Source organism: Mytilus edulis, chromosome 1 (assembly GCF_963676685.1).
Source record: "Mytilus edulis chromosome 1, xbMytEdul2.2, whole genome shotgun sequence".
Taxonomy (NCBI): domain Eukaryota; kingdom Metazoa; phylum Mollusca; class Bivalvia; order Mytilida; family Mytilidae; genus Mytilus; species Mytilus edulis.
Window position 1 is genome coordinate 28,908,307 of NC_092344.1, and position 144,179 is coordinate 29,052,485.

General features: G+C 33.0%; 2 long non-coding RNA genes and 1 pseudogene across 2 annotated transcripts; 1 reads left to right on the forward strand and 2 right to left on the reverse strand.

Annotated features, from left to right (window-relative positions):
• Nucleotides 1–14,761: 14,761 nt before the first annotated feature.
• Nucleotides 14,762–38,977, reverse strand: LOC139528982 (uncharacterized). The gene is made up of 4 exons (XR_011665732.1): nt 38,619–38,977; nt 36,772–36,840; nt 17,609–17,797; nt 14,762–17,161 (listed from the first exon to the last, which is right to left on the reverse strand). It is a non-coding gene; the product is annotated as an uncharacterized lncRNA (long non-coding RNA).
• Nucleotides 28,045–31,394, reverse strand: LOC139528973 (putative nuclease HARBI1; annotated as a pseudogene).
• A 9-nt stretch (nt 38,978–38,986) lies between the features above and the next one.
• Nucleotides 38,987–105,586, forward strand: LOC139528989 (uncharacterized). Its single transcript, XR_011665733.1, has 3 exons — nt 38,987–39,104; nt 98,404–98,459; nt 102,759–105,586. It is a non-coding gene; the product is annotated as an uncharacterized lncRNA (long non-coding RNA).
• The last annotated feature ends 38,593 nt before the right edge of the window (nt 105,587–144,179 follow it).

Below are 144,179 nucleotides of genomic sequence, written 5' to 3' on the forward strand. Positions count from 1 at the left end.
TAATCATAAAAATACGAATTGTTTAGTCTCTAGAAAATCTTGTAAGATTTCCGCTGCAATTTTTGCTAAATTGGTGCAATTTGGGTATTCGGTGCAATTTGGGTACCGTGACGTTATGTAATTTTCGCTAGGTAAACTCAATCAAAATGTAAATTTTATTAGATACCAATAGATCACTCGAAAATGTCCAGAAACAACAAGGGCAATCGCATAAACAACTTGAAAATTCCGGTAAAATAATCGAACTGTGTTTGACTAAACGAATGTAGACAGAATACCCCTTGTCCTTGATAACAATATACTGAAAATATGGAACATATCTAAAAGTTCATCTATTGATATCATGATTGTTGTTGATAAAAAAAACAATGCAATATTATAGGTCTCAAGGGAAAAGTAACAATCGAAATAATCGAATTAAAACGTATATATTATATCCTGGTCAATCTCGTATCCCTATTTGAAATCAATTGTATCCGTGTATCATTATGCAAACTGGCTATTACACTTTGTCGTTCTTCCGTCAACTCTTTGAATATTCGCGTATAATAATAGTCGTTTGCCATCATTGGCATTTTATGCGTATCGTTAAACATGAAGAGTATAAACGGCACTTTCTGAAAAAAAATATTTATCATCAGTGGTATATATGTCGTGTACAAGTTGCGTTTTTGTACAGGTTATAACATGTACAAAAATATTGTACATGTTATAACTTGTATAATGCAAAAAAACAAGTTATAACATGTACAAAAGTACCTCATACATGTTATAACCTGTACAAAATATTGCTTAAAAATTGTTCTAACTTGTACAAAATTTAAGATAAATCTTAATGAAGTAAAATACACATTTAAATTCACCAATGCATAAAGAACAACAATAAATATGCCATAACGTGTCTCTTTCTGTAGAGGACAATGATCACAAAGTTACAGAAATATATATTTCATGACTTATGTTGGCACAATGTTTTTTCATGTGATTGAATGTTTTATGAAGTCCATCATGGCTTAGTAAAGTGTGGCACTATATACTAAAATCTTGCATTTCCTCAATGACAATTACATTAGATACTAGTACATGTAACTAAATTCTTCCCAAAATTTTAAGAACGATGCCTAATAATTTTGGGTAATACTCCTCCCTCTCGTTTTATAGCATGCAAAGACTAAAACAATGTCTTATATGCTTACTCTGTAAATTCAAGAGAGAGCTGAACTAGTTTTCATTTGACAACGTTTCATTATGAATATCTTTGGATCTACTCTTCAACATTTTTGGCCTTCAGCATGACTTATGTAAATTTATAACTCAATTATTTTTTTTTATAAACTATAAGATTATTTTATTAGGCGAATGTCATTTTTATGTTTTAAATATATATCCTCTACTTTGAAAGCATGTATTTGTGTCCTTTGGATGTTGTCTTCTGCATGGGCGGGTTGTTATCTTTTAGACACATACCCCATTTCCATTCCCAATTTGATTTGTAGACACATCTGTCCCGGCTATCCTCTTATGTCTTTTAGTGTCAACTAGAATGGAAGTATTTTACTATTGCCTTCAAAGTGAACACCGTCACATTTATAATTCATCAAATAAAGATATGTCCATAGATAGTCATAAGAGAATCATAAGACACGTCCTAAGATATACATGTATCTTATGACAAGTCTTAGGAATGCTTAATTCATAATACCGACCCCTGGACATTAACTGTATCAAAAAAGAACAAAACACACTAACATGAAGGAATAATAAAAAAGTTATGAAAATATTATTGATGTCAATAACATCTGCTGTGATAATAGAAACATATCCTTATTTTTCGATTTTGTACAAGTTAAACCCATTTTTAAGCAATTTTTGTACAGGTATATAACTTGTAGTTTTGCATTATACAAGTTATAACATGTACAATATTTTTGTACATGTTATAACCTGTACAAAATCGCAACTTGTACACAACATATATATTGAGAACATAAAATTATCGCGCATAATTGATAAATCCGCGCATTCAAAACTATATTCCGTATTAATTCGATAACACAATATCATCAATAAGTTAATAGACATTAAAAGTAAACAATAGTTTTCAAATTTTAAACTATACATCAATAAAAATTGATACTTCTTATAGGTGAAACTGAATAGTCTATAATCTCTATTGCCATGTTGTTACGTGGAACCTCAATATCGTTCAAAACGGAGAGGTTAAAACAAATGAAAAAAATTACCAATATATCAATATATCGTCTTACATGTAAATAGACGTATTGTAAAAAACGACGTAAGCGTTAAAAGTCTAATAAGCAAAATTAGGAATAAGCAATTTCTAGAATAAGAATCATACTTCACGTACGTTTAAAGCGGTCTGTGTTTGTACCGGTTAACAAAATATCGGACATTGTAGTGATGGTATGTGGATAATACGACACTGACGTTCTCAAGAACGAACTTTTAAAATCTTCTACATCAAGTATTATTGCTTCACATAAAGTCATATACTAATCAAACATATCATAACCACATCACAGCATAATGCCTTTTCTTATGGCATGGAATTGGTTGCAAAAATTTGATAGTTTTCATTTAAATGCAATATTTCTTATTTAATTGGTATATTTCTTCATGTAAATGCAATATTATTTTATTTGAATGGTATTTTTTTTCATTTAAATGCAATATTTTTTATTCAAATGGTATAATTTTTCATTCGAATGGTATAATTTTTCATTCAAATGGTATAGTTTTTCATTCAAATAGTATAATTTTCATTCAAATGCATTTTTTTTTTATTCAATTGGTATAAAAAATCTTTTTAATGCATTTTTATTCAGTTAGTATAATAGTTTTTTTTTAGTTATATGCAATAATTGCATTTTGGGAAATTCGTTGACGTCTTAAGTCAAATTTGCAACAAAGTTTGTGGTTGGTCGATAATTGTTTGGATTTCTCCCCTTTCTTTCTAAACATGGGTGAATAATAATTAAAACATCGTGTCAGAATATTGCGCCTCTAACTAAATCTGGCGTTTGTGCGAGTCTTGCACTGCCTGTTTTATTAAAATCTTGTGGTTCTAACTAGTATTTCTATTGCAAAATTTCGATGGTCAAAACGTTCGGTCCACTTTTCAAAAACTTCCATTGTTTATGGATTTATAAGCAAGTATATCGTTCGTTAGTTTTATCGATTGAATTGTTTTACATTTGTGATTTCGGGGCCCTTAATAGCTGACTATGTGATGTAGGCTTATCTTATATTCGAAGGCCGTACGGTGCCTTATAACTGCTGATTTCTGTGTCATTTGGTCTCTTATGGAGACTTGTCTCATTTGCAATTATACCACATCTTCGTTTCTATATCAACCCTGCCACATTTCTTTTAATTATTTTAATATGTAGACTGTTGGGGAGTTTCTGTTTCTTCAGAAAGTGTTTTTATTGGATGTATTTTTGCAATTCACGCAGGCATCTGTTTCAATCAATTTACAAGTTGTGTGTCAAATTAATTATAATTACTTGTCCCTTGCATTTTTTGCTCGACCTGGCCATTATTGGCATTAATGGCCAGTGCACGAACTCGCACGAACGCCAAATTTAGTTAGATGGGCTATATTTTGATGTGTTTTTTTAATTCTGGGTCAATCAAGTTTAAAAAGAAAGGGGAGACATCCAAACAAATACCGACCAATCACAAACGTTGTTGCACATTTGACCTTAAGACATCAAAGTATTTCCCATGATGCAATTATTGCATAAAAATTAAAAACAATTATACCAATTGAATAAAACATATTGCATTCAAATGATTTTGTTATACCAATTGAATAAAAAATATTGCATTTGAATGAAAACTATATCATATGAATGAAAAATTATACCATTTGAATGAAAATTTATACCATTTGAATAAAAAATATTGCATTTGAATGCAAAAATATACCATTTAAATGAAAAAATATACGATTTAAATTAAAAAAAAATATACCATTTAAGTAAAACATAATTGTGTTTAAATGATGAAATATACCAATTAAATATGAAATATTGCGTTTAAATGATGAAATATACCAATTAAATAAGAAATATTGCATTTAAATGAAAAATATACCAATTAATTAAGAAATATTGCATTAAAAAGAAAAATATCAAATATTTGCAACCAATACCATGCCAATTTTTCTGAACTTGTGAAGATCACAACTATGTATTGGTTATATAAATTACACTAAAAATAGCAAAATTATCGTTTCAATTCATCATTTAGTGTATGTTCAACACCTATATGTGTTTGCAGTGCTTTACACTAATTAATTAATTACTATAAAAGAACTAATCATTAACTTTTGTAGCAACATGGAAGGTACACACTGACTAGGATCATTGTTTTTCGAGTCAATTAATCGTTTGTTATTTTTTTCTCTGCGGTTACATTGCTCGTTGACGAAAACAACCCTATTTTGAGTCAGTAATCCACGACTCCGACTCCAAAGACCAAAACCCTTTATTATTTGATGACAAAACATTGAATACGGTACAGTATTTAAGTGATCAACAGGGAATAACATTACTTAAATTCATAAATGAAGCCCATATTATATCATGAAACTATAAACATGAATGTATAGATAATGAATATTCATTTCTATCTTTTATTAGAAAGAAAAGAGACGTACATTCACGTTCTGTGTAAAGCGGGTGAATGTGTCTGGTAATTTTTAAAGAAAAAATATCCTTAATTTATCATTCACTATGTGTCTTCATTGTAATATAAATCATTAAAGAACAGACCATAATGTATTCGTGTCAGCAGTGGGTTCTTGTGAACATTTCACACATAACTTCAGTTTTAATTTAGTTTGAAACATTAATGGCGGGTTGTACAATGTGACGTGTTTTCTACCATTTGATCAATTAAAATACAATGTACTATTGCCAATCGTGACAGGAAAAAGTGACAGAGTTAGCCTGGTATTTCTTATGTTATTCTGTGGATCATTTCAAACTTTTCAAACTACATCCAATCAAGCATTTGGAGAAATTTGCATGTCAGTATATAGTCCCTTGCAAGTGAAACGTTCGTAGTGCTGGATCAAAATGCTAAATTAATCTATAACTAGTCATTGTTTGTTGTATTCAAGAAATATCAAATCACTATTTTCAAGTGAGAGTTTGACAACAAAAAGTATGGCAACTGATTATTTCATATTTGTATGAGTTTCTTTTAGCTACGAGGACTGCTATACTACACATACTTATATGACGCAGACAACAAAATTATAACTTCATCTGTAACTTATCAAGATGAAAGTGTATACTAAATTTCAAATCATTATCTTCAAGCATAACAAACTATCATAGGAACACTAATTGCATTAATTTTTAAAGTCCAAAGACCATAACTTTGTAAAAAAAATCATCATACTTGTGATGGAACAATATTCAAACTTGGTATGTCACTGGTCATGATAAAACTATATACCACATCAATTCAATATCTTCAAACACAAAAACTCAAGCTGTGGACAACTGATTTTCCAGACTGAAGGATGAACAGACAGACTGAATCCACACATATAACCCCTTTCAACTTTATCAGTAGGGGACAAATGATAATATTAAGTCAACAGTAATTAATACCAGATATATATAACATTCCAAACACAAAGTCTAATTGACACTCTTTTATAGTTCGTTTCTGTGTGTGTTGCATTGACTATGAGGGTTGGTTAAAAACTAAATTTACGACGAAAGAGATTATTTCAGCATCCCAATTGTGACCTTTTTATATTTAAACCAAGAGTTCCAAATGGTAAAGTTGAAATCATCACTTCGTTAATTTTACGAACATCATCTTGAGTTGGTTAATCGTTATGGAATATTCGTTATACATACGAAATCAGATATGCTCTTTATGTCGTAACTACTACAATCCCGTTCTTTTTGCAGTGTTAAATAACGAATTAGACTATTAACCGGCGTTGTAATAATATGACCAATACGACAGGTGCTAAATGTGGAGTAGGATCTGCTCACCCGTCCGAAGCACCTAAAATCCCCCCCAGTTTATGATGGGGTTCGTGTTGTTTTTTAACTCTATTTGCGAACTTTTTTTCACGCATCATTGTCAATATAATGGCATTTGATGCGAGTGTCGAACAAGTGAGAGGTTAAGCTTAAAAACCAGGTTCAATTAACCATTTTCTACATTTGAAAATGAAATATGACAGTGGTTGTCCATTCGTTTGATGTGTTTTGTTATTTTATTTTGCTATTTGATAAGGGACTTACCGATTGAATTTTCCTCGAAGTTCAGTTTTTTTGTGATTTTACTTTTTAGTTTTGTTTCTGTTGTGTCGTTGTTCTCCTCTTATATTTGATGTGTTTTCGTCATTTTTAGTATGTAACCCGGATTTGTTTTTTCTCAATCGATTAATGAGTTTCGAACAACGGTATACTACTGTTGCCTTAATTTTTGGCTCTTTTATGTTTCATGTAAATAAACTCATCATAGATACCAAGAATAAAATCTAACATTTATGCCAGACGCGTAATGCATAGAAACAAAGGATACATCTTATAGCGTCGTTCTACAGTACATGATATATCAGGCATGAAGATGTTATTTTTACAGATCAGCTAAATTATTTTCAGTAAATGATCCTACAGATTAATGTAAGATACAGTTACAGAAAATTATAAGTACGTCTGAGTCAGTGACAACTTTACAACAGATTTATCCATCCGATCACCAGCAGTGATGGTGATACATGGCTGGGTACATTCTGTATATACAACTCGTCTAAACATCAACCCAACAATGTTATACACCGAATCGCCTGCACTGTAGCCGTCCCCCTAGACCACACGACCACCTGGGCTTTATATTAAAATGAAGCTTTCGGTGGCCGGGTGTTACCTTTCCACGTCAGTTTTAATCTACGTTCAAACCTATGATTGCGTTGGATAAACACCGCAATGTTTATACGTGTGCATGTAAAACAAATTTCGTTGTAGAAGGGTCTAAATACAGCACAAACAACATTTTTCAAAAGACCAAAAAAAGTGTAAAAGAATATTTTAACAAAAAGCATTGGACTAACAGGTCGAACAACTGATGTTCTTACAGTCACAAAAATAATCATATATATATGTACGTCTGAACCAGTGACAACTCTACAACAGATCAATCCATCGGATCACCAGCATTGATGGTGATACATGGCTGGGTACATTCTGTATATACAACTCGTCTAAACATCAACCCAACAATATCGCACAGGTGCAACATGTAAACTAAGCTGGCATCATAATGTTTTGCTAATTTTGGTTTGCACTACGCTGAACTATTGTTGTTTATTTATCGTGTTATTTTATTTCTTGTGGGGAGTTGTCTCATATGGCAGGTCTTTTTTTTCATTGTTAAGGAATTTAAACATTTTCAATAAGAACAACATTGAACTTTTCATGCACTCTGCCTTATAACTTTGCTAGAGTTGACGATGTTACTTTCAGGAAAGAAAAAAAGCACAACAAAATCTATTTACCTTTTTTTTCTAAATATGATTCTAGAAAAACAAACATGTGTAATGTTGCAAACATAAACATGCCTTATTTTAAGTAATCAGATAATGGAAGGCAAATATTGGTAGGAAAAATAAATGACTCATTCTATGGTTTTTTTTTTATTTAAACTGTCCCTAGCTTTCTTATCCTAAATCTTTCCCGAGCAAGTCTTTCAGCCCTTGACTAAACCTCGTTGTGGTCTATGATTGTGATGGTGAGGTTTTTGAGATCATCTGTTGAATGGGTATTCTGTCTCGCCAAAATAATGCATGCCACATCGACACTGAAGAATAAATACAACATTCTGGGTTTTGCAAGATACACTATATATATATGAACGCCTTAAAAAGTGTACAAAACAACACCAATAACAAAAAAGGAAACTATCAATGTAATTATTTATAAACATATCGGATAACAGATATCCTCCAACAGTGTTAAAATTAGATTATCTGCTGACAAACTTTTGTTCGTCCCTAGGAAGGATTCGACCTCACACCTTTGGTTCACTACAGCACCAATCGCTTATTCTTATGTCCATCGCTCTATACCACTCGACCACATCCGCTAGATAGAAAAATATAACTGCAATAGTCGTAGTGTTACCTTGTCATGGGAGGCGATTCTAGAGATAGACATAAGACATGTGTTTTCAGCGTGTGAAGATGTTATATGATTATTTTATACACAATTATTTTTTTTTTTGTCAGCAATCTAACTCAAATATTGTATATATATATATATATACAACTCGTCTAAACATCAACCCAACAATGTTAGAAATGTAAATTTGCTTTCGCAATTTTTTTTGTTTTTTCCTCGCCGGGATTCGAACACTTGCTACTGATATATCGTGACACCAAATCGCCTGCATTGTAACCGGCGCGCTAGACCACTCAACCACCTGGGCTTCATAAAAAGCTTTCGGTTGATTGATGTTACCTTTCCACGTCAGTTTTAATCTAGCGTCGTACTACAGTACATGATATATAAGGCATGAAGTCATTTTTGCAGATCAGCTAAATTATCTATAGTAAAGGATCTTAGAAATTAATGAAAGATACAGTCACAGAAATAATTATATTTATAAGTACGTCTGAACCAGTGACATCTCTACAACAGATTAAGCCATCGGATCATCAGCAGTGATGGTGATACATGGCTGTGTACATTCTGTATATATAATTTGTCTAAACATCAACCCAACAATGTAAGATCTGTAAATTTTCTTTTTTGTTCTTCCCTCGCCGGGATTCGAACCCAATATATATAATAATTTTGTTTGTGCTGTATTGATACTCTTCTACAACGAAATTTGTTTTGCATGCACACGTATAACAATTGCGGTTTTTATTCAACGCAATCGTAGGTTTGAACGTAGTTTTCAATTTAGACTTGTTTATATATTTTTTTTGTTTTTGGGCTTGTTTCATATTTTCCCTCCGGTATATATGATCCGTTCATCCTATTTTGACTCGTTAAATTCAAGAGTCTATCTTAAATTGAGGTAAATTATATGGTCTTCCAATGGTCTTTCAATGAATTTGACTAATTCTTATTTCCCCCCCTTACTCAAATTATCTCGATAACTTTTTTCTTTTCCTTTTCACCTTTAAAATGTCGAGTTAAAGCACAAATTTGTAAACTTCAAAAGATCAAAATGTTTGAGTTTAAATCTAAAATTTAAGGTTAATTAATCTCTAAATTGGACTTTCAGGAAAAATTCAGTTTTAATAATATTTGCATTGATATCGATCAAAACATGTCTGTCCTTGTCGGATGCATTTCCGCAAGAAGGTGCATGAACATACATTTGCAAAAGAAGCAATTTATTACACACTAGGCTTATTATGAACATCTTTACTAATTTCAAAGTATCTTAGTTTCATCCTGCTGATTCACTTCTTGCATGTGACGTTTTTGTTAAATAACAGCATTTTAATTTTAATTCATCAGAAGTGGCAATTATTAGTTAATCTGATTAATTGTTATATATTTAATTTTTTCATGAATTTATCAAACTTAAAAGTGATGATTTTGTTTTTTATAATTTATGTTAAAAACTGAAATTTGGAATTTCACATTTTTTATCGCAAACAACCTAATAACAAACAGCGCTTGGGGGTTACATTGGTAGCGAATGTATATTTTAGACGACCTTTGTATTCGTACTAAGATCGTAAAATAACATTCAATACAAAATGTTCTGACAGTCGATAAATTCAGTCATCAATGATTGAAATATCTGCCATTTGACATAGTTTTATTGTCTATATGTTATTCTGAATTTCATTTTCGGTAAAAAAGAGTTTGCAGCTCCTACTCAGACTTCGTAAAACGTCAACAGTGTCTGAGCATAAAGTTGATGAACCAGCGATACGTCAACGAACGTCTCGTAATTTTCTGATAAGAGGTTCATCGAAAAGTACCAATATATTGTTGATAAATATTCCGTATTAACTTCACAAATAATACATTATGGTCTTAAAATAAAGATGATGGTTACTGACATTGTGTATCATCTTAATAACTTGTTATACTATTCTTTTATTTGTCTTTATGAATATTACTTTAACTCTTTAGTCTGGTTTTGGTGATATCCATTTGACGTGGCTCAGTACTTTACATCCCTTCACTGTGTTATTGTTCTATGATAATTCTTGTCTTTAATTTTTGTTTATGTGCTTTGTCTATATGCATTCTGTTTTATTTGATACATGCATATATGATGTGGCTCTGTACTTATACATACCGTTATTGTGCTATTGTAAAACATTTTTGTATGCTTATCAGTTATTTTTGTTAATGTGGTTTGTCTATACGTCTTTTTATATTTCTTTGATATATATAGACGTCATTGTGTTATTGTACTATGGTAAATTGGTGTATTCTTGTCTTGAATTTTTGCCTTTATGATTTTTCTATATGCCATTTTGTACATATTCTTTTGTTTTCATAGTGAGTAAGTTTATGGTACATTTTTGACTTCTGCACCATTTTTTTTACATTTTTGCCTATTATGTCTGTTTGTTGTGTTCACACATCGTTTTCAATATAATGGAATTTGATGCAACTGTCATACAAGTGAGGGATTTTGCTGGCTTTAAAACCAGGTTAAATCCACTATTTTCTGCATAAGACTTGAAGGAAGAGGACTCCTATGCTAGATATATATATTTGCTGGATTTTAGTTTCAGACCATTTTATTATGTTTATCAACAGTGTATTAAGTCGTAGGATAAAGTTGAAGTTGAATGCTTTCTGAGTTTCTTGTGTGCTAACAGTTTGTTTTTGAAATTTATTATTGATTACTCAGAATTATGTGCTCTTCCTGTATTGATTTTTAATAATTAATGTCCTTGTAAAAATCTTCTGTAAGTTTAAAATGGAAACGATTGAGATTAAAAAAAAATATATAATCCTGTGACATTCTCATATGCCTTTCCAAAGCAAAAAACATCTTCTCAACAAACTATAGTTGTCTAAATAAGAATCTACATCTTATTCTACATAGTCACGTACACATCTTAATGCAAGGAGCTAACGTGGCCACAATTTTAAGTCCTTTAGGCGCAAATTATGAAAGGGAAATCAGGACATCTATGAAATTTAAAAAAAAACATGTTGCATTGTCCTTTATGTAAAAGAAAAGGCATGTTGATAGAAGTAGTAGCCGTTATTTGACTAAAAAAATCAAGGCTTAACGGGTAGACTCAATTTAAGCTGCATGGTGGTAGCAAGGGACTGCAGATAATAATGCATAACCGTGCTTTTATCGTAATTATATAAAAGAGACTAGCAATTTTAACATTTCAAAAAGACAACAACCCGACCAAAGAGCACGTAACAGCCGAAGACCACCAATTGTTCTTCAACGCAGAGATACAATACCGCAGCTGGGATTGGGCTCTTCATAAAATTGTGTACTAGTTCAGTGACAATTGATGTCATACTTTGCTGCAAAACATATATATGAACTAGAATAAAAAAAAACATACAAGAATAGCAAAGGCTAGAACATCCTGCCTAGGTAGAGGCACAGAAATGCGGCGGGGTCACATGTTTTGTGAGGTCTCAATCCTCACATTTACCTCTTGCCAATGTAGGACAAAGAAACACACAGCAATATTGTACTTTTTTGGCATATGTTTTGATATCTGTTATTAGTTTTGTAATGGAAGTATAAAGAATTATGATTAAAGTTATTTTGTTAAGTATCAAGATAGCATGATTTTGAGAAAACAAAACAATTTATTATTTCTCCATTCGTATCCAACCAAAATGTTGTAGCTTCCATTTCTAGGTGATATGGGACAAACTGTTATGTCAAAGTTAACTGAATATTTGGTTACGTAATTCGTAATCGTCTCGATGATAGCTAGGTTTTCAATAAAATTTTCTCGGACAGATTTAGCCAAGTAGTATGGAAATATAAATTTAACTTTTTTCAAAAGATTTAAGCATATGAATACAATGAGATGTTGGGTATAAGTCCAATGGACAGCATTCCAAAACACAAAACAGAAAATAAAAGACTCAAGTTACAAGATCTGCTATCAACAAATAGAAAACAGTAATAACAATTGTCTTGCAAAAGATTTATAATGGCTTAATTGCATCTTAAAACTGAATACATCATGTCCGTGTTTGATTAAATGGTTGTATTTATGCATAACAAAGTTCAGTATTATTACCTCTAACAATGACAAATATTTTATTTTCTCACGCAACTAAGTTGCGGAGGGGATAATGTTTTTGATTCGTCCATTGGTCTCTCTGTCTGTCCGTCCGTCAGTTCTGGTCTTCAACCACTTGTCATCGCAACTCCTCTGTAAACACACAACAAAACTTTATGAAACTTTGTTCATAATGTAGATGTGTATATAGACAGGAAATTGTGATTCAATTCTTTTTCTATTAGTTATTCCCCTTTGAACTTATTGGCCTCGATATACTACTGCAGCAGTTTGTTATTGCAACTCCTCTGAAACGACACAACAGAATTTCAGGAGATTTTGTAGTTAAAAAGGAACATTTGTATTAGTTGACTTTTGTAGAGTTATAAGTGAACTTAGGAATGTGGTGAGATTTTGTGTGTTCAATGACAATGTGGGGACGTGGGGTGTGTGATTGTGCTCACAAGGGATCTTAATTTCTTTCTGAATTTAATATGGCATATATTACCAGATGAGGGATGCAAGCTCCGAGTACCATCCACTTTTTGTTTGCGTACTGAATAAAAATTATGAGATGTTTTAGTTGCCAGTGAGACAATAATTTAGCAGTGACAAATGGGTCATTGGACCAGAATGTTTGTCAACTCGAAATAATAGAAATGGATAAACAGTACATGTATACATTCTTCAGAGGTTTAATGCACACAACTCCAATAACAATTACTGTTAATGCCAAGAGTATCAGGACATAATTTAGGTGTCACAGCAACCAAGGTATTTGTTAGCTTAAAACCTAGTCCCCAATCATGTATATTGAATAATAGATATTGGTAAATGTGCAGTAAAAGTGAAAATTATATGATAGAGAGAAGGGTCAAGTAAATGATTTTGATATGCAAGAATAAAAGTAGAAAAATAACAACATTGTCATGTTTAACGCTGCAAGGTTCACAATTTGAAAAAATTATGTCATATACTATTAGGTGTCTACGTAGAATGCTTGAACAAGAATAGGCTTCATAATTTTTTTTAACTATGACACCTACCATACCAGGACAGGAAATGATCAATGACATCCTGTTCAAACTTCTAATGATCTGTGAAATAGAATATCAAAAGAAACAGGTATGAAAAGGTGGTATGATAATAAGCACAATATAAGTAGAATTATAGTCCAAATAATTATGAAGGTTATTTTTAATTTTGGTTTGACGCGTCGATGTGAGGCGTCAAAGACAAAAATTATAGTAGCCTTTCAAGATGTCATAATTATTTAGACTAGTAGAAATAGTAAAAAAAGCAAAGCAATATATTTTTCTCGTTTAGTATGAGGAACTTTTATCAGGTAAGGAACAACCCCACCGAGCAGGGGATAGAAAAAGGTTTATACTGATATACATGTATCACAGGGGTTTGTTAATATTTGCCATTTATCTTTTTTGGGGGGAATTTTAAGGGATGCGTAATGGTATGGGTAGTAATATGGAGGGAGTGGTTTGTTATAATTTGCCGGGTTTACTATATATCCATACGAAAAACCGAAAAAATACAAGGGTGGAACCTCATTGGCGGTTTTGCTTAGAATTATTGTTTCAATTTTTTCTCTCTAGGACTTTCTCTTTCTTTGTTCCCACTGCCACTGGATAATTTTCTCTTCTATGACAATCAGGATTCTAATTTAGTACGCCAGACGCGCGTTTCGTCTACATAAGACTCATCAGTGACGCGTAAAATATTTATAAAGCCAAACAAGTAGTATTACAAAGTTGAAGAGCATTTAGGATTAAAAATTCCAAAAAGTTGTGCCAAATACAAAAACATGTAAAACATTGTAAAATGAACTGTGATATTTTTTTCGGAGTTCGTATATATAGATATATAGTAAACCTGGCAAATTGTTACAAACCCCTGTGGATTACACTGAGCTCCTTGTTGGACAACTACCATCCAGGACTAGGATCAACGGTGCAAACTGATAACCAAAGACTCTTGTCGTAGCCTGTCAGCAAAATAGCTAGAATTTCTTGTTTTTTTTCCCTTCAAATAAACTCCTCATTGATACAAGGATTGAAATTTTGTGTTTGCGCCAGACGCACGTTTCGTCTAAGTAATGTTTGAACTTCAATTTGGCGAGAATACTAGTTGAAGGAGATGAGGCGAGGAGATGATTATCGTAATTTCTGCCATCGCCACTTTACCTGATTACTCCAAACCTTCCGCTTAATAAATTTCGATTGTCCTCGGTAGGTGATATATCGGGCAACGGACTTTCCAGAGAATATCGAATGCTTGTCGGCCATGATGATATTTCCTCATGGGGTCGGACAATGTATGGAAACAAAAGATAAATTCCCTTTCCCACTAACAATTACAGCATGTTTGGCAATACTTTAATACCAATCAGCACATATCCAACGGATTTGGTGGTAGTGAAGTCATACATAGCATGACTTTCGATGTGAAAAGTTTGCATATAAGGTTGCAAGACAAGTGATATTTGATTATTTATTTTTTTACACCGAACAGCAATAACATTAATGCTATAATAACCGATAGAAAACACATTCACAAAGATCCAAATACAATTGAGTTATTCGAAGCACAAATAGTTATCGTGTAAAAATTTTATTTTTTTTATTTTCGAGCTCTATAAAGACTGTCACCATTAACATAATAAAACTAAGATATGATATTCCATTGTGGATTTGGAATAATGCCGCAGGAGGGTTACTCACATATGTGAAAATCAAGACGATCTATTAAAGGGGCATTAGCTGTCTAATTCATCTTCACCGATTTTGCTCAAATTCACATATTTGATTTATAACATACTAAAATGTACATATAAATCATAAAAAGTCCAAAATAATCAATCTACAAAGCATATGCTTGATGATATTTATCATCATTTTAAGGTTTTTGTAGTCTTTACCATTGAGGTGACCCCGTAGAATTCCGAAGGTCATATAATCCGATATAATCATATATATAGAAATAATATATAATAATACATTTCTTTATTACGTATACTAGTAACTTATACATTTAAATCTGTTTATGTGCTACTTGTCTGTAAAAGTTTTTGTGTGTATGAAAAAATAAAAGATACCCATATCCATAAAATAGAAAAAAAATTTAGTCATGTTTACAGCAATAACAATGGAAACAATGTACATTTGTAAACAGTGTACAATAGCTGTTACAATTTGAAAGATGAAGACACAATGTTAACATGGTTGATATGCCGATGTAAACGATGTTCACGCGATATCTTTACAACATTTTATACATCCCAATATTAACGATGTCAACGATGTAATCAATATATAATGGTTCAAAATATATAAACGATGTTGACACGTTATCGTGTTAATATTGTAAATATCGAAATGTAAACACGATATCTTTACAACATTGTATACATCGCGATGTTAACGATGGTAACAGAATGTAAGAATTCAGATAATGTAAACGATGTAAAACGATATCATGTTAAAATTGCATACGTCGCAATGTAAATTATTGAAACACGATATCTTTACAACATTGTTAACATGTTAACAATGTCAGCGAATTAAACAATGTGTGATAATTTAGACAATGTAAATCATGTTGGCACGATATCGTGTTAACATACTATACTTCGCGATGTTATCCATTTAAACCCAATATCTTTATAAAATGTCAACGATGTAAACAATATGTAGGAATTTAGACAATGAAAGCGATGTTGAAACGATATTGTGTTAACATTGTTGACATCGCGATGTGAACGATGTCAATGATGTAAACAATGTGTAAGAGTTCAGACAATATCGTGTTTCCATTGTGAATATAGCGATGTAAATGATTTAAACACGATATCTTTACAACATTGTATACGACGCGATGTTAACAATGTCAGCGATTGAAACAGGTCACTCCAAACAGAATTGAATCACATGGACAGATCAAAACTAAGGTTGTCTTCTTCAAATGATTCTTTATCAAGATTCATTACCATTTGAACATGATTTTGACATTTATTTAAACAGAGAAAACAAAGTTTGTATTCTTTTCCTTATATTATGCATTGCACATGGTACAATAAAAATTCGGCAAGCCAAATGTTCTATTGTATTGTAATCGCTGCTTAAGAGAAGGAGTATTAGGAATGTTTAGGTGTTTGTATACTTCTTGACATTCTTGATCAATTGAACTCAATACATTTTTCGGTAATTGAATCATCCATTTCATTGAGACTAACAGAGAATCTGCCACATTCACATTGAATTTCATGTCGAATGACATAGCACTCCCTTTAGTATGAGTTATCAGCCAACTGTGAGTTTCGTTTGTAAATTGAAAGTTTAGGTAAGTATATAATGATTCAGTCACACTTATTGGATGTGCAGCAAGACATTCAAATTTCAAAGAAAATACATTACCTCGCATTTGATGATTGCAATTGTTAATATTTTTGACCATCCTGGTACATAATTGATACGACAAATGTTTTATTTTTCGATAATCAACATATCCCAGCTCTCTACGAGAGTGTAGAATCGCTCTTGGTCCCTTACTAAATGGATAATCTTGATGTCGGGAATTTTTGAAACAACCATAGGAAATATATCAAATGATATTCTGATAGTTTTTATCATAATACTTCTTGAATTTTTACACATTGCTTCCAACTTGTTTACACATCTAGCCCTCGTATCTGACACACTGACTCGGACTTTAGAAGCATTCTAATGGTCGTTCATGTGAAAGTTGTAGCACTTATTAAGAATGGCGTTTCCAGTACCTTGTGGAAAAAACCAAAACGACACTAACACTTCCACTGGAAGATCATTAAAGTTACAACTGAATATGTTTTGAAATACTTCTGATACTTTCTGGATACTTTGGACCTCAGTTTCCTCATCTCTTTAATTAAATAACAAAATAAAGTATTATACATTTATAAGAATATTACAACCAATTAAATTAAAACTATCGACATAATGATAAACACAAAACCTTCTGTAGTTCCATAAAAAAAAATCATGAATAAAAAGTTGAGTAAAGAAAAGCATGTGGAAATATAAGAAGAAGTCAATATCAATTAATTTACTGGAAAATTTGAATAGTAACTTAAATTAGAATTTGTGAGTGGGATTAATAATTGATATCTTTAAACAATGTGTTTCTATCCTATACCATGAACAAATAAAGAAGATATTTCAAGAAGCATATACTTATGATTGAGTAGCTGAATAAATATGTCATAATAAAAGTGGAGAAATTACTTAAATCTATATTCATAGTTCTGTAATTGTAGTAGCATGTGCCTTTATTGAGTTCAATTGTGATATGAAGAATCGGATTGCGTACCTGCAAACAGCTTTCCAAGAAGATCTCCGTTTTACAAATTCTTCCCGACAAATACTATACCCCAGAATGGTTCGAAAACAAGAAAGGAGAGTCCATTTTGTCGAATTATTTCTGACGTAAATGTAGACCCGCTTCGCATGTACGAAACCAACAGTATTTTATTAATCGTTGACTTGGATCTCTGTGCCCCTAAAAAATATGATAATCGACAATGGTGGCAAGTTGAAAACAAACTTCATGACATAAGAGATCTTCTCAGCTTCCCAATTGCAACCTTATCATACATATGTAGCACCATTACAGCATTATAAAAGTATCAAAGTCCCCCACCTTAGTAGCAGTATGTAATGACGTTATTAATCGTCCTAATGTTTTATAGTATTCTTTTATTTGTAAATCAATACTTTATTTTGGTAATATCTAATTGACTAGTCTCGGTAATTATAATGTTCGTTATGTTCTACCTCGCTTTGTTCGTCCGAACATAAATTATTTCTTATTCTATATAAAGAAACAACAAAGACTAATATGGCAGGAGATACACACCGAACAGTTTAATATAACATTTTTTTCGAAATTCATGTATACCGTGCAATTGAATAGTTAAAGTCCATACATCATGCGTCATTATATTATCTATATAATCATCTCAACTGTTCATACTAATATCTACAAATAGAAAATACAAAGAATTCGGATTTATACAAAGCATAATATTACAATCTAAATGTAATAAAGTTGTCGAACAAGTTTTGGTGTGTGAAATCTCGATGAAATGAAAAGGGCGCGTGAAACAGTATATAAAGTCCGAAAACCGAATTACTCAGTATTGCGCAGCAGAAGTAGTAATAAATCTCAAAACGAAAAGAAATACAATTATGTTCTACCTCGCTTTGCTCGTCCGAACATACATTATTTCTTATTCTATATAAAGAAACAACAAAGACTAATGCCTCGTTCACACGGACATTTAATTCGAATTGAATTCGAATCGAATGCGAATCGAATTCGCTTATTGCGTTCACACACTCTTCTTTTTTTAATTCGAATTGATTCGAATTAACTAATTCGAATTAGTCAATTCGCATTAGAAATACGTTTTTTTTTAATACGATTTAAAAAGCTAAGGTCGTTTGGACATTAAAGCGAATTTGACGCGCATTGTAATTCGAATTAGAATTGACGTTAGGACGTAAAACGTTTCGAATGCGAATTAAACTAATTTGAATTAGTTAATGCGAATCGAATTCGAATTACGTGTGAACTCAGCATTATATGGCAGGAGCTACACACCAAACAGTTCAACAAAACAAATGAAATATGTGTAGACTGGTATAAATAAGATGCCGTATGAAAATAGTAATTTACAAATTCGAATTATTGGTAACAGATAACCTGGACCCGGTTGCACGAACGTCAGTTAGTTTAACTAACTGTTAAAACTTTAACTGTTAGTTTAAATTTTAACTGCAAGTTACGTAACTATTGAGTAAAAGTCCGTTGCACAACAGTTAGTTACGTTTGAGTTTACTAATTTACGTTTAACTAGTAGTTTGGTATTTAACAATCAGTTATATTCGACCTCGCGCAATTTCGCGTACTTTTGGCAGACATGGCGTCTAAGAGAGAAAGGCAACCAAACTGGAGCATCTCAGAAATAACTCTATTACAAGAACTTGTAGAAAAGGATGAGTTCGTGATAAAATCAAAGCAAACAAACACCATAACAAATAACAAAAAAAATGAAAAGTGGGCAGAAATATGTTCTAAAATTAACGCAATGGGACTTCAAAAAAGAACGACGGAGCAAGTAAAATATAAATGGGGAAACTTACAACAGAATGCAAAAAAAAATATTTAATGATGTAAAAATACAGAGGAAATTGACTGGAGGAAAGCCGGCACCAAAGCCACCATCAGCCGTGGAAGAAAAAATCATTGACATGATGAAGGACAGGCCAAATTTTAGTGGAATATCTATGGTTTTGAATCCACTATGCCTCCAGTGTTTGAGAGTACGATTATTTTATTATGCATATGCTAACTAACTTTATATGAAATATACAGATACACGTATTAGCTAGCCAATCTTTCTTTATTGTCATGTATCTATTTGTTTTGTTCACAAACGCTGGGGTTACAGTCATTTTAATGATGTCACAAAATGCAAAATAACCACATTTTTTTCGATTTCGAAAAAAATGAACTTACCTTTCAAATACTGGCTATTCCTTCTCTTTATATGTACTAAATATCTAACAGAGCAAGCGATTATTGAACACACTAAATCCTTTTTTTTCCTTTAGATTGCATGATTACAAGTTTGACGTTTTCTAAAATCATACATATGAACATGTTTATAGTCAATCTGACTTTTCACTGAATGTCTTTCGATTAAAAAGTCTGAATTTCCAGTAAAACTCGAGTGTATAATACAACTCCAATGTTGACATTCCAATCATGCACACTTATATCAAGAACATGACATGATGTCATCTTTTAAAACGTGTGTACACAGAAGAGGCCACCCAAATTAATTAAAAGCCGAGTCGAATGTAAAAAAAAAGTTAGCCCTTCATGACTACTTTCTTTTACAAACATAATGTATATATAAATAAGAATACATGTATGTGGTATGAGTGCCAATGAGACAACTCTCCATCCAAGTCACAATGTTTTAAAAAAATAACAATTATAAGTCAAAGTACGGCCTTCAACACGATCATTATAGATGTTTTATGACAATAAAACGGACTGATTGATTGCTTATATAAAAATCTGTTAAGTTTTAAGATCAGATGCATCTTTTTCTTTTTTTTTTTTTTATTGTTTTCAAGTTGTATGAGACAATAAATTAATACAAATAAAGCTTTCGTTACAACACAAATTTCTTTTGCATCGCCTCGGAACAGGGGCAACCGTCAGGGGCGGATCCAGGATTTCAGATTAGGGGGCGCAATGTTTATATTAGCCGAACGGAGCGAGGCGAAATTTTTTTTAGGTTATTTTTTTGAAATATTCTTCTAGAGTGATGCAATGTAGGTATTTCGAATTATTGCGAGGTACAGTCAGCAAGAAATTAAAGTTTCAAGTAGAAACCACCTAAATCCAACCTGACAACAATCTACAATCACTAGTATCATGGACGGACAGATGTAAAACAATATGTTCCTGTTCCACGAAAAAAACTCTCAGTTATGATGGCAAGGTCTCCTACAAACTTGAAAAATCTTCAACAATCTCCTAACACCAATAACTTACGCACTACATGTAAGAGATTGATTCTGCATATATCTATGATTGAGTTAATAAAGCTGCAGCCCAAAACAGAAGCTGAAGAGCATGCGAAAATTTTATTTTGATTCTGTGTTCCTATGCAAACCAATCTACACTCAAGACACCAACACTTCTAAAATAATCTATATATATCAATATCAGGTCATAAATAACTGTCAACTAATCCTTGAAAGACATTGATGCTGGTAGTTGTGATAAACAGAAAAATAGAAGAGACAATATCTGAAAAAGTCTAATTTCCATGTCCCGCACTTTACCAGCAATTATTTTTAATTCAACCATCTTTTTTGAAAATTTTAAGTTTCAGTATAAACTAAATTATATAATGCACCAACTCTTGCCAATTAAACACTCATTTTTATATTTCTTCCAATAAAATATTGTAATTTAAATGTTCAACCCCCCCTAAAATCATGTTGTCCCCTGTGTTTTTTTGAAAACTAAATCATTTAAATAATATTCAAATTAATTAAACAGGCGTCCGATTCTCACATATATAATATATTATATAATAAACTTGCCCCTCGTTTGTCTTTTTATATTATAACTATAGCATGTAATAAAATTTTGCAAATTTTAAGAGAAAAAAAAATTGTCCCCAGGGGTGATTTCCCTCCTGATACCACTGAGGTTTTTTTACCTGTGGACATATTTACAAGACCAAGAGTTATTTTCCCATTATATATTGTGAAGAGCATCATTTCCTGAATGCATTAGTACAAAGCAATAATTGAAAAGGCGGCCAGGTTGAAAATTCAAGCCCATCCAAGGTAAGAATTTATAGGAAAATACTTATTGGTGTTCTATCCTGTTATAGCCTTTTCTTACACTTTCTGAGAATATTTTTAAGTGTGCACCACAACATTAAGTGTGTTTATATACCATCTTTTTAAAAGTTATATGTCACAGGAAATACACTTACATTTAATGTGATAAAAAGGACAAAAAACTATCGCGTAATTCCTTTCTGTTACGTTCTGTCATGTTACCTGATAAAAAGTAACAGCATAACCATCATCAGTAACAGGAAGGATGTTCAAGACATTTTCACTGAAGAATCGAAAAGTTAATCTACTACATGCCAACCATTTCATTTAATATAAGTTATCACCACCATATCAAATAAATTTCATAATAATATACAGTATATTGAATACAAAAATAGGTTTTTGCTTTTGATAACAGCAGAGAACATTTTGCAATTCTAGTATAGTAGATAGTAACAGAAAGGAATTTATTTTAGAATTTTTCATTAACTAGGCAGATTTTTCATCTTGCAAATACAGTTTCAAAGAATAAATGACATTGTTTGCTGTTATCTTCCAATTGTTACCAATCTAAAATGATGTATTTTTCTTAAACTTTAAAATAAAGCAGAAAAATCCTTTCTTTTACCACCTCTGTACTGTTACCGTTGTCCTGTTACTCAAGATTCTTTCATGTTACCGACATATCTGACTATATTTAAGTATATTTCTAAACCTTTTGTATTGCAAATGCTAAAATCAATAATTGGCATTTGATAAACTATTGCAGGATATACTAGTAAACCACACATAGTGTCTTAAACTTATTCCTTATTCCCATTAGAAACTTTTTAAAATTGATCCACTTTGGTAACAGGAAAGAACTGGATTTTTTTTGTAATATTTTTAAAATTGCCATTGTTTCCTTTTTAAACAATTGTTTGAATTACAGGCAACAGTTCCTAGATCCCCAATATGTGTTCTTCGATTTGTGCTATTAAAATACCGGGTCTAAAGATTTTTTTTTGTTTTTTTCTTATTGCCAAAATCTAGACTTTTTCAGATATTGTCTCAGAAACATCACAAAAATAAGAAACCCTTGTTTGCAGATCGTCAATGTGTCTTAGCCAATCAACATGGTTTCAATTATGTGAAATGAAACCGGTTCACTTAAGAATTACTTTAACACTCCATAACACCATCCTCGACAAACTTGGTTAGGACGATGGAAATGTAGAGTTGACAGATAGATGGGCGGATCGACGGAAGCAAAGTGAGACAAGACAGATCACATCAGCTCACATGACCAATACTAGATACTAGAATTAGATTTTGGAAACGAAAATTTACCCTTTTCGCCGTGATTTTCAATTGTCCTTTCATAATATGTTTTTGCTTTTTGGATTTTCGGAGGTCGTGCCAGACTTTATATATAATGTGTTCGCCACAAACCACTAAAATCAGAATAAGATGCATTTACGAAATTATTTTTATTTTGTGGGTATCCCCGTCATGTATGTAATATGGTATACATAATTCGGCACTTCGATTATCAAAGAAAGAAATTATAAAAACGGCAAATACAATGTAACAATTTTTTGTACGTTAACTGCTAAAACATTTTTTTTTTTTTCAGTCAGACACCTTCCTTTGAAGTATATAATATTCATAAAACTTGAATAAATCGTAGGTCAGTTAATTAGTAAATAGTTATCAAAAGTACCAGGATTATAATTTTATAAGCCAGACGCGCGTTTCGTCTACATATGACTCATCAGTGACGCTCAGATCAAAATAGTTAAAAAAGCCAAATAAATACAAAGTTGAAGAGCATTGAGGACCCAAAATTCCAAAAAGTTGTGCCAAATACGGCTAAGGTAATCTACTCCTGGGGTATGAAAATCCTTAGTTTTTCGAAAAAATTCAAAGTTTTGTAAACAGAAAATTTATAAAAATGACCATATAATTGATATTCATGTCAACACCGAAGTGCTGACTACTTGGCTGGTGATACCCTCGGGGACGAAACGTCCACCAGCAGTGGCATCGACCCAGTGGTGTAAATAGTTATCAAAAGTACCAGGATTATAATTTTATACGCCAGACGCGCGTTTCGTCTACATAAGACTCATCAGTGACGCTCAGATCAAAATAGTTAAAAAAGCCAAATAAATACAAAGTTGAAGAGCATTAAGGACCCAAAATTCCAAAAAGTTGTGCCAAATACGGCTAAGGTAATCTACTCCTGGGGAATGAACATCCTTAGTTTTTCGAAAAATTCAAAGTTTTGTAAACCGAAAATTTATAAAAATGACCATATAATTGATATTCATGTCAACACCGAAGTGCTGACTACTTGGCTGGTGATACCCTCGGGGACGAAACGTCCACCAGCAGTGGCATCGACCCAGTGGTGTAAATAGTTATTAAAAGTACCAGGATTATAATTTTATACGCCAGACGCGCGTTTCGTCTACATAAGACTCATCAGTGACGCTCAGATCAAAATAGTTAAAAAAGCCAAATAAATACAAAGTTGAAGAGCATTGAGGACCCAAAATTCCAAAAAGTTGTGCCAAATACGGCTAAGGTAATCTACTCCTGGGGTATGAAAATCCTTAGTTTTTCGAAAAATTCAAAGTTTTGTAAACAGAAAATTTATTAAAATGACCATATAATTGATATTCATGTCAACACCGAAGTGCTGACTACTTGGCTGGTGATACCCTCGGGGACGAAACGTCCACCAGCAGTGGCATCGACCCAGTGGTGTAAATAGTTATCAAAAGTACCAGGATTATAATTTTATACGCCAGACGCGCGTTTCGTCTACATAAGACTTATCAGTGACGCTCAGATCAAAATAGTTAAAAAAGCCAAATAAATACAAAGTTGAAGAGCATTGATGACCCAAAATTCCAAAAAGTTGTGCCAAATACGGCTAAGGTAATCTACTCCTGGGGTAAGAAAATCCTTAGTTTTTCGAAAAATTCAAAGTTTTGTAAACCGAAAATTTATAAAAATGACCATATAATTGATATTCATGTCAACACCGAAGTGCTGACTACTGGGCTGGTGATACCCTCGGGGACGAAACGTCCACCAGCAGTGGCATCGACCCAGTGGTGTAAATAGTTATCAAAAGTACCAGGATTATAATTTTATACGCCAGACGCGCGTTTCGTCTACATAAGACTCATCAGTGACGCTCAGATCAAAATAGTTAAAAAAGCCAAATAAATACAAAGTTGAAGAGCATTGAAGACCCAAAATTCCAAAAGGTTGTGCCAAATACGGCCAAGGTAATCTACTCCTGGGGTAAGAAAATCCTTAGTTTTTTGCGAGTGTTCGAGTTTGGATGGGATGGGAGGGGTATTGTGGGTGGATTTTTTTTTTTTTTAAATAGTTTTCTTCTACAATTTTGGAAAAATTTCCGAAATTTAAAAAAATAGGTTTTTCCATCATAGTTTACTTGCCTCAACGGTATAATTGAAATAAAAAAATTGTTTTTGCCTTGTTGCGACAGAAAATACTTGTTTTTTGCCAAGTGTGACGCGGGGGTAAAATCCATGCCCCCCCTCTAGAAAATCAAATGGTTGCTCCCTAAGGGACCACAACTCAGACATTGTTACTTGTGCTACCTATCTCTTATAATTGTTAAGATAATAGCCAAATAACCTCGGGGGGGGACAAAACGGTGCCTGACTCAATTAATGTATCATATATACAACATATCATATCATCTTTCTTTTAATATACCACTTTTTACATTCGCTTGAATGTTTTTGCAGTTGGTCTGGTAGAGAAAGCTAAAAATATGCATGCAGAGATTCAGAGCTACTTAGAAAATTATACTGAAAGCTACAATTTACCCAGAGCAAATGATGTTCACCTTATACCTTTCTTGGAACCCTCAGTTGAATCTAGTTACTCCGAAAACCAGATAGATGAGCTTGTGAACTTTCTTTGCTCAAAATATCCAAGCCTGCAAGATATTTCGTCACGGGATATTTCATCTCTAATACATAACATTGTACAGTTCATAGTTAATTACAGACAAGGAGGTAATATCCTTGTTAATGCGATCAATATTATAGACTCGTAAAAACCGCGGTTTGCTTGTTGTTGAAATTAAAGCTTTTGGTGTATACAAAGAGGAATAACTCTTGCTGAGGTATACGTAGATTGGGTTAAAGCTTTAACTTTTACTTCATGTCGTTATTTACCGGCTGGTGATGCCTTAAGGCCCACTGCACACACGGGAGAAAAAGGGGGGTACAGGTGAACGCTTAAATTTGAACCCCCCCCCTAATAATATTGCTAGAGACCAAAAATCCGATCCATTCATGTATTTTTGCATATAAATTATGACCCGTTCATATGATTGGGTCTATAATTATGATAAGTTAAAATATTAGAAAGGTTTATTCCAATTATGGTCTCACAAGAAGCAAATTACAATTTTCAATCATAATTTAATATACATTTACAAGTTACACAGAACATTCACTGAATACAACAAACGAACACCAATCACATAAATAGCCCCCCCCCCCCACCCACCCCTACACAGGCATAGTGTCCATTATTCTAACCACGTTTCGGTATTACATTATCTACATTTGTTTCGGCCAAGATTTGTGAACGATTTAATATTCAAAATTCGTTTAATGATAATAAATATATAAATGATGTATTATGATGTGTAAACATGTCCTTTTGATATACAACTCTTGTTTTGTAGGCACTCCAAATGGATCTTTTGTAGAAAGTGAACTAGACAACAGTCAACAGCCGTGTTTTAGCGCACGTGTTGGAGATGGCCAGACAGGCAGTGTTTCATCAATGACACTAGTTATTAAGCACGGTGAAGCAACAATTTGCTAATCGCTTTCAAAAATATAACACGCACAACAATAATACTGTATGTACATTTAGATTTCCAAAGAATGAATGTAAAACACTTCTCGGAATTTGAAATGATTTTTGATAATTTTATAAAAACGTCAAAAAACATTTGTCTCAATATAGAATTATAAAACAGATGAACGCTGAGTGATTTTTTTAGTAGCTTCACATCAATACCAAGTTCCAGCACAGACTCTACGTCCTCCATATCACTTATTACTTTGACAGAAGAATTTGCAGTCGAAGAAGATACCATTTTTGCCAGTATCGCTAAAAAGCCAGACGGGAAAAGGAAAAAGGTTTCTCTTGGTGATTTGCAAAAGATGCAGTATGAGGTAATTTTTTTTAGTAATCTTTTAATCTATAATTCCGATATATTATATATTATTATATTCGAAAAAATATTTTATATATACATATATATACTGTATACTCTATATGAGCCCCGAACAATATATTCAAATATAACAAATAACGCGGAAAGCCTCGGTTGCCGAGGGGTCTATGTCGTTCGTCATGACTATGCATATACGTTCTGTATATAACTAGTACCGTAATATAATTGAGCTGGTTTCAATATTATTATTAACATACAGTGAAACCTGTATTAAGAGACCACCTAAGGGAGAGCAAAAAAGTGGTCTCATAAAACAGGTGGTCTTTAAATACAGGTTCAATTTAAATGAAATGCACTACTTGAGTATCTATAAATAGTGGCCACACAGGTGATTGCTTAATAAAGGTGGTCTCTTGAGCAGGTTTCATTGTGTATACTATATATATATATGTACACATTTGAACGTTGTTTTAAATTCAGACTTGTTTATATATATATATACATTTATATAGAATTCTGTATATACCTATTAACGTTATCTTGTGTAATTTAAAACATTGTATGATACATGTGATAGTAATGCCTTGTTAATTTTACAGGTCCCTGAAAAGCAGAAAAGTCAAGCGGATTTGTTGACCACTAAACTGAAGATGGAGATAAACAGAGAAAAGCTTGAAACAAAAAACTTGAAATTAAGAAACACTAAGCTTCGTTTAGAGATAAGGATGTTAAAACAGTCTGTTCAGAGTGAAGATAATGCAATGTTAGCATTGTCAGCGGTGCAATCAGACAATTATTGTAGTTAGATATTAATTGAACATACAGTATTGATACTTTTAAATTTTATATGTTTTGTATTCTTCACCAATTAACCAAATTAGGATGAAAAGGGAATGAATGTTTTTTTAATGAGAGTGATGTATGGGTTTAAACAGTCATATTGTTTATATACTGTATTGATGTATGCCCTCACGGGCTTATATAGATATAGGAAGATGTGGTGTGAGTGCCAATGAGACAACTCTCCATCCAAATAACAATTTAAAAATTAAACCATTATAGGTTAAAGTACGGCCTTCAACACGGAGCCTTGGCTCACACCGAACAACAAGCTTATGATTGAATGATACAAATTTAATTTACATACTTTAGAAATATGATGTGGTTATAAAGTTTCTTATTGTCCTACCATCCTCTGGACCATTGTAGTTCATCTGACCAACATCTTCCTGATTTTCACCAGATTCAGCATCTTCCATTGGCTCCCGGAGCATGATAGCTATGTTATGTAGGATAGCACAAGCACCAATTATTCTACAAACTTTGGCGGGCTTCATGCGAACTTCTCCATGTAACACATGAAACCTTCGCTTCCACCAACTAAACACCCTTTCTATAGTGCAACGCGTACGGGTATGTGCTCTATTATATGGCTCTTGGGAAGGTGTAGCCGGATGTAGATATGGTGTAAGTAGGAACTTTGAGCATGGGTAGCCACTGTCACCAAGTAAAAAAACCGTCATCTATGGAACGGTGTCTAATTTGTAGGTAGGTACTGACATCAGAGGCTCTGAACATGTGGCTGTCATGGGTACTTCCTTGCCACTGTGCATCAACGTTTATAAATTTTCCTGTTAAGATTAATTCAAAGGCAGATGTTGATTATTTGCAATTCCATGATGGCGCATTACATAAGTTTAAGTTAATCAAACCACTACAATGAAACAGAATAAAAAAAGCGCGACATAGATGTAATGTCACGCCATAGGAATAAATCAATATACAAAACTATTATCAAAAGGAACTACTTTACTGGTCTGACACTTATAAGGCTGACAAGGGATTTGTTTTCACTAAAATGTTTGTCTGCCAGAATAAAAAAGGGGGACATAAGAGGGTCTTTTCATTTTTTGTTATTTGTATATGCTGAGATTAAATCATTAAAGTGTCTGATATATTGTGATAAATTGTTAATCTCCTGTGACGCTGTTTCATCTCATATTGAACGCAAAAGAAAGGCATGATAAAGTTGGCATTTCAATGTTTCTTCACATTCCTATGTTAAGTTAGAATTTGCCTTTAAACATTAGACTTGATACATTTGTGGCTCTTGATAAGCATATATTCAGATATTTGTTTTTTTTACATTTACCTTCATGGTCACATACGCCTTGCACATTGATGGAGTGCCAACCTTTTCTATTAACGTAGGCGGGTTCATCCTCCGACGGGGCTTGTATCTTTACGTGTGTCCCATCGATACACACAATCACTCCTGGAAATAAATCTCCACGGAAGAAACCCTGCTTATTTCGATCCATTTCTTCTTGGCGTGCTGGCCATTTAATAAACTGGTCCTTCTTTGAGGGGAGATCATTTGTTACATCTGTTACATGCTCTACAGGCTGTGGCTTTATCCACACCCATCGTGTCTCCTATCACTTCCAAAAAGCTTCCAGAAGCGTAAAATCGTAGTGCTAGCATTACCTTAATAAAAATAATGAACATTATATTTAAGTACAGTACTCATTTATACGTATACATACAAATGTGGAGTTATGGGACACTATTTCAACATTTACCAAAGATGGCTCTTGTGGTTGCAACTGCTCTAAAGATTTCTTTGATATTTGGTAGGAGTCTGATATGTAGAGGTGCATATCTACAACACTTTCATTCTGATTCAGCGAATTGTGTAGTCCTAAGTAATGGATGGGTTTAGGACCATTTTCATTATTTGTTCAAACTGCTTGGAAATGTAGCAACTGGTATTCTGTATATTGTTCGGCAAGACAATGTACCTCATCAGTACTAGTCATTCAGGAACGAGATACTCCATATATAAGACCAATACCGTGGCGGATCTAGAACATCGATGCAGTGACTGGATGAGGAGGAGGGGGGGCTGACAACCAAAACTTTTCAAGACTTTTTGAAGCATTTTTTTCACATAAGATCTAGACTTATTATAATTAATCTTTCATAAAAGGTTGAGGTTGGTGGTGGTGGTGGTGGTGGGGTGGGGGATTACAGCAGCAATTTCTTATTACACATGTGTATTATACTTAAGCTCTAGGTCATTTTGGAATATATATAACATATTTGCCTTTGGTAAATAAAATTATCAAACTGAGAGACAAGTGATTGTGGGTAGAAATTGAAAGATTAACTGAAAAAAATAAATAATTTGGGCAAACAACTACTGATTACAAAAAAGACAATATGCATAATACCTAAGTAAAAAAGTAGCCATTATGTTAAAAAAAATAATAATGAGCGAAAAAAAAGAACACAGAAATGAGAGACCTATACATGATCATACATCCATACCCTTAAATGTGTCGGATATTACATTTATTACGAAAGGACTTCTTGTCACTGAATCCAAATATTAAAAACAGCCTCCACGTATTTGATCATACAATTAAACCCATTCTTTTATATAATTCGGAAATTTTATGTTTTTTTTAATCCCTTCGAAACAATTAAATTCTCAGACTTCTACAGTTGATTAAGCTCTAGGTCACAGTGACGACAGTATAGTTTTCCGAAGTAGGGGGATGTAATTACATGTCAAAAAAATTTGGGTGCTGAAACTTTATGTTAAGTAGTGATCATGAATTGGTCCAGTTCTAAAAGGTCAAATTTTATCATTGGGATAATAACTAAAATCAGAAGCGAAACCACTTCGTTTCTCCTTTGTTAAGTTTCGTTTTCATATCCTCCAACAAAATCAATTAACGACCTATTAAATGACCCAGCTTGCGGACGGATAGAAAGCACTGTTGTTTTAAAAAAAGGCACACATACATATCTAAACTGCTAGATGGAAATTTCGATAAATATGAAACTGCTACAATATTATGTTTTATAATTACACCGGAGTTGAATTATATATTTATAACTTCCATCGGGGAAAACATAATATCAAACTCGTGTGTCTTGTGTGACAATTAAGCTAGAAAAAGAGGGGATGATACATCAGCATTTTCATTGACGATCGAAGCCCATGAAACAGCTATTGTGATCTATTGTGTGTTGGTGTATGTGGAATTATATACTAGGATAGATTGTGGTGGGAGAGATGATTAAATGTTTGTAGTCATTTTTCAATTTTTTTTTGTAATGTTCACGTTTGAATGGAGACTTTTCTTACCCTCAAACTGAACGGTACACATATAGATTAGATTTTATTAGATTTTATATATATAGAGAGATTTTCTTTGTTACTAAGAAAAATGAATCTTTGTCTAACTCTTACAAAAAGATAATATTCTAAAGAGTATACCTGCATTTTAACTGAAATTGGCTGACTCCTTCTTGTGGTGTGGGACAAATCATTCCGTAGCAAATCTGATATAAATTGGATAGATTCTCTTTTGAATCGAAACCTTGATCGTATCTGTCTATCACTAAGGGTGGCCAGCTCTATCCTATCGCGATATACTCGCTGTTTTCGCAGTGCAAAAAGATTACCAAACCATAACTGGTTTGCCATCTTTGATTTTAACTGACTGTTAAATATGTAATGTTACCCCTTGGGCTTAGTTAAATCTGTAACCTAACTGGGGGAACTAACTGTCAGTTTACTGCTTGTTAACTTTTGTGCAACGCTTTTAATCCCTCGTTAAATTTAACGTCGTGTTAAAGCCAAGATAACGGTTAGTTAAATTTAACTAATGTTCGTGCAACCGGGTCCTGTTATATAAATTTTCTTTTTTTAAACCGTCTTTTAATAGTTCTGACTTATTTCGACTGTGTGCTTTTACAAATCTTTCTTGTATTCTATAATGAGCTGCCGGAGTCGCGCCTCCGCTTCTCAAATTATGAAGACCAAATTTACTTTTATCAAAACCTGCTTGACACAAAGCATCTAAAAATAGCTCTCTTTTTCTTATATATAATATAGATTTGTAAATTTTGCATAACGTACATGTATAACTATTTCACCTCTTAATTGCTCTAAATACATATTCACTGGAAATCAAAGATATAATAAATATTTTAATAATTTAAAATATTACTCTAACGTTTTCAATGGACACAAGCTCGAGTTAGTTTTAGTAATACAAATAGTGTTTCCCTGTTTATACACATCAGTTTTACTACTTTCTATCATAATATCTAGATGAGATTTGTGAAAAAGATAAATTGGATGCTTTAATATATGCAAGCTCGCTGAAACACATGAAAACCCAACAGCATAAAACAACGTATTCTGAAAATTATTAATGATTTTCAAATCTTCATAATTATCGAAAACTTTTTGTAACATTTCAGACGTAAAAAAAAACTTATATTGGGCCAATTATCAGACTTAAATGCTTGCAAGGATATCCGTCACGTAGTTGAGATCAGTTGACAAATCCTATCACAGGAGATAAATAGAAATCCCGTCACGGGAAAATAAACAAAATCCCATCACGGGAGCTCTACTCCCCAACTACGTCAATGTTTAATATAATTTTTAAGGCCCTGTGAACGGCAATGCTTGACAACATGACGTCAAACTTTTGAAAACACGTGCTGCTGTAGAAAATCCAAATGGGGGAGCTGACATTTTTAAAGTATTTAGTTGTGTTCTGAAATTTCCACAAAAATCCAATATGTCCGATGATCTTTAACAAAAAGGAAAGTGATCATGGCAATCAATAGCTACCCCAGTTTCTAAAAGCTTATTAATAGCACGCTCCACGAGTACTGCATGCCGTAAAGCAGAAATATTGTTCATAAAAAGGTATTACATAACCGCTAGAAATTACATTGAGAACAAAAATGTTTGCTTTTTAAATATCTTTCCAAAATGAAAATTTTTGTAAAGGCTACCAACATAATCATCTATCTTATGAGTGAATTTTCATATTCATAACCTTACTTGTGTAAATTATCAAACTGGTACTTAACTGTTTCACTGCTGCTGCTTCTCTTGGGGATATCTGCCTACTTGCCTGGGACACTGATAGACCCAATAACATTTCTCGATGCAGTAGTAACATAGGGTTGCTCCTTTCTTTCCATCAAAGTACTCGCTTGATATGTGAACGCTTTTTCCACCAGCCGTGTTCCTACTCCTCTAGACGAGTCTTCTTTATATGCTGCGGTAGGGAGAAGAAAAATATCAGAACTAGCCTTTTCTTCAACGGAGTTCCTGTAATAAGGGTTCGGACGGTTGGCAGTATCCAGTTGACGGGAAAACAAAAAAAAGGGCGTCTTCAGGAGAAAATCCTACATGATTACCTGAGTCTGTTTGATTTGGCGGTTCATTATCTCGGTTAGTAAATGTCTCATCGCGTTGGTCCTCCTCGTCACTCATGTTGTACGTAAAGTTGTCGAACAAGTTTTGGTGTGTGAAATCTCGATGAAATGAAAAGGACGCGTAAAACAGTATATAAAGTCCGAAAACCGAAATACTCAGTATTGCGCAGTAGAAATAGTAATAAATCTCAAAACAAAACGAAATACAATCATTGTGTTATTGTGCTATGAAAATTGTTTGTACTTTTGTCTTTTGTTTTTATATGTCTATCAGCCTTTTTGATTTTCTTGGTTGACATATTTGCCTGTTTTTATAGAAATTACGATTATAACACAATGTTCACTGTTGTATTCCTGATTTTGACATTTTTACCTATAATCTCAGTTTGATTTGTTAACTCATTGTTGTCAATATAATGGAATTTTATGAGACTGTCATACAAGGTACAGGTTTTGCTAGCTATAAAAACTAAGTTTAAACCACTATTTTAAATTCCAGTACAATGTCGGAATATTGAAGCTGTTAATAATTCGTTCGATGAGTTTGAGTTTGTGCGCTGTTAGGATTGTCAGACATTGCGCACGATCATCTCTGTTTTTTACATTGCTGTACAACTGACTACACTGTGTAGAACTCGACACAATCTTTGGTGTTTTATTGTGTATGCACATTATGTTATCAAGATTTTGATCATCACTCTAATACACATTTATTTTTTAATTTTGTCGTTCATTCCCATTATCATTTTAATTTTATAGTCCCCAGTGATGCGTTGTCAATTATTGTTTGTATCTTTATATTTATTATGTCTAAAAATAGTAACTATCAACATCCAAACTATTTAGGCGCGGATCCGTTTGTGAAAATAAACTGAAACATTACTGAATTAAAATTATATACATGTCTAAGAATATAACTTTAACACGCTAATTAATTTCTAAAAAGTTATATTAGATTTTTAATAGAAATACGCAATATTTCGCTAAACAAATACGCTTCATGAGGAAACATCCCTTTACAACGGGGATAAGCACGTGCGTCACCAAAAAACACATCATACTATTTACAAACAACATTTTATGATTGTAATAAAAATGGTACAAGATACTTGCAAGTATTTAAAAGTCTAATAAAAGCAACAACGCTAAAATATCATAAAACATTGGTTATCTCGAAAAAGTACATTACAGTAAAAAAAAAATGCATATTTCGGTTAGAGAAAATTTGGCAAATTATTCATTGTTTTACAAATTAAAACGAGTCTTAAGGATATACACCTCTGAGAAGACAAACATTTCTAGAATTAAATTTGTTTTCTTAACCTGATTTTAAGGCTTAGATGACAGTAAAGAAATAATTGGTGAAGAAAAAACTCATATGGTGGTGCACTTGTTTTTTGCTACACCCCTTGACAATATCCAATTTTAATGATTTTTCCCATTTTTCATCAATTTGTTCCTATTTTTGAGCCATTATCGTGAAAAAAATCACAGTCCACAATTAAACTTTAAATACTTTCAATAAAGATGAAGATGAATTTTTTTCCTATTTTGATGCTTGTTTGTGTCAAATTTACCATGCTGTCAATTTTGTAAATTTGTGATTTTTCTCAGTTTTAAGAACAGGATGCCTATGATTTCAACTTTTTTGTTATAAATGATTGCAAAAATACAAATCTAAGAAATTTGCAAAGACAAACATGATATGAGATGTACATGATTCTTGTAAAATCAGTTTTTATACCCATCACCCATTTCTCAAAATTTTGGCTAAAAAGACCGACTTGATTGGTCGTAAAATTTGAAAACTGGATTAGTCAAAAACTATTTCTTGTAAATACACAATTTTTTCACAGAGTTAGGTTTTATTATACTATTTTTAAAATTCATTGATAAAGTATCACTATTGACAAGCAATCTCAAATATTACTTTTATTAAGTATTGAAAACAAAACAAAGAACCCTTAGCCAAAAAAAAAGAATGAAAAATAATTCTTAGGCTAAACAATCCCAACTTTTATAAAATAACATCATTAACTGAAAATTTCAATAGTGTTAATGTACTAGATAGTGTCATTGGTGTTACCAGCATTCACCAGTTTGTGAAACTCTTTATGGTTATACATTGAAATTGTTAAAACATTAGATAATAATTACATACCACAAATGATATGATGTTTCGCTTATTAAACATGTAAGAAAAACTAAAAATGTTGATTGCCATAATATATTCAGTGGTGTTACTATACTGAACAATGATGTTACTTTTTAAAGTGGTCTCATCATCGACAGTAACACCAAAGATTTACAAGTATATTTTTATATTTAGTTGCAAAAAGGTGATCCATTCCCCTATCCCATATGTTGTCCTTGGTGCATGTTTCTACAATCAAGATCTCCTCTTCAATCAAAGTTTTTATAAGAGTACATCATTGACACCATTTCAATTTACGATAAAGCTTTACATTTACCTATTTTTAAGATTCTTTTGATAATTTTCAACACAGATTGTTTGCATAACATGCTAACTGGTAACATTGTTACGGGAGACACTATTGTAAATGCTGAAATCTTGAGAAATATAACTCTTACCCAACCAATATGCCTTTTGGTTACACCAGTGACTTAAACAATGATACTCTTCATTTTGTGGAAAATGTTTATCATAAAAACCAGCATACACCTCCGATATCATTAAAACATATTTGTTTGTATCAAAATGCAATAAATAGTTATAATTATAGATCATCGATGATCATCTCAGCGAGATTGGTTTTCTCGCTTGAGCCAGTATGTCGAAAGCGAGAAAAGCAATCGAGTTGAGATGAACAATAATAATCTGTTTATCGCTATTTTACCTATGACGAAGTTGTCAATTTCATGTCAATTTCATTAGCAACGCCACTTGCCTCCTTAGTTTCTAGCGATTATGTTCCAATAAATCCTATTATAGCTATTTTACAAATTTTACCTTTGATCTTACTGTCTGATAATTTTCCTTCTCAGCTGAGTCGAGTGAGCATGTGGCTTTTTCTAATGAAATTGACATGAAATTGACAACGTCGGCATAGGTAAAATAGCGATAAACAGATTATTATTGGTCATCTCAACTCGATTGCTTTTCTCGCTTTCGCCGTGCCGGCTCAAGCGAGAAAATCAATCTCGTTGAGATGATCAACGACAATCTATAAATGACAAATGATATAAATAATAGTCCAAGTTTAGGTCTGAAAGGTATTATAGAAAAAAAATGACAGTTGATTCTGGCTATATCCAAGGGTTTCAGAAAACATTACGGATGTTTTTATAACATGTCATACTGTAAACTGTATATAGAATATCACAAAAAAATCATATACATGTGTTAATTTTTATATATTTATATGTCTGAGAATTAATAGACCAAATAACATATATTTGCATTTTTTTTTTACAATGACCCATATGCATATAAAATTTTAAATCTTTCGTCCTTAAAGGATTAAAAATGTCAACCTTGAAATTAAAAATGTTCGCCCTCAGTTCAAGATATTATACATTGAAAATTATATCAAGTAGAACGAAACGTTCATTTATAACGTCTGCAAATTATTTTTTCACTATCTTATCTAAACTATTACCTAAGTCTGGAGAATACAAGAAAACTGGATCACCTATCTTGAACTGTATTTGTGCTAAGGGCGGCAACTCTGAAAACAGATATCCATTTTTAAACTATCGAAACATGCTTGTATGTCAGTACTTGGTCTTTTTTTGACAGCCGAGAAAGAAGGACAACCTAATATAAGGTGAAAGATATTTACTATTTCATTTTATCACTATGGTGTAAATCAAAAATTGCAAAATGTAATTTTCTTAATAGTATCATAAGTCCATTATTTTACTAGCCTAGTCGAGACTTCTAGTTATATATAACTTATAAACTTATTTGACACACTCCAATTTTCAATGTTACCTAAATCACTGGTGTTAAACTGATCATCGTAATTGCAGTTATACGACGATCCCATCATGGCGGAGCCAAAAAAAAAAGTAAAATCGTCTTCTTCTAATTTCTCTATGTACAAACCTTGTATTCAAGAATTACTCAGCCGCTAGGTTAATATTCACGGTATTGTTGTGTGTTTGTGTTCTTAGTATTTTATGTGGCCTTGTAACAGAAACTCCCAGATTTTTTTGTATATTATGATCGTAACATGATTATTAGATAGTCGTAACTTGGACATGATAATAGTGCATTGCAGTGATAATCGTAACTTCCTTTATATGATGATGGGGTAGGCGACTTTATATAAAACGTGTTTGATAGTGTGACTAGTATAATAGGTGAATAATTTACTAGTTTACATTTTGCTATGTAGATATATCATTATATTTTACAAGTTATAATTGATTTTAAATGTTCATCATGATGACAAAGAGAGCCAAACATTTTCAGTGTTCACACATTATAAATGGAAATTACGTTCGTTTAACTTTTCAAGTAGAGATATGATGTAGGTCACGGTATCTTATTCTCTTTAGAACTATAATCTTAACTTTAATTACAAGGTTATATATATATATATATATATATATATATATATATTAAAGATGTAATAGGATTGCCAATGAGACAACTCTCCACAAGAGACCAAATGACACAAACATTAACAACTATTTGTCACCGTACGGCCTTCAACAATGAGGAAAGCCCATACCGCATAGTAAGTTGTTACGCGTTTATTATCTTTAAACAATGTTTTTCAATTGTCTGTGAGTACGTCCGTCTGTTAGTACGTCCAAATGTTTGTTTCCGTTCTCTAACTTTAGTTTGCCTCAACCAAATATTATCAGAAATATACAAATTGCTAATAACTACATAATTCAGATAAAGTTCGAAACTTGGTGACATCAATTTCATCGTTCTTCAGTAATGCCCCTTCAGTTACATGAAAATAGCGGCTGAGTAATTCCTAAAGCAAAACGTGTACACAGAGAAATTAGAAGAGGACGATGTTACTTGTTTTTGGATCCGCTATGTTGGGATCATCGTAACTGCAACTACGATGATTAGTTCAACACCAGTGCTTAATGAATTCCTTCAATATTTTGCATCCAAAACTATCCTGATTTGCAACTTGTTATCTATTCATATGTTCTTGTTGCACAAATTCCAAGACGAGGCTGAGCAATAATTTGCTTAATACATCATATCAAATCACATTAAGTCATGAAACTGTGAAAGTTAATTATACCCTAGTCGAAGGTCAAGCATGTACTTTGAGGTTTTTTTTAAACAAATATATTTTTCAACGCTTTAATTTCAAGTTGAAGCTAGCTAGATAAGGGTTCACATTTTTAAACTGCATCATTTTCATTAAAAATTAACAACACGTCAACCTGAACTTTAAATATTTTTTATGTATTTTTAATTGGGCAGTTCTATATATGATTATATGTTGTTTTGATACAAATAGGTAATTACCTTCATAAAGTATATATCCAGCAATTGACAAAACAGTCAGAAAAAAGCCCCCAAACCGACAAAATCGTCTCATCTTCGCTTACGTACTAATCACATGTAATCTTATTTAGGGTTATACACCAACACATGTCATGATTTTCTTAACAATTGTTACATATCAGCGTACTTGATAAATTCCGAAATGAGATTTAACATTTTATGTCTAGAGAGACTTTAAGTTTGATTTGAATAGAAAGAATAAATACTTAGCAGCGTTTTTGACATGAATTTCGATAATAAAGACCAGACATGTCCCGTGAAAGAAAACAATGTCACAAAACTGACTAGTAATGTTTTCAGACGTAAGGTACACGCATCAATAAGTTTTTGTTGTACATAAACTATCTTTGTATATGGTTCAGGTTTTTTAAAAAGATCTCTTTTAATGACGTGTTTTGGTCACAAAATAATCATTTCTTAAAAAAGGAAAAAAAAAGGCTGAGAAAGGTGCGTATTTTTTTTTATTTATTGTTTTCTGTTCAATCGGATTATTACACGATACATATTAGTATGGGGTTTAGAAATCTAAAAATGCAAGGGTTTCACTATTAAAAAAAAATCATTTCTTAACTCAATAGTATCCCAATTATTTTCTGTGCTAAAATTAATACAATGCTTACTGCATGGAATGTTTGTGGCCTGCCTTGCTTCATCACAAAGCTGTTTACTACCAGATATTTAAAATACTCAGCAATATTCCTCAAATTCGTTTATATTCTGCCTTTTTACAAGGGTCAATCAGAGAGCCACTTGTGATGCTTATTAAGATATAAAGCGCGTGTGGCTTACCAATTAAAAACATTGTATCCTTGACAAGTTTTACTCTGAAAAATTGATTTTTAATTCAATATTTTTCATAAAATCAAAATGCTACACAATTGGCATGTTCATGATTTTAAACAAAAGTTACGGTAAAATGTAACCTATTTTGTAACAAAATATTTAAAAAAATGGTATAAGTGAGTTTATTACGTCGAAAAGATTCAAATGATATTCCGAAACGTGTTTGCTTTATGAATAGTTTCACTGTAATCTTAAAGGTATATATACACTGAGATGGATAATTCATGGACAGAAAAAAATTAATTTCATTTCTGACCAATCTAAGATACTTTATTACAATTTCAACAGGTCGGGAACTCTACCCGTCGTCAGAATATATTTGCATGGTAATTTCCTAAAACACAGGACCAATACGGACTTAATGCAAACTGAAATTTAAATTAGTCACTATGACTATTCAGTTTATTAATAGTCAAATATTAGCAGAATATTAGTCAACAGCATATTTGACTACCAATCTAGTCATTGTGACTACCTGTATGGTCAATTGACTATGTTAGTTGTCACAGCACCACTAGGTGTAGAGTATCGGTTTTCACGCGCACTCTTTCGCGTTCCCTTTGTTCCCAAGATCGTGTAATAAATTTACTATTGGCACATGTTGACGTAATAACAAAAAAAGGGGGAGATATCTATACGGCATATCAAATCTGATACACATACATACAACGTATTGTCGATTAAAAATAGTATTTAGCTGACAGAAAACTGTTAAAATAAACATTGCAATCGATCTTTAGCTTTGGGTACAAAGCCAGTTTCTAATTCGAATAGAACATGGGCTGCACGTGATTGACGTCACAATTGAAATTGCAACGTCAAATGATTTTTGAACAACGCCGGAGATCAAAATGGACCTGTTTTGGGTGTTGCTCGTTAGGAAGTTTAAATGTTTCTGGGTTTTTTATTGATGACCTGCTGATTTTCTTAAACCGTTTTTGTTTATCAAATCAAAATGGCGACATTTCGAGCGACTACTATAGGTCCGCTTCGAAGTACAAAAGTTCAAAATATTCCTATTAGAATCGAAGTAATTCTATCATGCCATGCTCTATGCTCATTTTAACATGTGTAGGCATTATATTTGTAAACATTTAATACCTCGCTAACGCTCAGTATTAAGATATTAACAAATATAATGCCTACCCATGTAAAATGAGCATAGAACATGGCATGAAAGAATTATTTCTTAAAGAAAAACAAACAAGGGTGGCTGTCATGATTATGGCGCTTACGTTACAATGATGTGATATAGGATGGGTGGCTGTTAAGATCCTGGTGCCTACATTACAATGGTGTAGTATAAGATAGGTAGCAGTCAAGATTCTGGTGCTTACATTTCAATGTTGTGGCATAATATGGGTGGTTGTCAAGACATATGTGCTTACATTACACTGTTGTGGTATAAGATGGGCCTTGGTCAATACTTCGGTGCTCACATTACAATGGTGTGGTATAAGATGTGTGGTTGTCAAGACCTCTGTGCTTACATTAAAATGCTGTGATATAGGATGTGTGGCTGTCAAGATCCTAGTGCCTACATTACAATGGTGTGGTATAAGATGGGTGGCTGTAAAGATCCGGGTGCTTACATTACAGTATTGTATTATGAGATTAGCGGCTGTCAAGATCCGGGTGCTTACATTACAGTATTGTTTTCTGATATAAGTGGCTGTCAAGATCCTGGTGCTTATATCACAATGTTGTGGTATAAGATAGGTGGTGGTCAAGATTCTGGTGCTTACATTTCAATGGTGTGGTAGAAGATGGGTGGCTGTCAAGATCCCGGTGCTTACACTACAGTATTGTATTATGAGATAAGTGGCTGTCAAGACCTCGGTGCTTACATCACAATGTTGTGGTATAGGAGGGGTGGTTGTCAAGACCTCGGTACTTACATAACAATGTTGTGGTATAAGATGGGCCTTTGTCAATACTTCGGTGCTTACATTACAATATTGGGGTATAAGATTGGTGGTTAACATGATTCATTTTACATTGTGATTAACTGATAAAGGATATCTGTTATCTGAAATATCTAACATATTGTTCGTTTTATTGTTATTTTTGGTGATATGTTGTGCCCTTTTAGACTTGTTATATATTATATTTTGTAGTTTACTGTATCATAATTATATGATCCATCGCCCCGTAAGATTTATCGTTGACTGTTCATTCAGTCATTTTATATATTATATATGCCTTATATATCATGTACTGTATTACGACGCTACGTCTTCATGCCTTATATATTATGTACTCTATTACGACTCTAGATTAAAACTGACGAGGAAAGATATCATACGGCCACCGAAAGCTTCATTTTGAAGCCCAAGTGGTCGTGTGGTATAGCGCGCCGGATACAGTGCAGGCGATTTGGTGTCACGATATCTCAGTAGCATGGGTTCGAATCCCGGCGAAGAAAGAACAAAACATTTGCGAAAGCAAATTTACAGGTCTAACATTGTTGGGTTGATGTTTAGACGAGTAATATATATATATTGGTCTTTGGTCTTTTGGAAAATGTTGTTTGTGCTATATTTAGACCCTTCTACAACGAAATTTGTTTTACATGCACAGTATAAAAATTGCGGTTTTTATCCAACGCAATCATAGGTTTGAACGTAGTTTTCAATTTAGACTTGTTTATATTTTTTCGTTTGGGCTTGTATCATATTTAATTTTCCATCCAGTTTATATGATCCGTTCATCCTACTTTGACTCTTTAAATTCAAGAGTCTATCCCAAATTGAGATGAATTATATGGCCTTCCAAATACCGTTTTGATCCCTAACATCACTGAAGAGACATTTATTGTCGAAATCCGGATCTGGTGTGCAAATTTTTTTTTGCACCTCATGTTTGTGGTATAACATCTTCGCTGCAAGTTTATTGTATTTCTGTTTAGTATAAAAATCATATTAAGATCCATTTTGTTAATCTTGTGATCAATTCATTTGGCAATCGCCAATGGCAGTCAGCAGGGTTTAAGAACATCAGTTGTTCAACCTGTTAGTCAAATGCGTTTTGTTAAAATATACTTTTTCACTTTTTTGGTCTTTTGGAAAATGTTGTTTGTGCTATATTTATACTCTTCTACAACGAAATTTGTTTTAACGCGTATAAAAATTGACGGTTTTTATCCAACACAATCATAGGTTTGAACGTAGTTTTCAAATTAGACTTTTTTAAATTTTTTTGTTTGGGCTTGTATCATATTTTCCATCCAGTTTATATGATCCATTCATCCTACTTTGACTCTTTAAATTCAAGAGTATATCCTAAATTGATATAAATTATGTGGACTTCCATATATCGTGTCGATCCCTAACATCACTAAAGAGACATTTATTGTCGAAATCCGGATCTGGTGTACAATATTTTTTTTGCACCTCATGTTTGTGGTATAACATCTTCGCTGCAAGTTTATTGTTTTTCTGTTTAGTATAAAAATCATATTAAGATCCTTCTTGTTACATCTTGTGATCATTTTATTTGTCAATCGCCAAAGGCAGTCAACAGTGTTTAAGAACATCAGTTGTTCGACCTGTTAGTCAAATGCGTTTTGTTAAAATATACTTTTTCACTTTTTGGGTCTTATGGAAAATGTCTACAACGAAATTTGTTTTACATGCACACGTATAAAAATTACGGTTTTTATCCAACGCAATCATAGGTTTGAACGTAGTTTTCAATTTGGACTTGTATATATATATAGAGAGCCCAGGTGGTCGTGTGGTCTAGCGGGACGGCTGCAGTGCAGGCGATTTGGTGTCACGATATCACAGTAGCATGGGTTCGAATCCGGGCGAGGGAAGAACCAAAAATTTGCGAAAGCAAATTTACAGATCTAACATTGTTGGGTTGATGTTTAGACGAGTTGTATATATATATATATATATATATGTGTGTGTGTGTATATATGATTGCATATTACATTAATTTGTATGATCCTTTACAACAGATACTTCAGCTGATCTGTAACAATTCAATTTTTATGCCGTATATGTCATGTTATGTGTTACGACGCAAGATTTAAAATGACGAGGCCAATGAAAGCCTTTCTATTATAGAGCCTAGGTGGTCGAGTTGTCTGCGTCGCGCATAGTGTAAGGCGATTTAGGGCCACAATATTTCATCAGTATGGGTTCGATTCCTGGCAAGGGAAAAGAAAGAATTTTCTAACATAAATTTACAGATTTTACATTGTTGGGCTGTTATTTAGACGCATTATACAAACAGAAATGTGGTTTAAGCCTTGTGTCACAATCACTGGTGATCCGATGGATAACATTTGCTGTAGAGTCGTCACAGGTTCAGCCGTTTACAAATGATATAATTATTTCTGTGACTGTATCTTACATTAATTTGAAGGATTCTTTACAAGAGATAATTCAGCTGGTCTGTTACAATTACATCTGTATACCTTCTATAGCATGTACTGTGTTGCGACGTTAGAATAAAACTGACGGGAAAAGGTAACATCGGGCACCGAAAGCTTTATAATGGAAGATCCTATGTGGTCGAGTGGTCCAAAACGTCGGACTCAGAGTAAGGCGATTTGGTGCCACGATATCTCATTAGGATGAGTTCGAATCCCGGCAAGGAAAAGAAATTGTACACGCAAAATTACAGATCTAACATTGTTGGGCTGTTATTTAGACGAATATATAAATATACGTTTGAACGTGATTTACAATTCAGACGTCTTAATTATTTAAAAAAACAATGTTCAAACCTCTGATTGCGTTGGATATAAAGCGCAAGTTTTTACGTGTGCATTCAACACAAAATGCTTGGTACAGGGGTCGAAAGACAACAGTTTTCAAAAGAGCAAATAAGAAAAAAAATATATTTTAACAAAACGCATTTGACTAACAGTTCGAACAACTGATATTCTAAAGTCCTGCTGACTGGCATTAACAAATGAACACTACCAGTCATTTTTTCAGTTGAATGGTTCATGTTTCAAATATGTTCTACGGGTTTTGTTTTCAAAACACTTCGTAGCGTGGGTTTGTAAATTTTCATTTATAACAAATAAGTTCATTTTTTTTTTAATTATTTATAGCAATTGTATTTTTCTTTGTAAAACATGCGTAGTTGTTCCCGCACAGCTGTAACAGCATCACACCACACACAATAGCGGTACGTACGATTTATAATATATATTCATATATATATGGCATTCGAAATAAGAGACTCGTATGATTTTCTGATACTATGTAAAAAATGTTCTGATATATCTTTTCAGTATGAAATATTTGTGACCGAGACCATACACCTTAACTAAAAAAATATGCGCATCATCAGGCAATAAATTATCGTCACAATTATTGAATGTTTTGTTGAGGGATTTAGATATTGGTCACAGAATATAATTAGTTACAAAGTGTATTTGTGACCTTAAGGAATTTACTGACCCCGTATTTATCGTATTAGGTCACTAACACACTATGTAACGAATTTATGTTACCGACTATCTTTATTTGTTAAAATTAGACAAGAGTTGTCTCATTTGCAATCATACCATATCTTTTTATTTTTATATTAGAGTGTTCTGGTGTTCAAGTGTTCAATTTTAAGAACCTACTCCCATTGTTTTGCACAAAAAGCTTATTGTCAACAAAAACAATTTAATATCAGCAACCTTGATATTACAATGTTAAACAGAACTTTCAATACATTTAAATGATTAAATAGTGCAAAAGTCGTTACTCCACTACTAAAGGTGTATTGAAATAAGCCCCGCCTCCCTACTTACCTAATATGAAATATACACGGTCTCCATACGGACGCTTTTAACCAATCATATTTCTAGAAATGTATAGAGGGTAAGATAAATTCATTTCACCAGGAAATCAAACTGGTCGAACGGACATTATAATAATATCAAGGCTGAAAAACTACAACAGGTAACCTCCAAGTCTCTAACAAGGAAACCAAGCGGAGTTCTCCGGAAATGTGCTGATCTGGAAATAGTAACGCAAAGAAAGACAACAGAATCACCGGAAGACAATTTGAATTCTAATTTCCACTTTGAGTCAAAATCACGTATAGTCTTTTAGGATTTTTAAAGTAAAGTCCTATTGTATAGTGAATCTTTATGTTTTGTCCTTCATGCTGTCTAACTTCGACATCTATTTGGGCTTTTTTGTTTTACTTGTTTCGAATCAAACAATGCAGTTTTTTGTAGACATAACGCGCGTCTGATGTAAAAATAATAATTATGTTTTGATAATGACTTATTCTAACAGACATGCGAAAAAATGCTATTGCTATATATTTTTGTTTTTTTACTTAAACACTGCCTTGTATTGTTTTTTTATGCCCCACCTTCAATAGTAGAGGGGCATTATGTTTTATGGTAGGTGCGTGTGTTTGTTCGTCCGTGCGTCCGTCTGTTCGTCCGTCTGTCCCGCTTCAGGTTAAAGTTTTTCGTAAAGGTAGTTTTGATGAAGTTGAAGTCCAATCAACTTTGAACTTGGCACACATGTCCCCTATGATATAATATTTCTGATTTGAATGCCAAATTACAGTTTTTACCCCAATATCATGGTCCATCGAACATAGAAAATGATAGTGAGAGTGGGGCATCCGTGTACTGGGAACATATTCTTGTTTTTAAATATTATACGACGTAATATGAAAGTAATAGTAATATACACTAAACGTTATAAATAGAACCCTGTACATATTGTGCTAAGCTAGCCTACATATCTTTATGTAACGACATTTGCTAACAAACAATCAATCTTTTACACAACCTTGAACAAACTCAAACAGAGGATATTTTTATTTCTTTGTGTATAATCTCATGTATTTTCATAGCTCCTATCATATGTATGATGTCGCATGGAGTTAACGTCGACATCGTAAGTAGAGTTGAAGCAGTCGTAGGTTATTGATTCGAACTTATTCTTACTTTTCATAGTTTCGACAGTGTTCATGTCTGACTAATTAATTATAGATACATTTTTGTTTGAAGCTATTTAACATTTCTGTAAAATACATTATGAATTATCATTAATTTGGTCATAATTATAAATTAACTGTTAACAAAACTTTGAATTTTTGAAATACTACAGCTTTTATTCCTCATGAATATTTTCTTAGCCGTATTGGCATAACATTTAAGAATTTTTGGTCCTCAATGCTCGTCAACTCCGAACTTTATTTAGCCTTTTTTATATTTTTTTATTCGAGCGTCACTGGTGAATCTTTTGTAGAGGAAACTCTCGTCCGGTGCAAATATAAAATCTCAAGCCTGGTATCTATGGTGGTTCTTTTTTTGTAGCAAAATATAGTTTCGGTAAAACCGTTAATCGTATTCTGTGGAAACTTATCAAGCTCGTGTTAATGTTTTGTATTGTCTCGTATTTTCTGGCTTATCTATTTCCTTAATAACGTATTATATTGGCTTATTGTTGACATGCTCAAATCTGGCCTACCTTTTATATGTCTTTTGGAATTTTCTTAAAAGCGTAATACTATCTAATTTATGCAATAGAGTAAAACATGTTTTAAAAAAGTTAAAAACACATTATAATAGAAAGTTTGTCTGATAAACATTGAGGAAAGGAACGAAAAGTATAGTGTTATCCTTTAAACATATTGCAAAACCAGTAAGATCGAAGGGTACCGACATATACTGTTTATCGTCTTGTTTAATCTGTAGTTTGTTGAATCCAGCCTACTCATATATAAATGAATCCACTGTAAAAGGATGGCAATAAATAACCCCATATATAACTTAATATACAGATTAACAAGACCTTATCCTATCAATCACACTACTTCAATAATTAGGAAATAAAACATACTTATTCCATTAAATTGCGGAATAATATATAAGGTTGACAACGTGATGGGATATCGTATCTAAACATCTTTAATAATTGTTATTATTTGCCAAAAACTGCTATTAAGATTTGTAAACATTGAACTGGTTCTGCATTTTGTCTAATATGAAACCACGGTACTTGGTTTCTGGAAGTCTTTGAGTAAGATGGTGGTTCAATATTCAGAAAGATGTAATACGATTAATACTAGCTTAATATAGAATTTGAAATGCAATCGCATAGCTTAAGGTAAAATAGCTTGATATCGAAATGCATACTGTACCTAGATAGCTAGTTAATTTGAAGATTTGTTTGGTTATAATGTTCTGCTTAGCCTGACAGACAGAGTGCTAGTTCGACGCTGTATTTACAATTGACGGTGAAATACATATCCGACTAACAAAACTGAAAACAACTAAACTCAAAAAAATAAATTACTTAAAACAAGTATTGTTTTTACTAAAATCAAGTTAAAATTACAAGTAAAAATGTTGGTCAAAAATTGAGTAAGTACTAGTAATTAGCTCGTAATTAAATTCAATTAATTGTTTAATGTATCTTAAGTAATTCTTTGAATAAATAGTAAGTAAAGTTTTGCATATATAATACGTAAATATTTTCATACACATTAAGAATTTCATATTTTTTTTATTATAGTAAGTAATTCTTTTAACACAAATTAAGTATGCCTCTTAATTATAGTAAGTTTTTTATGTTTAAATACATTAAGTATTCTTTTAAATAATAGTAAGTAATACTTTTAAGATTTATTGAGTATTATTTTAATAATTTAAGTAATTATTTTGTCTCTTGTATTCCAACAATACCAGGGTTCATTTCATTTGGTAGGGATGAACAAGTACGCGTTCACATTCAATTATTTAACCGAAGCCAAAATTTACTATTATTTTTTCTTATCATTATCAAACTGCTATTTATTTGGGATTATACTTACCCAGCCTCTGTTTGACAGATTTAACCAGCTTAGATCGATCAGTTCTATGTTGGGAAATGTATTAACACGCAGTTGTTGTAACATCTTAACTGACGTCATTTTGAATTTTTAGAATTGTGCCAGTTCATATCTCTAATACTTTTTTTTATTTAGGCACGTCTTTGAATCGTTTTTTGGAAATTTAAAAATTTACTAGCGTCTCTACATATGATGTTCATATGAAACTGTTTCACATTTTTTATTGTATAGAATTCAAGATTGATATAGTTTAATAATCAGTGTAAAGATTGTTGCATATCTTTAATTTAAAAACAATATCTTTGGTTTCTGGATATTACATAATGACTAAACAGCTATTTTAAAGTATCAGAGATTATTATTATCAATAATAATAAATACAGGTAAATGAAATACAATATGTTAAAACGGTTGAATGTGTTTTCGTGTATGTGCTATTACCTCTTGGATTCTTTCAAGATCAGTTCAAATTCGTTTCGTTATTAGAGAAAAGTCCGGTTTTTATAGTTCTTAGCACGCCTTATCCTTGTAATGGTAAAATTGTACCAACAGCATACAAAACAATATACATATAAATAATGTCAACAAATTTCTGAATTTGTGTCTTTTCAGTATAATAAAATGTTTCAATTTTTCAACGGCTTCTTTTTCCAACAACTTCACTGTATTATTGGTTCGTCTCTTTTGGTCTGTCTGGTATCTTGTGTTCTTTCTCCTTCTATATCCTCTACTGCTCTTTTCTTCCTTTTTCTCCAATCTTTCTGTGTGTCTTGAGTTACCTGTTTTTCATTCTTAAATTCTTTCTTAGTTTGGTCTAAATCTGTTTTATGGAAACTTTGTTTCAGTTGACTTATGTTTTCCTCCTGACAGAACAGGTTTCCATCCTCTTATGTAACTATAACATTTACAATTTCTTTTGTTCCTAGAACATTCACAATTTCATCTGCAACATTTACGGTTTCTTCTGCAACATATACATCTTCTTCTGCAACATTTACGGTTTCTTTTGCAACAATTACGGTTTCTTTTGTAACATTTGCGGTTTCTTCTGTAATATAATGCAGCAGTTCAGGCAACATTTGGACGTCGACCTTGTCCGTCTGTGTACCCTTACAACTTATAACATTTTCTATATATTCGTGCATGTCCTGCGTACTTGCTACCATGGGTTTTCTGTCATCTGCCATTGCCGACTCTCCCATTGAATCTTTGGTTGACAGGAACTCACTTCTTTCCGCTTCTTTGTAAATGACTAGCCCAGAATTGGTGTCCTTTTCTCCGACTCTGACTACTGCCATTTCATCAATTAGGTCACAACCTAATGACATGTTATCTCCAATGGGCACTACATAAACTGGCCATTTGAAGGTTTCACTCCCGAGATAAACTTCTACCTCTGTAATCCCTTCAGTTGTCAAGTTCTCTCCGGCCCCAGCAACTTCCAAATTTCTTGCTGCTCTCCTTAGTTTTTGCCGTTTACTTTCAGGAATCTGATTATACAACTTCTCACTTAGAACCGTCACCTCTGCTCCAGTGTCAATAACTTCGTTCGTCGCAATCTTGTTAATGACCACTGGAACTGCAATGCTAGCTGCTGTCACCCGATCAATGATAATATTCTTTTCTATCCTGCTGATCGTTTCTGCACTACCCATTACCTCCTCTGGTGTGTTCTCTGGTGTGTTCTGTTGTATCTCTTTAGACTCATCAAACAATGTCTCTAAGCTTAAATATAGGTCGTGTATATCTAGGCTATCTTCTTCAGATGATTTCTTTATACAAACTGTACCCACTGATTTTTTGGGTTCAACCAAATGCTCTTCCATTTGGCAAGGTTTCTCTTCATTTTTCAAATTATTCTCTTTAGCTATTTTTTCATCACCATGTTTAGGGGCTGACACTTGGTCGATAGTCTCAACCCTTAGCAGTTTAAAGAGTCTTCAGTTTGGTTTTGACTCCTTTCATCATTCCTTATAAAACCACTTCTTTTTTCTTTATGATAGGGGCTTCTCTTTTCTTTTGGACAATCTCTCATGTAATGGCCATCCTCATTACAGTTAAAACATCTGAGATTCTTCATCTTGTTCGTACGGTCTCCATACACGTGCTTATTTTGCCATGAACTACTGTCATAATCTTGTTGTGTATAATACTTTGCCATTTCTGTTTCAATGACTTTCTCTAGTGACTGGTTGATCCCTCTTTCAAATTGTGTAAGCCTCTCCTCAGTAACATATCTTTTCCCACCAACTTTCCTTATTTCAATATCATCTTCTCTTTCCTCTACATCAACAGTTTCTTGCGTATTAAGTTGACGGATGTTTCTGTCTCTATTCCCTCTTTTATACGTTTCATATAACGTGACCTGGTGAATAGCTTCAGTCATACTGGTAATCTTCGTTGTCAGTAATTATATGGCAATGCTCTGGTCAGGTTATCCTCTTAACATGTACTCTACACTCAATGTACTGTGAGTGGCTGCGTCAATAGTAGGAAATGACCTTCTGACTAGCATTTCTACTCTGGATGCATATTCATGAATGTTTTATTTGCCCTGTTTTCTTAGTGTGTGCAACTCTTGTCTATACATCTCTGGAAATCCATGGTCACCAAATCTATTCGACATAGCTGCACATATCCCAAAGAAAGATCTTTTGGTCTCCGGTGTGAGGTAGGAAGCATAAACCATTGCCTCATCTTTAAGTGCTGTTACTAATTCAATGGCTTTAGTATCAGTATCCCATCTGTTGATCTCTGCAATAAGCTCGAATTGCATAAAATAGGCATTTCAAGGATCTATGCCGTTATAAAATGGCACTCTGTTTCTTCTCCCATTATCTATCTTGGAGTTTTCATAATTGTGATGATGTTGCTGTGGTCTGCCATACTGTTGCCTAGGTAACCAGTTTGGTACTGAGGAATTGTTTGGATACTGCTGGTAGTCTGGACGTTGCTGGATTTCAGGCATTATTGTACTCGTACAAGAATAGTTTCGACGATGCTGGATCTCATGTATTTTCGTATTAGCATAGGCATATGATGATTGTTGCTGGGTCTCGGACAATGTTGTATCCATGTATGTATGTGTAGAACTTTGCTGGGTGTCTGGCAAAATTGTGTTATTATAGGAGTAGGTTGGACGTTGCTGGGTCTCTGGCAATGTTATACTATGGCAGGAGTTTGTGGAACGTTGCTGGGTCTCTGGCAATCTTATATTATAACATGAGTTTGATGAACGTTGCTGGGTTTCTGCATAACTATTTTACTGCTGATAACAGGGTCAGATTTCATCTGAGGGAAATATTGAGCATTGTTCTTCATCTGAAGGTTTTCATTTCTTAATGCCTCTAATTCTTGTCTTCCCTTCTAATATTATTTGCAGTACTACTAAATGGCATGGGGCTTGTATTTATCTCCCCCTGGTTTAAACTAATAGCCTGGTTTGAGATAAATAATTATGAGAAGTGACATCCCCAAATGAGCAGGTATCAATATTTGTAGATGCAACAGACCAAGTGGGAATGATTGGACTAGTTAATGTGGTAATTCCCCTACTACGTGAATTGGACCCCTGTGGTATACGAGATCTGTCTCTTAAATTATACATTTTACTTTTAATTGTTAAATGTAATCAAGAGTTTCAATTTACTAATCAACTTGGATTAAACTTTATCCTTGTTAATCTTGTAGTTTTTCAGAATTATTCAACTTAGAATACTTTTTATCCTTTTTGAAATTAAAAAGCAATTTCCTATGTCTTACTTTAAAAACACCTTTTAAATTATGAATCTATCCATACTTTGTGAAATAGACTATATAAATAACAAATTTGAAATAGACTATAAATTTTTCAACTTTGACCTTATCCAAATATTATTATATCTACAACTTAGATTTATATTTATCCTTGTTTCAAAAAAGAAACTTTTGAAATAGACTTTAATTTACAACTTTGAAACAGACTATAGTTTTTACAACTGGACCCTTTTGAAAAATTATAGTCTTAATACTTAACTTCGATTCAGATTTATCCTTGTTGAAAATAGACTACTACATTTAAACTCAACTTGGATTAAAATTTATCCGGGTTGAATATGGCATTTACTTTTATTAAATTGAAACTTTCAACTTAGATTAAAATTTATCTTTGTTGAATTGTACCCTTAACTATTTTCAACTTGGATTTATATTTATCCTTGTTGATATATATTCTAACTAACTATATTATCACTTTTCAGCTTGATTTAGAATTTATCCTCGTTGAATTTTAAATTATAACCTTTTCAACTTGGATTAGAATTTATCCTTGTTGACATAGATTCTGACTAATATATTTTTCCTTTTCAACTTGGATTAGAATTTATCCTTGTTGATATAGAATTTAACTAACTATATAATTACTTTTCAACTTGGATTAAGATTTATCCTTGTTGATATCTTTTAAACTCAATAACTATTTCATTTCAGCTTGGATTATAATTTATCCTTGTTGAATTTAAAATTACTAAAATATATACTATAATCTAATTTATATTCACCAACTGTACTATCTATTTCTTTCAGCTTTCGTTGAAGTGTCCTTTTTTTATGTTCATTTTTTTATGTGTAACCAAATATCATAAAATATGGACAGAAACAATGTATGTACTTAACAATTGCGTGCCTAATAAAATATTCACGTAAGTTCTTAAAATTTTCTTAAAAAAGAAAACTAAATTCGCTGCCACCAGTGTAAAGATCGTTGCCAATATTTAATTTAAAAACAATATCTTTGGTTTCTGGATATAAAATAATGACTAAAACAACTTTTTTAAAGTATCAGAGATTATTATTATCAATAATAATAAATACAGGTAAATGAAATACAATATGTTAAAACGGTTGAATGTGTTTTCGTGTATGTGCTATTACCTCTTAGATTCTTTCAAGATCAGTTCAAATTCGTTTCTTTATTAGAAAAGTCCGGTTTTTATAGTTCTTATCACGCCTTATGCGTGTACGAATATAGTTCGTTGCCGGTCAAGGTCTATCATGTAAATAACTGTCAGTGTGTAAATAAATATGAATTATAAAGAAAGCAAGCACGATGTCATAAGTCTCGACACCGATTCAACAATATTAAGCATGTAAATACAAGTAACTAAAGAAATGTAGGATTCATAACAAGCTAGAAAACAAAGATGTTATTCGAACGCCACATGTTGGCGGAATTTCGTAACGTTAAATCGGCAACTGTCAAATTTGCCGGGAACGACGTAACGTTTACAAAAAGGTACTGCCGCGATATATAACGTTCACAACACTGCCCTCCGTTAAAATAGAATTTCGTCTCCAAATTTAAATAACTACGAAAGATTAAATCATTATATACAATCAAACAAAATTTAAACAAGCATCTGCTGTCTCAAATAGAATATTCAAATTAAAAAAATTTGTTTTTGCCAGTCAATTTCGACCAGATCACGAATAACCTGACACGTGTAATGGTAAAATTGTACCAACAGCATACAAAACAATATACATATAAATAATGTCAACAAATTTCTGAATTTGTGTCTTTTCAGTATAATAAAATGTTTCAATTTTTCAACGGCTTCTTTTTCCAACAACTTCACTGTATTATTGGTTCGTCTCTTTTGGTCTGTCTGGTATCTTGTGTTCTTTCTCCTTCTATATCCTCTACTGCTCTTTTCTTCCTTTTTCTCCAATCTTTCTGTGTGTCTTGAGTTACCTGTTTTTCATTCTTAAATTCTTTCTTAGTTTGGTCTAAATCTGTTTTATGGAAACTTTGTTTCAGTTGACTTATGTTTTCCTCCTGACAGAACAGGTTTCCATCCTCTTATGTAACTATAACATTTACAATTTCTTTTGTTCCTAGAACATTCACAATTTCATCTGCAACATTTACGGTTCCTTCTGCAACATATACATCTTCTTCTGCAACATTTACGGTTTCTTTTGCAACATTTACGGTTTCTTTTGTAACATTTGCGGTTTCTTCTGTAATATAATGCAACAGTTCAGGCAACATTTGGACGTCGACCTTGTCCGTCTGTGTACCCTTACAACTTATAACATTTTCTATATATTCGTGCATGTCCTGCGTACTTGCTACCATGGGTTTTCTGTCATCTGCCATTACCGACTCTCCCATTGAATCTCTGGTTGACAGGAACTCACTTCTTTCCGCTTCTTTGTAAATGACTAGCCCAGAATTGGTGTCCTTTTCTCCGACTCTGACTACTGCCATTTCATCAATTAGGTCACAACCTAATGACATGTTATCTCCAATGGGCGCTAAATAAACTGGCCATTTGAAGGTTTCACTCCCGAGATAAACTTCTACCTCTGCAATCCCTTCTGTTGTCAAGTTCTCTCCGGCCCCAGCAACTTCCAAATTTCTTGCTGCTCTCCTTAGTTTTTGCCGTTTAGTTTCAGGAATCTGATTATACAACTTCTCACTTAGAACCGTCACCTCTGCTCCAGTGTCAATAACTTCGTTCGTCGCAATCTTGTTAATGACCACTGGAACTGCAATGCTAGCTGCTGTCACCCGATCAATGATAATATTCTTTTCTATCCTGCTGATCGTTTCTGCACTACCCATTACCTCCTCTGGTGTGTTCTCTGGTGTGTTCTGTTGTATCTCTTTAGACTCATCAAACAATGTCTCTAAGCTTAAATATAGGTCCTGTATATCTAGGCTATCTTCTTCAGATGATCTCTTTATACAAACTGTACCCACTGATTTTTTGGGTTCAACCAAATGCTCTTCCATTTGGCAAGGTTTCTCTTCATTTTTCAAATTATTCTCTTTAGCTATTTTTTCATCACCATGTTTAGGGGCTGACACTTGGTCGATAGTCTCAACCCTTAGCAGTTTAAAGAGTCTTCAGTTTGGTTTTGACTCCTTTCATCATTCCTTATAAAACCACTTCTTTTTTTCTTTATGATAGGGGCTTCTCTTTTCTTTTGGACAATCTCTTATGTAATGGCCATCCTCATTACAGTTAAAACATCTGAGATTCTTCATCTTGTTCGTACGGTCTCCATACACGTGCTTATTTTGCCATGAACTACTGTCATAATCTTGTTGTGTATAATACTTTGCCATTTCTGTTTCAATGACTTTCTCTAGTGACTGGTTGATCCCTCTTTCAAATTGTGTAAGCCTCTCCTCAGTAACATATCTTTTCCCACCAACTTTTCTTATTTCAATATCATCTTCTCTTTCCTATACATCAACAGTTTCTTGCGTATTAAGTTGACGGATGTTTCTGTCTCTATTCCCTCTTTTATACGTTTCATATAACGTGACCTGGTGAATAGCTTCTGTCATACTGGTAATCTTCGTTGTCAGTAATTATATGGCAATGCTCTGGTCAGGTTATCCTCTTAACATGTACTCTACACTCAATGTACTGTGAGTGGCTGCGTCAATAGTAGGAAATGACCTTCTGACTAGCATTTCTACTCTGGATGTATATTCATGAATGTTTTCTTTGCCCTGTTTTCTTAATGTGTGCAACTCTTGTCTATACATCTCTGGAAATCCATGGTCACCAAATCTATTCGACATAGCTGCACATATCCCAAAGAAAGATCTTTTGGTCTCCGGTGTGAGGTAGGAAGCATAAACCATTGCCTCATCTTTAAGTGCTGTTACTAATTCAATGGCTGTAGTATCAGTATCCCATTTGTTGATCTCTGCAATAAGCTCGAATTGCATAAAATAGGCATTACAAGGATCTATGCCGTTATAAAATGGCACTCTGTTTCTTCTCCCATTATCTATCTTGGAGTTTTCATAATTGTGATGATGTTGCTGTGGTCTGCCATACTGTTGCCTAGGTAACCAGTTTGGTACTGAGGAATTGTTTGGATACTGCTGGTAGTCTGGACGTTGCTGGATTTCAGGCATTATTGTACTCGTACAAGAATAGTTTCGACGATGCTGGATCTCAGGTATTGTCGTATTAGCATGGGCATATGATGTTTGTTGCTGGGTCTCGGACAATGTTGTATCCATGTATGTATGTGTAGAACTTTGCTGGGTGTCTGGCAATGTTGTGTTATTATAGGAGTAGGTTGGACGTTGCTGGGTCTCTGGCAATGTTATACTATGGCAGGAGTTTGTGGAACGTTGCTGGGTCTCTGGCAATCTTATATTATAACAGGAGTTTGATGAACGTTGCTGGGTTTCTGCATAACTATTTTGACTGCTGATAACAGGGTCAGATTTCATCTGAGGGAAATATTGAGCATTATTCTTCATCTGAAGGTTTTCATTTCTTAATGCCTCTAATTCTTGTCTCATCTTTATCATTTCTTCACTCTCACATGATTTTTCTCTTGTTATAGTCACTATTGCATTATCACTCTTACTTTGAGTTGGGAAAAGAAATGGGTTTGTGCTTACTTCCCTTCTAATATTATTTGCAGTACTACTAAATGGCATGGGGCTTGTATTTATCTCCCCTGGTTTAAACTAATAGCCTGGTTTGAGGATAAATAATTATGAGAAGTGACATCCCCAAATGAGCAGGTATCAATATTTGTAGATGCAACAGACCAAGTGGGAATGATTGGACTAGTTAATGTGGTAATTCCCCTACTACGTGAATTGGACCCCTGTGGTATACGAGATCTGTCTCTTAAATTATACATTATACTTTTAATTGTTAAATGTAATCAAGAGTTTCAATTTACTAATCAACTTGGATTAAACTTTATCCTTGTTAATCTTGTAGTTTTTCAGAATTATTCAACTTAGAATACTTTTTATCCTTGTTGAAATTAAAAAACAATTTCCTATGTCTTACTTTAAAAACACCTTTTAAATTATGAATCTATCCATACTTTGGGAAATAGACTATATAAATAACAAATTTGAAATAGACTATAAATTTTTCAACTTTGACCTTATCCAAATATTATTATATCTACAATTTAGATTTATATTTATCCTTGTTGCAAAAAAGAAACTTTTGAAATAGACTTTAATTTACAACTTTGAAACAGACTATAGTTTTTACAACTGGACCCTTTTGAAAAATTAAAGTCTTAATACTTAACTTCGATTCAGATTTATCCTTGTTAAAAATAGACTCCTACATTTAAACTCAACTTGGATTAAAATTTATCCGGGTTGAATATGGCATTTACTTTTATTAAATTGAAACTTTCAACTTAGATTAAAATTTATCTTTGTTGAATTGTACCCTTAACTATTTTCAACTTGGATTTATATTTATCCTTGTTGATATATATTCTAACTAACTATATTATCACTTTTCAGCTTGATTTAGAATTTATCCTCGTTGAATTTTAAATTATAACCTTTTCAACTTGGATTAGAATTTATCCTTGTTGATATAGATTCTGACAAATATATTTTTCCTTTTCAACTTGGATTAGAATTTATCCCTGTTGATATAGAATTTAACTAACTATATAATTACTTTTCAACTTGGATTAAGATTTATCCTTGTTGATATCTTTTAAACTCAATAACTATTTTATTTCAACTTGGATTATAATTTATCCTTGTTGAATTTAAAATTACTAAAATATATACTATAATCTAATTTATATTCACCAACTGTACTATCTATTTCTTTCAGCTTTCGTTGAAGTGTCCTTTTTTTTATCTTCATTTTTTTTTTTACGTGTAACCAAATATCATAAAATATGGACAGAAACAATGTATGTACTTAACAATTGCGTGCCCAATAAAATATTCACGTAAGTTCTTAAAATTTTCTTAAAAAAGAAAACTAAATTCGCTGCCACCAGTGTAAAGATTGTTGCCAATATTTAATTTAAAAACAATATCTTTGGTTTCTGGATATAAAATAATGACTAAAACAACTTTTTTAAAGTATCAGAGATTATTATTATCAATAATAATAAATACAGGTAAATGAAATACAATATGTTAAAACGGTTGAATGTGTTTTCGTGTATGTGCTATTACCTCTTAGATTCTTTCAAGATCAGTTCAAATTCGTTTCTTTATTAGAAAAGTCCGGTTTTTATAGTTCTTATCACGCCTTATGCGTGTACGAATATAGTTCGTTGCCGGTCAAGGTCTATCATGTAAATAACTGTCAGTGTGTAAATAAATATGAATTATAAAGAAAGCAAGCACGATGTCATAAGTCTCGACACCGATTCAACAATATTAAGCATGTAAATACAAGTAACTAAAGAAATGTAGGATTCATAACAAGCTAGAAAACAAAGATGTTATTCGAACGCCACATGTTGGCGGAATTTCGTAACGTTAAATCGGCAACTGTCAAATTTGCCGGGAACGACGTAACGTTTACAAAAAGGTACTGCCGCGATATATAACGTTCACAACAATCAGAATAGATTTTAACTGCTTCATTGTACATCGTGCTCATACTGATGAAGGATATTTGTTATCCGAAATATTTAACATTTTGTTTATTTTATTGTTATTCTATGGTGATGTAACCTTTTAAACTTGTTATCTTTTTTTTTTGTAGTATACTGTTTCATAATTAAATGATCTATCGCCTGGTAAGATGTATCGTTGGCTATTATTCAGTTATTTTATATATATAATTCGTCTAAGCATCAGTACAACAATCAACAATGTGAGATCTGTAAATATGCCTTGGCAATTTTTTTTTAATTCTTCCATCGCCGGGATTCGAACTCGTGCCACTGAGATATCGTGACACCCTATCGGCTTGCACTGTATCCGACGCAGATACCATGAATACAGTGCAAAGCGATATATTTACAGATTAGAATAATAAACTCTAAACTGCATTGTTTTACACAGGCTTATGAATTTAAAAAGTAACGTACCTTTCAAAGAATGATCATATACTATATAGCATTTGTTTAAATGCTTTTATATTCTTCCATCATGGTTATTGCTGCCAAAGAAGACATGACTTGTGCAATGCCAAAAATTAATGTATCGACAGGGAGTCTCAAAGTTAGGGAGTTATTCTTTATAGATAAAAACGAAAGTGTGTGTGTGTGTGTCTATACATCCCGCTTGAAAAAAATACAAATTTAATTGTGTTTTAATTTGCTGATGACAAATTCGATATTAGTGCCTATGTAAACTATATTTAAAGAGCTAATTCCAACATTGATAAGATAACTCTTACTTATACGTTTGTTTAAAGGTTCAATGACTATTCACGAATCAAATAGTGATTTCCGTGCTTTTAGTACAATATAACTTTAAAAGGAGTAGGTTCGGTAAGGGCCGATTGTGCCCTCAAATTTCAGGTTCATCCTACGGAAGATTTTACACACTATTTAAACACTTACATGTAAGTGTCCATTTCAGTTGATTCAATAAGTTAATGTGAAACATTTTAACTGATTCAGTCATTAAAAACACTCCGATACAAGCTTAAATATGAAAAATATATCAAATATGTCACTTTTCAGATGGTTTTTGTCAAAAATGAAAGTGGCCGCATCCGTGTTCATCCTCAATCTTTATATATGTTATGTATTATTATCAACTACAACTTACATTTCAATATTATGAATGAACACGAATGCGGCCACTTTCATTTAAGACGGAAACCGTCTTAAATTTAACTAAAATGCTAAAATTGTGAAGATTTTAGTAATTAAGCATGACTCAATGATGTTAGTACCCGATATATGTGCATTGTATTGTCAAAAACAGTCCAAATGTATGTAGCAGAAGCATTCTACTTTACCCTTAATAACTAAAAGTTTACATTTTTTTTTAAATCGTAAAACTGTAATATTTTGGGGCCAAACAGGGTTCTTACTGGACCTACTCATTTAGCATTTTTATTACTTTTTTAGCAATAGGAATTTTGTAAAGGTTTTAGTTAATTTGTGGTAATATAAAACCTGACTTAATAATTTACCAGTGATGCATTGATTACGTTCGTTAACATTTATGACAACACTACACACACTGGCATACCGAAAGAGTTGGGATATATAAACACCGTATGATGGAGCCAAAGGAACATCGCCGTCTAAAAAAGGAAAAATAACAATAGGGAATGAAAAATCGTCTCTTTTGTCATAAAATAGTAGGTCCAGTAAGACCCCTTTTTGGACCCAAAATATGGCAGTTTTACTAAATTGTTAAAATGTGAACTTTTAGTTATGTATTGGACAGAAGAATGCTTCGGCTACATACATATGGGCTGTTTTTGACAATACCATGTACATATATGGGGTAGTAGCACCATTAAGTCATGCTAAATTACTGAAATCTTCACAATTCTAGCATTTTAGTTAAATTTAAGACGGTTTCCGCGTAAAACGGAAGTGGCCGCATTCGTGTTCATCCTTAATATTGAAATGTAAGTTGTATTTGATGATAATACATAACATATATAAAGGTTGAGGATGAACACGGATGCGGCCACTTTCGTTTTTGACAAAAACCATCTGAAAAGTGACATTTTTCGGCATATTTGATAGATTTTTTCACATTTGAGCTTGAATCGGATCGTTTTTAATGACTAAATCAGTTAAAATCATTCACGTAAACTAATTGAATCAAATGAAATAGACACTTAAGTGTTTAAAAAGTGGTCAAAATCTTACGTCAGATGAACCTGAAATTTGAGGCCAAAATCGGTCCTTACCGGACCTACTCCTTTTAGTATGGAGTTTCCCTATATTAATTGAAATGTCTAAATCTAGAAAACGCAAACCACAGCTATTTGTGTTAGATTAAGTTGAAGTAAGTTATTTTGGGTAAAGTTCAGTAGTATATTTTGAGAAATCTGGATTATCGTCCAGATAACGGTAGCTATTGTTGAATGTATCAACCAAATGTAACAATGACGTTTCTTACCTGATTTTGATAATGAACTAAGATTCATAGCTATACAGGAATAAATCTGCTATTTAAGAGGCACAGTAAATAACCATAGGAATACCTACTACCTGGTAATACACTTTATCACCGAAACGTACATATATGTTATCTAGGAGAAAATTTAAAGCTTTAATCATATCTTTACATTTCAAGTATGTGTATCTAATACACATTCCGTTTTCATTATAGCAAAGGGGCTTTAAACTATCAATGCCGTTAAACAAATACAAATACTGTAAGATCAGTTGATGTTCTTCTAAGAATATAAATATTTTGCAGGGAAACGTGTTTTCGTATTCTAACTTTTTTCAACTGTCATTCTCGTTTAACAAAACACAGTGCTATCCTAAATCGATCATATCTTCGAAGAACACAATACAAATCACAGACTGATGGATTTTGACATTTCTGAACTTGATAATTAATATTCATTTCGATTAAATATCTTCAGTAAAATTTCTTCCAACTCCAAATTTAGCTTCTAAAGTGGTTGTATAATGGAACATCTACTGGGCTTAATAATCCGAACCGACAAAACAAAACTTGGATTCTTGTCGTATTTTATATCGTTTTGTCTTTGCAAATAATTCCTTGTAATTTTAACATTTTGATTTCAAAGAATAAAGGTGGAATTTGCTTTTAGTGCGTTCTTCCCTCGATATCCTGTAACAATTCATAACACTATATTTCCATATAAAATTGAAATCCCAAAAACACGAATTCCGAGGAAAATTCAAAACGGAAAGTCCTTTATCAAATGGCAAAATCAAAACTTCAAAACACATCAAAGGAATGGATAAAAACTGTCATATTCCTGATTTGGTACAAGCATTTTCCTAAACAGAAAGTGGTGGAATTAAACTAAACCTCACACTTTCATGACTGTCGCATCAAGTTCCATTATATTGACAAAGATGTGTGAACAAAACAGACAGACATAATAGGTAAAAATGTCACAAATAGAGGTACAGCAGTCACTTTAAAACAAACAAATATGCACAGTAACAAAGATGCACAAATAGGCATATAGACAAATAGTGCGGTGACAGAAGTGTAGAAAGTCGTCTAGATCGCGAGTTTAATCTCCCCAAATAACACACGGCTAAAAATGGTCTTTACTTAAAGACAAATATGTCTTCTTTCGTTTTTGCCCTGTCGTCAGAATTTTGTACGGTCACATTTTTTCTAAAAAGTCGTTTTCATGACTAGTAGTATATTGGAGAGTTTTAACCCCCCTTTTTCAAAATGAAAAATTGTGTATGTTTGCCTACATTTAATTGAAATAGTTTTTCCTGAAGCTATTTTTATATGTCAAAATATTCTATTCAGTATTTTATTTTCTTCTAATCTATAAAATTTGCGAAGTTTTGACTGTTTAAAATTGAGGTGATTTTAATTGCAAATTTGGACACAAACTTTAGTTTCTTCTTCATAGTAGTAATAAAGATTATCCCATTATATTTTAAGCATATAGTATTTCATAAAACTAATAAGTGATAAAAATTTCGGAACCAAAATATGAAAAAACCTTAAGAAATCAATGGAAAAAGAATGAGTAAAAAACTTCAATTTCAACACGGAACTCAATCACTTGCCTTCCGTCACATTTTGTGTATTAGTTAATAATTTGCTCTCCACTGATATATGAAATTACTACCTTTTTCGCTATTATATACACATATTTTTATTAAAGTGCACTGGTATATGCCACATACGTTGTTTGTATATGTGTATATCCTATGTTTTTTTGTTATAAAACATCAAATATACTTTGTCAGACAAGTCTTATTGTAAAATCAAAATAATTGACGGATAGTTTCAGTAAATATTCCGTGATATGTCAAGTCCGTTGCAACTTGCTCCATTAAGTCCAAAGAAAAGACAAAAGTTAAATTTTATGCAGTGCTTTAATAATATGCCCCCCAAAAAAATCGACTGAAATTTTTAGTCAATTTACCAGTATAGGGAAGTCGATTTTTGTAACTGCATTGAATAAAAGATTGGATGAGGTGGACATCAAGATGTTTCTTGCGATACCTGATAATTTGAAGAACTCCGTGCAGGCAGTTTATCATCGTTCATGTAACAAAAGTTACACAAGTAAACATATATGTTCCCCCTTTTAGAGCAAGGAAGCTTTTTATCTCTGATATTCAATGACAACATACAATTATCGGACTGATGTCCCTTAGTTTCGGGTATTTGTACGCGTTCTAGAATGCAGTCGTTCAACTCGAGCGCTTGTATTTTGTTGGAAGAAAACATTTTACAAAAGATCAAAAACTACTCAAGTTTGAATCAGATGAGCGTATTAAGAATGTTTTATCCGTGGCAGACAAAGTTAAAGCAGAAATAGTTTCCCGTCCATCTTTTAAACTTCAAGCTCTCTGTCATTTTGTTTGCATTGCAAATAATTTGCTAAAAACGAAAAAAAAAATCCAAACCCGTGGCAGCAGATATCTCAGATCACGATACTACTTTTACTAATTTTATTTTGGCTATTGATAATGATTTAATAGTCATTCCTCATGACACCGTTACTTGATATATATATCTTTCCTTCCGGCTGATTCTAATATAAAATATTCTACTTGTAAAATGCAGTCTAAACTCATTGATTTCTATAGAAATACAGTTGTCAAACAACTTCAACAAGTTCAAGGCAAATATAACATAATATTTAGTAGAAAAATAACTGTTTGAGATGCCATATCAGCTGCTAGTCAATTTAAAACTGACCTTAAAATCGCAATGTCAACTGAAATAGATACAAATAACGGACAGATATTTCATTCCGCTTCGAGTATACCTAGAAAAGACATCGTAACTCTACAGAAGAATACCCAACTTCGGATGAATTGTTTCTTCCTTCTTCAATTCAGTCAATGCCTTCGTATTTATTGCAATTCATTTTATGGTAACTCGATAAAACTGCAAACAGCCAAGACTGTTCTCAGGAAATGGCACCAGAGAAATTGCGTAAATGCTAATCAATTGTTGAGTCAATCGTTTGCGTGGCCATTTTTTTACTCCTTTTCATTTAGAATTGGCTTCACAAATGTACCATGAGTTTGGTTCAAAACACCTTGTTGAAACTTTGAATGCCAATGGATTTTATGCTTCTTAAAGTGAAGTGCGACGTTATTTAATGTGTTGCCAACCATGAAATTGAGCGAATTCAAAATAGTGTGTATGTCTCGTATAATGTTTCCCCAGCATCTTTGTAGACAAGCATATGGATGTCATCACACCTTCCTAAACACCCTTTTATATATCTGTTAAATCTTGAATGAATCGATAGGGATGGTTTGAAGCTGGTGTTTATTAGGAACAAATGTCTTCGGACTTCCTACAATACCTTGTCTGCACTTGTAAAGAAAAACTCTAAATAACGTGTTTGCTTTGAGCAGAACCTTTCAAGTGCAGACCTGTGGCCATGAGTGAAATGTGTAGAAATATTAAAAAATGTCTTGTGACGGTTGATGACAAGGAATAAAATGGATATAACGGTTGATTTGGTAGCTTGTTGCACTGGTACACACGGTCCCAGCCCCCAGGTTAGGGTAGTGTTGGCGCGCCCTTAAAAAAGTTAAACCCCGCCACATTCTGTATGTGTCTGTTTCAAGTCACGAGACGGTAATGCAGTGTTTGTCGTTTGTTTCTATATACTATATTTTTTTCTTTCTTATTTATTTTGTACATTAATCAGGCCGTTAGAATTTTCGTTTGTTTTACATTATTCATTTCGGGAATTGAAGACTATGCGGTATAACTTTTACTCATTTTTGAAGCCCGTACAGGACATATAATTGTTAATTTATGTCTCATTTAGTCTCATTTGGAGAGTTGTCTCATTTGCAATCATATCACATCTTCTTTTTCTCAATTGGAATACTTTTGAAGTTTGTGGTACGTTGCAAGGGCAAAAGGGGGGGATATAGGTACAAAACCTATAATGTAATAGATATTAACCAGGGTAAAATACACAACAACAGATAATACTATGGAAGCAGTAATAATTGTGAAAACAAACCCAAAAGCAATGAGTAGTCTATAAAGAACCTGAAGTATCCACAAATTCAATTTGAGGTCATATTTGACTGTAGTGTTCTATTGCTTTGGTTGGATACCTCACCCAATATGATAGTTTAAAAAATAATTTAAAAGTATTATCCTGCAGGACACTTATTTTTTTACCTGAAATTTAAATTTTTTATAAGAATAAGGTGCTCAAAACATTTTATAGGTTGAAAACTTGATTTTTGCAGTTTTGTTTATAAAACGTCGTTTAAGTATTTTTTTTTGCTAAAAAAATCTTAATAATTTAGGTTTATGTATAATAACAAACATTACTAAAGCCAAAACAGTATCATTTGTATTTAGGTACAGTTGAGAAATAGAAAAAAAATGTCAAAATTGAAACCCTCCTAAATTTTCACAGATGTTTACATATGACCTGTGACCTCAATTTGAAAAATATGTGACCATATCAGGTCCTGACGACAGGCATATTATTATAGATCACAATTTCCTCTTTCCAACGATATAGCATATAGGTGTGTGTTCGGTGGGGAGATTAAATTCGAAAAAAATCTGCCTTCAGTCACCGCACTAAAAGCACATAACAAAAATGAAAGCCAATACAAACGTAAGAATAGAACAATAAAACAATCAAGTGATGTATAAGTGAAGAGCAAAGTCGTGTGTTTAAAAAGAAACACTGCATATAGACAAAACACATAAGCAAAAAATGAAAGACAAGAATACAAACATTAACATAGAATAATAACACAATGACGGGAGGTATAAGTACAGAGCCGCACAAAATGGATATCGGACTAAACAGTTAAAGTAATATTCATAAAGATAAATAAAAGAATAACCCTTTATTAAGATAATAAAAAACGTCAGGACCCGGAATCTATACTTTTCACTTCAAGACCATCGTGTATTTTTTGTGATGTAGTACAGAATATTGATCAACAAGGTCTTGATACCTTCCGGTGATTTTGTTCGGAAAAGAACGATACGTTTTTTGACATACCCCTGGTTCATCAACTTTCTACTCCGACACTTTTGACGTGTTGCAAAGTCTGAGTACGAGCTGCAAGCTCTTGAGTAGCGAATAAATTAATAATACTGTTATTTTTTTGTAAAATTATGAATTAATTTAGAGTTTTTAAAAGTGTTTCTTGAATTTCCTTGAATCGCTTGAGTAGTATGGTACGGAAAATCAAGCGCGAGTATGCAATTATAATGAGAACAAATATTAAACGATTTTTGTTGTGCGGACTTGATGTCTAATGAACTTTTAAAGGATGTTAAATATTCTTAATAAGCTCACCCAGTATTATGCCCAACATTTTTTCTGCTATTTATTAAAGATTTACCAGAACATCTAACTTGCAATGTAAGACTTTTTGCAGATGATTGTAAATAATAACTTCAAAAATATTTATCTAGTTTAAAGTAATTGAAACAGGACTGGTCAATGAATTCTAATCCTGCAAAATGTTATAGAATACATATCTTTAAAAACAAAATAGCCATTCTGCTTTTGATTATACATTGCATAATCACGTTTATAATCGTTTAATGATTAGGTTTAACTATAAGCCATATCATAATCTTGAATGGGGATTACTAATAAATAAACTCATCATAGATACCAGGACTAAATTTTGTATAAACGCCAGACGCGTAAATAATACTACATGTAAGGTAAATAAACACCTAGTAGGTTTTCTTCGTAAAAACTCTCACGTACATATAATTTTTCCGTCCAGTTGTCATATACTCATCCGAACAAACACACCACAACACCCAGGTTGATCAGATTCAGCGAGAGCAGTCACCAACATGGAAAATTCGTTACAACTGGAAAGTTTATATGATTGACGAAACGAGCTAGATTCACAAAGCTTCCATAAATTGATTGAGGGTTAGTGGAAGTTAAAAACGACCCATTAATAAACTTTGATGGACGTACTAAGTAACAACATCAATTTCGGGGGAAAACAACGAATACAGACTTGATAATAAATATTATTTTATCCGAAAACTACTTCTGACTTGAATTCACTACCTGCAGCCATATGTGTGTCGGACATCCTGAAATCCTTCGAAAGTGTTTCCCTAAACCTTTTCAATTAATTATGTCCTTTCTTGCTCGCTGATGAAATCTCCACATTTTTTTTGGCTAAACGGCTTATCTGTCCTTAGCAAGGGATCTTTTCGTGTTGATGATATTTTGTATAGTGAAATGGTTTCTGTATGTCAAAAAAATGTTCCTCAGCTAGTATGTCAGTTTCATTTCTATGCATCAACCTTTTTCATTTGAACTTCGTAGCAAGCAGAGTGTTTAATTTGATTGTTATATTTTTATCCTAGGTAAATTCCTATAAAACAAAAAAAAATCATAAATTCTATATCATATTATGATTTTAATAGCGATAATTATGACATATCACGACACGCATGCAATCCAACAAGAAACTATGTTACATCCTTGCCTGATCATAACTAACATACGGACCCATTCAGAGCCTACAATGTTCAACCGTTTTAAAGGAAAAAAACAGCTTTTGAATAAAACTAACATAGATTGGCACAGATCAGAAAATAACATTTACTCCGCAATATTCTAAAATGTATAATATATAACAAAGATCAGTCGCTGTTGTCGCTGTGGAGGTTCCTGAATAAAGGAAATACAATTGATCTTGTTCATGGATTCGTGACTGTACAAAAAATATAGAATAATAATAAGTCCTCCGATATGACAATGTCAGTACACTATTTTTTTAAGTTTTGTATATACGAATAGGTTGTTGAAACGAAAACATTGTAATTATTGCGAATTCATGTATTACAAGTTCATTGATAATTTTATATAAGCTATTTTATCAGTGTTGTTTACTTTTACAACGTCTGTCTTTAACTGACAAATTGCCTTATAAAAAAACAACTAATGACATGATATTCGATGGTTCAGCATGTGTCATGAGTAAGATGAACAAGTATTCTGAAAGAAAGTTTGGAAACCAACAATATCAACTTTTGGAGAGCATAACAACAACCATGGCCTTAACTTACTATTTGAAACTGACAACGTCAGTTAACGAGGAAAGGTGCAATCTTAAGTTAACAACCAATTACAAACTTGAAATTTCATGCAAACTGTTAGAATATCTTGCGTTACAAAACGAAGCCAAGCCAATTTCTACCAGTCTTTCCGGCCAAGGAAGAAAATATGGTTACCTTGATAACTTAGTTTGTACTTTCAAAATTGAAACATGACACTGCCAACGATTCTTAATTACAAAACTGTTCGAAAGCACCAAACAACAGTCTGATCAGTTAACATGTTTATCATGGAACGATGGTTTAAATCACTGCAATTCTGGCAGGATGGTCCCGACAATAGTTGTCTGATACTCGATTAATACACATAATACACTAATACACAGTGGACGACAAATCTCCTATTACTTTTTTTTCACATAATGATAAAATAAAAATATGTGCCAATAGACAAGGATGTTTCTGTGGATATCGGATGTTAGAGACGCAATGCATGCGATTATGACAGTGCTTTCATTTCTTTCTCTGATTTCGTCTGCATAGAAGATCGAGACCTCGTTTATAAATGCGTTTACTACATAGACTAATTAGTTGAATTGGCAATAATCTAATCAGGTACTTAATGAACATTTATAGAAGCATGAGTACTTAAACAACAGTATATGAAAACCATAAAAAACAGATGTAATGACCAACAAACATTGACAAAAGTGTGATAATTACTGATGCCTTTAATAATTTTATTATGTTCGAAACAGGATTCAATTAAAATGGTCTTATTTGGAGACGAGTCGATAAATCATATATGTCCTGATGTTGTAATATTAGCTCAGACAGCATAGAGGGGGTACAATTACTAAGACACTGTTAGCTTAAACTGTAAAACTTGAAATGGGGATCATAGTCATAGTCCACTTCTGTGCTGAAAAACTACCGCAAGCAGAAGAAACGTATTTCAAGTACAGTGTATACTTAATACTTTATTTTGCGGTAGGTGCTCTTAATAAAAAAAAAAAAAAATTTAAGAAGGCAATTGCATTTTAACAAGGAACAGGTTTGTCAAGTATCCGTTGGTTTTCAATACTCGGTACCACCGATCGATGCTCGAATTCTCGAGTATTCGTTGACACCAATTATAATATCTAACAAACATTAGTGACTAATAATACTGCATCAGAAATCTTGAATGCTGATTGTCATGGAATTGATTGGATCAATCTAACGACTTGAGAAAACAATACTTGCTGCTTCTCTAGAAAGTACGCAGCATTAAAGAGTCAGAATGGTGGGTTCGCTCGGAATCAGAATGACATTTCAAAACAAAAATATGTATCTCTTGCTTTGGTCTTTGTGTAGTAGCACTTTAAAAATTCTGTAGCTTATTTTCGATATAGGTATCATATTTTAACGTTTCTGTATAATGACGTCTTTTTTATTTATTTTTTGGTTTAGTGTATATTTATCTTGCTTTTATTCTAAGACATCTTTGGCGAGTGACAAAAAACACAGGGATACTTGTTAAATGTAAACACATAGTATTCTCCTCAGAAGGAGATTCTAGTTTATATTAACATACGATTTCAGATTTCAGCGTTTTGCAAAGATTAATAACTACCCTTGGGTTCAAAATATACATTTTCTTGTCTGATCTTTCCTTTTAAATGTGTCACGTTTGAAACCGACAGTCAAATAAATGAGAAATTATTCTGATACAGGACATATTTTTTTCTATTTAATAGATTAATATTAAACAATTTTACTATTAAAAAACTAGCACACCAATCCATGTACATCTGTCATTTTCAAAAGTAAACATAAGCATAAAGAACCCTTGGCAATGGAATTTTTCCTCAATCAGTTCTTATCCGATGTGTTCAGTCTAGGTCAAAGTTAGCGTGTGTTTAGGACTTGATTCAAGTTTCAACTTTCTTCTGAGTAAACCTCGAGTGCTTTGTTATCATTCTCGGTACTGATCTCAAAACATAACGATTCCATTACCTAGATTATTAATATTTAAGGTGTTTTTCAAAGCAATAGTATGATATAAATGAAATTAAGAATTCACTATAGTATTCAAAATTGTTGAAATGAATCATGCATCATTTGTCTCAAACAGATATTGTATTGATACATATTAGTATTTATATGTGTTTGGTTTTTTTTGTGTGGTTTTTATTTAACTAGAATGACCACGAATATAATAATATCGACATTAACAAAAGAAAATTATAAAGGCAAACATACATTTTTAAACATTCGACTGTTCTTTTTATTATGTCCCATCTAAGATAGTAGAGAGGCATTATGTTATTTGATCTAAAGGTCCGTTCGTCCGATCGTCCGTCTGTCCAGCTTCAGGTTAAAGGGTTTGGTCAAGGTAGTTTTTGAAGTCCAATCAACTTGAAACTTAGTACACATTTTTCCTATGATATGACTTTTCTAATTGCAATGCCAAATTACACATTAATCCCAATTGCATGGTCCACTGAACATAGAAAATGATAGTGTGAGTTGGGCATTCGTGTACTATGGACACATTCTTGTATTGTATGAATTTATTGTGCTCGATATCAGATACCTTTGCCACTTAATAAAAATCCTACACGATCTGTATTCAGCAGAATTTTAAATAACTCAGTTTGATTATCTATCATGATAATGTTGAATGTTAATGACCACTGAAATTGTTCAAACTTTTAATTTTTAGCGCGCGTACAAAAATATTCCATGGTGATTTGAAATTTGCAATTCGCACGATGTCATTTTTACCTTCGATTTCTCAAAAGTTTAAGCTTATATATTTTCTGACTTAATCCATTAGAGATATTTAACCAAATACTAGATTTGGTTTTTGTTTTACAAATATATATGCGCATTTACAGAAAAGTCAATTATTAAAAAGAATAACATCATGCCATGTCTTGTCAAAGGTATTCGATATCGGTCACGGAATATATTCGTTCCACCACGAAAACAGATTGGTCGAATGAACTCGTGCAATAGAGATAGGGTGGATAACTTTACGACACATACACTCTTCCTAAGCACCAACAAAGCCTATCACATGGGATATTCATTCAATTTGGTTCTACGGAAAAACTATACAAATTATCAATCTGTCAAAATAAAATGACAACAGAACAGAAGCACAAGAAGAGAAGTGAAGTTTTATTGTCCACTCCATGTCAACGACAAGTGAAGTTTTGTTGCACTGATCAATAGAATAATTAAATAGAAAAAAACATTCATAAAATCCAGAAATTATATGCTGTACACACAATTGTGTTAATCGCACCATATGACTTTTCCAACATATTCCATAGATCAGTCATTAACACGGAAAAGGTTTAGGGTGTAAAATGTATCCCTGATTAAATTAATCAGACTTGTAATTACAAACAACGACTTAATTCCTTACTCTATTAAAAAGTCCATGGCGACTATTATGCAAAAATGTAGTTAAATGTGATATTTGTAAATAATGGTCGTATTTCTGTTTAAGAAGGGTAGAAAAAAAATATATCGAACTCTCAAGAACATTCATAACAAAATGTTCTTTATCAGATGACAAACACAAAGTTCAGACACATTAAATTTACGAAAAACAACGGTCATATTTCAACTCCCTCAGGCAAAGTTGGCTTTAGATGAATTTGGCTATTTATTTTAGGTATTTTTGACATACAGCTCTTCAACGGTTTCGGTACTTATACATCTTTGGATTTCAAATGTTTGGCTTTGAGCGTTCCTGATGAAGGTAAATCCAGAAAAGCGCTTCGGACGCAAGAAATTAATAACGTGTTGTTTTCAATATTTTACTAACTTGGTATATGCATTTCCTTATTTAGAAAATGGTGGATAAAACCAGGTTCAGGAGATATGACAATTTGACCATCAAGCAATGCATCAAACTATACCAAGACTTTTCGTGGATTCTAATCAAATCTCCGTCATTAATTTTGTTTCACATGAGAGGAACCTACAAGCACAACATTCATTAATAACCAAATCAAATTCCCTACAGTAGGCATTTCGTTTCCATTTGGTTTTCAATCATTAGAACTATTTTTTTATAGTGTTATCGGATGTAAATCCTAAAATCATCGTTTGTAGAATGTCATTTAATCATATTCAACCAGCCACCGAATAAAATGTGTATCTAAAGATGAAGAAAATAGATTATAACTGCCACGCCTTGATGCTTACGCACTGTTCTTATAGATATTTGTTGCTTCTCTAAGAAACTAATCTGATACTATTCGTTTTTTTTTATTCCACTGGAAAACATATTGCATCGAATATTGTCTTACTCATGTTTTTCGCTAATACTAAATACTACATCTACTTAACCTTAATCATAAAGCAAAGTTAACAAAAACTAAAATCGGAAGATTGTTTGCCTAAAGACCAAAACAATTTAAGAAAAGATAAAGTAAATTAAAAGATGCATTTGGATTTGTGATTTTCAATATTTCTCATAAAATTTATTGACTTAATCATTTTGATAAAGATTTTATTATTCCTTTACTTAAACTGTCAACTTAAGAAACTGATAGTAATTCGAATATGAAAAAAAGCCTTCAGAAAAGGGCAATCAGTTTAATATTCAAAGCAAATCTGATACATTTGTCTCATTTGCCTTCACACAACATCATGTATATACCCGTAGCGCATAATTTTTTTTCAAATAGTTTTTGTTATAATATAAAAAAAAAACATATATGCACTTGTTTTCATTTCAAAGGTACAACATGCCCTTTGATAGTGTAATGTGATAGTTTTCGAAAGTCTTTTTTAAAAGATAAAAATAATGAATTGTATCGCAAGCTTAGACCGTGAAGATGTATGTACTTCGATGATTTCATGATTATCATTTAAGTAACTTTCTTTACAATTATACAAATTTTAATATTTATTTTGCAACATTTAGTCGGACCCAATGTTATCAAACGAAATAAAACCAAATCAGTCAACAGCAGATGGAGAAATATGCGTACCTTCTAAACCACCGGTTATAGTTTAGCTAGCATGTCATGTTGAGTGCACGTACTTGCAAGAATCAAGCCATTCAGAACAATTTCAAAACATGCCAGAAAAAATATATCGATCAACTTATATCAATTTAAAGGGTTTCTTTTGTAATTATTTTATTTTTCAAGATAAACATGTGAAAATACATAATACAGTATTAGACACAAAGTATAAAAAGTGAATAAAAGCATAATGGTATAATAAGATACAAATATTACAGTTGATTTTGTTATTTAAACGCTGCTTCTAACAATTGCCACTTCTGGTCCATAATTATTTTTTGTGAATGGGTTAAGAAACATACACAGTATTTTTCTTATTTAATCCAATACTTTAAATATTCTATCCCACCATATTTTGTGGGCAATATGCTCTTACATCTACATTTGTAAATATAGTATTTAAGTAACAACAAGATATTATTAACTGTTTTACTGTTGACAAAATCCTCAGACACAACTAAAAAGACCTCTTTTGCACTGAAAGGCCAGAAGATGTCATAACTTCTAATCCAATCAATAATAGAAAACCAGAAGTTTTGTGTTTCATTACATTCCCAAAAAATGTGAAAAAAGTTTCCTCTAATTTCTGAACAAAATGTACATAGTTCAGTTTTTTTTTAATTAACATTTAAATAAAAATGAATTACATGGTAGAATCCTATGAACAATCTTAAATTGATTTTTTTGTAAAAACGAATTCTGGTTATAATGAAGGGCATATTTAAGTCTATTTCCCATTTGTTACGGGAAGATAGTGATAATACTTTATTATTCTCCAGAAATAAATTGTAGAAAAATTTACAAGATTTTGGTTCGTTTTTAACTTTATCTACTAATTTATTTTCAATTTTATCAAATTTAGAACTACCTTCTATTATACTTTTCCATCTTTTTGGAATAGCACTTAAATTACCATTAAACTCTACAAAATTAGTATTGATATTATACTTTTTTTCAAATTCTTCATCTGATAATAATGTATTATTATCTGACACCAGATCATTGATAAAAAAATATACAATTTTCAATATTTGTACCCTTCAAAATCATCTTGCCATCCATTTTGATGTTTGAATTTTGCCAATTACCATTTTAAAGTTATTCTCATCCTAAGTAAGACATGTTAAGTTTGTGTTTGTGAAAAATATTACACATTACGGGTTTAACTTTCTAGTGCATTTTAACCAAATTATATCTTGAACAAGCAGAACAGTATAATGAATTGAAGTATGTTATATTCCATATGAGTAGTTTTTTGTTTGTAATGTTTTAAAAAAGGCAGATTGGCAGAAAAGATCTGTATTTGTACAACGAGTTGTAAAAAGTGGTGACAAGAAATGAGGTAATTGAAAAATTGGTAACACTGCTTATATTTACACAAGAGACAAAACATTTTAATAAGTCATGGGAGCCTTGATATCTTATTGAATATAACTCCCCAATCACATCATACTTCAACGAAAGATCATTCTATAAATAAAAATGTACTACGGTTTACCACAACTTTTTGTTTTTATTCATTAAGACATTTGTCATTTCAGAACTAATTAGATGTATGATTAAATATCCAAGAAGAAAGAATAATATCAATCTATGGTCAATAAAACTAATAAAATAGTCTCATACGAACTCTCTGAAAAAGTGTTAATTTACAGTGTTTATTATTTTCCGTTACAATTCCATCAAACATATATATGTTAGCGGCAATAAGTGAAATTAGGCATTAAGCTTAAATCCTAGGCAATAAGCTAACGCCTAGGCAGTAAGTCTATTGCCTAAATGATGTTAGGCATTAGTCTTAAATCCGCGGATTTAAGCTTAAATCCTGAAAAATGTGTGCAGGCATTAAGCTTAATGCCTAAAATGTAAAAAGACATTTATTCATTTAAATCAAAATACATTTGTTACATAATAACATTATGATAACTGTGGCCTGTTTATCCGCACTGTCCTAAGATTAGTCTTATAAGATATTCCTAGGACAGAAAATATGAAAAAGTTAGGATCGACTTATGACATTTCTAAGCATGCTGCACATCGACGCTATCTGAGGATTATGTTAGCTGGGATTTCCTAAGTATTGGCGTAAAAGAAAATAGCAAATAAAAAAAAAACGAAATATTGTATCAAATTCAACCAAATATTTTAATTCATTAACCGATTAATTATTAGAAAATAATTATTAGTTTTAAATGAAAGGTTATAAATAATTTTTATATTATAATTGTAGATCTAAACTCTTTGAAACAAAATATAAGTAAAAAAATATAACTTCGTTTTATATTAAAATTGAACAAAATAATTGTAAATAGATAAAATTAAATATATAATTGGTAAAATCATTTTATGCTTTGAGGGACCTGAAATCGAAGCGGCACTGTTTCATACTTCATAGGAAAATCTCGTGCATCTTTCATACAAATACTGAATACTTCAACTATTTTATTTTATTACTGCAAATAACATACGTTTGAAAATGAGCAGAAGAAAAAAATCCAAGTTCACCGATTTTAACGATGCAAAAGTACAGGGCCCTGTGAGTGTCATCTCAAATATAAAAAAGAAGATGTGGCATGATTGCCAATATGACAAAATCTCCATAAGAGACCAGAAATAAAATCACTAATTTTTATAAAATATGTTATTTATATTAAAATGCATCAAATAATAATTTAGAAATATAAAAACTTGATAGAAGTTTGTGTTAAAAAATCATTTTGTTATCACAAATTGTGTAACCATTTTATTAACAAAGACAATTTACTTAAAAATGGAAAATGGTGTGATAAAAAAAAATCATATCTTAATTTGGTCTACTTTTGACCAGTTCAAACCAGATCGACTAATGTAGTGTACAAATTTTCAAATAAATATAATTATAATTATTCTATAGAATCTCCCCCCTTTTTCAATGGGATACAATTTTTTAAGTCTTTTTGATACTAGTAATACCACACAAACATGAAAACGTATGAGTTAATTCTGTTTTTCAACTGCTAAAATTACTAAATAAACTTACTAAATTTGAAGATCCGTCAAATGAATGTATATTTATAAATGTAAAATTAGAAATATAATTAAAAAACGACTTTATCAAAAATAAATCACCCAATATGCATAAATTTCAGAGTTTACTTATTGCCTAAAATTATGTTCGGCAATAGGATAAATAATCATCATCAGATTTCAGGCAATAAGCTTAATGCCTGAAAATTTCAGGCAATTACTTAATGCCTAGGCGTTAGCTTATTGCCTAGGATTTAAGCTTAATGCCTAATTTTACTTATTGCCGCTAACAATAAGTATATAGAGAATATGCATTTTGGACCGTTCGTAAACTTTGCCCCAAGGTCTGAGTTTTTTTTATATTTTCTTTAAGAAATTGATTATTTAGAACAGCTTACACTTCAGATTTCATTTTCATGTATAACGTAAAGTGTCATTCTCTTACAGTTATTTTTCTTTACATGAATATTCACCAAATATATACATATTAATTTTTGTATTATTCGATTATGTCAAATTTTTTTCAAGTTTATTTGTCCTGCTTCGTTGCTGTTTTATTTTCGACGTCTCATATTTCAAGGTCATTATAATTCCCTTATTGCATAGACAATTACCAGGATTTTCCTCGCCATGCTCAGCTTTTAAAAAAAACCAATATCACTACACAGACATTTGTGTTGCCGCCAAATTTTTGCAATCCTCTTAGACGCTTTAATGATATTGACCCATATAATGCATTTATTGTTCTTATCTACTCTATGGTTTTAATATGGAATCAAAAATGAAATGTTTCTTGTGAAAGCATCGTCAAAACTATTGCCAAACATTGCATGCTTTCAGATTTAATTCACGCTGTACAAACTAGATGCTCTTTTTGTGTGTTTGATTTATTAAGCTGTCTATCGAATTTCCTTACATAATGTTCCTGTATTTGACATTTTCCTGTTCAATATCTTCCTGTTGAGTATCATTTTTGGTTTGCCCAAGTAAAAAAACTCATCCATATGTTTATTGCCACAATAAAGAAAGATCCATATGCATTTCCTACTATTTGCCTCAAAAATAAGAACCAATAGGAGTATACTTTCTTGCCAGTATTTAGTATCGTATGATATTGGTGTTTGTGAACATAAATTTATTTACCAATTTTATATAATGTATCTGAAGACCAGAAACTAATTGTCTGTTGAGTCCAGCAAGCTCAACCACATTGGTTTTCAATAAAACAAAGTCCAGCAAATTGATGATATAATCTTTTTTTTTTTGTTATTGTGGTTCGATTAATAAAGTAAGATTGGTATCAACCGAACAGCATAAACACTGACTGTTAATAATAGATAATTAATTGAACAAATAAATAACAATAGGCACTCTTAGCTGATAAACAAAACGGTTCCAGAGTCTTATCTTTTTAAGTAGTTTATTCACGGTACATTCATTACAAAAAGTGTCAACTATATTAAGCATAATCATATTGTGCAGCGAATAAAACAAGTTTAAGCTTAAGTTTACACCAACTATCTATTCCCAGACGCAGAGGGATACATACAATTATTTACAATTGAAAAGGCTATTTATTTTATAATCATGGAACAATTAACAAGGAACATACATGGACGCTAACTAATCGTCTAATCGAACGCGGGATTAACCAATATCAGTGTGCACTTGCATGATTGCTTAACATTTCAGAAGCAAAGGGAAGTTCAAACGCTGTTTACATGGCTGATTATTTTCCTGATCCGAAAACTGTCAAAAATCTGACAGACGGTGTTGTAAATGAATGGTTGTTTTAAACTGTATATAATTATTTATATTATTGACAAGCAGTCTTTTGAGAAGTAAATGTTTGTACAATCGTACATATTGTGCATGTTTTATCATTGATGTACTTCTAGTTGGTAGCTCTTATCCATTTACATCATAAAACGATGAAATTGAAATTGAAAAATATCATCTGATGGTAATTGTAACAGATTATAAAAGACTTAAAATCTTTTGTTAACCGCAGATATCTAGTTCCTCATGTCAGTTGTCGCAGCCTAAACTGAACCCATTTTTCGACATGTCTCAGAAACCTATTTTCGCATTAAGAAACTGACATGCTGATTCAGAGCTTGTTGTGAAAAAAACATGACTTTGAATAGCCCATTGTGATGCCATCTCTATACATGTTTGGTTGTTATGGTCACCAACTTCAATATTTCGGTGTGACGGGTCAATGAGAAAATCGGTTAAAACTAACAAAATTCACAAGCTTGAAACTGAAATCAATGTTTTTGACAGGTACGACGTATTAGTACATGTATTTGTCAAATAGTGGTAGAGAATGCCGTCCGTCAATAATATGACATTGCACCCTTTTCCAGGTATTTTGAAATCGCCTAAGTTGGTCTTATTTAGAAACGGTTTAATTATGTCTTTAAACAAAGCTAGATATGAGTAACCATTGCAAACGTTTGATACATTGCTTATCGTTTTGCTGATCCAGAGATTGCTCAAAAGCTGACAGACTGTGTTGTTTTCACAAATAAAATTTTGAATAGTATTACTTAGTGAACGTATGGTTTTTTAAACCAGCGTATAACTAACATATAGTCCTGTGAATAGTTTTTATGTACGATCGTGCATAGGTGCTTACTTACTTTTAGTTTGTTATTTCCCATCTCAACCATGAACCACCATGGTTTCCACTAAAACAGATTAAAAAATTGTACTTTAAAAACTTTCTGCAGAATTTATCTTTGTATTAAATAAGACAATAAAGAAATACTTGCAATAAGTAAAGTTTTATTTTGTCCAGTACTACAGAATTTTGTCCCTGCAGTTAAATGAAGGATTAATTTTCTGCAAATTAAGAATTCAAGAACATACTTTTTCGACCATTTTGTTTATGAAACCGGATGTGACGTAATTGGATTTGGTGGTATTACACCTACATATGCCGCAAAACGGATCCCTAAACGTGTAGTGAGTGTGACACTGGCTTTACACGACTAATCGACTCGATCGTAGATATCTACTTGAAGCTAGGTTCACACTGCCGATCAGATCAACTCGATGATCCCGATTGTCCAAATTTCAACGACCAAACTTAACTAAATTCTTGATCGGGCCTGTTAACGACTTCTACCCGACCGCCATCCGATTGTACACGACCTTAACTCGACCATTCACGACTCCTTAATGACTCCATTACGACTCCATCCCGACAACAAAATGAATAATTATTCGATAATTCTGATCAATTCACGATCTTTACAAGATCTTTACTCGACTAGCTAGACCAAATCAACTATTCACGATCTCAGCCTGATCTCGACCTGACCAGATCAACCTGATCGTATATTGTAATGGGAATTGGTCGGGTATGCACATTTTAAGTATAAAAACGTCCACATTTTTTATTCCCCGCCGCTTTGAAGTGGGCATAAAGTGTTACCCTTGTCCGTCTGTACGCACGTCCGTCCCAACATTACCCTTTATAATGTTATATATGCTAGGGCATTATCAGTGTCCCATGGACACATTCTCCTTTATTCGGTTATATTCAGTAGAAGGTCCGAGTAAAATCATACATTTAAAATATCTACATAGAAATAAGGCAATTGGATTTCAACGATGGGCAAGGGTTACGATCCACTTCTGAGAGGACGGAAGTGGATCGTAACCCTTGGCTAGCGAACTTTTTCAATTAATTATATCCTCTCTTGCTCGCTGATAAATTCCTAGAAAACTAAAAAAAAATCATAAATTTTATATCATATTATGATTTTAATAGCGATAATTATGACATATCACGACCCGCATGCAATCCAACAAGAAACTATGTTACATCCTTGCTTGATCATAACTTACATACTGACCCATTCAGAGCCTACACTGTTCAATAATTTCACAGAAAAAAACAGCTTTTGAATAAAATTAACACATAATGACACAGATCAGATAATAACATTCATTCCACAATATTCTAAAAAGTACAACATATTACAAAGGTCAGTCGCTGTGGAGGAAAGGTGCAATCTTAAGTTAACAAACAATTACAAACTTGAAATTTCATGCAAACCGTTAGATTATGTTGCGTTAAAAAGCGAAACCAAGCCAATTTCTACCAGTCTTTGCGGCAAAGGAAGAACGTCTGGTTTCCTTGATAACTTAGTGTGTACTTTCAAAATTGAAACTTGAAACTGCCAACGATTCTTAATTACAAAACTGTTCGAAAGTCCCAAACAACAGTCTGATCAGTCAACATGTTTATCATGGAATGATGGTTTAAATTACTCTAATTCTGGCAGTATGGTCCCGACAAGAGTTGTTTGATACTCAATTAATACACATAATACACTGATACACAGTGGACGACCAATCTCCTCTTACTTATTTTTCATATACTAACCAATAAAAATATGTGACAATAGACAAGGATTTTTAACTTGCCCTGTGTAGATATCGGAGGTGAGAGACGCAATGCATGCGATTATATGTTCTTTCATTTCTTTCTCTGATTTTGTCTGCATATGAGATCGAGACCTCATTTATAAATGCATTTACTACATAGACTAATTAGATAAATTGGCAATAATGTAGTCGGGTACTTATTGAACATCTATAGAAGCATGAGTACTTAAACAACAGTATATGAAAACCATAAAAAACAGATTTAATGACCAACAAACATTGACAAAAGTGTGATAATTACTGATGCCTTCCATAATTTTATTATGTTCGACACAGGATTCAATTAAAATGGTCTTATTTGGAGACGAGTCAATTAATCATATATTTTTGATCTGTCCTGATGTTGTAATGGATCATAGTCATAGTCCACCTCTGTGCTGACAAACTACCGCAAACAGAAGAAACGTATTTCAAGTACAGTGTATAATTAATAATTTATTTCCCGGGAGGTGCTCTTAATAAAATAACTGTTTTTCAAGAAGGCAATTGCGTTTTAACAAGGAACAGGTTTAATAAGTATCCTTTGGTTTTCAATACTCGGTACCACCGATCGATACTCGAAAGTTTTATTTTGTCCAGTACTACAGAATTTTGTCCCTGCGGTAAAATGAAGGATTCATTTTCTGCAAATTAAGAATTCAAGAAGATACTTTTTCGACCATTTTGTGTATGCAACTGGATGTGACGTAATTGGATTTGGTGGTATTACACCTACATATGCCGCAAAAAGGATCCCTAAATGTGTAGTGAGTGTGACACTCGCTTTACACGACTAATCGACTCTATCGTAGATATGTACTTGAACGGAGACTGCGCTTTTGTATAGGTTTTTCAGATCGCTCATCTACAAATACTACCATCGCTAACATGTTTAACAATAAAAATCGTGGTTACCCTTCTATCGATAAGTGTCATGCCAAAAAATGAATTACATGTCCCCGTCTTTCCACCAACAATACGATAAGGTCCATGTTTAATGGTGGCACATTTTCTTTAAATTTTGAAACTGAAATAACTTGAAAAACAAACAGTATTATTTATTTACTCACATGAAACAAACCGGGATGCGGTATTCAGTACGTAGATGAAACTGGACGATATTTATCTAAACGCACGCAAGAACACTTGTATCGTTTTAACAGACCCAATAAATTCAAAAGTATCATTTATCAACATCTTAATAAGCACAATCATCCTATTAAATATTTAACAGTTCAACCTTTAGAAGTAGTAAAGAAGCAGCCTGGTGAATCTTATTCAAAGTTTGTACGATCAGGGAAAATAATTGAATTAAATTGGATTAAAAAATTACAAACAGTCTACCCTCTCCATCTTAATGATAATATCATGGGGATTGGTAATATATCAAGAACCGATTCTGTTAACATTTTGGATATAGTTTCTAAAGCTGTTCGTAAAAATCGTTCTCCTGGACGTAGAAAAAATCGCAATCAAAAAAAAATTCGGACCAAACATACAAATATTTCGGATCTAATTTATATTTCAAAAAACAACGGCAGACATTATCTGTTAACCAATCTCTGTTCTTTACCTATAAATAAATTAAATTAAATTTTAGAGGATTGCAACACAATTTCATATTGCAGTCCTAAGTATGAAATCGTTCAAATTATAATGGCATATTGTTATTCTAAACTGTTTCCCAAAACTGATCGCCCTGAAGATCATAAAAAACATTTTATTAAAATAAAAACTTAGTATGTCAACAAAGGTTTTGAATTTGTAAATATTGCCGGTATTTTTTACGACCATTCTGTTAAAGACCAAATTCCTGGATATTTTGATAATACTGAACTCCCTCTTATTTGTTATATTTACAAGAAATCTACCCGGAAATAAGTGTTTAATTATAGCCAATTGTGTAAAGATGTCATGTAATTGTAGTAATTCCGAATGCACTTATGGCCCCATTTCCCATGTCATAACAGGAGACCTTAACATCGTTCGCGACCCAGAGTTAAAATCATTTCTCAGTAAAGGACCTAAATATCGCCCCGTCAATTATTAATTAGAATGAGTGTCGTAATATCATCCACGACTCGTTCCGTACTTACTGTTGGAAATGGGTAAAACGGGAAAAAGCTGACAAAAAATCTTTGGACTCTTTTTTTAATTCAGTAATGAAGATAGTTGATATTCGTATACAACATTTTAAAGAACATTTTACTCTTAACAACAACTATAAAACCCCAAGTTCGCGTATCAAACATAAACTTAAAGAACTAGCCAAGGAATTTGTGTTTGTCCCGGCTGATAAAGCTGCTAATAATATCATTATTGTTTGACGTAAATTTTATATTGAGGTTCTGCAAAAGGAAATCACGAATTCACCAACATTCCAACTGACTTCATTTTCAGAAAACTTCATCTGTAACAAACACAAACTTTTAGCTACTTCTTTACAGAACCAAATACAGGAAAGTCCCAACTATTTACTGGCTTCCGTAGCTACAAAAAAAACACCTTACAAATATAGATATATTTCATCTTCCAGCCATTGTTCCACTACTAAATTGTCTACTCTACTTACTAGTATACTTGGTACAATAAAAAACCTGATAATAAATTGTTCAAATAAGGCCTTTGAAAATAGTGGAATTAATTACTTTTGGAGTGTTAAAAACTCGGTGGAAGTACTTGATAAATTGCATGCATATATTGGTGATTTTTAATCTGTTCAAAGTTTTGATATTTCTACCCTATATACCACTTTGCCTCATATTCTTATTAAGAAAAAATTCGCATCCCTAATCAAATAGGCATTTAAAAAGTCAGAATGCAAGTACATATGTTCAAACTCTTTTAGGTCATTTTTTAGTAGCAATAAACAAAAGAACTATGTCAATTGGACATTCCTTGATATTATATATGCGCTTGAATTTTTCTTGATAACATTTTTGTTCGCTTTGGAGATACCGTATATAGTCAAGTTATTGGAATTCCAATGGAGACTAACTGTGCACCACTTATTGCGGACCTGTTTTTGTATTGTTATGAGTTACAATGTATGACTAAAATTAGCAAAGACTCATCGAAACAACATTTGATACAAAAATTGAACAGTATTTTTAGATATTTGGATGATACATTGGCTCTCAATAATGACGACTTCAGTATGTAAACTAAAGAAATTTATTCTGTTGAACATAATTTAAATAAAGCTAATACTAACAATGAATACTGCCCTTTTCTTGATCTTGATATATATATCATTAACGGGAAGCTTAATAAACACATTTATGATAAAAGAGATGATTTTTCATTTCCTATCGTTAATTATCCATTTTTAAATGGTGACGTTTCCTTGTCACCATCTTATGGTGTTTATATATCTCAACTTGTACGATTCGCTCGTGTATGTTACAACGTATTATATTTTAGCGAGAGAAATTTATTTATTATTGAAAAATTATCACACCAGGGTTTTCGATATCACAAACTAGTCAAAACATTTACTAAATTTTATAATCGGTATAAGGAAATAATTCGTAAATATAACTCAACATGCAGACATCTTATACGTTCAGGTATTTCACATCCAATCTTTTATGGTAATATTCTTTACAAAGCACAAAAATGTAAGTATTCACCTCAAAAGCTTACAAAACCTTTAAACAGACTTATTAAGAAGGGATATAGTTACGATACTGTTGTCAGGTCATTAAAGATTGCATATTTTGGCTTTAATATTGATTCACTTATAGGGTCTTTGCATCGGAACTTAACACATTTCTTTTGAAAAAAAACAGTTGTTGGTTTGACACGGGTTATGTTCTTCTCGTACATTTTATGATGGTATGATACTAAACCCCTAACGGGAGGGATTGTGCCTGATTTTCATATGATGAAGACATAATCTTTCAATCAGTTAAATTGGGGTCTGGAGCTGGCATGTCAGTTAACTGCTCGTAGTCTGTTGTTATTTATGTATTATTGTCATTTTGTTTATTTTCTTTGGTTACATCTTCTGACATCGGACTCGTTGTTACATCTTCTGACATCGGACTCGGACTTCTCCTGAACTGAATTTTAATGTGCGTATTATTTTGTTATGCGTTTACTTTTCTACATTGGCTAGATTATAGGGGGAGGGTTGAGATCTCATAAACATGTTTAACCCCGCCGCAATTTTGCGCCTGTCCCAAGTCGGGAGCCTCTGGCCTTTGTTAGTCTTGTGAGATTTTTAATTTTAGTTTCTTGTGTATAATTCGGAGTTTAGTATGACGTCCATTATCACTGAACTAGTATACATATTTCTTTGGGGGCCAGCTGAAGGACGACTCCGGGTGCGGGAGTTTCTTGCTACATTGAAGACCCATTGGTTGCCTTCGGCTGTTGTCTGCTCTATGTTCGGGTTGTTGTCGCTTTGACACATTCCCATTTCCTTTCTCAATTTTATTTTCAGACAGTCTGATGAGGACTTCAGCGATATTGGTTTGCTAATCGGGAGTCTTTCTGAGAAAAAAAAGTAACATAAAAAATACCGAACTCTGGAAAAATTCAAAACGGGTAGTGCTTAAATCAGGGGGGGGGGGCAAAATATAAATAGGACACAAATCAAACAAATGGTTAACAATTTTCATCTTCCTGACTTGGTACAGGCATTTTGTTATGTAGAAAATGGTGGATTCTACATAAGAAAATACCATTACCAAATCAGGAATATGACAGTTGTTATCCATTGGTTTGATGTGTTTGAGCTTTTGATTTTGTCATTTGATTAGGGATTTGTCTTTTCGAATTTTCCTCTGTGTTCCGTATTTTTGTGATTTAACATTTTAAAACTGGTTTACTTGCTAGTTAATCTTCTCATTTGTACGACAGTCACTCTAAGTTCATTTATTTTTTCAACAATATTTGAACAAAACGTACAGACATGATAGGTAAACATGTTAAAATAGGGGTACGACAGTCAACATTGTGTTATAATCTGTATCACTATAAAGCAAGCACAAATGTAAAAAAGGCATAAAGACAAAACACATTATCAAAAACAAAAGACGTGAATACAAAAATGACACACAATGACGGGATGTAAAAGTATTGACTCAATACATCAATGTAAATACCAAACATACAGTTCACAGTAAAAGTTAAAAAAAGTAAAGACAAATATATAATTACTACAAGACGTGATTCAGAACTCTTTTTTTAACATTATGTCACTAGTATCTATGTGATAACAACTGCCCTATATAGTACAACTATTATATATAGGTTTATTCCTGTGTGTTTATCGTCAAATGAAGCAGGAAAATGTCATGATGATGTTGTATATTCTTCATTGTTAGTGTAGTTTACATTTGCATATTACATTTACTGTTAGATATCTGTTTTCTCCGTGTACGGTTTGTAATTTATTTAACTACACAACACACGTGATTTTCCGATAGATTTAAAATTGTGTCTATCATATATTAATCAAGATAGGTTTTAAATATAATTAGTGTGCCACTATGATTAAGATCAATTATTATATAATTTTCTTCTGTGTGTGTATGTATCTATTTGATATATCTTCCAACTCTGATGTTATTTTATCACGTTCAAATTTTGAAACAGAATTAGACATTTCAACATGTTTGACTTCTTCCAAATTGAAAACAAAAAGATGTATTGCTAATTAAGAAAAAAAAACTGTTTATGTCCCTTGCTAATTTCAGTTGGATAATAATACAAACTTCGAGCACCATTATCATTATGCATGAAACTTTCACGGATTTGGCTATACTTTTTGAACCTTTTGGATTATAGCTCTTCATCTTTTATATAAGCTTTCGATTTCAAATATTTTGGCCACGAGCATTACTGAAGACACATGTATTGTCGAAATGCGCATCTGGTGCAAGAAAATTGGGACGTTAATTTTATTGATTTAATTGCGTAAAGGGAGAACACTATTTTTATACATTACATGTTACAATATAATTTCTATTTGTTTTGTAACCACACTCCTCCATGCCTATTTATATATATGTACTGTCGTACGACGCTAGATTAAAACTGACGTGGAAAGGTAACACCCGGCCACTGAAAACTTCATTTTGAATCCCAGGTGGTCGTGTGGTCTAGCGGGACGGCTACAGTACACGCGATTTGGTGTCACGATATCTCAGTAGCATGGGTTCGAATCCCGGCGAGGGAAGAACAAAACATTTGCGAAAGCAAATTTATAGATCTTACATTGTTGGGTTGATGTTTAGACGAGTTGTATATATATATATATATGATCCGATGGATAAATCTGTTGTAGAGTTGTCACTGACTCAGACGTACTTATAAATATAATTATTTTCTGTGACTGTATCTTGCATTAATTTGTAGGATCCTTTACTATAGATAATTGAACTGATCTGTAACAATAAAATCTCCATGCCTTATATATCATGTACTGTAGTACGACGCTAGATTAAAACTGACGAGGAAAGGTAACACACGGCCACCGAAGCTTTATTATTTGTGAAGCCCAGGTGGTCGTGTGGTCTATCGGGACGGCTACAGTGCAGGCGATTTGGTGTCACGATATCTCAGTAGCATGTGTTCGAATCCCGGCGAGGGAAGAACAAAAAAATTTGCGAAAGCAAATTTACAGATCTAACATTGTTGGATTGATGTTTAGACGAGTTGCATATACAACTCGTCTAAACATCAACCCAACAATGTTAGATCTGTAAATTTGCGTTCGCCAATTTTTTGTATATATATATAGAAGTCTATAAAAAGGACCAACCAGGCGATACTATGCAGATAAGGAAAAAATTATATCAGTCTAAAACTTTGCACAACGGTACTGATATAAGATGTTAATATACGAAAATGTTGTTATTAAATCGAGTTGACAAATAGTTCGGCTCAACAAATGGCCTTCTTCTGTGTCACAAGTTTTAACAATACTGATACATAATGTATAAGGTGTAAAAATAGATCAGTAATAATATTTAATACAGGTCATTTTGAAATTCAAATTACAGTAACACATTGCTAAGGCTGACAATCATGACACCTTCAAAGCGACAAAGGATTGAGCAAGAACGTATGGACTTCTATTTCACTATTCCACCAAACAGAAAGTAGTACTCTATATACTGTTACACTCTCATGAAAAAAAAGTTCCACAGCAATATTATTTACCTACGAAAACATGTTTTACTCCAAACGCCCCAGCCTATTTTAGAATAACATAGCTGAATAAAGATCACCAGTCAGTAAACGATCTTTATAGATTTAAAGTTTAAAGTAAGAACCATTTGATTTGAGGAGGCAGTCTTAGTTATTTGAGAGAAAAAATTGACTCTGATATTTGCCTTTAACAAAAATTCTAGCCGTATCTGGATTGAAAATAATAATCTTGTCCACTTTTTTGCTATTAGAAACGAAAATTTCCAACATAATTATTTAGCATTAAATGAACATGATGAATAAAAACGGGCGTATTTTTTTGGTGTCCGGGATTTGCATGTCTGACCAAAATGTCTGTTTCGCCGAACTGATATATTAAATACTTTGTTCAAGACCAGACTGCAACCTGACTGCTAGGTGTGGCCTTTATGTCTTCATATGTCGACCGTCATACATAAATTCGTTGTCATTTCAGACTCATTCGCAGCCTTTGGTTGATTTGGAACCCCTCACTTCCCTTAATTTTGTTGGGGGAAACATGTCAACCAAAAATTTGGATACAAACTGCTTGTTTGTCTTTTTTAACTCGTCTCGGTCGTATTGTAAATTTCATCGAATATATAGCCCGGCGTATATCTTGTTTACAATAAGAAATCTGTGAGGTAAGGATAACTTAACTTACAACAAACCGGCGAGAATTTTCCATGTCTATTTTTCAAGTCCCACATCAACTTTATCAGTACATAGCTTCAGATCCATACTATCATTTTATGATAGACAATTAATAGGGAGAATACAACATCGAAAATGTCCAATCCTTACACTTTACAGCAACTACAAAATATAATTGTCCAACGCCAGGAACCGTTTAAAAAGTGCATATTACACTTATTTTATGTTTTTTAGCCAAAAAAAGGTCCCAAAAATCTTTTAAAACTTTGCCCCCCCCTTTTTTCCCAAATCCTGGATCCGCCCCTGAAGAGTTTATCCAAAATAAAGGTAAATTATATGACAACAGGGTTTAATAACATCAGTTATAAGACCTGCTAGTCAAATGCATTTTGTTAAAATATACTTTTTCACTCTTTTGGTCTTTTGGAAAACGTTGTTTGTGCTGTAAAATTTGTTTTATATGCACACGTATAAAAATTTCGTTTTTTATTTAACGCAATCATAGTTTTGAACGTTGTTTTTAATTTAGACTTTTCTATTTATTTAAATATAAAACACAAACTTTAGCTGATAGATATAGATATAGGAAGATGTGGTATGAGTGCCAATGAGACAACTCTCCATCCAAATAACAATTTATAAAAGTGAACCATTATAGGTCAATGTACGGCCTTCATACATGTATATACACATATATCATATAATTATATGGTTCTATTTTATAATTGTCAAAAAAAAATTACATCATTCTAAAACATACATACAACTAGTATATCGATTGTTTGTAAAACAATTGAAAGGTCTTTCCTGTAAAAGTGATGTTTTCGTCATGTACTTTGTACGAGCTTTCGTTTGTTATACGACAAGAATACCTTTTGAAACTTTTCGCTTAATGACCTCATCCACCTACATTTTCGGGATCGGAAGTATGATATATGTAACATCGACTAGGTGAGCTTTCATTTGATATGCGACAACGTCATGGTCTAGAAAGTTTGATTTTTGCACTCAATAACCCCAGCCAACTAATTTTAGGAAGTCGGGAATTTGATATTTCAAATGTACACTTCATGACTTTTCATTTGATATACAACAACCCTATCTTAAAAGAAAAATTATTTTTGCACTCAAAGACCCCATCCAACCAATATTTGGGGGACGTCAATTTGAAATTTGAAATGTACGCTTGATGTTCTTTCATTTGATAAGCGACGACCTTACCATCTGATAAATTTGAATGTTTGCACTAAATGACCCCACCCTTCCCCCTGGGATGAAAAAGGGGTTAAAAATTTTCATTTCTAAGTAGAGTTTATTGAGACCTTCAATTTAGTATATCAAATGACCCCATTTGACAAATGGCCAAAAATGATGCAATATCAGCTATATAAATAGAGGTTATGAAACTTATAGAGCCAATGCAAGACATGAAAATTTCAAATTGATTTTTTGGGTTTTTGTCATGGAAAGTTTTTGGTACTTGGTCAAACATATAACAAAATTAACCTCTTCAATTTCTAAAACATTTTAGGTAATACTCTGTTGTTGATTCAGGAATACATGCCTCCGCTCGCAAAATTTCAAACTGCGTTATCTCTAAAACGACAATAGATATCTCAAATCTGTTAAATGATAAATGATCTGCAGTTGAAGGACAACATTGTAGGAAAAAATTGGACGATTCCAAGGTTCATCAAGGTCACAATGAATCATCAAATATATGATGCAATATCAAACTTGAGAACCGGAAGTCATAGAGACATGGGTTTACCACCATGCACCTCAGGACCATTTGACCTTTCAAATGTCACATGGTCAAGGTCGTAGTATACTTTGAAGGTCAAGGTTAAATTTCATCATGACCTGACTTTGATCTCAAATTGAAGGTCTTGAATTACTTATCATCTTTGCAGTTTGTAGTAGAATTATATCTGTTACATTTTAAAAGATATACATATGTTACTTTAGTTTTAAGAAGTATGTTGATGTAACTTTTGAACAGACGGTCGGACATTTTTGAGCTTAATGTATAAAATGTAGAGCTTGTCGAGAGGAACATTTTATACACAGTATGTATGCAGCAAACTTTTATCGTTTTCTTAATATGCAAGCTTGAAATTGCAGCGTAATTTTTGTTTGCACTTCGTGACTGTTGACCATGTGTGCAAATTGAAGGTCACATGAACTTAAGATTTTTGGTGTAGGTCCCAAATCTCTAGGACTTCCGGTTCTCGAAATACAATTTTTCAAAAATTGCGTATTTTTTTTCAAGGGTTAATAACAAAATAATTGTATATATTCATTAAAATTGACATCTGTTCCTGTACATTTTGCCGTTTTCAATTCGATTCTATCTCTAATACTTTTAAAGTAAAATGCAAATAAAAGAAATTGATTCAAGGGGATATAACTCTTATAGAGGATGATGAAATCCTATGCAGCTTCATATGGTAATACATTATGATGAGATCTACCTTTTGTCTAAATAAAATTATGATTTCTTTAAAAACAACGAGGGGGGCCATGTTGACAATAATCAATAAAAGGGAGATAACTTCTAAAGGGGATGATGATTTATTCCTACAAAAGTTCATCTTGTAAAAGTTCATGATGAGGTCTATCGGTAGTTCAAATGTGGTATTGATAACTCCAATAGAAGCGGTAGGAGGGCGTACCAAAAAAATGCTGGAAGAAAAAAAGAAAAAAAACCTAGTATCTCAATTGTTTGTAAAATACTTGAAAGGTCTTTCCTGTAAAAGTGATGTTTTCGTAATGTTCTTTGTACGACCTTTCGTTTGAAATACGACAAGCATACCTTCTGAAATGTTTCGCTTTTTACACTTAATGACCTCATTCGCCTACATTTTCGGGATCGGAAGTATGATATATGTAACATAGACTAGATGCACTTTCATTTGATATGCGACAAAGTCATGTTCCAGAAAGTTTGATTTTTGCACTTAATAACCCCATCCAACTAAATTTTGGAGGTGGGGAATTTGATATTTCAAATGTACACTTCATGAGCTTTCATTTGATATACAACAACCCTATCTTGAAAGAAAATTTATTTTTTGCACTGAATGACCCTATCCAACCAATTTTTGGAGGACGTCAATTTGAAATTTCAAATGTACGCTTTATGTTCTTTCATTAGATATGCGACAACCTTACCATCTGAGAAATTTGAATGTTTGCACTAATTGACCCCACCCTTCTCCCTGGGATGACAAAGGTGTTTAAAATTTTCATTTTTAAGTAGAGTTTATTAAGACCTTCGATTTGATATATCAGTTGACCCCATTTGACAAAGTGCCAAAAGGATGCAATATCAACTATATAAATAGAATTTATGAAACTTACAGGTCAATCCAAAACATGAAAATTTCAAATTGATTTTATCCCCAAGGGTGACTGGGGAATAGAAATATGGTCACTTGGTCTTCTCCCGACCGGCAGTATAACGCTTGCCGAAGTGGGGCGTCCGTTTGGCTGTGCGGGATGTATCAAGTTCGCAGTCACGTCCGGTCAGAATGGGGACGTTAAATCCGATGCCTCGTGTAAAGAGAATGCCACGTCTTTGCACGTTAAGAACCCTTGCAACAACTCTTTGAGGGGTCCGTAGGTGGCCTGTTGCAAGGCCTAATTTCTGTCCCTATCCAATATACCCTCATTTTCCAGTGGCAGTCCAAATTTCCCCGACCATCATCCCAGATGGCCTCTTTTGTGACAAAACCTACCTATTGTATTTTTTGGGAACTTGTTCTCGTCCTGAATATGCATGAAATATTTGCCACTGGACGTTAAGCAACCAACAATCAATCAATCAATCAAATAGATTTTTTGGTGTTTTTTTCCATGGAATGTTTTTGGTATTTGGTCAAACTTATAACTATGTTAACCTCTTCAATTTCTAAAACATTTTAAGTGGTAATACCATGTTGTTGATTCAGAAATACATGCCTCCGCTTGCAAAATTTCAAACTGCATTATCTCTAAAACGACAGTAGATATCTCAAATCTGTTAAATGATAAATGATCTACAGTTGAAGGAAAACATTATAGAAAAAAAATTGGGATAATTCCAAAGTTTGTCTAGGTCACAATGAATCATAAAATATATGATGCAATACTAAACTTGAGAACCTGAAGTCGTAGAGACATGGGACTACCACCATTCAACTCAGGACCACTTGACCTTTCAAATATCATAAGGTCAAGGTCATAGTATACTGTGAAGGTCAAGGTGAAATTTCATCATGACCTGACATTGACCTCAAATCGAAGGTCTTGAATTAATGATTATCTTTGCAGTTTATAGTAGGTTGATATATGTTACCTTTAAAAAGATATACACACAATACTATTCTTTTAAGAATCATCCCGTTGTAACTTTTGAACAGACGGTCGGATATTTTTGGGCTTATTGTATAAAATGTAGAGCTCGTCAAGATGAACATTTATACGCTGTTTTTATGCAGGAAAGTCTTATCGTTTTCTTAATATGAAAGTTTGAAATTGCAGCGTAATTTATTTTGCACTCGGTGACCTTTGACCTCGAATGCAAATTAAAGGGTACATGAATGAAAGATCATTGGTGAAGGTCCCAAGTCTCTACGACTTCCGGTTCTCAAAATAAAAATTTTCAAAAATTGCGTATAATCTTTCAAGAGAAATAACTCATTATAAGGGTTAATAACAAAATAATTGTTTATGTTCATTAACATTGTTGTCTGTTCTTGTACATGTTGCCGTTTTCAATTCGATTCTATTTCTAATACTTTTTAAGAAAAATGCAAATAAAAGAAATAGCTTCAATGGGATTTAACTCTCAAAGGGGATGATGAAATCCTTAGCAGCCTCATATGGTTATACACCATGCTGAGATGTACCTATTGTCCAAAACAGTTCATAAAATCTTCAAAAACAACGAGGGGGAGGGGCATGTCGAAAAAATCCAATAAAAGGGAGATAACTTCTAAAGCGGATGATAAAAATCCTTAACAGGGTCATCTGGTAATAATTTTTTATTAGGTCTATCGATGGTTCATATTTGGTCTTGATATCTTCAACAATAACGTAGTGAGGCCTTGTCAAAAAAATGTTGGAAGAAAAAAAGAAAAAAAAATAAACATTAGAAAAACAATACGGTCTTTCCTCACGTAGGGGAAAGACCTTAAACAGAATTTAAAAAAAACATTAGAAAAACAATAAGGTCTTTCCTCGCGTAGAGGAAAGACCTTAATTAGAAAAACAATGAAGAAAGACCTTAATAAACATGAATATACTGTACGTAAAATCTTGATACAAATCACTTAAAATTTTGCTACACTGCAAAACAATATTAAGTTTATCCTGCCGTTACTCTCTATTTCAAAAATCTCTAAATTTGATTTGAAAAATGCAAATAGTATTGACAGGTTTTAATCTTTGTTCAGAAATGTAGTATACTAGTAATTTACTTCATAAAATTCTTCCTGTTCAATTCTATATCCCTATGCTAAATTTGATAAGCTAAGGATATGATTTCCTATTTAATTTTTTTCTGAAATATCTTTATTTTTCCTAGAATATTTTTTTATTTTTTTACATCTTAAAAACATACGTCCCTTATCTTCTGTAACATTACACTCATTGCAGTGTGAACTTGTACTTATTTTCCGTTGTTTCAATTATACTTTACAAGGTAAGATATCATGCAAAAGTTTCCATCTAAATATTTTCAGTGTAAATGCTTCTAGAAAAAAATGAGTAAATATTAAAAATTAATGCTTACTGTTTTATAGTTTAACGAGCCAATTTTTAATAGACGATTCCATTTTTAGAATCCTAGTGATGTTTCTTTATCCCGCATTACCCCGCACTGTTATAAATTTATCAATATTTTTAGTTTCCATATTATTTAATAAAAGTTCTAGACAACAATTTATTGTTGTGTTCAGCCTGATTTAAACTTGAGTCTTCAGTGAATTATCATGCTCAACAATATTTTCCATTTTATTGGAAAAACGTTTTTAATTGATAGCATTTCAGCAATCCATTTAGTTTTGTTTTTTTAATTACTCAATTACTACTTTTTCGGATATTTTTTGCCATTGGTACCTGATATGTCATTTATATAAATTATTTTACAATCAATTCAATTTTTAAAAACAAAGTATTTACCCTTACCTTTTATATTGTTATTCCCCAATATGAACTTTTTATCGGATTGATCTAAAGTTTTCTGGTGTTTAAGTTTTTCCCTTGGTATATTTTATCAACGTTTTGATTATTTTTAAGTAAAAGTTTGGTATTTTAAACCTAATTTATGTTAGATTTTGATTTCATATTTTCTATGTTCTTGTTGAATATTAGAAACAAAATAAATCCAAAGTTATCACAGATAAATATTGGTATAACTTTCCAGTTAGAGGGTTTCAGGAGATTTTAATCTGTCGACCAATCCTATTTGAATTGCTTCGATTTGTTTTACAATGTCTGTCAGATTCAAACCACATTTTAACATGGGGGTAAATAATACCGTCCTTTTCACATTTTCAGTACGATTGTTCAAAATAAAATCAAATTTTTTTTTTTTTTAATACTGTTGCTAAATATGTCAAGTTTGGGATGATGAGAGTTTTTTGTAAAGCTGAGTACACAAAACCCCATTCAAGTTTATCGGACGCTTTTGAGAAATCTACAAATAACTAGGCTCCTTCAATTTTGAATGATTCAGCATAATCTACGATATCTTGAATTTGTCTTACATTATGCCCGCGTCACACTGTCCCGATTTTTATATACGATGGACACCCGAATGCGAAAATTGTAAGTTCATACGAAGTTGGTCCCGATCTCGTTAAAATACCCAAAAGTGACCGAAGCAAGTACGATGAATAACGAAGTCTATACGAGGGTGCCGTAAGTATATACGATAACAAAAGATGGACATACGAAGGTTAACCGAAGACGGTATTTAAGCTTCATATCTCAGCCGAAGCCTACAAGATGGATCACGAAGGCTACACGATGGATTACGATGATGGCGCGATGGCCATACGATGTCTAAAAGACGTCCGTGTACAGCTTACGATGCATTTAAATTATATTGAATATATATTATATTGTACATTTAATTTTTTGTTTAATCATAAGACGGAAGATCGTGAGTATTTCCAGTTACTGAATAATTTGGTTGATTTCTAAAAAATAGTTTATGTATCAAATATACGTATTCAATTTACCATTTTCTGCATGTGTCATATACAAATATAGTGTCCATATTTGTCCCCAATATGTTACATAAGAGGGGATGCCACGCTCGGCATTGCCTTGTTTGAACTGTAAAATGTACGCACTAGTCTGAATAATCACCCATAATTATGCCCATGTTTACTGATCTATCTTAAAGGTAAGGTAATGGGTTCGTTGATCCCTTTTATTCAAAAAGAGCTCTTTTCAGGAGAATATCATAATAATATAGACTAAAGGAAGGATGTGGGGAAAGCAACTAATGCGGCAAAATATGACATATAGAAAGAAAACAAAATGTTTATGGAGTTAACAACTCAGACGATACATAAAAAATCAGAATAATGAAGAAAAAGTTGGTTTCCCTATATACGTGTACCTGCAGTGTTGGTATACGAGGCGCATTTATGATTTTTATTATGTTATTTGAAATGAAAAATTGACAAAAAATAATATTTTATTTGTAAAAGTAAATCCTGAGCCTGTAATACCTGCTCTTCTTGTTTCATTTGAATTAATAGAAACAACGCTGTCGCCTTTCTTGTTCTCATAGAATCATATGATATGAGGTCCATGTTTTGTGAACGTCTTTCTTAACTGTCGTATTAGACTGACCAGTGCATATCGCGCATGGCACTTTAAATGTATTTAAGCGCGAAAATTAACTTACATTTAGCTGGATTTATTGCCGTCGTAGTTCCATCTTGTCACCTTCGTACTTTTATTCGATGGCATCACGACGGGATTACGAGGTCTTAACGAAGTCGTGTTGCCATCGTAAGACCTTCGGTTAGCTTCGTGATTCATTCGTGTAGACATCGTAATGTCAAAACTGCCCGATGGAAACGATGGAAACACGAATGCAATACGATGTTCAAAGATGCATTCCCGGTGACATTATACGATGGTGAGGATGGTGATACGAACTCAATACGAACCCTAAACATCGGACGCACCTTCGGGGATTTTTTAACATGTTAAAATATTTAGAACCCTTCCCGAAGTTGTCCCCGAAGGCTAGAAAAAGTGGCCGATGGTTCTACGATGGCACTACGATAACCCAATCTGGATACGATCAGTCCCGAATTTGAAAATTTCCATAATCGTGTTGCCATCGGCGTAAAAATCGGGACAGTGTGACGCGGGCATTAAGGATGTACACCTCTGAGGAGCCAAACATTTCTAGAATTAAACTTTTTTTCTAAACCTGTGTTTTGGGTTTATATGACTGTAAAAAGATAATTGGCGAAGAAAAAATCATATGGCGGTGCACTTCTTTTTTTTCCTACGGCCCTTTGAAAGTACCCTATGTTGATGATTTTCCAATTTTTCATCAATTTTTACCTATTTTGGGGCTATAATCATGAAAAAAATCAAATTTCCACAATTAAACTTTTTGTCATACTTTCAATAAAGATGAAGGGGACCAATCTGAATAAATTTGAATTAAAAAAACTATAGGTAGGTGTTGATATAAGAAAGTTTTATAACATTTTGATGCTTTTTTGTGTCAAATTTACCATGTTGTCAATTTTGTAAATTTGTGATTTTTCACCGTTTTTAGTACAAATTGCATATTTTTTCAACTTCTTTGTTATGAATAATTGAAAAAGTGCATATCTAAGAAATTTGAAAAGACAGTAGGGATGTGGGATGTACATGTTTCTGGTAAAATCATTGTTTGTATCCCTCACCCATTTTCTCAAAATATTCGCTAAAAGGACTGACTTGATTGGTAATAAAATTTGAAAAATTGATTACTCAAAAACTACTCATTGGAAATACCTATTTTTTTTCACAGAGTTATGTTTGATTATAACATTTTTTAAATTCTTTGATATTTTCCACTTGTATCACATATTTAAGAATTATTTTCAGAACGAGATTTGAACGAGACTGAAACGTCAGAAGAATACATCCTTAAACGCAATATACCGATTTGCAATAGAACCATTGTGGCCGGCACTACTGATTTATGGTAGAATATTTTTAATTATTGTGCTAGGGTATATGCAATAAGCTCTGTGTCAACATTTAGCAGCGTTATAGTTTTCTAACGGATTAACTGATAATTTTTTTTTGTGAATATGGGAGATAATCCCACTTTTTGTGTTTCAGTTCCCCTTTTTCATAATTTTTTTTAAATGGACATACCGCAAATTCTTTGAGCTCAACCCAAAATGTTAGATTAAATTCAACACTGAGGCTTTCTCAACCGGGTGAACAGTTTTATTTCATCTTGTATAGGGTTTTTGTGCATTCGATTTTTTAAATTGAATCTGTATCAGGATATATTATGCTGTTTTTATCTTTCATTGGTGAAATAGTCGTTTTTTATTGTCTTGATTTTTCTAAACCTAAGAAGAATTTAGGTTTTTATCTCCCCTTCATCTATCCATTTCATTATTGATCTTACTTCGGCACCTTTCGTTTTATTTATATGAAGTATTTCTTAATTCTTTCTACAATATCAATTTCATTTTTAGTATACTCGTATAGTCTCATTATTAATACGATTATTAATTTTGCTTAATTTTGTTTCTTAATTTATCATATATCTCTATTTTTCTTTGCTTTTCCTTTACAGAAACCTATCGTATTTTCTCGTTTCTCCGCTTTGAATAATTCCCATATGGCTTCATGGTATGTACTTTACTTTTGTATGTATTCATTTATTTGTTTATCATCATTTTATTATTATCAACTTGAAGAATACTATTGTTTAGTTTGAAGAACCCTTTACCTATATTGTGAGCGTTCTCCGATTTTTAGTGATATTACTTGGCGAACAGTGGGTCCGAGAACATAGTTATTGTCCCTTGATTTGTGTTGTCCACGAACAAAATCCTTAGTGTGTTACTTGCCATTTTTTTTTTATACCTCTTCCAAATGTATTTCTTCATCTTTTATGCATCAAAAAGCCAGCGGGGGGCGGGGGGGGGGGGGGGGGGGAGTATGTCATCAATTGTAAAGTAAAGTTGTGATTTGGTCCAGCTGAAAAAGGTTAAAAAATAACCACTTTAGATTCTGTCAAAAGATTTCAAGACCCCTTTAACCTAAAATTGTCCATATTTCGGTGACGTTTTCTATAATTTTGATATAATTTGTCCCAAAATAAGTACAAAACACTGTAAAAATGTTTTTTTTTTATTATTGAGAAAGCGCAGGTGGGACTTTTTATGCCCTACTTTACGATAGTAGAGGGGCATTATGTTTTCTGGTCTGTGGGTCCGTTTGTTCGTCCCGCTTCAGGTTAATGTTTTTGGTCAGAGTAGTTTTTGATGAAGTTGAAGTCCAATCAACTTGAAACTTAGTACACATGTTCCCCATGATATAATCTTCTAATTTTAATGCCAAATTACAGTTTTGACTTACATTTCACAGTCCACTGAACATAGAAAATGATAGTGCGAAGTTCAGATTAACGTTTTTGGTCAAGTTAGTGTATGATGAAGTTGAAGTCACATCAACTTGAAACTTAGTACACATGTTCCCTATGATATGATCTTTCTAATTTAAATTCCAAATTGAAGTTTTTATCCCAAATTCACGGTCCACTGAACATGGAAAATGATAGTGCAAGTGGGGCATCCGTGTACTATGGACACATTCTTCTTTTATTTTCATTTATTGTCTGAATAAAATGCACTACTACATAACTGTGTACTCGGACCAGTATGTGTATCATTGCTGGTCTGATATAAGCTGAGAATACCAGTGTTTTGAGTTATCGACTGATCATAAAGTAGTCTATTGGAGTTCCTTTGTCTCTGTTTTTTTTTTCTTCTTTTCCAAGTACATGTAAATCGTTTATAGTCGCCGTCACGTAAAATTGGCACCATGTTTTTTGTCAAAAAAAAATTAAATATCAGCTGCGTTTACTCAAGATAATGTTTTTCATTCAGCGGAAGTAAAATCCTGTCCAAATATCAACTACTGTCCTTACTTTTATTGTGTTTGCACTGTATAATCCTGACCTTCACATTTTTCAAGATTATTTACATTGTCAAACCGCCATCTTGGTTTCTATGAGGATCCCTTATTCTATAACATACGTTACTCTCCGGTAATATCATTGTCATTTATGATACAATTTCCCGCGCTTTTTACGTAAAGATGACGAAAAGCTCCGAGAGACACAAGAAAATGGAGAGTACGTGGAACTCCACGGCAACACTTCCGGTAATAACAATGTCGGATTCCACCATACACAATAATTTTGGATTATGTGAAGGTACGGATTATTCAGTGCAAACACAATAAAAGGGAGGGCAGTAGTGGATATTTGGACAGGATTTTTCGTCCGCTAATTGAAAAACATGATCTTTTAGTAAACGCGGTCGATATTTTAGAAAATTTTGACAAAAAACATGGTGCCAATTTTAAGTGACGGCGACTTTTTTTTTATAGTTGCAACGTTTATTTCTCTCCATATGTTAATGAGTTTAAGAGTTTTTACCAGGTTTAAAGTTTTTATTGTCTTTATTAGGTAAAATGTCGTTCATATCTCCTCCTATATTTAGCAATCCAAAACTATTATGTTCAACAGTCTCTTTTACTCTTTATAAAAAGGTATTTCTTTCGTGCTGGACATGTGGGGTATAAATATTCATCAGTGTATATATATTTTCATGTATTTCTATACTTAAAAGTATAAGTCTTCCTTCCTCATCTGAATATTACAATTCTTTATAATTCAGGTCTTTTCTTACGAAAAATTGAGGCTCCTTTTACTTTTGATGTACCGAAACTATGATAAGAGATCCATCACAATTAATTCATTACAGTATTTTCTATATTTTTGGTTAAGCGTGTTTCTTGTATGCGGAGATGTTACATTTTTGTTGATTCATCCAGAAAAGTTCTCTTTAGCCCTTAACCCTTGACAATTCAAAGAACATAAGTGTATTTTACTTGTCATACTATATTTCAATTTTTATATTCAATATACAGGTACTCATGATAAACAATTGTATATGTATGACAGCAAATGTTGTACATAAAAGTATATAATGTTCGATAGGGGTGACACACTTTTGAGATGTGGGATATAGGGGGTAAAAAAAGTGGGATCTGGGAAAAAGAAGGAAAAAAATGAAGAAAGTGGTATATGACCATAATGTGGGATGTGGGAAAAATAAAAAAACAAATTTAAAAATTAAGAATTTTAGACCTCAGTCGTAGAAGTGTTGTAAATCTACACACCTTGGTCTTTGGATCCAGGCAACTGTAGGCCATTTTCTATCATTTGAAGCTTGCGTAGACAAAAGCTTCGCCGTAGGGAATTTTAAACAAATTAAAATTTGGAGGGGTATTGTCTCCATATTCCAATTTTGGACCTCAGTTGTACAAAATTTTGATCCTGGTATCTATGATGAGTTTATAATTTTTGAAGAAGTTCCGTAACTTTACCCACCTGGGTCTTTGGATCCAGGCAACTTCAGGCCATTGCCTATCATTTGTACTTTTGTGGACAAAAGCTTCATCGTAGGGGAATTTTTACAAATTCAAATAAAGAGGGGTTTCCACCTTTGATCCTCAGTTGTAGAAGTTCCGTAACTTTACCCATCTTGGTCTTTAGGTCTAGGCAACCATAGGCCATTAGCTATCATTTGTTTCTAGTGTGTCACCCCCTCTTAAATGACATTGTTTCTTGATGTTGTAGTAGGAACTTGGACCAGTAAAGTCTAGATAAGGCAGATATGTGTTAATTGATAAGTGTTTTACATACTGAAGAACAAACAAGACAAGAAGACAGCTCCGGATGACTCAAAAAAGGATATTATGGAAAACAAAAAATCTTGGATTCGGGAGAATTGGGAAAAAATTTGGGAAGTGGGAAAAAATCCCCAACCCCCAAAAAAAGAAGGAGTTGGGAAATGAGCACCCCTGTGTCACCCCCTCATGTTTGAGTATTCACACAAGCTTGTTCATTTAGTGACATTCTTTAAAACACTAACAACAAATATATAACATTAAATATCTATGTTTTACAACCATGTTTTACCTGTTCGTGTCATTTTGTAGATCATAATTAATCTGTTGTATGGACGCAAATTAGTCACCCATAAATATCGATATAGTCAGTGGATAATAAAAGATTCAGATTATGTGTGGAGACTTTTAATTACCCTGGATTTTAATTATCAGCAGTGTCATTGCTCTAACAACGATTATGATTGTTTATAACATTGTTTTTTCTAATAATCTTTATCACTGTAAAGCAAACACATAATTATGTTAACAAAAAAAAGCATATAAACAAAAGAAAAACGAAAGACGTGAATACAAAAAGTGTACGGTTGCACTATAACACAATGACGGGATGTATAAGCATTGACCAACGTCAAATGTATATTACCATAAATAGAGTTCACAGTGTAAGTAAACATTTACAAACACAGATAAAAGAATACTATAAGACGTGATTAAGAATATAAACAACTTCAGTACCTCGATCATCTATACCATCGTGTATTATGTGTGGAGTTTATACCGAATATTTATCAACAAGGTTCTAATATCTTATCTATTAACTTGGTAAGAAAATTTACGAGGCGTTCCTTGACATAGGCCTGTTTTATCAACTTTTGGCTCAGACACTGGTGACTGTTGACTAAGTGTACGTAGCAGCTATATGTTCTTGAATGCAGAATGAGTTGGTAGTATGCAATTAATTTGGTATTGCTACTAAGGTGGTTGAAATTGATAAATCAAAATTAAATTGTCTTCTCTGTCATAAGTTTTGGTACTGAGATGACCACTTATGTCAAATTCGAGTTATAAGTGTAAAAATGAGACAGAGGAAGCCGTGTCTGTTGTTTCTTTAATTTCTATTTCTGGAAGATACATTTATGGAACCAAATTTAAAAAGTTTGGATTGTAAATGGAAAGAGTTTCATCGATAAATGTGAATGTGAAATTTAATTATCTTATTTTCAGATCCTGTGGCATGAATTTGAAGGAACTCAATCTCATATAAAATTCAGCAGAGGTCGGCAAGACGAGATGCATAGTTCGTTCCCGTTGGAATGCCGACAACTTGTTGAAAAAGTCTATCTTTATATTCAACAAATATGTTGGAAATAAGAAGTTCTAGCAAAATGATCACTTGTACCTTTTTGTTCACTGTGAACAAAATATACCGTATGGTACTTTAGTCTTCAAAGGTCAAAAAGTGTATAGCGTATGCTAGTACCATTTTATTTTGAACCGTCTTGTGGATTGTTTCTGATAGACGAGTTTTCAATTTTACATGGGGAATGGTTGTATACAGGTTTGAAAAATCAAAAATGTTGAAAGAACTAGTTTCAGATGAAGATCTAGATCAAGGTTTAAAATTACCAAGAATTATTTAGAGTTTTAGTAGAATCCACATAAGGTTTGAATATCACTACGCGAGTAAATAGTTTCAAAGTATTGCTGAATACATTCTTTTAGTGCGGACATTATTTTTATCAATTTAATGGACAATTATTTTGTCTAACATGTTATACATAAGCTGGCAATTTACCTTCGTTTGAATGGAATTTCGTGACACTCAGGTATCCAATTCAAACACGGTAAGTTCTCTTATTTGCAGTTCTGCCTTTCGTACCTTTCGCCCCTCTTTTATAACCACTGGGTCGATGTCTCTGCTGGTGGACATTTTGGCCCCGAGAACAGTAGCAAAATGGCATATATTACGGAGATCTAACAGGATACTAGCTCGGACGTCGCCCAGTATAAGGTGTTCCCTCATAACCAGACATGACAACAATCAGTAAAATAAACAAAAATACTGAACTTCGAGGAAAATTCAAAACGGAAAGTCCCTAATCACATGGCAAAATAAAAAAGATAAAACATATCAAATGAATGGACAACAACTGTCATATTCCTGACTTGGTACTGGCATTCCAAACATGACTCATTGGTACAGACATTCCAAACTTGATTCATTCAGATCATCATACTAGAGGCAATACCTATAGTACATATACACAGCAATGTTCAGTTCTCCTTAAAGACAGTTTGAGTTTTGATGACTCTGAAATACACTGTTGCATTTCGAAATGTAAGGGTAATGGCTGCAACACTTGTTACATTTTAATAACAGATGCTCAATCCACTGGCAATTTAACTAAGAAGTCTTATTTTACCAGAACTTACGATGATCTGAATTGCAAATCTATAAATTACGTCTATGGATTAGAGTGTAACCATTGCGGATTTGTAAACGCCGGTGAAACGAAAGGAAGGCTATACAAACGTATGTGTAGCCATAGATCAGACTATAATTTCAATGCAAACGACTTCTATAACAGCATTTTAATCAGCCTGGTCATTCCATCGTTTCTATGACAGTTCGCATATATAGTACCTCTATTAATGACTTGCTTCCATTTATACAAAAGCCGTTAGGTATTCATCACATTCTTAAACTTCATTTTGCCAGCAAAGGTCTTGACGGCGTCAACTTAGCCAATGTCCTTCATCATAAATTAGTTCAGTCGAAAATACCTCCTTCTTTTAAAGATCAATCTGTACCAATCATTTCTTATACCTATACAAAACCAATTGCAACTAAAATTTTCAATTACAAAAAGTTTTGCAGGATCTCAATATTGACGACTTCAAGTCTAAACCTTCTGATTGCACTTGTGCAAGTTCCGATTTCACATATAATCCGGCTGGCCTCAACATTATCAATAATACTTCACTGCGAAATGTGTAATCCAAAGGTCCGAAATATAGTGAGCCTAAATCCATCAATTGAAAATACAACTTTAAAATACTGATGGATTCAGTCGCGGATTATGCCAGGCAGTGGGCTTAGCGCGTAAAAGAAGACGTAGATACTCTTTCCGAATGAATTAAGGCTGTGAGGTCGTCAATACAAATCAGAATTAAGAAACTAAATGGGTTTATCAATACCCTTACTAAGTCAGGCGTGAACACTTAAAAATTCCAAAGATCTTTTAGAGAACATAAAGATCTAAGACTTGTTCATCTTGCAAGAGTATAAAAACATTTGACCTTTCTACACTTTACACAAGTATTCCTTATTCCAAACTAACAGACAAATTGAGAGAGTTGGTATTGCTCTGTTTCATAAAAAAACAGAATGGCCAAAGTAGATACAAGTATCTTGTGTTCTTAACAAAGAGAATGTGTTTCTTGGTTGCAAAGATGAAAGTTTATTACTGAATATGTTAGTCATAATTACAAAGAATTATATATACAAATGTAAATTAAATGAAACAAAACCAAATATGGTTGGGTTAAAGAATAGAATAAAGAAATACCAATTTCTTGAACATTATATTGCAGAGAAAAATAACAAGTCTGTGAAAAATTTTGGTCTCCTTTACATGTAATATTTAATTTATCATTGTTACATATAAATGAGAAATTTTATTTTTATTTTTTATATATATTATGAGCAAAAATTTATCCTTGAGCTTTTGATTTTATTTTTGTCTTTAAAATATATTTTTTTTTTTTAAACGTAAGTCAAGATACATATTGTAGCATAAATAATGAGTGAAGAGTATTTGTATTGTATGAGAGAAAGTCAGAGAGCGAGAGAATATTACCAAATAAAACTTATATGTAACCTTAAGTATTATAATTGTAAAAATCAATTTGTCAGTGATAAAAATTGTATACTGAATTATTTTCTATAATATGTAACCCTTTAATACCCTTGTCAGGTGGTAGTGTAGGGGTACATGTGTGTTAAATCCTGACTATTGAAAAACAGATAAAAGATAAAAAAAAAAAAAAAAGAATCTTGTGTTAAGGAGGTATAAATCTTACTTTGTAAAGGATCCCTCTGATTTAAACAAACAACAATTCCTTAAACTGACATGAATTGATTATATATTCCGTTATTGTAACTCTTATTTCAATGACTTTCGGTCTCATTTTATTTTTCTATTACCTTTTAATTAATCATGATTTTACGAATTGAAAGAAAACATTAAACACCAATCCTTCAAGGATACTTACGTGCTCTAAAACCCTCATTCCAAATATTAATTCAACCGCCGTCAATCGGAATTCACCTTCTAAATTTCACACTTTTTATAATTTTGTCAAAGGTGCCAATGCTGCTACAGCCAGATTATTCAATAACAAGAGTGCACATACATTTTGTACTGAAATGTCTCGCCTTCTTTACTAATTATTGGTATTATGTTGATAATCTCTTAATATAAAGCGTTATTACAACGGTCACATCAACTTAACATTAACCAAGAAAACAAAACATTGACCAATGAACCATAAAAATAAGCTCAAGGTCAGATGAACCATACAAGACCGACATGTACAGCTAACAATTCTTCCATACAACAAATAAAGTTGACCTATTGCTTATAGTTTAAGAAAAATGGATCAAAAACACAAAATATAAACACTGAGAAATGAACTGTGAAAATGATATCAAGGTCAAATTAAAACTGCGCGACTGACATTTAGATCATAAAATATGTCCATACACCAAATATAGTTGCCCTATTGCATATAGAATTTTTTTTTTTAAATTAACTTTGACCACTGAACCATGAAAATGAAGTCTAGATCAGATGACACCTGTCAGCTAGACATGTACACCTGATAATCATTCCATACACCAAATGTAGTAGACCCATTGCATACAGTATTAGAAAAACAGACCAAAACACAAAAACTAAACCATGAAAATGAGGTCAAGGTCAGTTGACACCTGCCAGTTGGACCTGTACACCTTACAAATTGAAAAGTTGAAATCATTCCTTCGTAAATTTTACGGACGCCATCACGAGTTGGTTGACTTTGGAATAACCGTTTCACACCAGATATCGGATATGTTCATTACGTCGTAACTACAATCCCCTTCCCTTTCATGAATGTGACATACCAAATTAGACTATTTTCCGGATTTGTTATCACATAAGCAACACGACGGGTGCCACATGTGGAGCATGATCTGCTTACCCTTCCGGAGAACCTGAAATCGACCCTAGTTTTTGGTGGGGTTCGTGTTGTTTATTCTTTAGTTTTTCTATGTTGTGTCATGTGTTCTATTGTTTGTCTGTTTATAGATACATGTATAGGAAGATGTGGTGTGAGTGCCAATGAGACAACTCTCCATCCAAATAACAATTTGAAAAAAAGTAAACCCTTATAGGTCAATGAACGGCCTTCAACACGGAGATACCTTCTTTTATTTTTAGCCAGGCGTTGTACGTTTATTTTCCGATTTATGAGTTTGACTGTCCCTCTGATATCTTTCATCCTACAGTCCTTTCATACACTGAATATACTAGACCTTTTGATTATAGAATCTGAGATATGGACCTGACCGTATGGGCATATGGATCTTGCAAGGTACGCACATACCAAATATAGTTATCCTATTACTTATGATAAGAGAGAATTTAACATTACAAAAAATATAATTCTTTGTTTTCAAGTAGTCATTGATCCATGAAAATGAGGTCAGGGACATTTGACATGTGACTGACGGAAACTTCGTAACATGATGCATCTATATACAAAGTATGAAGCATCCGGGTCTTCCACCTTCTAAATTATTAAGATTTTAAGAAGTAAGCTAACGCCGCCGCCGCTGTAGCCGCCGCTGCAAAGGCAATCGCATACACAATTTGAAGATTCTCGTAAAATTATCGAACTGTCTGGGACTAAACGACTTCAAATACCATTGGTCTAAATGACAATATACTTGGACAAGGGAACATATCTACAACTTCTTCTTTTGATATCATGAATATTATAGATAAAAGCCAACGAATAATAGGTATCATGGCAAACGTATCAATCAACGAATTAAATATTGTATAAATTATACACTTGGTAATATCCTATTTATATTTAAAAACAATGGTAGGCATCAATTATTATGTAAACTCAGTCAAATACCCAGTAGTAAATTACACGATATTTTCAAGGAGTGTGACACCATCTTTTTCTTTAGCCCACTGTATGAATATTCGTGTATAATTACAGCTTTTGTCACCATAGGCTGTTCCCGCGTATCGACAAACCTAAAGATCATAAACGTCATCTCCTGATAATTAAATATATTAGCAGAGGTATTGATTTTATCAACGCCTCTGCTAGTATATTTAATAACTCTACCCTTCAAAACTTTAACCCTCAATAGTTTGATAACTTAGAACCACCTTTTACTTCATACACTTACAAAAAAGCAGAAGTTTAATTTTTAATTATACGTCATCTACATTCAAATCGATGCGCTCCACAGAATGTCATATAGTAAACATACATATCATAACCACATCAAAGCTTAAGCTTCTTCTTGACATTTGATGGTCCCTACCATGTATTGGTTATCTAAACTACACAACAAACATTTAAATATCGTTTCATCTCGGCCTTTAGTAAGTGTTCTGTAACTAATCTTTCAGTGCTTTTAACAAGTTCTTTAACTAATATCAAAGAGCTTAATATCATAAACTATTGTAATAAAACATATGAACCTAGTGGAATTAACTGTTTTTGCAGTGTAAACAAATCTTGAGATGTTTTAGATAAATAACGTGCTTTTGAAGGTCCTTTTGTTTCTATTGACGGTTTTGATTTGTCTACTCTTTACCCTACACTTCCGCAATATCTTATCAAACACAAGATTTCCTATTCAATTAAATTGTCGTTTGTTAAATCTGAATGCAAATATATTTGCTACAACTCCTTTTAAGCCTTCTTCTCTAATGAGAAAGGTAAATATGCTAGATTTACTTACTGGAATCTTGATGAGATGATTGAAGCTGTTAATTTGCTCCTTGATAATATGTATGTACGTTTCGGAAACAAAGTTTATCGACAGGTTGTAGGTATCCTTATGGGCACTAATTGCGACCCTCTAATAGAAGACTTGTTTTGTGCTATTTAAATGTATCCCAAGGAACTTACTTTAAAAACCAAATTTAAAAGGTTATAACTGTAGTAACAGTGCAAACAATCTTCAAATTCAATTTGGCTTGGTATTAGGAGTTAATCGGTGAAGATGAAATATAAAACATGTTTTATCCAAGTGCCATATTTTCAATTGTTTCTCAAATCCATTTCAAGATGTGATGAAGGCCCAGATCTCAAATAATTCATATTACAAACCTTTTTTATAGAAGTGGTTTTTTGTACCACTTGTAACAGCATACTTGAAAATATTAGCAGTACAAAAACCAGAAGACATAGAAATCAGGGTTAGGGAAATTGTTGATCTTCGTAGTCCATTATTATTTGAATTTCGGTCTATTTTCATTCTAACTCATACAAGCTGCAACTCTTAGGCTCTCTGTCACATCTGTAACAACCGTCATTCCTCTAACCCCAGCTCTCTGATAAAACAAATCAGGGTTACAAACTGAAACTGAGGGAAACGCATCAAATATAAGAGGAGAACTACAACACAACAAAAACACAATTTTCGTACGGGTGTGGATAGTAAACCCTACATTGACAGAAACAAGTGCCTGTGGACTGTAATCTGAAACATGATTTGTCTAATTCGACGTTTTACGTTTCCGCAATTTGGCACTACTTTTCCGCATTAAAATTCCTACGTTTCCGCATTTTGGTAGTATTCTTTTCCGCATTAATATTTTGACATTGATTTTGTGAAAGGTTATTTACGTTTCCGCATTTTTATTTTTAATGTATGCCTCTTCCGTTTGCAAGGTAAACCTGGGGCGTGTTTTTTTTCTGGTAGTGTTTGGTTTTTAACGCTACTTAAATTACTATTGGGTTATTCTACAATATTAATATCATTATCTTTTTTACGGACAGGTGCTTTTTCTGATAAAGATCGTCTGCAAAACGTCCATAAAAATAAATATACTTTGATGACATGCATAGAACTGGGAGTTAAAATGCAAATGAAGCGATTCCGGCCTATTTGTAGTTCTTTTGGCTTCTGTGTCGGAAGGAGATGCCCATATTTGCGGTGGAAACTTAGAATCAACGGCAATGTAGTTTTCTAAGATGTAGTCAGCAAATTTCAAACTTTTTTCGTTTTGTGGAGTAACTGCCATAACACCTTCTACAAAACAATCATTAATCTCCTTTGGTGATAATAAGGCGAGTCCAAAAAATTGGTTGAGCCATTTCCCTACTTCACTTGACCTTTCTTTATATTCGGTACTTAGTCCAATAGTTTGTATTGTACACAACTAACTTTGACCGAGATGGAATCTGCAGCAGCTTCTATCTGCATTAGTAAAAATTACTCTTGTAGCATTGTGCATGGTCTGTCCAAAGTCAATACTGATCTATATCTATATTTAAAAATAATGGTAGGCATCAATTATTATGTAAACTGGGTCAAATACCCATTAGTAAATTACACGATATTTTCAAAGAGTGTGACACCATCTCATTCTTCAGCCCACTGTATGCATATTCTCGTATAATAACAGCATATTGCCACCACAGGCTGTTCCCACGTATCGACAAACCTGAAGATCATAAACGTCATTTTTTGAAAATTAAATATATTAGCAGAGGTATTGATTTTATCAACTTATCTAGTATACTTAATGACTCCACCGTTCAAAACTTTTTACCTCCCTGTTTTGATAATATAGAACCACCTATAATTTCATACACATACAACAAAAACAGCAGAAGTTTAATTTCTAATTATACGTCGGTTACATCAGACGTGAATATATATAGTAATACTCCCTTAACTTGAAACTGTGAGTCGTCAAAGTTTAGATATGTTCCCTATGGCCATGTTATTACAGAGGACCTCAATATCGTCCAGGACAGAGAGGTTAAAAACTTTTTGAGAAAAGGACCAAAATATCGCCCTCCATCTAAAATAGATTGGAAAGAGTGTCGTCAAGTCACCAAAGATGCTCTTTCCTCATTTTGTAAAAAATGGTGTAAACGGGAAAAATCTGATAAAAAATCTCTTGATTCTTATTTAAATAACTGTATGACTGTGGTAGATCACATTTTGAAAATAATTTAGAAGTAAATAATAGAGTACATAATACACCTATTTCCAGAATAAGAAATAAACTTCAAATACTTTCAAAGCAGTTTGTGTTTGTACCGGCCGACAAAGCAGCCAACAATGTGGTTGTGGTATGACGAAAATACTACACGGACGTTCTTGAGAATGAAATTTTAAACTCATCTACATTCAAGTCCATCCGCTTCACAGAGAGTCATATAGTAAACAAGCATATCACAACCACATCAAAGCTTAAGGCTTCTTCTGAACATTTGAAGGTCCCTACTATGTATTGGCTACCTAAACTACACAAAAAAAACATTTAAATATCGTTTCATCTCGGCCTCTAGTAAGTGTTCTACAACTAATCTGTCAGTGCTCTTAACTAGTTCATTAACTACTATTAAAGAGCTTATCATAAACTATTGTAATAAAATATATGAACATAGTGGTATAAAGCATTTTTGGAGTGTAAAAAATTCTTTGGATGTTTTAGATAAATTACGGGCTTTTGATGGTCCTTTTGATTCTGTTAATAGTTTTGAATTTTCTACTCTTTACACTACACTTCCACACTATCTTATTAATCAAAAGCTTTCCTATTTAATTAGATGGTCGTTTGGTAAAGCTGAATGTAGATATATTTGCTGCAACTCATTTAAAGCCTTCTTCTCTAATGAGAATGGTAAATATGCTAGATATACTTTCTGGAGGTGTGATGAGATGATTGAAGCTGTTAATTTTCTCTTTGATAATATTTACGTACGTTTCGGCAACAAAGTTTATCGACAGGTTGTAGGTATCCCCATGGGCACTAATTGTGCCCCTTTAATAGCAGACTTGTTTTTGTACTGTTACGAATCACAGTTAATCACTTAACTTAGTAAAGACCCGTCGAAATTGCATTTAATTGATAAATTCAACAACACTTACCGTTATCTTGATGATATTTTTTTCGTTAAATAGTCAAGAATTTTCTCAATATGCCGCTGAAATTTACCCCAAGGATCTTACTTTAAATAAATCAAATGTATTCGGTAATAACTGTCCTTTCCTGGATTTAGATATTTCGGTTTTAAACGGGAAACTACACACTAAAATTTACGACAAAAGAGACGATTTGTCGTTCCCTATTGTTAATTTTCCATTTTTAGATGGTGATGTTCCTTTGGCACCATCTAACGGTGTTTATATTTCACAACTTGTTCCCTTGCCCGTGTCTGTTGTGACGTTTTTGATTTTAACTAACACAACCTATGTATTACTGGTAAATTATTAAATCAGGGATATCGTTACCATAAATTACTTAAAACCTTTACTAAATTTTTCCATAGATATAAAGATTTGGTTTTGAAGTTTGGTTGTACCTGTAGAAAACTTATTTCAAACGGGATAGCACATCCTCATTTTTACGGAAATGTTGTTAACCGTGCCCGGAAATTTAGAAATAATCCATGTAAACTTGTTGCTCCTTTAAATCTAATAGGTTACCTATTCAATACTGTATTGAGATCATTGAATATTGTTTTTATTGGTATAAATATTGATTTTGTTATCAGTAGATTAAAAGCTAACTAAATATTACTAGTATGTTATATACATATACATTTTCATGGATCGACAATCTGTCGATACCTGTAACTTGGCATTGCACAAGGTCATGTTTTTCTCTGGCTGTTTATGACGTCTTTACACTAAATCCATTGTATGTTGGATTTGTACGGATTGAGTGTTTAGTCTTAGAGGCATGATTTTTTTATTAGTTGTTAGTGGCTTTGAACTAGCTGTCAGATAACTGCGAGTACTCTCAGATCTGTTCATTGTGTCTTTTTGTGTCGGGATGAATAAGTACCCGGCCACGTCCACTTGTATGTGTTGTCTATCTGGTGAGTTTAGCCTTTTTCAACTAATTTTCATAGTTCGTTCTTATGTTGTACTGTTATACCACTGTCCCAGGTTAGGGGGAGGGTTGGGATCCCGCTAACATGTTTAACCCCGCCACATTATTTATGTATGTGCCTGTCCCAAGTCAGGAGCCTGTAATTCAGTGGTTGTCGTTTGTTTATGTGTTACATATTTGTTTTTCGTTCATTTTTTTACATAAATAAGGCCGTTAGTTTTCTCGTTTGAATTGTTTTACGTTGTCTTAGCGGGGCCGTTTATAGCTGACTATGCGGTATGGGCTTTGCTCATTGTTGAAGATCGTACGGTGACCTATAGTTGTTAATGTTTGTGTCATTTTGGTCTTTTGTGGATAGCTGTCTCATTGGCAATCATACCACATCTTCTTTTTTATATGTATTGATTTCGGAAAGTACTCACAATGTTAAATCTGAATATTATCTACATGTTGAAGGAATCATATTGTCATAATAAAATACAAATCAAGAAAAAATGCTATAATAAAATAAAGTCTTGAAGGCCGTACTTTAACCTATAATGGTTTAATTTTTAAATTATTATTTGGATGGAGAGTTGTCTCATTGGCACTCACACCACATCTTCCTATATCTATTGTATATCATTATTACCATTTTTTACAGGTGAAATACAGGTAAAAATGCGGAAATGTATTATCTATTTTTTTCGGAAAAGTAATGCGTAAAACTGGATTTTTGCTAAAATTGCGGAAACGTAATACGCCCGTCCAATTACATGGAATACATTTCAAATGATTAAACAAACAAAATATTGTTTTGGCAAACAAGCATTTAATTTCAAGTAAAACCCTCAAATAGGCGAATATTTCGCGCTAATTTTCTCTAATGCATTCTCGCTTACTAAATACAACAAATTTAAATTAATATCGTAAATTTAAGTGTGTCAGCGCATTTTGACTCGAATATACCTCCATATAAAATTACAAATTCAACCTTTATTTTGGTGTCGTCGAAACCAAAATGTTATCTGCAAAGTACTTTCACAATTTGTATAACAAAATCATAATTCATACACAAACTGAATGAAAACTTTATAAATACTCAATAAACCAAAAAATTCTAATGCACAAATCTATAAAATGATGACGTTATCATAAATCAAATAAAAGTATATTAAACCATGACTATAAATCAATTTCAGATGGCTTTTAACTTTTAAGCTATCTCTTTTATAATTTGCATCTGTACATTGTTACATTATATTCTGACATAAACTGCTCTCTGCGTGATTTCAGCATACAACATCGTTGTAAATGCTAAAAATCTTCAATTTTATTGAGAAAACAAAAATGGCGTCCGCTAATACCGCAGTCCCACTAGGCCACGATCGCACTACGATCTGTGAAAAAAATGTAAATTTTGATGATCGTAGTTCGATCGTGTAGATCGCAGTAAGGTCGTTTCACGGTCGTGGTGAAGTCTTCAAGATCGTGATGAGCGTAGCCAGCTTTGAACATGTCCAAAAAAATTGTGGTGCGGTCGTGGCGAAATCAAGTCGTAGTAGAAGCGTAGTGAGAGCGCACTAAGATCGTAGTAGGATCGCAAAGGTCGCTGTACTATCGTAGCGAGAGCGTAGCGAAAGCGTGATTCTATTCGGAGAGACTGCGGTACGATCTCACAGCGACGTTATTTCGACCTCACTACGACCATCACGTTCTCACCGCGACCCCACTACGCTTCCACTACGACTATACCACGCTGTTCACGACCATAGTACGATTCTAGCACGCCCTTGCAGTCCTCATCACGTTCTTCTTACGACCTGACTACGCTCATACTACGACCACCATTTTCATTGTCATTTTCACATAAAATATATTAAATCTCTCCAGGTTTTGTTTGTCTGTATGTAATTAGGACTTCTTGTCCATTTCCTCTTTTAAACGGCTCAACCATGCTTCTCGTTTTTATATAGATTAGACCGTTGGTTTTACCGTTTGAATGGTTTTACACTAGTAATGTTTGGAGCCCTTTATAGCTTGTTGTTCGTTGTGAGCCAAGGCTCCGTGTTGAAGCCGTACCTTGGCCTGTAATGTTTTACTTTTATAAATTGTTACTTGGATGGAGAGTTGTCTCATAGGCACTCATACCACATCTTCTTATATCTATTGACACATCTGTGTCATCTCTTCTATCGTTCACTACAATATCGTCACTTGAGCTTTATGAACCAGTAATAGGTTGTAATTTAGGTTGGATTGGCCGGTCCGACATCTCTGCTTGATCAGGGTTCGTTACTACCAGAGCTCTCTCTGTCTCTACATCAACACCTACCACTCGCCCACGTGTTCTAGTAGATTTTGGTGGCATGACTATTATTTCCGAGAAATCTACCTATTAATCAGAAAAAGAAGGAATATAACTGTCTTGATATGGAACACCATGTTGACCTTATTGCTGAGAACGTAGTAAGATCGCGGTATGAACGTAGTATAATCGTGGAAGAAGCGTCGTAAGATCGTGTTGCAATCGGAGGTATGGTCGTAGTGAGAACGTGATGAGCGTAGAAAGATCTTGATAAGCGTAGTGAGGTCGCAGAATAAGCGCGGTGAGAACGTGGTATAATCGTAGCGGAATCGTTGTAGAAGCGTAATGAGGACGTACTAGCATCGTGAAAGCAACGAAAATTTACATTTTCATGCCGCTCATACATGTACCGCGACCTCACCACGATCTGAATTTATTTTGGATCGCGGTGAGCGTGGTGCGATCGTGGTCTAGTGGGACTGGGGCTTTACATTTTGTGCAATTGCGACACATGTGAACCACCCGATGCAACCCGTGTCATCCTCTTCAATATATCTTATGTTAGTGGAGTTAAGTTGTTCAATTGACCATATGGTATACCATGTTAACACATGTTATAGGGTTATTCTATTGAAATAGAGTAACATAGTACTTATAATTATACTAGTTTATGGTATGGGGTTATCCTATTCAAGCAAGATAACATAGTAAAGATACAAATTTAGCATATAGTATGGAGTTATACAATTCAATAAGGGTAAGACAGAAATTATACAAATTGATGTTAGCATATAGGATATACACTGCTAATTTTGCAAACATTTAGTACTACACAATTAAAGTACAAATTGAGTACTTAAAATTTTAAGTACAAATCAAGTACTGTAAAAAAACAGGTACCTAAATATTACAATAAATTTAAAGTACTAAAAAAGTACTATATTTTAAAAGTAATTTTCCAGTACCACAGATTTTTTGTACAGAAAAAGTACCTATGCAAAAGTAGCAGTGTAGTATGGGGTTATCTTATTAAAGTAAATAACACAGATATTTTGGTATGACACAGAGGCTGAATATTGGCCAATCATTATCTTTCTTGTATAATCATATAAAAAACTCTTACCCCAAAACTTTCAAGCCACATGCATACAGAGAGTGTAGAAAGTCATTGTAACATACATGATTTATTGACCAAACTTTTGCATCTTAATTGTCATGATACGACTTACGCTGCATCATGTAAAATAAAGATTCAGGTAAGTTGAGAATTAATGCATACTTCGGTAAACAATTATTATACATTGATATTACCTAATAATTCCCATCCCTCGTCTCGTCCCTTGTTGATTTGACTTGAAGGACATTCTATTATAGAATATTAAACGAGTGTCTCTAGTTTAAACTGGAACACATTTAATTGCCCTAAAATTAAAATTGTTTGAACCAAAACCCACCCGCAGATTATGCCAGTATTGTCCGTTGTCAGATGAATTGAATTCAACGGGTCAGGAAAATTTGAGCACAGGCACTAGACGTTCTGTCAATAGTATGAAAATATTGGCAATTGGAAGAAAATAGTGTCCATATATATAATATCTTTATCATTATGATATGCAAAAAGATTGTATGGACAAAAGTAGCTGATTTAAAATTAAAATCATATATCATGCAAACTTTTATTTTGCTCAGCAAATGTATATTTTGAATTTTAGTACATAACCATGGCTTGCATTATAGGACTAGTCGCATGGTGTACAGTTAGCAATACTTTACCAGCTGAACACTAATTATATTAAAATTAAGTTTTAACGGCAACCATTCATGCAACATAATTCTGCAATTATAAGTTTTGATGCAACAAAATCTATACAGAAGTAGATTAGTATGTTTTGAACATACATGTTGCATTATAATGTGGGCTTCTGGATTTCTGAGTGTGGAGTTATCAATAAATAAACTAATATTTCTTGGTAAACTTGCATTTAAAGAAGCGCCTTTCTCGTATTATCCATGTGTCCATGATAAACAAATGTATTTTTTCATGTTGGTTTTTTTGGTTTTTTTTTGTTTGCACTTGCAGCAAGAAATATGAATTTCATTTTAATATTTTGGAGTAGATAGAAATAACATTTCCGTGTGTGATCCAACCTCAAGAGAGCAGGTTCTGTATCCTGTTATAAATTGTGCCACTTTCTAGTACAGAATTTTATTTACGAGTCAAAGTGAAAGTGAAAGTGAAATTGATTAAACGGTAAATAATGTAACGGAGGGGGTCGGTGACGACACCTCCCGGGACGTGTAGTGGCCAGTACTTCGCCCCTATTCGATCATTGGGATACCTGATATCAGATTATGGCTGAACAACAGACAATGAATCAAACGAAACTATATTTTATTCACAAATGTACAATAATTGCATGTATTAAACAAAGTCGGATATCAACAGGAGTTAGAAAACTTTCTTATCTGGAGTTATTTCAAATATAAATTGAATATAAAGTGTTCCCAGAGTTAGTCTTAAATAAAGTGAATTTGCTTCGCGTTGTGTTTTAAATTAGTAAAAATTGCACCAAAAAGGGGTGACTAACTCTGGCGAACTGCACCGAAGTGGTGGCTAACTCTAGACTCCAGTGGACTGATACAGTCCAGCGAGTTTTTGGAGGCCTGTCCAAGGCCGACTCCGACTGATTATCAAATGAAAATCATTAACTTGTCATTAAACAGGGTAACTTTAACTGTAAAGGTATCAAGGAAAAGTTGAATAAATGAATATTCTTAAAACATTATAGAAACATCAAAAGTAAAATACTGAAACTGTAAAATTAACAATCCTTACTTTTATCTTCCTATGTTTAAATCAAATTAAACTTAAAATAAACATTTAAATACTAAATAATTATTCTGTCCAAATTAAGGGGAATAAACCTAGGCACACCCTAGCACATCTATTACCTTCCTCCCCCCTTAGGACAAATATTAAAGAAATTAATATTTGGGAAAAGAACTATTTAAAATAGATGTGTTGAAAACAATAAACAGTATAAAACAATGCTAACAAAATGTCAATAAATGTCACAAAAATGTCACATAATCACACGGTCCAACCATAGGAAAAGTTCCACACGGTATAAACGTCCAGGAATAGGTGGTTAACACATTCTACCGAGTACGGCCCAAAGAATATATGCCCAACGGTAAACGGACACAGTTATATACAACATTCAATAAAGTAATGTCCTACATATGAAAATATGGTTCCTCTATAAAGGGGGGTTAAAGATTCTCAATTTTAATAGTTAGATTTGTGTAAGTATGTTTGAGAGTTTCATCATCACTGAGTTTAAATATTAGTCATGTTGTGTCCTCTTTAAATGTTGTTTGAGCTATTTCTTTGTCTTTTACATATGGTTCAACTTGAAGGTCTTCTATGTGAAGGTGTGTGCAACGATGAGTCATCTCGCCTCAGTTTCAGACTGAGACTACTGACGTTATAATATAGTCTCGATTTCAGATAATAAGCAAAAAGCAAGAAACAAATACAAAAAAAAACTGTGTTTTCCGGGGTTCGACATAAGTATATTATTCAACAACCTGACTGTTTCGACAAGTAACTATAATCTGAAAGAGACAACAACTTAATTGTCGCTGAAATTTTCTACTTGCTTAGAGAGAATACTTCCGAAATACTGTCATTACTGACATACAATGATATGAAATTAGTGTTCTGCTTTTGTGACGAGAATTTCCATAGAGAAAGCTGTCTGGCACCGCGTCATCCTTTAATAGATCAGCTCGAGATTATTATTTAGTTTAGAAACAGTAAATGCTCATTCGATGAAAATGCTGGGAATATAACTATCCAAGGTCTCTAAGTTTATCTCTGGTATATTTTCATCCACATAAATCCTTTCCTAAGATAAAGTAGTCCTAAACTTTGAAAAAGCTTTTAAAGATCGAACAGCCTATTCAGTTCTACTAGTGTCTGAGTAGTGGTTTCCCACTAATAATTTTGTGTGAAGGTATTTCATAATTTCAGGAACAAAATACGATGAAAAAAATGGGGGTCACCGATTTAGTTTTGTCACTATAGCCACCTTGAATTTTGATTGGAAAATAAACTTTGTTATTAATATTTTAAGCATTTATATATACAGTACTTATAGGATATGATGGTTATTAGTACTTCTATTATATCATTATTTTAGGGAACAGTGCTTATCTTTTTTACTTTGAATAAATGATTGTGAACTAATCTAAGTAATTTTATTACACATTTTCCATAATTTGGTGATTTCAGAGGGATGCTTAATATAAAAAATAATCATTTTCGATATTGTCTTATGCTTTTCAACAACAATTGTTATTCGAATGCGGTCTCGGCTGTATATCTGGAAGTTCCATCAAACATACCATCTTTATAATCTATAATTTATAAGGTCAACAATAATAAATCAAATAAAGCGTTAGTCTCATGGTATATGGTGGTTAGGCCGCAGTTTTAATTTCCGGATTTAGGATAAAAAAAGATATTGGCTTCAACATAGTTGTACCGTTTTACACTATTAGAATAGTATAACTCCATACCATCTGCAAAATTTGTATCATTACTGTGTTATTCTATTTGAATAAGATAACCTCATACCATATACTAGCATGGTTAAACTACTGTGCTACTCTATTTCAATAGAATAACCCCATAACATGTGTTAACATGGTATACCATACCCTCTATTGAACAACGTAACCTCACTAACATAAGATCTATTTAATAGGATAACCTCAGTTGCATCGGGTGTTGATAGATAGAGGATTATTACATGCAGTGTTAGCAATCATTATGATTTCCTAAAAACAAGTTTATAAATTTAAATATTGGTTAATATAAATATAAACATCGACCAATTCAAGTATACATTCTCGGGTTTGCTCGACTTTGGTGACTCAGCACGACGTAATTTGGAATGTAAAGATTGTTTAGGACTTTTTGTAACAAACAAATGCTAACAAATCATAGAAAAATAGGTGAGTAATCTTTGTTCAAAATTTTATAACAAAATACTTTTAGAAAGTCTAAGGATTACCTACAAAGATCTTGGTTTAATATGCCACAAATTCGCTTTTCTATTAAATGCAATGAAACAATAGATAATAATGTTTTGCATGAAGTATCCCCTTGGTATAGGTACAAAATGGCTATTCTTTATTATTCATTATTTTTGCTGTATTGATACAAGTCACCAAAGTGTCTTGTAAAATGGTGACAGCAGGTTGTAGTTAATGTACCACCTAATGATGTCAAAAAGACAACCAAGACAACGGTATACCATAATTTGTTCTGTCTCAAAACATGTTTACATACCATCTCCTTTGTTCTAACAGGGGTGATCTGAGCGGGATCACCCAAGTGGCTCAGATCACCCCAGTGTGAGCTTCTTTGTTATGCATGCTTTCCTTTGTTCTGTAACATTTTAGCGGGAATGTCAAATCCACTATAGAACTTATAATTCATTATACGGAAAATACTATCTGTCAAAATTCACGTAGAAAAAAATCCAGTGTATATGCTGGGATTCGAACTCAATACCTTTAGCAAAGCAAGCTACGACACATAGAACTACACCAGGGCGACTGGATACGATCTATCAGTAATTTAACATACTTTAAGTAAGCAAGATATTTTTATAAGTGGGGCGAGTTGGCAGACCTTTATTCTCCCTTACAATTTGTATGCCCCACCTACGACAGTAGAGGGGCATTATGTTTTCTGGTCAATGCGTCCGTCTGTTCGGTAGTTTTTGATGAAGCTGAAGTCCAATCAACTTGAAAGTTAGTACAATTGTTGCTTATGATATGATCTTTCTAATTTAAAAGCCAAATTAGACTGTTGTCCCAATTTCACAGTCCACTTAACAGAGAAAATGAAAGTGGGAGTTTCATGTTAAAGTTTGCGGTCAAGGTAGTTTTTGATGAAGTTGAAGTGTAATCAACTTGAAACTTAGTACACATGTTCCCTATGTTATGATCTTGCTATTTTCATGCCAAACTAGATTTTTCACCCAATTTCAGTGTCCATTTAACATGGGAAATGATAGTGCGAGTGGGGCATCCCTGTACTTTGGACACATTCTTGTTTTGTCAGTGAGGCAATGATTATCTTTTGTTTTCTATCCTCCTCATACGGTTCCCGTCCCTGTAATTGAGGGGTGAACATGTGGCAGTTCCAACTTCCATTCCCCTATACTTATTTTTCTATTTTACTACCCTCGTCACCTGGTTTCCGGCCGGCTCCAAATTTCCTCTAACCAAACTCTCACTCATTCCCAATAGGCCGTTATCAAAGTGGGAATTATGTAATAGTTATACACCGAGGGAAAGGTATGTCTGGATAAGAAACCCCGTCGGCCGAGGTGTATAACTAACTTACACCCCATGCTAAACTCTATATTGTTAACATTGATTATGAAATGAAAAAAAAAACCGATAGCATATATTTAATTGACAATATCAAACCATGATTTATAAGATTTTTTTGTTATAACATGAAAACCCACTAGTAACCTTTTATGGTTATCTTCGTTCACACTTTGACACGTGAGTATGTTTTACCAATGTCAAGGTTGTATTGGGGTCGCCCCGATATTCCGACACCCCGTTAGTCCGACACCCCATTGGTCCGACACCCCAATAGTCCGACACCCCACTAGTCCGACACCCCGTTAGTCCGACACGTTTAACATAGATTATGACATTATATATAACTATGGAAAGGCTTGAAATACTGAAAAACATAATTGCAAACTGCATTCGTACATTAAAAGATGTATAAAATTTACACTCAAAAACATGCTAAAAAAATATGTTCCTAGTGTCAATTTCTTGTTGGGATGTACAAGTACCCGGCCACATACACTTGTATTTTTATCCATTTGACGAGTTAAGCCATTTTCAACTGATTTGTATAGTTAGTTCTGTTATAGATTTGTACCACTGTCCCAGGTTAGGGGAGGGTTGGGATATAGCTAACATGTTTAATCCCGCCACATTATGTATGTATGTGCCTGTCAGTAGCCTGGAATGCAGTGGTTGTCGTTTGTTTATGTGTTAACTATTTGTTTTTCATTTATTTATTTTTTTACAGATAAGGCCGTTTTTGCTCGTTTGAATTGTTTTATATTATTATTTTGGGGCCTTTTAAAGCTGAGTATGCGGTATGGGCTTTGCTCATTGTTGAAGATCGTACGATGACCTATAGTTGTAAATTTCTGTGTCATGTTGGTCTCTTGTGGAGAGTTGTTTCATTTGCAATCATACCACATCTTCTATTTTATATATATATTGGCACGATTAAAACAACGTCATCACACAATTTTAGGGGAAACAAGTTCCATTTCAGGGAATCGACAATCGCAGCTGACTTATAAATTCCTAAAAGGTGTTTTATATATCCACTTGTTGAAGCCTACCTGAAAATTAGCAAAATCATAAAAACTTTAATTGAGGAACGTCGATTTTGTTACAGTACTATCTTCTGATTTCTAAACTTTTACTACAAATTATTTTATTGATGTTATTAACTACTCCTTAATTCTATTCAATGATATCAAGCTGTTCATTAGACTCCGTGTAATATGACTATCATATGCTAATAAATAGGTACATTTTTAGCTCACTTGACTTGAAAGGTCAAGTAAGCTTTTCTCATTACATTTTTTTTATGTACTTGGCGTCCGTCATCCGTCTTTTAACTTTAACAAAAATCTTCTTCTCTGAATCTAATGGCCCAATTTTAACCAAACTTGGCCACAATCATCACTAGGGTATCTAGTTCAAAACATGTGTCCGATCGATGGCCACGCCTGCCAACCAACATGGCCGACATGGCTAAACATAGAATATAGGGATAAAATGCAGTTTTTGGCTTATATCAATGGAACTCAAGCTTTAAGAGCAAATCTGACAGGTGGCAAAAAAGTTTATTAGATTTAGATTTATCTGCCCTGGCATTTTCAGACGAATCCGACAACCCCTTGTAAGGTTGCTGCCCTTGAGTTTGTAATTTTACGGAAATTTTGCATTTTTTTGTTATCATTATTATATCTAATATTTAATACTAATTATGATTTTAACCTTATTTTACATGATTATCTAAGCATCAGTAAATGCAGGTGAGCGACACATGCTCTTGAGAGCCTCTAGTTGAATTATGTAGTCACAAGATGACAGTATATATTGTCTATATAAATTATAAACTACGAGGTATAAACACAACTGGTGATAGTTTTCAAAAGGAATATGCCTGTTTAAGTACGTCCGTAATTGTATGTTAAAAAGGAGCTTACATACAATTCTTGTAATGCATTCGCGTGCAATATGGCCAATAAGACGACCCATGTATCTAGGTACCTGCGAACGCTATTATATATGCGTTATATTATCATGACTATGCTATGCATGATTTTTACTGATATATATTTCTCAAGAAGTATGAAAATTTTGGTTGTGGTTGTCTCTTTGACATATTCCCCATTTCCATTCTCAATTTTATTAAAACAAATATGCTCTTGAAATTTCATTGGTTATATTAATATACCGTACAGCTGACTATTTTCGCATGTGTAACAATTCACGATTTTCATTGAATAAAGAATACATGCGAAATATTTTGGAAGTTATTATTTTGGCGGATTCATAACTTTAATCATACCTTTGCATGTTCACTTGCGGTATTAAATTCTGAGATTTTATTCTATCCGCGAAAAATTTACACCCCGCAAAAACAACCCGGTATCCCGTATATGAACCGATAAAGAACTCCATTTTGCATTCGCCATGATGACGTCAGCGTATGTAGATATATGCGCAGCAATACTTGATTAATGAACAGCTGCGCCATGAGCGCATGATATGTCCGTCGTCTTTTTATGCAATAATCAGTAATTATAGTTTCATACATATGGCGTGACAGGTGAGACACCCCTTTGTTTACATAAAAAAATCAAAAACTCTAAAATAAAATTTTAAATCATCACCAAAAAGTATACAGATCTTTACATTAATATAACTAAGAAGTGTATTAAGTTGTAAGCAATAATCATAAATTGTTTTTGAGATACGGCGCGACCCCCCCCCCCCCCCCCCCCCCCCCATTTTTTATATAAAAAAAACTCAATATCTCTAAATAAAATTTTCAATCAAAACCAAAAAGTATATAGATCTTTAGATTAATAAAACTAAGAAGTTTGTAAGTTTTAAGCAATAATCATAAATGGCTTTTGAGATACAACGCGACATGTGAAAAATTATGGGACTTTATAACTGTTCTAGTTATAAAGTCCGGTAACTCAAAAAGTTTTAATCTTATTGTCATCAAAAAGTATTTAGATCGTTCGACCATCATAAGAAACAACTATATTAAGTTTCATGAAATTTGGATGAGTCGTTCTCAAGTTATGATGCGACATGTTTACGCCGGACAGACAGATGGACAAACGGACATTTGTATACCATAATACGTCGAGTCAAAATTTTGACGGGCGTATAAAAAAAACACAGAACTGCCATAACATTACTTTCAATATTTGAATTGCATTTATTTTGTTGATATTTTGATACCTTGCCTAGCTACATGCTTTTTGTAATAATATACATGTACTTGGTTTTTTTTCTTGGTTCCGTGAAATTACTATTGCACACTCGAATACTGGTAACAAGTAAGAATATAGCGATCTTATGATGAGACTTTCTTTGTAGTGTTGTTCATATCCCTCCAGATCACCTAGTTACAATTCAGGTTGTGAGTGCGAGATTTTGTTTTGAACAACTTTTATTATTCTTAATAGTCAAATTGAGCATGGAAATGGGGAATGTGTCAAAGAGACAACAATCAGACCAAAGAACAGACAACAGCCGAAGGCCACTTATGGGTCTTCAATGCAGCGAGAAACTCCCGCACCCGGAGGCGTGTTTCAGTTGGCCCCTAAACAAAAATATATAGGGATTGTTTTACTTGAACATTTGTAGTGTCCTTTTTTCTTATATACATAATTGGTCGATTTTTTTGTTGCCTTTAATATAGATACTCTAGGGGTACCCCTTGATCTAAGTCGTAAAATTCCTGAATTTGTGTTCACTTTTATTTCAAATACAATACATCTATATAAAAGGACTAACAATAAACTATCAAATAAATACGGAAAGAACTCACAGTTTTCGGTGTTGGTCAAACTAACCAATTAATCTATATCTTTAATCAACAATCTTGAATCAATTCATTTACCAATAAATGAGTTGAAGTTGAAGATTGTTGTTTGCATCTCCCGCAATGGAGGGGTGAGGGGTAAGCAATTCCGTTCGGAAAGCGGGTTAATAACAAGTTAATGGATGTGGGAAGTGTTTGTTCACAGTTTCGGTATGCAAGTTATCTTATGAGGGGTTCTTTTATGTTATTCCTCGTAAAGATAAACATTTACATAATAGTACTATCGATGTGTCCCTGATTGCTCAAAAAAAAAAATGGTCTAACACTAGGTTCACAAATTAGTAAGTTTCTGTGTATCAGCTAGCTTACTACTATTGGTCGGGATTAATTGTATTGTCGGACTATTGGTGTGTCGGATAAATGGGGCGTCGGACTAATGGGGTGTCGGACCAATGGGGTGTCGGACTAGTAGGGTGTCGGATTAACGGGGTGTCGGAACATCGGGGCATATTCCAAACAAATCCTTGGGTTGATATGGATCAGCAGGTCAAGGTTGACCGTATCGTGTATTCATATTAAAAACAAAAAATACGTCATGCTCATTGTATGCGAATAACAATGGATTTTGACCACAGGCTGTGACAAGCGGGGTTTCTGGAAACCCCTGCTTCTACATCCCGCAAACAAAGTCCATTGTTATTCGTAACAATAGAAATTGATTATTCTTTAAATAGCATGAACACAAGAAATTACTTACAGTGTTCACTACAAATTGTTTCAAGATATTAACAAAAAAAACATTTAAGGAAATTCCAATAGCGAAAAAAAAATTAAGATTTATTTTAAATTAAAAAAATCCTTCAATTACTCCTTTGCTGAAAGTAATATTTTTTTATCCCAGCCATATGTTTCTATTATAAAAAAGGGGGATTCTAACTCTCGCCCCCCCCCCCCCCCCCATTATTCAGTGGCCGATCCGGGGTAGGGGCTCCGCGGGTTGGACCAGATTTAAAAGATCAATGTATTTGACTTATTTGAACCCCCGCCCCTTTCTTTTGAATTGGGAACCCCAGCTGGATCAGCCCCTCTTCCGTAAAAGAGAGAGTTACGAAATATTAAATATGTATCTGTGTATGCTGAGCGTGCCTGGAAGTCTATTGCAGACACACTTGTCCGAATATGAATGTTTATTCATTCTCGAGAAGAGGGGGGCTTTTTTCCCCATAAAACCGTAAGATAGAAAATATAGTTATGATTACCTTTATAAAACTGATACAGGTAAGTACTTTGGGTTATAATATTGCCTTTATCTTTTAAATTAGTCTCATCTACCAAATCCAACGCTTGCTAAGAAATGTCGTCCGTCTCATACCCTTCCCTATTGACAACTGCATACAAGGAGCATGACATATTTTTTGTTTTTAATACGAATACACGATACGGTCAACCTTGACCTGCTGATCCATTTCAACCCAAGGAATCATGTGGAATATGCAAAACAACCTTGACATTGGTAAAACATACTCACTTGTCAAAATGTGAATGAAGATGACCAAAAAAGCTTACTAGTGGGTTTTCATGTAATAACAAAAAAATGTTATAAATAATGGTTTGATATTGTCAATAAAATATATGCTATCGTTTTTTAGCTCACCTGACCTGAAAGGTCAAGTGAGCTTTTCTCATCATTTGGCGTCCGTCGTCCGTCGTCCTGCGTCCGTCGTCTGTCGTCCGTCGTCCGTCGTCCGTAAACTTTTACAAAAATCTTCTCCTCTGAAACTACTGGGCCAAATTTAACCAAACTTGGCCACAATCATCATTGGGGTATTTAGTTTAAAAAATGTGTCCGGTGACCCGGCCAACCATCCAAGATGGCTGCCATGGCTAAAAATAGAACATAGGGGTAAAATGCAGTTTTTGGCTAAAAACTCAAAAACCAAAGCATTTAGAGCAAATCTGACATGGGGTTGAATTGTTTATTAGGTCAAGATCTATCTGCCCTGAAATTTTCAGATGAATCTGACTACTCGTTGTTAGGTTGCTGCCCCTGAATTGGTTATTTTAAGGAAATTTTGTAGTTTTTGGTTATTATCTTGAATACTATTATAGATAGAGATAAACTGCAAAAAAAATCTAATCGAGAACTCACTGTGTTCCTGTGGTCGAGTAGAAACTACCTCTCATTATTTCTTCAAATGTCCAAAATATAATGAAATTCGAAGGGATACTATCGGGACGATCTCTTGTTCTAATCTTAAGATTATTTTATATGGGGATAGTCTAAAAGCTGACGAGGACAATATGCAAATATTTCATAAAGTTTCTGAATACATTAATAAAACAAAACGTTTTGAAAGTTAATCTAGTATATGTATATATATCATATATTTAGACTTTTTTTCTTTTTTTTAATATGATGTAAAATCGAGTTGATTGCCCGGTGTAGTTGATTGTGGTCGGACGTGTGTGTTGGTTCCAGCGACTGTCTAGAAAAGTAAATAAGAGTTGACTGTTTCTTGTTTGTTTTTTTGTTTTTTTTTGGTTTTTTTTTTGGTTTTTTTTGTTGGTTTTTTTTTTTTCCCTCACTTTTTATTTTTTTTCCTTTATTTTATTTGTTGTATTTTTTTATTTTGTGTGTGTGTGTGTGTGTTTATTTATTCAATGTATCATATGCTACCATAAAATGAGTATACTGTTGGCACGAAATATTGTATGTTAAATAGATGTTTTTTGGTTTTTTTAGGGAGACGGATTTATAAAAGTTTTTCCAAACTTGTTTCCGAATCCCATATTTGTACTTTATGTAACATTGTAATATTTGTCTTGAAATTGTTTATTAATAAATATTGTTTAAACTAAACCGCAATAATGTTCAGCAAAGTAAAACCTACAAATAAGTCAACATGACCAAAATTGTCAGTCAACCCCTTAAGGAGTTATTGCCCTTTATAGTCAATTTTATAACAAATTTTCGTCAGTTTTTGTAACTTGTACAAAAATCTTCTTCTCTTGAAACTACATGGCCAAGTTAAACCAATCTTGGCCATAATTATCATTGTGGTATATAGTTTTAAAAATGTGTCCGATGACACCGCCTTCCAAACAAAATGGCCGACATGGCTAAAATTAGAACATAGTGGTAAAATGCAGTTTTTGATTTATATCTATAAAACTAAGACATTTAGGGCAAATCTTTCAAGATTTAAATGTCAATCAGAATAAGATCTATCCCCTCGCAAATTTTCAGATGAATCTAACAACTCGTTGTTGGGTTGCTGCCCTAAAATTGGTAATTTTAAGGAAATTTTTCAGTTTTTGGTTATTATCTTGAATACTATTATAGATAGAGATAAACTGTAAACAGCAATTTTGTTCAGCAAAGTAAGATCTACAAATAAGTCAAACATGATAAAAATTGTAAGAATACCCCTTAAGGAGTTATTGTCCTTTATAGTCAATTTTGAACAACTTTTTGTCATTTTTGTAACTTGAAATCTTCTTTTCTAAAACTATGGGCCATATTAAACTAAATGTGGCCACAATCATTACTATGGTATCTATTTTAAAAAAAGTGTCTAATGACCCCACCTACTAACCAAGATGATCGACATCAGTAAATACAGTAACAGGTGAGCGACACAGGCTCTTGAGAGCCTCTAGTTTTTCTGCCCAACCAGTAAGTTTAGCAATTTGAAGCATATATATATATATTTTATTTCAGGTATTTTAAAAAAGGGAAAATCAGGAGAAGAATCTATTATTCTGCCAAATAACGGACCAGATGAAGGTATATACTACAGTGGAGATCAGTTCTAACCTCTCATTAGAACTGTCAGAATAATCTGTCATAGAACTGTTCTAACCTGTCCTAGAACAGTTCTAGCTAGAACAGTTCTACCCTAGAACTGTTCTAGGTAGAACTGTCAGGATCAGTTCTAGGTAGAACTGACTAAATCAGTTCTAGGTAGAACTGTCAGGATCAGTTCTAGGGTAGAACTGTCTAAAACTGTTCTAGGTAGAACTGACCTAATCAGTTCTAACTGTAGAACTGTCAGCAGAACTGACCAAATCAGTCAGGACTGAAGAACAGTTCAAAATGACGTCACTGCAGAAAGGGCACTTTTAATAGAATTTAGAAGAAAAAATCAGTTCCAATTACTTTACTATATATAATAGCGGATTTTTCTATATTTTTACAGATCAAAATTTACATGTACAAATATCGAAGTGGATAGGAGGTTATCCAACTCATCGGAGAAATATTTTTATAAGATTGCCGCTGAAATGAAACATCATTGTTTACGTTTCTTCGTTCCCCGTTTTTAACAGTCTCTTCATAAATATAACTCTGCATTTAATTCATGGAAATTTAATCTTAATTTACCTTGTTTGCCTTGGATTTACATTCATGATTTAGGATTCTGTTTTGACAAATGTTCAAACGAAAATTGTACAGTGGATGGATTATGGCATTAATGAAATCAGTGTTGTCACTGTTGTTAAACGTAAAAAAACTATGTACATTTGCATTAGCTCGTTGCCAAACTTATCCATAATGATTATGAATAATATCTGGGAGTCCTGAAAGTCTGAAAAATATACTTGATCTGAACATAAATGAAATATTTGCCACTGGACATTAGGCTACAAACAAAACCAATCATTGTCCTTCTTCAAATTATATATTAACAGTACTAGTATAGTCCGTATACTATTCCAAGAAAGAACTTCTCATACAGTCATGTACTTTTCATTTTAAAATAAAGTATATGAATCAGTCACGTGAGTGTTGGATTATGCCGTTAAATAGTTTTGTTTAAAAAAAACATCATGAACTACTGACTTAAAAAGTCACTTTTGTGACGGTTCAATATTTAATAATTTAAGTTTGGATGTAACGGGTCTTCTGACGTTATTTTGTTATCAACACCCATAGACATAAGTTAGTCATGTGAACGTAACATCATCAACGTTTTTTTATGGTTTGCCAAGGTTTAAACATTTTGTTAAAATGAAATTTAGAATTAAATTATAAGAAATGACTGTAATATTTTTACTGTCTATTCGAAATATCATAAAAAATGTGGTGCACACTGTTAAAAAACCCGCTACGCGCATTTATCAGTGTGCACCAAATTTTTATGTTATTTAAATTCTTCATAGACAGAAAAAATATTACAGTCATTCCTTAAATAGTAATATTATCGATACAGAGAGGAAATAATGGCGCTCTAAAATGATGTGGATACAATTTGGTGTCCTCTTTATCATACAATATCTGTCCTGACTTAGAAATATTATTTGTTTACATGATAAAGAATATATAGATATAGGAAGATCATGAAGATGTGGTGTGAGTGCCAATGAGACAACTCTCCATCCAAATAACAATTTAAAAATAAGTAAACCATTATAGGTTAATGTACGCCCTTCAACACTGAGCCTTGGCTCAAACCGAACAACAAGCTATAAAAGGTCCCATATGTTCAGTTTTGGTTGATGCGGTCAAATAATTTTGTTATTAAAACGACTCAGTCTGATATATCGAAACTTCTGAAATTTGTTAACAATTCAATATTTTGAATAAAAAGAGGACACACTGTCATTTGAATTATACAATCCATCGTGATCGGTTGTTGTCTGCTCTATGGTTGGGTTGTTGTTGCCCAGACACATATTTTTGTTCCATGAGTCAGTCTGAGGTATGAAAACTAGCTGATGTTTGTTTCTGATGCGATATTTTGAATAAAAGTAGGAAATGATGGCACTCTCAATCAATGCGAATTTTTGTTTGTGGTTTTTGATTTCCAATATTGCAGTTATTTATAAACTACAGTCCCTCTTGACCTAAAATTATAACTGATGTACTGTCCAACTATATAGACTTGCATAAACAAAAAGAAAATATGGTCATTTTTGGTTGATGCGGTCCAACGATTTTATTACACGACTCAGTCATGTCAGTCTGAAGTATGAAAACTACTGATAATTGTTTACGATTCAATACTTTGAATAAAAAGAGGATATGCTGGCACTATAAATTCATGCGAACAAAATTTTGAAGTCATTGTTTTTCAATATTGCTGTAACTTGTATATTATAGTCCCTTTTGACCTAAAATTATAACTGAATTACTGTGCAGCTATATACTAAGCAGATTTGTAGAAAGAAAGAGCAAATAAGGTCAGTTTAGATTGGTGCGGTCAAAATATTTTATTACACGACTCAGTCTGAAGTATGAAAACTACTGATATTTGTTTACGATTCAATACTTTGAATAAAAAGAGGTCATGCTAGCACTTTAAATTCATGTGAACAAAATTTTGAGGTCATTGTTTTCCAATATTGCTGTAACTTGTATATTACAGTCCCTCTTGACCTAAATTTATAACTGAATTACTGTGCAGCTTATAGATTTGCAGGAAGAAAGAGCAAATAAGGTCAGTTTAGATTGATGCGGTCAAAAGATTTTTGTATAACAGGTCCGTCCGAGGTATGAAAACTACTTGTAAAAAGATATCACATTTGTTTACAATTCAATATTTTAAATAAAAAGAGGACATGCTAGTACTATAAATTGAGTGCAAATAAAATTTTGAAATCATTAATGTTTTCCAATATAATTGGTATCCTTGCATAAAGATAAACTGGATTCCTGCAGTTTGCAGCTAAATGTATATAGATTTATATGATGAAATCAAATATGATCAGTTTAAGTTAATAGTGGCTAAATGGCAGATCCAGAGCGGTGGGGGACCCCCTGTTTTTGACGATCAATGCATTTGAATGAGGACATTTAGTTGGACCCCCCCCCTTCCCCTTTTAAAACTGCTGGATCCGTCCCTGGTGGTTTGGGCCAGAATAACATATTACACAAAGATTAAGGTCAGATAATTTTTTTTTATGTAAAATGAGCCATCCTGACTCCCCAAATGACAAATGTAAAACAATTGAAATAAAAATGCCCCCCCCTTTTTCTCCCAATATTAACGGCTTAATCTATGTTCAAAAATGAAAGAAAAACAAATAATTTATGTAACACATCAACAAAAGAAAATCACTGAATAACAGGCTCCAGACTTGGAACAGTCACATACATGCAGAATATGACGGGGTTAAACATGTTCTCTTGCCGACGAAAAATTTGAAATAAAACCGGCAAAATAGCAAAACTCTTTATACTATTAATCGCTATTTTGCCGAAGCCTTTATATTTAGACAAAGAGTTCTTAAAACTTATAAATCAATTCTAGACGTAGAATTTATAAATCAATTTTAGCCGTCGGATTTAAAACTCAATTCTAGCCGTAGAATTTATAAATCAATTCTAGCCGTAGAATTTGTAATCAGAACTGTTCTAGAAGTAGAACTGACTAAAACTGTTCTAGAGTAGAACTGTCAGGATCAGTTCTAGGTAGAACTGTCCAAATCAGTTCTAAGGTAGAACTGTCAGGATCAGTTCTAGGTAGAACTGTCCAAATCAGTTATAGGTAGAACTGACCAAATCAGTTCTAGCTAGAACAGTTCTAACCTAGAACTGACTAAAAGGTGTCAGGCTGACAGTTCTACGTACTGTCCTAGAACAGTTCTCCTGACAGATTCTGACAGATTTAATGAGAGGTTAGAAGTGATCTCCACTGTATAAACTGAAAACAGAATTTGGTTAGCTTGCTTTCTTTGTGTGAAAGTGAGACATAGGGATTGATTTTCTTGCAACGATGACTCCAACAGCTCTGTATCCGGAGTCAACAATTGTCAAGTTTTCTCTTTAAGTTAGTTTGTTAGGACCTACTTGTGATAGATCATTGATATTTACTATGAAGTTGGATTAGTATCAGTATATATGAGTTTGACATATACTTTTACGCCCTGTCCCCTAATTTTTTTCTGCTAATTTTTTTTTTAAAGTTTTTATATGACTTCAACTTTTAAGCTTACCTTGCCCAAAGGGCCAAGTGAGCTTTTCCCATCACTTTGCGTCCGTCGTCTGTCGTCTGTTGTCTGTCGTCGTTCGTCGTCCGTCGTCGTTAACTTTTACAAATATCTTCATTTTCATATCACTCTGCTGTGCCGTGAAAGGAAATTATCTTTAAGTAAGATGAAATGAAAATAATAAAAAATATTATGTTCAGCAAAGTAAGATTTACAAAAAGCCAACATGACCGAAATGGTCAGTTGACTCCTTTAGGAGTTATTACCCTTTATAGGCAATTTTTCACCATTTTTGGTAAATCGTAGTAATGATCTTTTACAAAAATCTTCTCCTCTCAAACTATTGGGCCAAATTAAACCAAACTTGGCCACAATCTTTTTTTGGGGTTTCTAGTTTTAAAAATGTGTCCAGTGGTTACCCTGCCATCCAATCAAGATGGCCACCACAGCTAAAATTAGAACATAGGGGTAAAATGCATTTTTGGGCTTATAACTCAAAAACCAAAGCATTTAGAGCAAATCAGAGAAGGAGTAAAATTGTTTGTCACGTCAATATATATCTGCCCTGAAATTTTCAGATGAATCAGACAACCAGTTGATGGGTTGCTGCCCCTGAATTGATATTTTTTAAGGAAATTTTGCTGTTTTTGGTTATTTTCTTGAATATTATTATAGATAGAGATAAACTGTAAACAGCAATAATGTTCAGCAAAGTAAGATTTACAAATAAGTCAACATGACCAAAATGGTCAATTGACCCCTAAGGAGTTATTGTCCTTTATAGTAAATTTTTAACAGTTTTCATAAAATTTGTAAAATTTTACTAACATTTTCCACTGAAACTACTGGGCCAAGTTCATTATAGATAGAGATAATTGTAAGCAGCAAGAATGTTCAGTAAAGTAAGATGTACAAACACATCACCATCACCAAAACACAATTTTGTCATGAATCCATCTGCTTCCTTTGTTTAATATTCACATAGACCAAGGTGAGCGACACAGGCTCTTTAGAGCCTCTAGTTTTTTCATTTTATAATCAATGTTAACAATATAGAGTTTAGAATGGGGTGTAAGTTAGTTATACACCTCGGGATACGGCATGTATGGATAAGAAACCCCTACGGCCTCCGGCCGACGGGGTTTCTTATCCAGACATACCTTTCCCTCGGTGTATAACTATTACTTATTCACTCTACATACAGTTTAGGTGTTGACAAATAAATTACATTGATGACCATTGTTGTCAACAAGTATTCTCACGACATAATCTTAATCTTAATCCATAAATATTTCCGAGTAACGCTAACACGATTTAAAATGACTAATATGAAATTATTTGAAAAATAGTTCAAACTCTAGTTTTCCGAATAAAATGCACTTCTAGCGTAATACTAATATTGAAACTAAATTACTCATAAGAAATAATGACTTTTGATACCAAACATAACTTAAAAAGAATCAAATGCAAAATTTCACAATTTCATGCATTTTTACAACATGACAAAACGATTGTCAGAAAAAAAGGTTAATTATAATTCATCTTATATGTTTCCAAGCTTTGTATGATGGGGAGAGGTATATAGCCACACTTCAGGCCCAATTTTATTTTCACTTCCAAGTTCTATACATATGAATCTTATTGCAGAGAAATACAAAAAAAATCGCAGTTTAACGCTTCCCAACTTTGAAAATTTGATAAAGAAGATTTTTTATCCTCTTGTGATACAAAACTTTTTTCACAACTTAAGGACCTCATCTAAACGAACAACCCAAGTCCCCCTATCTTTTTTTAATACTTTGTGGTCTTGTTGATAGCGTCTGACTATCAAGAAAATTCTATCTGAGGATTATACAGATGATTCACCATAAATAGCGTACCCCGAATCGACAGCGTTGAAAACGTATGATAACCTTCCAGTGGACAAACTTGCAAGACATTTCATTTCTTTGAAAACGAAGTCGTTTTGACTACGCAAATGATCAAAAATTATGTAACTGTTTTGTAAAGTTAAAGTACAATTACGGAAAAGCACTATTTAGCATGCAGTTAATCTAAATTTTCAATAAATAACGTCGCAAATGACAATTTATTTGTAAACAACGGCGAAATCCGACATTGGAGATCTTGCAAGACATTTGCCATGCAGAAGCCGTTGCATTTTTATGTGTAGTGTGAGTGCTGCAAAAATTCGATTTTGATATGGTCTATGTATGTACTTTTGTGAGCATAATTTACACAAACGAAATATCATATAATCTTATATTTTAAAACCTATAAATTTTAATAACTTAACATCTTCCAAAATCTGACCAATATGAACAATATTTGTTTTTGCCAAAACATAGCGTTGGTCATTACAGGAACGCATATTTAGTTATATTGGCATACTTTATATATAAAGCATATCATTTATTCGAATTTTCGTGGATATAACACTGTTTTGAAGAACACAAACACCCCTGCTAAAGTGATTATGTGTATAGTCTGTTACGTCTGACACGCATCGTTTTGACGTTTTGTCAATATGTTGTCCTTATTTTAGGCTATAGTAAAATATGATAAAACAATTTGTACCTTTTTCGGAATAGTATTTACCTGTCTAGTCTATGGATATAAGTTTTTTATAACTTAACTGTTATGATTTTATAAAAAAAAAAATCTGTTTATTAGTGTGGACTGGTTGATTACTCGGTATTGACGCAATATCGTGCGTAACGTCTTAGCAAATCTTGAAAATGTCAGTATTGGTCCATAGTGTTTAAAGAACATGAGCCACGAATCCTATAATAATATTGCTAATATGAATGTTAAACTTCGGACATTTAATGTGTTGTGCATTGCAATATAGTGGTGGTCAAATGTTTGTGTACCAAATATAGCGAGCTTTTATCGAGCATCATTTGACATCAATTTCAAAACATTTCGTTATTTCAAAATACACTTTAGCAATATCAATCTATAAATGGGGGATATAAAACAACTGAACATTAATTTAGTGCACCTCTAGGACAACTGTCAAAAGTACTACCCTGTATTGAAAGAAACGTCCTTTCCTGTTGCTTGAAACTCAAAATATTTCTTAACAAAAGTAAAAAACCCATCTCTGATCGATAGTGTACACTAGCACCAGGCAGGTTACAATACACCATTAGATTTTATGGGCGCAGCCATTTTATGAGACATGGTATTCAGAATTAAGAGTATGGCTAATCCTGATTGGTCGATATGTGCGCCCGCTATTTTTTTATTATTAGAGACTTCGTTCACTCTGCTTTATACAAAAGGCAAAATAAAAATTATTCCGTAGCCCTAGAGGTCATGAGATGACTTTTCAACGCTAGGACAAGACACGTATTTTTAAGGGCAAAATTGATAGGCATGGGAGATAAGTACAAAATACGCTAAGAAAAGCAACACGATCCTATATGTTTTGGACCAAAAAATATTGTCCCAATAACTTTTCCATCATTCTAGCAAGGTTTCGTTAAAAAAATCAACTTTCTAAAGTCTGTATCTCGAAAAAGGCTACCATTGTCGCCTATGGGGAAATTAATTGTTTATTTCAATCTAAGCTAACAGCCACTACGCTAGCAGCCAGTTTTTAGATATGTCTATGAACCCAAAATATGCATAAGATTCAAACGTACTCGAAACGTTTTTATTAATTTATAACCACTATTATGACTATACCAGTGTATGTAAAGTGCGGATCCTAAAATATCATTTTCACTGTATATGCCCAAAATTTCTGATGTAGAATGATAAATAAACAGACGATTTTTATTTTTATTTTTGAAGAAAATTAGTTAAAATGAATATGTTTAGAAATAAATATTACTAGTAAGAAAATGTAAGACATGCGAACGGGGTTTTATCGCACACAAAGCCATCAAGCTGTGAAATATATACCGAAATAGGTGAATATTTAGGACATTTCACGAAAAGATCGTGCATTAAAACTAGCAGGTAAGATGTTGTTGCAGAAAAATATTCATTTCAACTCAATTATTAAAGTTGTAGAACGTAGAATAGGTTTTGTCATTTAGTTTCTTCATCTTGAACTAAATTCCACTATGATGCTTTCTTTATGCGAGTCATGTAAACTGTCGAATAATGATACTGTAGTTTCATTTTCACTGTAGAGCGATCATTCATTAAGGGAGCTACCATTTGATTTTTATGGGGGGGCTAGGATGAAATTTGAAAAAAATAGGCAGGACAGGAATTCTGAGCAAAAAAAAGGCAGGATGAGACACTTGCAAAAAAAAAAAGTCAGGATGACAATTTAGGTAAAAAAAGTCAGGATAAACTAAAAAAAAAAAGGCAGGACCGAATAGAGTGAAAAATAAAAAGGCAGGACAGAGATTACAACTAAAAAAAAATGCAGGACAAAATTTGTCATCCTAGCCCCCCCATAAAAATCAAATGGTAGCTCCCTAATATTGTATATGCGGTGCATTTTCACTATATGAATTTTAAAAACATTTATCTATTTAAGTCCTAATTTAGCCAACTTGCTCAAACAAAAGATAAAGTAAGAGAAGGATTTGACAAAGTTTAAGTTGCAGAGGAAAGTTTGCTTTAACACTCTAATAAATTCAATAGAAATAACATTTATTTCATATGTATTCCATTTAATTTCTTATAAATCATAGGAATCTTTATCCTCGGTTTTATTTATCCATTTCCATGACACTTCATCCCTAATTACATACATCTTGATATAGATTAAACCGTTGGTTTTCCCGTTTAAAAGGTTTAACACTGGGGCCCTTTATAACTTGCTGTTGAGCCAAGACTCCATGTTGAAGACCGTATTTTGACCTATAATGGTCTACTTTTATAAATTGTGACTCGGATGGCGAGTTGTCTCGTTGTCATATATATGCCATCTTCTTATATCTATCTATGGCTCAAACCGAAACGGGATGGGGTAAAAATGGATAAAAAAAAACTACTTTTCTAATATATTTATTATGGGTTAAATATGAGTGTTTTCAAATCGAAAAATTTTGCCTAACCGGTTAAGTGGATAGTCGTTCGACCGATTAGCCGGTTAACCGGTAGTTTTAGTTCATGTTTGAGAGCCTTACCGAAAAAAAGAGAGACAGGAAATTGGGAATATGACAAAGAGACAACAACCCAACCGAAGGCCACCCATGAGTCTTCAATGACGTTTGTCCTTTTGTATTATACATGTGATTAGGATTGTCTGTTAGGAATACTGGCGAAGTTTGACTTTTAATAATCCAATACCACTGTATATACTATGGCGTTTGTAATATCTTCATATTGAAAAAATAAAAAACCTTCTTGATCTTGTCGAATTAAAATTATTCTTTTTTCTTTCTCTTGATGTCTCAGAAAATAATGTGGGGTACTTCAATTTGAAATTATTAAGCCAGTTGCATCAAGTATACATTAATTACATTCACCTTGATTTTAGTACAATTTTTTGAGTTGACATTTCGTTTGACAAAGCCTTGCACATTCTGATGTAGGTCTACGCAATATTAGATCAAAAATAAAATATTGCAGAAAACCCTAAAATTTATAATCGGAATACTGATGTAAAGTAACTGTTTAAAAAACATGTATACTACTCATGTTTACTTGATATCTTGTCCCGAGCTGATAGTGTAAGCCAAAATTTGTTCATGTTAAAAAAGTTCCAGTGGAACTTATATCACAGAAAATATGTTCTTGGAGAACTTTTTTCGCAGACAGTTTCTATATAATTTGTTCCATCTCTATAAAATAAGTTCAACACTTTACCTGGTGAATTAAGTACCGGGTTGGGGAAATATGTTCCTTACCTAGTGAAATTAGTTCCGGATTTATGAGATTTGTTCCTTACCATGTGAAATAAGTTCTGGGTTTGTGAAATTTGATCCTCACCTGGTAAAATAAGTTCTTTATCGGTGAAATATGTTCCATTGGTTAAACAAGTTATCTTATATGCTGAGCATTTGTCATCAGTCAGTTTAAAGTTATCATTCAAGTGCATTATAAAGTTTTATATAAATTGTACAATAAATAAAAAGTGTAAATCATCAAATTTGTATTCTTTGGAGTATAGCAATGTTTAAGGTTCCACTAAAGTCAAAATATAGGACACTTCATAAATATCTAAACTTTGCCTGTATTTTTCAACCTATAATGAATAAAATCCTAAACTAACATATGTTCATTTAAACATACTTAACATATACACACTGTGTAAATTGTGAATAAACTTGCAATTGTTATGTTGTGGCCAAACCGGTTCTTGGGGTGAACACTAAATTTTCAAAAAAAATTGGAGGCCTGCGAGACGACTAAATTTGTTTAAAATTGGTATTGACGAATACTGTTATATCTTATGCAGGGCAAGCTCATGTTCTACATCAGAAATGATTGCACTAATAGTGATAATGCATAGCAGCTATAGTTAAAATGGATCGCTTTCAATAATCGATATGCTATATTATGTTGATTTTATAACACTTATTTGAACTTTAATGCTGTTTTTGTACATTAAAAAGACATATCACAATGGAAATATGTTGAAACTTAACTTCAAATCAATTATTTTGGCATTTTCGAAACGTAAACAAATACAGTTTTCCCATGATCCCTTATTCTACAATAGACATACTCGCATATGATAGTGAAAATGAACTAGCTGGATTCGCACTTTATATACACTATACTATGAGTTTTTAATATATAATTAAGCAGTCGAAGACACTATTCAATGAATTAAAAATTTCATTTACGTAATAATCGGTTCATTAACTGAAAGACATTATTTATCAGACATCAGAAATTATTTTTATGATATATGTGTCAAATTGCTTTCCATATTCTCGGCATCCTGTCAAATAGTTCCTGAAAAGTAATAATTGTACTGCATTACAAGTTACAAGAATAGAATATTGGCAAAAAAGTATTACATTAGGGAATTTTTTATTAACATTTCCGTAAGGGTGGGTAGGGTGTCCGACCCCAACTTTGGACCAAATTTTAAAAAAACCTAGGTCGAACAACGTTACACCCTGATTTTTTTCTCAAGTAGACCTCAGCTACCCAGCTTCACTTTGCACCTAGTGGTAAAAAAAGTATTGCCGTAGGGATTTTTTTATTAACATTTCCGTAAGGGTGGGGTAGGGTGTCACACCCCAACTTTGGACCAAAATTTTAAAAAAACTAAGCCGAACAACATCCTTGATTTTTTCTCAAGTAGACCTCAGCAACTCAGCTTCTTTTTGCACCTGGTGGCGAAAAAAGTATTTCCGTAGGGAATTTTTAATTAACATTTCCGTAAGGGTGGGGTAGGGTGTGCGACCCCAACTTTGGACCAAATTTTAAAAAAAACTAAGCCAAACAAAATCCTGGATTTGTTCTCAAGTAGACCTCAGCTACTCAGCTTTACTTTGCACCTGGTGGTAAAAAAAGTATTGCCGTAGAGAATTTTTTATTAACATTTCCTTAAGGGTTGGGTAGGGTGTCCGACCGCAACTTTGGACCAAATTTTTAAAAAAAAATAAGCCGAACAACACTCTGGATTTGTTCTCAAGTAGACCTCAGCTACCCAGCTTTGCTTTGCACCTGGTGGTAAAAAAAGTATTGCCGTAGGAATTTTTTTCTGACATTTCGGTAAGGGTTGGGTAGGGTGTCCGACCCAAACTTTGGACCAAATTTAAAAAAAACAACTAATCCGAACAACACCCTGGATTTTTTCTCAATTAGACCTCAGCTGCTAAGCTTCACTCTGCACCTGGTGGCGAAAAAGAGTATTACCGTAGGGATTTTTTTATTAACATTTCCGTAAGGGTGGGGTAGGGTGCCCGACCCCAACTTTGGACCAAATTTAAAAAAAAAAACTAAGCCGAACAAAATCCTGGATTTGTTCTCAAGTAGACCTCAGCTACTCAGCTTCACTCTGCACCTGGTGGCGAAAAAGAGTATTACTGTAGGGAATTTTTTATTAACATTTCCGTAAGGGTGGGGTAGGGTGTCCGACCCCAACTTTTGACCAAATTTTAAGAAAAAACTAAGCCGAACAAAATCCTGGATTTGTTCTCAAGTAGACCTCAGCTACTCAGCTTCACTTTGCACCTGGTGGTAAAAAAAGTATTGCCGTAGAGAATTTTTTATTAACATTTCCGTAAGGGTGGGGTAGGGTGTCCGACCCCAACTTTGAACAAAATTTAAAAAAAAAAAAGCCGAACAACACCCTGGATTTTTTCTCAAGTAGACCTTAGCTACTCAGCTTCACTTTGCACCTGGTGGCGAAAAAAGCATTGCCGTAGGGAATTTTTTATTAACATTTCCGTAAGGGTTGGGTAGGGTGTCCAACCCCAACATTGGACCAAATTTAAAAAAAAACTAACCCGAACAACACCCTGGATTTTTTCTCAATTAGACCTCAGCTACTATGCTTCACTTTGCACCTGGTGGTGAAAAAGAGTATTACCGTAGGGATTTTTCATTAACATTTCCGTAAGGGTGGGGTAGGGTGTCCGACCCAAACTTTGGACCAAATTTAAAAAAAAACTATGCCGAACAAAATCCTGGATTTGTTCTCAAGTAGACCTCAGCTACTCAGCTTCACTTTGCACCTGGTGGTAAAAAAAGTATTGCCCTAGGGAATTTTTTTCTAACATTTCCGTAAGGGTGGGGTAGGGTGTCCGACCCAAACTTTGGACCAAATTTTTTAAAAAATCCAACCCGAACAACACCCTAAATAATTTCTCAAGTTGACCTCAGCTACTCAGCTTCACTTTGCACCTAGTGGCGAAAAAACTATTGCCGTATGTAATATATTTTATTGACATTTCTGTAAGGGTGGGGTAGGGTGTCCGACCCCAACTTTGGATCAAATTTAAAAAAAAAAACTCAGCCGAACAACACCCTGGATTTTTTCTCAAGTAGACCTTAGCTACTCAGCTTCATTTGCACCTGGTGGCGAAAAAAGTGTTACCGTAGGAAATATTTTATTAACATTTCCGTAAGGGTGGGGTAGGGTGTCCGACCCCAATTTTGTACCAAATTTTAAAAAAAATAAGCCGAACAACACCCTGGATTTGTTTTCAAGTAGACCTTAGCTACTCAGCTTCGCTTTGCACCTGGTGGTAAAAAAAAGTATTGCCGTAGGGAATTTTTTATTAACATTTCCTTAAGGGTGGGGTAGGGTGTCCGACCCCAACTTTGGACCAAATTTAAAAAAAAACTAAGCCAAACAAAATCCTGGATTTGTTCTCAAGTAGACCTCAGCTACTCAGCTTTACTTTGCACCTGGTGGTAAAAAAAGTATTGCCGTAGAGAATTTTTTATTAACATTTCCTTAAGGGTTGGGTAGGTTGTCCGACCGCAACTTTGGACCAAATTTTAAAAAAAAATAAGCCGAACAACACTCTGGATTTGTTCTCAAGTAGACCTCAGCTACTCAGCTTCGCTTTGCACCTGGTGGTAAAAAAAGTATTGCCGTAGGAAATTTTTTCCAACATTTCCGCAAGGGTTGGGTAGGGTGGCCGACCCAAACTTTGGACCAAATTTAAAAAAAAAACTAAGCCGAACAACACCCTGGATTTTTTCTCACAGTCGGAAATCAGGTTGAAATAGAACAAAAGAAACGAAGCTCTTTGTTAGAGAAGGCGATAAATGTTTAATGTATTGTTTACTATAGTGACAAAAATCTTAAAAGTTAATATAAACAAACAAAATTACAATTTTCTTCTCAATTACGAGGTGTTTTATGTTAAAACACCATTTGCATAAGTTTTCAATTTATCTAGTACATAGTTAGGGACGACATCAAAAGATCGATGTAGGATAAAAAAACTTAAATCAAATAGTTTGGGGGTGGGGGTGTCAACATTGCTGCAAGTTTTGTTAAACCAAAATCGATTTTACATATATATCCATATAGGAAAATCATTTTTTTCCAAATTAAGTTAAGAGGGGGGTGGGGGGTCAGTGAAAAAACTATGTAAATTAAGTTTTTTATCCTTCATTGAACTTTTGATGTCGTCCCTTAAGCAGAACAATTAGATATCAAGTCGACGACATGGGTATCTTTCAAGTTGGATGAAGAAAATGCATAACCTCCGGTTTTTTTTGAAAAAATTACCACGGACGGAAAACATATCAATCTATTAGTTCAGTAATTTTCGTGTCTGCCCTTCTATTTTGTGACTCAAGAAAAAAATCCCCAAAATGGGTTACAATTGTATCGAAAAGAGAAAATCGAGTGCACCTTTTTATGTTAGGGCGTGTTTGAATTGAATATTTTGTCTTGATATCGTACAAAGTAAGAATATTTCATACATCGTCTCGCTTCAGATTCTATCATTTTTATATATCAAAGCTACAGGTTGATTTTATAACACAAAAAAATCACAGTACTAAAAGATAAAATATATGGGTCAAGTGAAATACCTATCTAATGAGTCACAAAAACAGAGAAGGTGTGTTCGAATAGCTATATTTTTACTGAAAGTACTTGACGACAGTCTTTGAAGTTGGATGATGAAAATGCATATCTTCGAAAAAATATATTTTTTTGTGTGTGATAACTAGGGTTTATAGTCTTCATACACTAAAAAAAATCTAATCTGCCCTTCCACGAAATATTTAATTAGATTTTTTTTAAATATTTATGAATTTTCGAAAATTCCACCTGACAACCGATCAGACAATAGTTTTAAGTTGTATCAATGCAGACAAGATCATTAACTGATGCTCATTAGCTAGTTGATACATTTTTCTTTTAAAATACAACTGACATAAAAGGATCGTAATGGTGCAATGTGGATAAATTTATCGGTTTCCAAGAGCAAAATTGGTAGCGCGTCATCCCTACAATGGCTTCCATTTCTACGATTGTGAAAATGAACTGGCGTAATGGGGAGATAATTTTGACGAAGTAGAATCCTGACTGCTCAAATTGACCTCAGCTACTCAGCTTCACTTTGCACCTAGTGGCGAAAAAAGTATTGCCGTAGTGAATTTTTTATTAACATTTCCGTAAGGGTGGGGTAGGGTGTCTGATCCCAACTTTGGATCAAATTTAAAAAAAAAAAAGAAGCCGA